Source organism: Triturus cristatus, chromosome 1_2, assembly GCF_964204655.1.
Source record: "Triturus cristatus chromosome 1_2, aTriCri1.1, whole genome shotgun sequence".
Lineage (NCBI taxonomy): Eukaryota > Metazoa > Chordata > Amphibia > Caudata > Salamandridae > Triturus > Triturus cristatus.
In genome coordinates, this window is record NC_140580.1 from 947,062,596 (window position 1) to 947,206,774 (window position 144,179).

The 144,179-nt window shown below is 45.4% G+C and overlaps 2 protein-coding genes across 2 annotated transcripts; one reads left to right on the top strand and one right to left on the bottom strand.

Annotated features, from left to right (window-relative positions):
• The first annotated feature begins 19,741 nt into the window (after positions 1-19,741).
• LOC146868414 (uncharacterized) lies at positions 19,742-79,824 on the top strand. The gene is made up of 4 exons (XM_085609967.1): positions 19,742-20,055; positions 66,485-66,596; positions 67,542-67,637; positions 77,993-79,824. The coding sequence occupies exons 1-4, from the start codon at positions 20,032-20,034 to the stop codon at positions 79,171-79,173; spliced, it is 1,413 nt and encodes a 470-aa protein (XP_085466093.1). The 5' UTR covers positions 19,742-20,031; the 3' UTR covers positions 79,174-79,824.
• Positions 79,825-90,476: 10,652 nt separating this feature from the next.
• LOC146868415 (olfactory receptor 1G1-like) lies at positions 90,477-91,421 on the bottom strand. The gene has a single exon (XM_085624118.1). It carries the CDS (start codon positions 91,419-91,421, stop codon positions 90,477-90,479), a length of 945 nt encoding a protein of 314 aa, XP_085480244.1.
• Positions 91,422-144,179: the final 52,758 nt, after the last annotated feature.

Here is a 144,179-nt window from a genome sequence, read left to right on the forward strand (position 1 = left end):
GATTGGCTGAAAGCTTTGCAGAGAAAAGAAAAGGAATCCCAACAAATTGATGTAGCTAGAATACGTATGGAAATGGAGGAGCTGATTGTAGGAACAATCCCTACAGAAACGCTGAAAAATTATCAGGAAGGGGAGATTCTATTTTTGTGCAAGAGCATCACATGGAGAGCAAAGAACATACATGACAGGTTGAAAGGAATAGCCAGTGAAATGGGAATTGACATGGAGAAGGTAAAAGCTTTACAAAAGCCTTACCGCGTGGATTTTACTGATAAGGACATTGAGAATCTGAACAATGCAGGCCGGACAGGACAAATTAAGGAGATGATTGCTTTACTGCGAAAATGGGGAGATGTGGAAAGATGGAAAGATAGATGGTATAGAAAACGAGAGGATGCAGGAGATAGAACTTATTCAACATTCCCCCTGAAAGAAAAAGAGAAAGCAGTGACAGCTTACCCCATGAGGGAGATTCCAGGAGGTGGGTATGTACATGTCCCATGGACCAGACAGGATATTTTGTCATTTACTAATGATTTCCCTCGACTAAGGGAAAAGCCCGTCGAGTGGTATAGACAGGTCGACAGATTTGTGAAGTTGTCAAAGGTGCTGTGGATCGACCTGAATAGTCTGTTTGATGTAATTGTGCCAGCAGACCTGTGGGCTGAATGTAAAATAGTCATAGACTGGCCCACTAAAGAATACCCAAGAGATCCAAAGACAGGAGCTCCAGACCCGGAGGTTATGAAAAAGTACGAACAGGTTATGGCGTTCCTGAAAAATAAGATACCCCCCAAGGAAACAGACTGGGTTAAAATAGATCGAACACATCAGGAAGTGAAAGAATCAGTTCATGCTTACTATGAAAGGCTAATATTGGCTTTCAAACAGTTCAGTGGAGAGGAACATCTGGGTGACAAGGATCTGAGCCATTTTGTATATAGATTTGTGTATGGCTTGCGACCTGAAATCAGTGAAATGATAAGGCAGCATACCGTAGACTGGCAGAGCAAGAAGATTGATGAGATCCTGAGACATGCAAAATACTTCAGTGATGAGATTGAGGCAAAACAAAGGAAACTGAAGGAAAAGGCAATGTGGGCACAGGTGAAAGTTGCAGAAAGACAGGAAGCTCAGTTGGTTGAACAAGCAAATAACCCAGGAAATAAACCCAGGTTTGGCCCAGGAAAAGGGAAAGGTAATATCGAAGAAGCAAAGAAAAGGTTTCCTTGCCACAACTGTGGAAAATTAGGGCACTTGAAATCCGAGTGTAAGAATCCACCGTCTACTAATGATGACAATCCATCATTGAATTCACAGGTGCAGAGTGAGGGGTGTGGTCAGCATCAGCAGCAGCAGAAGGCTGTTAAGCAGCAGAATTAGGTGCCAAAACCACCCTTGCCACAGAGAAGAGGATCCCAGAAGTACGGTCAGGTAATCAAGCCAAAACGCGCAAGCGCTGTATCTCAATATTGGCTGAAGAATGAGGGAAGTGACTCTGAGGGAGAATTCTGACGGTGCCGAAGAGAGGAGGAAGAGTGCGTACTTGGCGCAACTCTAGAAATAAACCAGGCAGGACCATTTGTAGATGGAAAAATCAATGGTGAAGGTGTTACTTTTTTAGTTGACACAGGAGCTACGAGATCAACTGTCTGGTCAGCTGATATAAAGAATCTTCCTCTCTCGGATGAAGCAATCCAAGTAGTTGGTGTGTCCAACACACAGATCAAAACCCATCTTACTGAACCAGTAAGAGTTAGAATAGGGAAATTTTCAGGAATGCACCGATTTGTGGTGTGTGATTCTAGTCCTGTGAACTTGCTAGGCAGGGACCTGCTGTGCAAGATGAATTGCACTATTTTCTGTACTCCAGATGGAATAACCTTTGAAACACCAGATGAGGATGTCCTATACAGAATGACCATGGATAACAGGGAATGTGAGGCTTTGGGAACATATGCTGTGTTTAATCCAGATGCATTACCCCCAGAATTGAAACAGACAGTGAAAACAGCAGTTTGGGATTTTACTGGAGAAGATGGGGCCTAATGAGGAATGTAGATCCAGTAAAGATTACTGTAAACGAGGGAGTGGTTTACCCAAACATTCCACAATACAGATTGACACCTGAAATAATTGAAGGAATAACACCCATAATTGAGAAAATGATCCAGCAGGGGGTGTTAAGAGAAATATTGAGCAGCCCATGTAATTCACCAATAATGGGACTGAAGAAACCTAATGGAAAGTTCAGAATAGTACAGGATTTGCGGAAAATTAACAAGATTGTTGTGTCATGCTGTCCCATTGTGCCAAATCCATCAGTGATTTTGTATCAGATTCCACATGATGCAGAATGGTATACCGTAATTGATTTGTGTCATGCTTTCTTTTCAATCCCGTTGCATCATGACAGCCAGCCGATTTTTTCATTTAGATTTGGAGAGCGAATTTTGGCATGGTGCCGAATTCCACAGGGGTATACAGAGAGCCCTTCGATATTTAATCAATTGCTGAAGAAATCTCTGGAGAGTCTAACAATGCCTGAAAATTCAGTTTTGGTCCAATATATTGATGACCTGCTTGTGGCATCAAAAACACGTGAAGCCTGTGAAGTAGACGCCATTGCTTTACTGAATCATTTGGCAGATGGAGGATTAAAAGTGTCACCAGCCAAATTGCAATTCTGCAGGAAAGAAGTCCAGTATTTGGGACATAATATTGAGAAAGGCCTGAGGAAAGTGACCATTGACAGGATTAAAATTATCAGAGGGATGAGAGCCCCAATGACACAAAGAGAAGTAAGAATGTTCCTGGGGATGGTTGGTTACTGTCGTCAGTGGATAAGTAATTTTTCCCTGATTGCCAAGCTCCTGATCAAATTGACAAAAAGTGAGGTGAAAGACCCATTGGAATTAAACCCAGAACAAATGGCAGCATTTAAAGAGTTAAAGAACAGGTTATGTGAAGCACCTGCCCTAGAAATGCCAGATTACGAAAAAGAATTTGAGCTCTACTTTAGTGAGAGAAATGGATGTGCACTTTCAGTGTTAATCCAGAAATACGGACGTCTGAGAAGGCCAATTGCATACTTCTCAGCAACACTTGACCCAGTAGCGGTGGGTTTACCAGGTTGCCTGAAAGCAGTAGCTGCTACATGCAAAAGTCTGGAACAAAGTGAGGGAATCATAACGGGATACCCTGTACGGGTATTCGTACCTCATGATGTGGCAATCCTTTTAACAAGGAGCCGGACACAGTTCATGTCTCATAGTCGGCTGACTAAATATGAGAAGGTCATTCTTGGTGCAACAAATGTGAGCCTGGAGAGATGTGTGAACGTGAATCCAGCGACACTGTTGCCTGATGCTGAATGTGTGGGAGTGAGGAATGAAGTTGATCATGACTGTCTGGATGTGCTTGATTACTGTACAAAACCAAGGCCGGACATAAGAGATTTGCCACTGCCTGAGAGTGATCACGTGTTGTTTGTGGATGGTTCTTGCTTGAGAACGGATGAAGGAACACTGAGTGCTGCATATGCTGTGTGTACAGTTTCAGGAGTTATGGAAGCATCACCTTTGAAAGGAGTTAAATCCGCTCAGGTGGCAGAATTGGTGGCATTAACAAAAGCCTGCAAGATTGGGAGAAATGTGAGAGTGACTGTGATGACTGACAGCCAGTATGGATTCGGAGTTGTCCATGATTTTGGCCAGCTATGGCTACAAAGAGGTTTCCTGACCTCAAGTGGAACTCCCATAAAGAATGCTGAAGTGGTTGGAAAATTGCTAGAGGCGATACAGCTGCCTAAAGAACTAGCAGTTGTGAAATGTGCTGCTCATGGTCAAGGTGATGATTTTGTCACCGTTGGGAACAAATTTGCAAATGACATTGCACAATATTGTGCAAGGAATAATCATTCTATTAATCGGAGCAAAGAAAAAGAAATGTCTCCTTGTTCCTTAATGTTTACTAATGAGGTGGGAACATGGGAGGAAGTGAAGCAGGTGCAGGATGAGGCAGGAGATGAGGAAATGAAAGATTGGGTGAAAGCAGGTTGTGCACCAAGAGAAAAAGATCATGTGTGGGTCTATAGGGATGGAAGACCAGTCATGCCAAATAGCATGCTATCGACAATGGCAAGGATGTATCATGGCCAAGGACACCTGGGGAGGGATGCTATGATAAGGGCCTTTAAGCAGACCTGGTATAGTCCAAAATTCAGGCTGATAGCAGAGAGTCTCTGTCAGAGATGTCTGATATGTCAGCAATTCAATCCTGGAAAGAAAACAGTGGTGAGCCTAGGAACAATAGGCAGGAAGGGAGGACCCTTTACAAGAATGCAGATAGACTTCATTGAAATGCCCCAAGTCAACAGATTGAGGTATGTCCTGGTGGTGGTCTGTTTGTTCTCCAGGTGGGTGGAGGCCTATCCAACAAGAAGAAATGATGGGATAACAGTGGCTAAGTTACTGTTAAGAGAGTTCATCCCAAGGTATGGGTTCCCAGTAACCATTGAATCAGACAGAGGAGGACATTTTTATAATGAAATCATGGGTCTGATCTGTGAAGCATTGAGTGTACAGCAGAAGCTACATTGTGCTTACCGACCAGAGGCTTCTGGTGTGGTTGAACAAATGAATGGTACTATCAAAAACAGAATTGGCAAAATGTGCCTGGCCACAGGAATGAAATGGCGTGATGTCTTGCCTCTAGTCCTGATGACAATTAGGTCTACTCCAGACAGAACAACAGGTTTGAGCCCACATGAAATTATCATGGGACGTGCTATGAGACATGCCTTTGTACCAGTCAACAAGCTGATGACTATAACTGATGACATAATTTTGGATTACTGTAAGGGCCTGGCTGACGCAGTTCATTCTGTGTTTCACCAGGTTGGAGAAGACGCCACCACACTTGAAAAGAAACCAGCCCATGATTTGAGCCCAGGGGACTGGGTAAGATTAAAACCAATACCAAAATATGTTCACATTTTGCGGAAAAAAATCACACGCCTAATGACCTAAACTGGACTATTCTAGAGGCTTTCCCTAACATCACAAAAGAAGCCCTGTTTAGGAAAGAACAATGCTGGGTGTTCAAGTTGGGGTCTCACTTAAGGGGCTTGAACGACGACATACCCTGGGCAGAACTAAACTCAAACAATTAGCACATCCGGGCTAACTTGGTATGATGTCACCTTCAATTCCTTAAAAATCTTCTACCCGTATTTTACCCTATTACCTGACCACGTTGGGTTTTAAGTGGGACTACTCCTAAGGGTTTTGATGATAACACATCCTGGGCTGAACTGAATTAAATTAGCATGCCCCTTATGTACACTCAGTATGAGATCAACTTCAGTAACAGATTCCATAGTGGACACTGTAGGCACGTTCCTTATGAGTACTCCTGGAAGTGTTTCCTTGTTTACTATTCCCCCATGGTAACATCACGATTCGCATAACATAATTTCTGAGAAATATTTCTCGCAATTTCAAGAATACACCATCACACTAATCTTGTGTAGCCCCCTTTCACAAAGGATTCACTGCTCCCTTTTAACTTTCACACTACCCCTCTCCCCGTTCCAATATGGTTGCTATAAAAATACGGTGGACACCAGAACTTCCCGGACGTGATCCAGATTGAACTCGCAATGATAGCCGGATCCAAGATGGCCGCCACGTTCGGGGACGTTCCTCGAACAGCGTTATTTAAGAACGCCCACCGTAAGGTTTCTTTACGGGGCCCAGAGCGAGGGTAGGACTTCGGCAAGTTGCTCGTCTACCGCCGTGAGTACTCAATGGGGGGGTCTGAAACCAAACGGTAAGCTCTCTATTTACGCCGAAGTGTTGTCACTAGGTTTATGTAACCGGACCTTTTATGTTTTTTTAATCATCCTCTTAGACTCCGGAGCAACTAATGTGCTCTGTTCGTCCCCGTCAGCCGGAATTAGGTCATTGGGGGTGAGTCCTTAGCGTGTGTCCGGTACTCGTATTTTTACTTTACTTTTCTGACACCAGTGCATTGAGCTTGCATGTTTTGACGTTAGTTACCACCATTGCATTTAATTTCAACTTTAGTCGCCTTGGCTTTTGTTTGTTGTGTGTTTTTAAGCCCCTTGGTTTCAATTGTCAATATCCTGCAGGTCCCGGTCTACTTCCGACCTTTTAATCTTGCTAAAATTTATGTTGCCAATATATGTGCGCAAGTGATGAACTTTGAGAGAGATTCTAACTATTAATGACTAGTTTAGATTGGCTCCTCCACCAAGTCACACGCTACCGCATATTCTTCGTTCACTTGACCTTCTGTCAATTAACCACTTCTGGCACCCGAGCACTGTTTTTGGAAAAATCCACGCCGCATCCACTTAGTCAACCTGCACTCTTTGGCCGGGTTTGGATGTTATACAGTAAATTGAAGTTTAATTTACGAATCACAAGTGTGCTTCTCACCATACCACCCACCAGTACCTGTATTGTATGCCTCCTGGCAGGTCTAACCGCTGGTTTTGTCCCCCCCTTTTTCCTTCGCCCTTCTCCTACAGGTCTCGGTACATCCCAGTACCAGTTCTCCATTAACTACCCCCTGCCGTAATTAGCAACTAGTGCTATACGGTGGTGCACTCAATTCACACTCACTTGGTCCTGACGAAGTGCCATTGACCCCTTCTGGGGCAGTTGGGGCAGGAAACATGTTGACCACACCCACGCAAGATTAGCCCTTAGGGAACATTATTTCCTACACAGGGCTTCTACACAATTTTAATAAGGTTGGAGCTACCTCAATAATTAAAACTTGAATTTAGTAGGACTGCTCTAAAACCTTTTTTATCCACCCCACTCCTTGTGCACTACCTGGCCCTCACACCCACACGCACCCATACGGCTTCTTCAAAAGATCCCCGATAAAGAGCCCCGGTTTCCGGAGCGCGTCAGGCATTGCAGCGCCGGCCAGACGAGGGGCAAATGCCCAAATGATGAAGCATGACATCCCTTGGGGTGTGTGAGGGCATTTCGAAGAAAGACCTGTGCTTTCCCTCCCTTCCTCTCCCCCTGTCCTAGACAGTAACCCCTAGGAACTGCTCATTCCTTATATACTACTTCATTGGGGCCTACGATCAGGACCTAAAAAACTTGGCTCCGCGTCCCTCCTTTGGCTCAAAAGTAACGCGCGGCGGACCAGCCGTGGGACCTTCGTTTTTTCCTACTAGCCACTGCTAGTCGCCTCACATTCACCATGGATAATATCCAAGGCCTTTCCTTTGGTGAGGATTGCGTCTCAGAAATTCTGAGTGGACCCTCCATACTGGACCCAGATGGAGGAGCATCGACCAGCAATTCAGCTGGAGATTGGACTACTATCACAAACATGAAAAGGCAACTCATGAGAATTATCATGCACGGTGCCATCATGACGGAATACCTGCGTGCAAATATAGCACCGAATGGTCTGATCGTCACTAACACTCCAAGGATCTTCCTAGAGGACAAGTTATTCAAGGAAGAATGGTCCCTGGTGTCATGGAAATGCACCAGGGACCTTTTGGTACTCATTATTAAGACTGCAAAAAGGTTAGCTGACGAACTCATCCAAAAAATTACCATAGCAGAAGGTACTATGAAGGCAAACATTACTAACGCCGCCTTCAAGGCCAAATTGGCAGAAATAACAAAAGAAATCAATGATAACAAAGATTACTTGATGAGACAAAAAGTAACTAAGCTCCAGAAGGACATCACACGGTTCAGCAAGGAAAAGGTGTACCATTACCTAAAAGACGATTTTGTACCTTCCGGAGATGATTACTTATCCGATGACAGTACTAACTCTCGCCGGCGTACAAATTCCTCAAGCAGCAACTCTAGCTCTGAGACGCAAGGCACATATTATCATAACCAGCAGCCTAGAAGACCCACCAATACCATGTACGGGTACGGCAATTCACCATACCAAGGACCGGGGCCCTTCCAAGGGCCTCCTTCTTTCCAAGGATCCTATCCATTTCATGGACCACCCATGTGGCAATACCCACAAGGACCACCACCCCTCTTTCCACCCTTCCAACCACAACCTTTTTTAGGCAGAGGCTGGGGCAAGGGGCGAGGCAGAAGAAGAAGAGGCGCACAGAACCAACAAAAACAAGTACAATGGCAGGATCAGGCACCACAACCACCACTGCACATGGAACTGCGGAGCCACCAGGAGAAGAAAAACTAATCGTAAACTTGTCAGATCGCCTTCTCACCAACACAGAAACTAATGTCCTTAAAAGAGGCCTAGGATTTGTACCCACCCCCAAAGTGGATTCCTTCCGCACAAACTTGGAAGTCCATAATCTCTTTAGGAAAATCCGCCTCAAGGCTTACTTTGGCGAGCAACCTAATTCACGTCCAACGGACACCGGTTTACGAAAACCTTCTACTTTCACTCCTACCACCAGTATGGTCCCATCAGAAGTCCTTACCTTTGAAAAAGCAGTACTAAAAGAAATATCCAAAAAACGCAATACTTCGAATTTTTCAAACATTACCAATGAAGAGGCACTAGCTATAAAAACACTAGCCAACGACGCTTCCATAAGAATCAAGGAAGCAGATAAAGGCGGTGCTATAGTCATTATGGCTAGCTCAGACTACCGGACGGAATGTCTACGCCAATTATAGAACACTAACTACTATACATCACTCACTGCGGACCCCACGCCACGCCTATCTACTAAAATAAACTCCATGGTCACAGCGGCAAAGAACCAAGGATGGATTTCTAAAAACGAAGCTGATTTTCTAGTGAACACCAACCCAAAAGTACCCTATTTTTATACACTGCCAAAAATCCACAAAGGGGTATCCCCACCCCCTGGAAGACCCATTGTGTCTGGCATAGGGTGCCTTTTAGAACCACTATCCAAATTCTGTGACCATTTCTTACGACCATTAGTCCGTACTACCCCTACATTTCTCCAAGACACCAGAGATGTTCTAAAATTGATTGAACTAACCAATTTGGAGGGTCCACATCCAGATGTACTCCTTACACTGGATGTAGAGGCCCTCTATACCAATATCCCTCAGCTTAACACTCTTGAGGTGGTTGAGACGATCTTGCTCAATACCGACTGGGATTCACCAACTCCCGTGAGCTTTGTCATGGAGTGTGCTAGCATCGCTCTCACTGAAAACTTTTTTCAATTTGAGGAACTGATGTTCCATCAAACCCAAGGTACTTCGATGGGCAGTACCTTCGCCCCAAGTCTGGCATGTCTCTATATGTCAGATTTTGAGGCGAGGTATGTGCTCACGGACACCAACCCTTTTTCGAGTAACGTTCTCCTATGGAAGCGTTACATCGATGACATTTTAATTTTTTGGAAGGGGAATATGGATAGTATTCCAAATTTCATGTCATGGATTAATGATCTTAACCCCTTTTTAAAATTCACTGCTAACTGTTCCGAACAGGAACTACCATTCCTTGACCTGACTATTATCAACCGGACGGGCTACCTGGAAACTATCACATACAAAAAACCCACTGACAGCTATTGTCCCCTACAATACAATAGTTTTCATCCCAAAGCACTTAAGGATAATCTTCCTTATGGGCAGTTCTTGCGTATCCGCAGGAACTGCAGCCAGATAGAAAACTACAAAAAACAAGCATCTGAACTTAGTGTTAATCTAGCTCAGAGACAATACCCCGCCCGTATCATTGGCAACGCACAAAAACGAGCACGTAACACTAACAGATCGACCCTCTTGGAATCACAAACCAAACCTGAATCAGACCTCATCACATGTGTGACCACTTTTACCACAGAATCTAACATGCTAAAAAGGGTCATTAACAAACACTGGCGAATCCTAGATTCGGGCGAATTGTCCCTACCAAAACCGAGATTTGCTTTTAAACGCACATCTAACCTTAAGGATCTCCTCATTAACACCAGACCAAAAAAGACAGATCCTGCAGTTCCTACCACCTTATGGAACCTACCTCCGGTTAGTGGACATTACCCTTGCGGTCAATGTGTGGCGTGCCCACTAACCCGGGCTACAAAAACAGTTCAACTTACTAGCAACTGGAGTTGGACCCAGAAAAAACACACGAATTGTAACACTCGTAACTGTATCTACCTGATCACGTGTCCCTGCCCCCTACAATACATTGGGATGACCACACGCCCAGCTAAAACCAGATTAACTGAACACAGAAGTAATGTACGGTGTAAAAAAAACAATACCAAAATGTGTTCACATTTTGCGGAAAAAAATCATCACACGCCTAATGACCTAAACTGGACTATTCTAGAGGCTTTCCCTAACATCACAAAAGAAGCCCTGTTTAGGAAAGAACAATGCTGGGTGTTCAAGTTGGGGTCTCACTTAAGGGGCTTGAACGACGACATACCCTGGGCAGAACTAAACTCAAACAATTAGCACATCCGGGCTAACTTGGTATGATGTCACCTTCAATTCCTTAAAAATCTTCTACCCGTATTTTACCCTATTACCTGACCACGTTGGGTTTTAAGTGGGACTACTCCTAAGGGTTTTGATGATAACACATCCTGGGCTGAACTGAATTAAATTAGCATGCCCCTTATGTACACTCAGTATGAGGTCAACTTCAGTAACAGATTCCATAGTGGACACTGTAGGCACGTTCCTTACGAGTACTCCTGGAAGTGTTTCCTTGTTTACTATTCCCCCATGGTAACATCACGATTCGCATAACATAATTTCTGAGAAATATTTCTCGCAATTTCAAGAATACACCATCACACCAATGTTGTGTAGCCTCCTTTCACAAAGGATTCACTCCTCCCTTTTAACTTTCACACTACCCCTCTCCCCGTTCCAATATGGTTGCTATGAAACTACGGTGGACACCAGAACTTCCCGGACGTGATCCAGATTGAACTCGCAATGATAGCCCTATCCAAGATGGCCGCCACGTTCGGGGACGTTCCTCGAACAGCGTTATTTAAGAACGCCCACCGTAAGGTTTCTTTACGGGGCCCAGAGCGAGGGTAGGACTTCGGCAAGTTGCTCGTCTACCGCCGTGAGTACTCAATGGGGTGTCTGAACCCAAACGGTAAGCTCTCTATTTACGCCGAAGTCTTGTCACTAGGTTTATGTAACCGGACCTTTTATGTTTTTTTAATCATCCTCTTAGACTCCGGAGCAACTAATGTGCTCTGTTCGTCCCCGTCAGCCGGAATTAGGTCATTGGGGGTGAGTCCTTAGCGTGTGTCCGGTACTCGTACTTTTACTTTACTTTTCTGACACCAGCGCATTGAGCTTGCATGTTTTGACGTTAGTTACCACCATTGCATTTAATTTCAACTTTAGTCGCCTTGGCTTTTGTTTGTTGTGTGTTTTTAAGCCCCTTGGTTTCAATTGTCAATATTCTGCAGGTCCCGGTCTACTTCCGACCTTTTAATCTTGCTAAAATTTATGTTGCCAATATATGTGCGCAAGCGATGAACTTTGAGAGAGATTCTAACTATTAATGACTAGTTTAGATTGGCTCCTTCACCAAGTCACACGCTACCGCATATTCTTCGTTCACTTGACCTTCTGTCAATTAACCACTTCCGGCACCCGAGCACCGTTTTTGGAAAAATCCACGCCGCATCCACTTAGTCAACCTGCACTCTTTGGCCGGGTTTGGATGTTATACAGTAAATTGAAGTTTAATTTACGAATCACAAGTGTGCTTCTCACCATACCACCCACCAGTACCTGTATTGTATGCCTCCTGGCAGGTCTAACCGCTGGTTTTGTCCCCCCCTTTTTCCTTCGCCCTTCTCCTACAGGTCTCGGTACATCCCAGTACCAGTTCTCCATTAACTACCCCCTGTCGTAATTAGCAACTAGTGCTATACGGTGGTGCACTCAATTCACACTCACTTGGTCCTGACGAAGTGCCATTGACCCCTTCTGGGGCAGTTGGGGCAGGAAACATGTTGACCACACCCACGCAAGATTAGCCCTTAGGGAACATTATTTCCTACACAGGGCTTCTACACAATTTTAATAAGGTTGGAGCTACCTCAATAATTAAAACTTGAATTTAGTAGGACTGCTCTAAAAGCGTTTTTATCCACCCCACTCCTTGTGCACTACCTGGCCCTCACACCCACACGCACCCATACGGCTTCTTCAAAAGATCCCCGATAAAGAGCCCTGGTTTCGGGAGCCTGTCAGGCATTGCAGCGCCGGCCAGACGAGGGGCAAATGCCCAAATGATGAAGCATGACATCCCTTGGGGTGTGTGAGGGCATTTCGAAGAAAGACCTGTGCTTTCCCTCCCTTCCTCTCCCCCTGTCCTAGACAGTAACCCCTAGGAACTGCTCATTCCTTATATACTAAGAATAAAAGTCCACAGAAGGAGGAATTGCCTGGTTCCAAGGTGGGGAAGGCCAAGACAAGTCATTCTGACCACCACGACTGCTGTGAAGTGTGCCGGAGTGAAAAATTGGATACATGCAAGTCACACACTGAGAGTTCCAAATCCAAGAGACAGCACTGGGAAAGAATACTGTGAAGAATCAGATTCCAGTGATGATGCAGACAGTGAGACAGTAAGAAGGAAAAAGAATCCTGAAGGTGGGGAAAGTGAGTCAAGAGAAATCATCATTCCACCAGAAGTGGTTCTAAAAAGAACATTGCAAATTCCAGAGACAAGTCCAGAGTCTGAAGAAGTGCCTGAAGTTCCAGCTGACAGTGACGAACACAAAAAGAAAGAAAGAAAAGAAAAGAACATTCCAACAGAGGTGACACCTGAGTCGAATGAGATAATTGGACAAGTTCCACCTGAGATAATTCTTGAAGAAGAAGGGACAGGAAAAGAAAGAGAGGGACAGATTACGGAAAAACCCCGAGGAGGTGTAGGGAACATCAACAACAAGCTAGGTGAAGGGACAAGTAGACAGCAAGAAGATTGCGTGTCGGAGACCCGAGGAGGGACAGAAGTAGGGAAATCTCAATTGGTGGAAAAAGAGACTGTTGAAGAAAAAGAAGCGGTTGGAAAAGAGAAAACTGTTGATGAACAAGAAGCAACTGAGACAGAATCTGATGAAAGTGAAAATGAGATACATGGAGGACGAGTTTTGAGAAAGAGAACTTGGATTGGAGAAAGAAACAATAAAGAAGGAAGACAAAAGAGAAATGCTAAAGGAGATCTTTGGCCCAACAAGATAAAGCGACTGAGGTATAGACTGACACGAGTTAACTCTTCGAAAGCTGAACAAGTGAACGAAGTGTCAAGTCAAAATCCAACGAAAGAAGAGGAAACAAAGATATCAGAAGAAACTAAAAGAATTAGAAAACCAAACCAGAAGTATAAGTCACCAGAATGGACACATGTGGCACTGCCTGAACAAGGAGAAGAGGCAGACAGTCAAGGGAGTCCAGAGGAGTCTTTACTGAAAGTGGTTGCTGAAGAAGAAGCTGTGGGAATCCTGAGAGTTATCTTGTCCGACATTGGAGAAGAGACGGATGTTCAGGACCTAATACAGTTTGATGATGATGAGGAAACAGTGAAAAGTGATGAAAATCCAAATTGAGTAGATCCAAAGAAGAAAGTGAAGAAGTAAAATTAAGAACTTATAGATTGTAATAATCTGGTGGGTACTTTCTGCCCTGAAAAGTTTGGTAGTGGAGTAGAAGAGGCTAAGTCAAAAGACACGGTCAAATTAACAAGATGGCTAACACCGAGAATAATCAAAGTAGATGTACCTTCTTGAAAAGATGGTGCAGGATGTGTTGCTGCTGTACAGGATTATTAATGCTGCTTTGGGGCGTGCTTGCTCTACTGATCTCTTTTAGAGTAACAATAGACACTTTAGAAGGACATACTGAGAACAGAACTAACATAGGGAAGAGTTCACAGAAGATAGTTCCAACTAGAACTAGCAATGTACATATACACAAAGATAGGTCAATTAATGATTTTTCTAGTAATGTTTTTTCGAAATTGTTGTATGAATACGTAAAGACAATGGAAGTAAGGGATTGCTACGTTTGCATGCAATTACCTGCCTCTGTTTCGGAAGGAGTGACTTATCATCATCTTCCGGCTACGTATGGAATTTCATGTAGTGTGTTGATTAGTATATTTTATCAACTAGGGAAATTAGATTATAATATGTCTAATGTAGATAATATTCTTGGGCAATTGCCCATGAATAAAGAACTGAATCCTGCAAAAGAAGCTAACACTTTAGGTGAGATTTTTTAGAAACTAGAGAATTAACCTTAGAATATGTTTTTAGAAACAATTTAACTTGCAGTTTGAAAGGAGAAGAGAAGAATTTCCTAGACATGGTTGAGAGAAGAAGGTTGAACATGCACAAGAAAGCAGAAGGGCATAAAATGAGTGAAACAATGTGGGACATTGAGAAAGTAAAAGAATTGAAAGATGGAGCCAGTCCAACTATGGCTATAGATGCACCACAGAAAGGCAAATTATGCATTACCAGAAAGAGATCCCATTATGATTATTATTTCATAGGGACCAGTGAGTGCCATGATACATACTTTATAGCAACCGGATGGGGTTTTAGAGGAGGAGAAGATCCCGTGTTTCCGGGGGTGTATTATATTTGTGGGAACAAGGCTTATTACCGTTTGCCTGACCATTGGTTTGGCACGTGTTGGCCTGGTCTTTCCAAAGATTTTTCACATGGATAGAGTAGACAATGCTGAACAAACTAATCCATTAACACGCTATAGAAGAGAAACATGGACAAAAATTGTAGGAGATATTTTTGGAGCTTTAATTCCAGCAGTGGGAATTTCATTGAATGCATTTGGCATTCGGAAGCTGTCAACAGTGGTGGATCGCTTGTCAACAAGCACCGCTGGAGGCTTTCTTTTGGTAAATACTGAAATGGTGGCTTTACGCGCTATGGCGATGCAAAATCGACTTGCCCTTGACATTCTTTTGGCAAAAGATTGTGGAGTCTGTGGAATGCTGAAAGTTCAACATTGTTGCACTTACATTCCTGATGAAAGCAAAGACCTAAAGGTCTATTTCAAAAATATTACTGATTTGCATGAAGAATTAGTACCACTGGAAGCTGAAAGTATCTGGACTAAAATGGCTAATAAGAGGATTGCTATTAAGGACTTTGTAGCTAAAATAGGTAGTACCATTTTTGGTAAGATATTATTTCCATTAACATGTGTAATTGTTGCATTATTGATTCTTAGACTAGGTTGTATGTGTTGTAGATATAGAAGAAATAAAAAGAAAATTACAAAGCAAGAAAATGTTAAAAAGAGACAAAAGAAACTAGAAAGAGATCCACAAGAAATAGAATTAGAAGAGCTAAGAGAATGTTTGTATATAGAAACTAAGAAAGAAGATGAGATGGAAACAAGGGTTTAAAAATAAACAAGAAGACATTTTGAATTTCTTCAAAAAGGGGAATCTAAATTGATTTTTGGGTTTGGTTTTTGTGTTTATAAGATATCACCAAAGGGGGGATTGATGGAGCAGGGTTTTTTCTTTAAAACCAAATACCTGTTTCATTTTCGCATGTTATAATTAAAAGTACTACTGATTAATTAATAACTATTAAAGATGTGTCGTGTCTAATCTAATCAACCTTATTAACAGAAGAATTACACGTGGGAATGCTATTGCATGGCTAAAATAATAAGTGAACTAAGTTGGTGAGCAAACTGACAGAAATAATGTTGCTTATGTGATGTTATTGTGTTTTGCGCTTATATTTAATATGGATTAATGGCTTTTGATGTCGCAAATGGCTAGATAAATACATACACATAAGGGTATTAGTAGGGGAATAACACTGTATAATCATTTCCGTGCAGTAATTATGTTTTGTGTTTATTTTACTTAAAGTTGTCCAATGTGGCCTATTAAAACATGGCTACCACCCGCAGCCTGCATTCGAGTTGATGGAAATTTTGCAAGAAGGCTTTGCGATGCTTGTGACCTTGCCTTCGTGTTGAACTGAAAAGCCATGACCATGACGACAAATCCAGGACGGATGCCAAATAGCCCCTGAACATGATATTTGTTGCAAAACCAAATATTGACTTTATGAACTTATGATGATCCCACAAAGGGGATACAATTTATCTAAAAGAGACATCCGTAGAAGTAACAAATTAGTTATGGAATCTTTATTTCTATTCATTATTTGAGACGATCAATACGTGTGAACTTTTACCAATGTTACTTGGTGTAACAAGACGACATTATTTCCGCTATTCATCCGTTTTTAATAATATGATTGTAACATTTGGAATGTAACATTTAGTATAAATATTAGTAGACTAGAGAGGTCTAGCGCCACTTCTTCCCGAACTGATGATCAGAGGTCCCGATGCTGACGGAGAGAGGACGGTGACTCTACATGACGGCTAGAAACTCTATTTTGCTGAGGACCGGTTCTGACTTAGGATTCTGACTTTAGCCAGAATAGGTAAATATGAGAGAAATGAATTTGCATTTGAATTGGCTTTTCATACAATTTTAGATAAACAAATATTCTGCTTGAATCACTGTGTCGGGTGGTTATTTTATTGTCATGTTTTATTGAATATAAAGAATATTATGTTAAGTTTTCACCAGATTTACAGCAACTAGTTGATGCCATTGACCTCAAGGTATATGCAGATTGGTTAGGTACAGGAAAGTGTTTTCCCATATACATGGCACGGATAGAGTGGTAGGATGAATGTTGGTGTAATGGGCCCCACCAGCGTGTGATGTGTGTGTGTGCGTGTGACTGCGAAATCACTCCGTCCGTGGAAGTAGAGGGGATTCGGAAGCTCCGATCTGCACCAACTGCACCCATGTTCTACTTGTGCCTCCTGTGAAAACTGCACCTATATACAGGAACAGGAAGCACACACACTCAATGAATGTACAGGCAATTGTGGACCACCTGGACCTGTTCATCAATGTTGTCGCTAAGTTGGGAGTGTGCATGACTTGTGTGGGGCCTCAAGTCGGGTGTCCCTGGGTAGGCGCTGAGCACAATGCACAGCAGTAGGAAGGAGCAGATCGCGGTATGACAAGATGGACGTGTAGCTGGTCGGGCATGAAGCAGTCACAAGCACCAAGAATGTGGTGTGTGGCCAATTCCATATGAGGCAGCTCATCCGGGAAAAAATATTTTATGATGTTGAATTAAATATTATGTTTTCTATAAAAGTACATGACACAGTAGTTACTATATTACTGTGCTGATTTGATCCATTTATAAAATATTGAAAGAGACCACTGTTTCCTTATAGTTACTTGTAGCCAAGGTTTCTCTCAGACACATTGGGTTCCCTTGTCCTCTAAAATATGCTTCACTTGACATGCACCTTGACAGGGACTGTATGGTTCTGTGATCATGACACACAGACGAGAAATGTAGATAGTTTTTTGGGACACATTCCTGATATGCAGAGTCCTTACACTGTACTTTGTGATGCATATCCCTTTTGCTCATAGTTGAACATCACATTAGTCCTCCAGTATGCCAAATGTGGACATTATGGAATATGCACCTTTTGGACACAAGTGTGCATATTAACTATGTTGTGACCATGCATGTGTTTATGTTATAAAGACTCACTACATGCTTTGTCACTTTGGGAACATAGGGCTGCATCTCATGAACAAGCAAAGGGGCATATTGACTGGAGAGATGACAGAGTGTTCCATTGGCCTCCTAAGCTCAACACCACGCGCATACAAATTGGCTACACAGGGCTGCATCCCATTGACAACAATATGATGCAGCCCTGTGAAACAGCCTGCTCTGGGGCTAAAGTTAGCAGGCCACCACTGAAGCCGGCACACATGTACCATTGTGCAGGGGTGCCTTGTATGTGCAGTAAGGTCCCCCTTCATGCACATGTACAATCTTCAACTCAACTCAGACACCCCTGCACAATGGTGCATGTGTGCCGCCATCGGTGGCGGCCTGCTAACTTTAGCCAATGCGACACTCTGCCACCTCTCCAGTCAATATGCCCCTTTGCTTGTTCATAGTGCCCTTATTTTGTAGTCTGATGTATATTATGTTTGCTCTATATTGGATTATTTTTATGTGCAGAATTCCAAGTCTGTGACGCCACCATTATGTGTCTTTAGATATATTCAATAACTAAGGTCATATGTGGCTATACCCCTGGGACCATTATGTCTGGAAAGAGATCCGAAGTCAGTGTGGGTGTGCACTGAGTGATATTTGTTTGGACATGAGTAACGTTGGTCCCCCCCCCCCCCAAGTTCCTAGTTGTTACCTACCCTGTTGCTGATGTAGCTGGTCATGTTCAGCACTATTCTGTCCAACTGCAGACTCCTCACAGATGACGGCGTACACCTGATCCTCCAAGGCATCTACTCCTCCTGTGGCGCTGGACTCCCACCTCCAGTCTGCAGTGCTGCCTGGCAATTGTTGGACAGTTTCTGCTTGGTCTTGCGCTTAGCATCATGACAGCGCTTCTTGCAGTCGGTCACTGTCCTTCTGACCGCTGCTAAAGCATTCACCTTGGCTACGATGGACTGCCATATCGCACTTTTGGTCCCCAATGACAATGTGTAGCTGACAAAAAGCTGGTGTTGTTTGTCTGTCAACTCTGCAATCAGGATCTCAGGCTGGCTGAACCTGGTTTTCCTCTTCCTCTTCCCCTGGGTCTGGCCCACCTGGCTGTTTGAGGGGTTAGGGCGGTTGTTCTCTCCTGCATTACTTGTTCCAGCTTGCTCCAAGTTTCTTCAGGGCTTGTTTTTTTTGGGTACTTCGCAGACTTTTTATAGTTTATTTTTCCCGTGAAACGTGAAAGAAGTGACATTACGCTGATTAACGTGCATTTTCTACCCGCTGACTGGCCGGACGTCACTTTTTTCATATTAGCGGCAAGATTTTTATCTCCGTGACGCTGGTCTTAACGTCGACAATTCCCGCCTCTGTGAGAAACTATCTCCATGTAGCGATGTATTGTAAATACGTTGGTAACATGGCGATAGTTTTCAGCGGTATAAGGTGGTAAAACCATTGCAGGTAACTAATGTTAGCGTTAGTTTGCAGCAATCCTTGTACTTATGCCCCTCGGTTTCTGTGCAGGGAGCTGACACAAAGAGATGGTTGAATTGAGCTTGAGTTACTGTAATCCTTGTTTTAGTAGACAAGTAAAAGCTACATGGGAAACCTTCAAAGTTTTACTAGGGAAAGACAACATTAATTAAGCACATAACTGTTGCTCCTTTACAGAGGCTGTTATTATCAAGAGTAAACTAATATTGATTATCTGAAACTGCTACTTCAGAGTTGTCCTTGGTTCAATTGAAATGATGAAGGAATCTGTCTGAGCCTAATCCTGGTATGAGCACCATTTCTAGCAGACTTGCAATACATGCCGCGTGGCGTTTCACCTTATCAGGGTCTCTCAAAGGGGGGCGATTGTAAGACTCTAGTTCACGTGAAAAGCAGTCTCTGCGAGGGCCACTGTATGCCTTTCGGCCTCTGTAAGGCTAAAGTAGCTTTCTCGTTTTTATAAACCAGATCCTACGGGACTCCTTTGGTGTGTGTAAAGCAATGTTTATAAATGACATTTTGATATAACATAAGAACACAGCATTATAGAGTGGGGACCGCGCAGCTTTATGACTAAACAACTCTCGAGAAATTGTCAGAATTTTTTTTTTTAAAACACGCAGGGCATGAGTAACAAAGGATGCACGTGTGCCCGGCTCTGCACGGCGGGGGGCGAGAGCTGGCGCTGCACTCGCGGGAGTTGCTGTGCCCTCATCACAGTCGGTACCTCTGGCTCCTCCCAGCTCCGTGCATTTACTGCCGGGAGAAAGGAACGGGGCCCCCGGCCTCATTCACGAGGGTGGAGGTCTCCTCCTTCTGCCCAGCCCAGCCCCCATCCACTCTCTTGTTTGCCCAGAGCGGAAGAAGCGGTGTGTGGTGCTGACTGTCCCGACCCCTGCCGGATCTCGGCTCCTCTCCCCTCAGCAGGTCTGAGGCGCCGGCGGGAGATGTCTGCTCGGGGCTCGGATGAGGTAGGGTCACGTTCGTCACCTGTTTTTGTTTTCTCCGGGCACTGGAGGCAAGATAAACATGCGAAAGCGAAATGCGCTTATATATTAAATGCGGCGATACATTGCTGGGCTGGGAGTCTCTAGTCCCCGGAAGTTGTTATATCTGCGAGCAGACTTTCCTTAGCAAAACTTAATTTTTCAACTATCAAAACTGCACCGATGGTTTCATATAAACATGCTGGTCGTGGTAGTGCTCCGGTTTATACTTTGAAACGGCCTGGGCCAGTTATATGTTTGTTTTGACATGGCTAAAAAATGTCCAGTTTTACGGTAGAAAACCTGGCTAAAACGAGAAAGAAACGTGAGTTTTTCACGCGGTGCCTCGGTGTCCTTTGTTTTTCATGGAGGAAGCTGCTGATTTTGCAAATGACCCGAGGCGCCCGGGCCCTCGGCATTGTCTAGTCCGCATTCCTTTCATGATGCGGTTGCCCTGTTCAAAGGTTTCCTCTCCCACACATTCACACCTCACCGTGCACGGTGGCAAGGGCACCTTTGCCTTTTTAGTCCAAGAACCCTAATGCATAGCTCCTCTCACTGCAAGTACATTTCTGCACCAAGGTATAGTTTACTGCACGCACATCTATGGACTGATGTGTATATATAACTTATTTTTGTGTGTGCAATAAGGCGCACATTGGGTATGAGTGCAAGTTTACCTTCACCCCTCAATGAAGACGTTACTTGCATTTATTCCAGTTTCTTCCTGGTGGATTAATAGGAGTTGGGTGTTACTTTTAGTGGCAGGAAGGGGTGTATGTTCATGCAGATGGTTGTAAATTGTTAGGTTATAGGGGCATGACTTTCAAAGGAGAGGTTGTGGTCTTTGAAATGAGATGCAGGAAATTTGCACAAGTACAATAATAGCTATTATTGTCAATTATGCGGACGACACCCAGTTGGTGTTCTCACTAGAGGGAAAGGATGCCTTAAATATGGATGAATTCCAGAATTGCATGAGGCAGACCTCGGACTGGCTCAGGGCTAACTCCCTGCAGTTCAACGGAGGCAAGACTGAGGTGATCTACTGTTCCACAGCGAGAGTAAGGGATATGCCTTTTGATTTTAGACTGGCCCCTGATATGGATCCCATTGTCCCTGTGACTTCGGTGCGGAACTTGGGGGTCATGTTCGATAATGATCTGCAAATGACTTCGCAAGTTAAAAAAACTGTGGGGGTCTGCTTTGCTCTTATGAAAGCTCTACGGCAGATTCTTCCTTTCCTGCCGATGGAAAAAAGACCTCTGGTAGTTCGTAGTATTATCTTGAGTAGGCTGGACTACTGCAATTCTCTGTATTTAGGTGCACCTCTTTACATTTTTCAGAGATTGCAGAGGGTCCAGTCTATGGCAGCCAAACTGGCGCTGAACAGAAAACGTGACTCTTCATCGACGCTGGCGCTCCGAGAGCTTCATTGGCTTCCTATGAGGGAAAGGGTCAAATTTAAATCCCTGTGCATTGTTTACAAAGCGGCACATGGCTTTGGCCCTTTTTCCTTACAAGAGAAGATTTCTTGGTACAAACCTAAAAGGACTCTCCGCTCCTCGAACACTTTTCTGTTAAACACTGGCAGGATTAAGAAGGCCAGAATGGGAGGTAGGGCTTTTAGTAATGTGGCCCCACGCTACTGGAATGAATTCCCGCTGAATATCAGACAGGCTAACTCTCTGATGGAGTTTAGGCAAAATCTAAAAACCTGGCTCTTCCCTAGAGAGGGGTCTATGGCCTCGCTACTTCCCTAGTTTTGGTTGGGCTCGTGCTCAGCCTTTTTCCTCCCTCCTACATGTCTCTGCCGATGCACTTCTCGTTGGTTTTAAAGGTCTATTCCATCACAGTCTACGCGCCAAGATACCCGGTGGGTGAAAGTTGCGCGATATAAAAACTAAATACAAATACTAAGGCTACTAAGGCATGTGATGTAGAGCAGGCTGTGCTCAGATACAGGCCGCATAAGCAGGAGGAAATTATAGGGAAGGTCCTTTGAATGGGAACAAAATAAGCCATATTTGAACATTTTAAGTCAAGCTCATTTTTAGCTCGAGCTCTAAGAGCCATGCTGTATTGGAGTATGGACTTGAAACCCTTCCCACATTCCCCCCATATTTGTCGTTGGCTTGTGTCATTTTCCTTCGTAAATGCTGGCTTCTGATACGTTAATAGGCTTGTTAGTCCCTCCTTAGTACCGCCTTGTTTTCATTTGTAACCTCCCATGAGGACTGGCCCTTTTACTTCTGTTGTTACACGGTATGTCATATTTAGTCTGTAAGCACAATTTGCTTTAAATGAGTTTCTCCTTCTGCAGGCACGACATGTTATCCTACAACATTCAGCTAGCCTTGTGCTCTTTCACTTTCCAAGCGGCCCGGACAATGTTGGCTGCTTCTCTGAAATCCAAATAGGTCTAGCATTTACCGGAATTTAGGCGATTGGCATTGTAAATGACAATGCCATTTATTTATGTGTTAATTATCAAAACAGATAAATAAAAGGCATTGTCATTTACTGTGCCATTAGCTTAAACTCTCACAAATGCAAGACCTATTGCATTTCAAATGCTTGTTGAGAGAGCATTCAATCTGAGGGTGTAAAACTGTTGCAATTAACATTATTAGCATGTGAGATAGTGCTATATCTACGTATGCTTTGCACTAGAATCAGTTGAACTGTCTGCCCGCTGCCCCCACACTATAGTACCTCTCCCACCCCTCCCCCGAGTGGAAGCGTATTGCCAGCATTACTGAGGGTGGAGCCTCAGACACTGAAGGATAGAGCCAGGGCCACCTTTAGAAATTCCATGAAGACTCTTAGCAGTGCCTGCTCAATAGTTATTTTGAGCGCTGCCATTTGATGAATGGTACGGGTGAGGTGAAGAATTTTAGTTTCTGTTGTTTAAGGTGAGAAAGTTTCTAGGCCAGGCCTTCACTTTTGTCTGCCCCTAATTAAAGCTTGATGACGGCCAGGTGCTAAGACCTCACGCTTCATTCAGTCTGTATTGTATTTAGTCCTGCCTGATGCCAGCCCCCCTGCTGCCTGCTGTGAGAAGCATCACTACACAAAGCCTGTGTCTAGAGGGGAGCTTGCTTGAGAAGGATTCTTGAAAGAGAAACCAAACCGGTTTTGCAGCATGAGACTTTGGATGCACTCAATGTTGTATTGTTTGTAGTACTGTGGCCTGACCTGTCTTTTAAATGGTATGCTATTACAGAAATGTAAATGTATACTCTTGTAGCAATTAATTCACATCAAAATGAATAAAGCGCAGAAATCATACAAGAGCGCCAGTATACATTTCAAGTTTATTTTTTTATGATCACGGAACTCCAAAGAGGTCCACATAAATCACAAAACCACCAACATATAAAAAAGATTTTGTTTTGTAATAAAATATACTCCAAAATATACCTCCCTAACAAGAGATCAGAGACTCCTAAACTGAATCCAGTGATCAAAGGGTTTTCAATTAACCACACAGGAGCATAACATACAGTACAAGATATTAAAGTGCCATTAGTGCAAGAGTTTAGGAAACAAAATAGTTTACATACCATGAAATACCATAAAAAAATAAAGGATAAAATCGCCCACATAAAACAAGTACCAGCATCTACATCATTCATATCTGATGCACCTTAATATAGATTTAAAAAACACTTAAAAAAATTAAATTCTATTCCAGAACATTTCGTTAGGGGGATCATAAAGAGATTCTACTACTGCTGAGGCAAAGAGAATAGATAGCTATAAACATATTGGTCTCATCCAGTTCCGTCAGCATGATAACAAGGCTGGACAGATAAATAATACATGATTAACATCTTTGTGACCATAATTGCACAGATTACAGATTGGTGATAAACCATATGAATTCGCCGGTAAAGGATTTAGACGGAGCATACCCTGCCTCAATAGTAACCAAAAACTGCGCAGTCCACGTGGCTAGTTCCATGAAATATAATCCTGTACTTTATTTATCAAGCAGGAGTCAGTAGCCGGATGGTTACCCTTCTTTAGAGTGCAAGCTTCTCTGTCCCTAGAGAAACCTATAAACCAAGTGGCCTGTTTCAGGATAGATTTTAGTTGGTGCAGTGATAAAGAAAAAATCAAGGACTGGTCTAACTGCAATAAATCAATTACAATCATAAAGTTTCTAAAGATTAATGACTTCTTCTATACCGTCTAAAAGTTCTTTTCGAAGCCACAACCTCAGTGTACCATAATCAATCTTTGCCAATCCCATAGCGCTACCCCCGCGAGGCGTGTTTCCAGTACTTCTCAATCCAAATTCTAGCCTGAAGGCAACTGCAGAACATGCTGAATTAACTGAGGCTAGGCTTTTTAGAATTCACCTAAACTATGCGTTTAAAAAGCCCAATTTCCCTAGTCGATCAGTTCTGTACCATACAGCAGGGAGGCAGGGATTGTTGCACGAAAGACCTCCAATAACAGTGTAAAGTGTCTTCTCCTAGTAGACCTGTAAAGGGAGCCCAAGATTTTTTCCCCTCAGTGACAGCTTTAGAAATATTATTTTCTATATGGGCTTTGTCGCTTTTGTTTCCACTTATTATTTTTCCCAAAAAGGTATATGACTTTACGAGTTCCAGTTTTTGGCCGCCTAGAGTCCATACCAAGTTTCCATATTTCAACTTCTTTCTCCCATGCATACACATAATTTTACTTTTAGATACATCCATCTATAGCTAGTGAGCCTCGGAGAATTTTTGGAGCGCCTGCAGACGACTATTTAAACCCTTAGGGGTTAAGCCAAAGATTGTCATGTGCATAGGGTAGACACGCAATCAATTTTTTTTCCCCCAATTGCCGGGGTTGTGCTCTCACTTTGGGCCAGATAATTGGGGAGATCTGAAATACCATAACTTTACTATATAACTTTCCAGCCTGCATATAAACACAGTTATTTGCACAGTAACACCTGTGGCATGATTGAAAATGTGGCACAACAACATGTCTATTTGATAGTCTTTTGATGCTGCTTGGGTTTGTTTACTATGGCCAGAGTCACTGCAATTATGCCACTGTGTGATCGCAGCATTTTTTGCCGCCTTATAGATTTACAGTATTTGACACACAATCCATCACCTGCTGCATAATCTGCGGATTTTAACAAAAAAAAAAAAAGAATTCTGACTCAAAAGGTTAAAAAGTTACTAAAACTTGACATGTCTTGCTGCACAGGGGATGGTCCTTTGCAAAGGTTGACTGGCCAACTTTATTATCGAAGCCTCAGCCTGAGAGGACCACAGGACAGTTTTAGCTCTCCACGATGGTTGTGGCAGCTCACTCCGAGAGGGTATTCTCATTTTTCGAGATATGCACAGTTACTCCTACCTGTTTCGACAGCGATGAATTGTGAACATTATTACAGAGGGTGTGAATAGAGGGTGTGAATAGAGAGCAAAAAACATGAGGTAACTATACAAAACGGTAGAAGGGAAGAGCAAGGAAGGGGGGAGGGGTTACTTATTTATTTATTTGTTGTTTTGTAAAGTGCAATGTGATCTCGTGCTCATCTTCAGGCCGCTAAGTCGTTTCATGGATAGTGTTCTACTGAAGAGGTGACTAGTTTTCTCGTTAGTGGGCCAAACTAAGTATGAAGTGGGGCAGACTTCTTCTACCCCAGTCCTCATTCCTTTATTCCACAGCAAAGGTCTGGTCGGGCTCACGTCCCTTAGCACCTTGAGTTATTGACCAAGGTTTCTGACGAGCCTTTTGGGTGATCTAACAGGTGAAAAAACAAATTTGCATGAAGGTCGAAGTAAGGGTGAACTAGCAAGGTACCACTGACATCCGTGCCCATTTCCATAGTTCTGGTACTTGTTATACAGCTTTATGTGTTTACGTTTATATTTGGAACACTTTGAAGCTAATTCTGTCACCTGTGCTTCTGGTGAGGTGGAACATGGAATATCATCAGTGGCCCTTGCGCTCATCTGCTGTTCTCCCCCGCCGGGCTGCTGGTCTTTTACTGAGGTCACCAGGACAGGCTCCGGGGTGCATTATTTCGGCATATCGAGCTGTCAAGGATGAAGGGCCACATGCGATTATCCTTAACCAGCAGGCCCTGTCGATGGCCCTGATTATCAAGCGTGCAAATGTGGAAGCGTCTGGACTGTACCACTGCGCTGTGGGGGACACAGTGACTGTCACCAACAGGAAGCCAGCACACCAACTATCAGGCAGCTTCTAGCCGCTGTCCCTGCTGAGCTCAGAGCCTGTCTCTGTCGCCACCTCGTGGCTCACTTCATGTCACTGCCTGCGTGAGTGGATTTTAATAGGGTGACTTCATTGCCATGCCAGTGCCAGGCAGTTCCTTTCTGCGGGCCATTGTTTACTGCATGTATTTTTTACATCGTCAAGAGTGCAGAATCGGCGTAGTGGCATTAAAGGAGTTTTAGGTGGGCAGCAGATTAGTGTATACAAGGTCATATGGGGAGAGAATGTTGCTAGAGCCGCTGACTATGGAGCTGGAGAAGCGAGTCTCGGCGTCTTCTCTGCATCTTGTGATTCTGGGCAAATCACTCAATCTCGCGGTGCCTACAAAAAAAAAGCATTGGCATAGCCAATAGGTCTCGTCTTTGGGACCTTGTAAGTGTTCAGATGTGCAACAGTTGATGTTGTTGCCATTGCAACCCAGGAGGGGGGAGGGGCGATCTGCTCTGTTTTCTGTTTTGAGGGAGTTGGATTGTAAGACTTTGCAAATGTTCACAGACCCATCTCTCATACATGCTAAAGGCTTATTCATCATAAAGTACTGTGTGTAACAAAGATTAAATGCCAATAAAGTATGGTTAAAAAAAACAGTTGATGTTGTTGCACCAAGGCTATTGTACTGCATAACTAAATACTTATAAGGTTCCAAAGGCCAGACCTATTGGCTATGCCAATGCTTGTTTTGTTTACTGTCCCCATGTACTGCACAAAGGCTTTGATAGCTCCTCAGATGGATGCCACGTGCATATCAAAAACCACACTTGCTGTTCTTGGTCTATGTAGGAGGACAACATTCCTTCTTCAACACCAACCCACATCCTAGCCCCATCAACTCCAAATAAACGTTTTGGTTACCATCTGTTTCTAGAAGATAGAGCATGTATAGGCCGGGTTTTGTGGTATAAAAACAAGCTCTTCGTCTGTGCTGTATGAGCGCTCTGTCTTCTTCGCTCAATCACTGATGCACAAATGTGTGTTCAAAAGCTCCCACATTTGGTACTATATAAATGGAGCAGTAATTATTCTGAAGGAAGTTGCCTTCTGCCCCAGTCAAACTCTTTCCTCCTTACAGTTGACTCTGGCCGTAGTGTAATAATTACGTGCTATATAAGTCGATGGCACACCCACGCCGTGAGTCTGGTCACCCATATAAGTGTTTGCCCTGGGCTGCCTCTTATTTGCAGGGTACAACTAGATATAACCTTCAGAGTGAGAGCATACTCTCTCAGTAGTGGGGGCAGAGCCATCTGAAGAACCATGTCAAAAGTACTTTTTGGGTTCCCTTAAATGCTGAATGGTAAGCATTTTTCTGGACAATACGAGGCCAATGATGCATTTTGAGGCACACTGGGTCGATAATTTTGGCATAACTTTTTATATTTTTTACTGGGGTTTTAGGTATTCTCCTGCGAGTTATTTTAGCAGAATGGAATGAGACAAAATATATTTTACTACACATAAAATGTTTGGGTTGATTTCAGGAATAATATGTAGTAAATAGTGCATTTGAAAATAAACTAGGCTATTGGTCATAAACAATCAGACCGTCAAAAATAAACTCGTGAAACAAGAGCATTCTCCATTAAGGAAGTTTTGTAAAATTGGTCCCAAATCGTGAAGTTTAAGCAGATTTCTTTAGTTATTGTCCTTTTTTTGTACAGCATGTGTCAACATGCAATAGATGTAAGTTATTTTCAGGACAGGGGCTTATTTCAAGGCATAACTATAAAATAGACTATTGAAGCCATGTATTGTGGTACTACATGGTAAGCCAGAGTTCCAACTTGGTCAGTTTATTCATGGTTTTGACATGCTTGGCAGTTCCATAGCCAGAAATGCTGTTCATGTTTGGAAAGATTTTGGTGCAAACAGAGCATGAAGCGTAGAAACTGAGCTTATCGTGTGATTGATCATCCATGGTGCCCCTGCACTCAACAAATTAGACTTAACCAAGGGTCTCAGATGGTAGAGATTTCTTGCCATCTGTTGAGCCTTTGTACTGAACTTGCTACCTTTGATCTTGTGGGTTAATCGAGGTAGTGGCAGGATAGAAATTAAACCTTGTATTAAAAATCCTGCTTTCTTTCTTTAAATTCACACTCCTTTGCCCCCACCTTGCCTCTGAGCAGTCAGTGATGCCAAGTCCACTTTTGTATTTGTCTTTTGAAGGCAATGACGGCACAGAACCAATACCCAAAATGCACCACAGAAATAAAAATTAATAGCAAGAGAGAATGAAAAGTAATATTTAATTGATGAAGTGATTGTACTTACAAAAACAATGTTAGACTGCTGTGAAATGTCAGTGGGGGGGCTCAATCTGAAAAATTGAACAAAATGTTTTGGGTAAACAGGATCAGTATGTATTGTCCATAACCTATCCCATTACACCTTAAACAGCTGTTAAATACCTGACATCTCTAACCTTGTTAGCCTCTGTCCTCCCAGAACCTCTTCCTCCCTAAAGCTATTTTCAGCAGTTGTTACTCTGTGAAATGTAACTGTTAGGGGGAGGTTCAAGAGAGGTTAGGCTTTAGACACTGTGGAGCAGGTTGGCAGTTCCTTGCTGCAAATAGTACTAGCTGTAGTGACCCACTTGTATTATAATGATATCAATAATATGCACACTGGACAATTCCTAATACCCTCCCTAACGCCCCACACTGAGAGAGCACTCTTATGCAGTGTGACTTGCTGTCCCCCCTCCCCAGCCCATCCTAGCAATACAATCCCACCGAGTTATATGGTACACTCCGGGTCACAACGATATAAAAAATATGTACATACAAAAAAGTAGAACACTTTTTAGTAGCACTGCGAGCAAGAGCCACACGGGTAAATCCAATGTCAAATGTATAATGCTTTTGGCATGAAATCAACGTATAAAGTGGCACTGCCGGCCATTGTTGGGACACACACACTCACACTCTTCCACCCCCCCCCCCCCCCCCCCCCCGGCCAGTCTGTACGGAACGCTCTTACACACATACGCTCTCAGCACCCCAATACTGTGCTACTGGTATCCAACAGGTCCATGTATGACAACCTGCTGACTCCATGGCCCCAGCCTCCCTCCACCCCCTCGTTCACCTCGATGGTCCTATACCCTCGGACGGAAGGTAACTAGACTCTCCTCCTAGATAGTAGGCCACACGTGGCAGAAGTCACAGTTAGTCTGGGTCCTCAGGAAGCAGATGGGGATATGTAGCAAGTTTTAATTAGGCGGTAGACCTAAACAAGGGGAGTTTAGCAGCCACCCTGGAAGTTCACACACAGGTCTCCAAACACAATGGAGTCTTTTGACCTGTTTTCGACTGTCTCTGAAGCTTTCCGTCAATCCGTCTCGCTACTACCTGGCGCCAAGATGTCTTTGGACGGGGCCAGGTGGGGAGAGGGTAGTTGGTCCGCTGCGATGAGGGTCAAAGGGAAACAACCGATGAATGGGTAGTAACACAGGGGAGTCTCTCGATAGGAGGCGCCCTGACCGGTACATGTTGATCAGGGTGATGCCAAGGCAATCTGGGCACAGCGTCTGGTGCGCGTTGTTATGAGTCGCATCAGACACTTCAGGTCTCAAACATGAAGTTGCAAATTCGGTACCTCCCTTGAAATAAAGCACATGATCAACAGCATGATGATACAGGTTGCACTAGACCAGTCCAATCTCACACAAAGGCGCAAGTTCAGCAGATTGACATAAGGTCAAATGAGACAATACACCCCCACCTCCAAGGGTCGCACCCTGTGAATCGGACACGGCATGCAATGAGCATGCAGTTAGCGTGGCGCACGAGAGAGATGTGACATGATTGACAATATAGGCCATGTGGGGTCCCGCAACCAGTGAATCCATTCACCACCAACTAGACACTCTTGAGTGTCAGGGTACCAATGGTACAGGAACCACATTCCTTAGATGTGGGCAATATTTCTGGGACTCCATACTTGATGATGTGGTCTCCAGGCACAAGTCTTAGTTCCACGATCACACAGCTCTACCAATTGGGATTCAGTAGCTGATGTTGGCACTTGAGAGGGCAACACTCTCCAGATGTCACAGGTAGATGGTGTAGGTCCCTTGCGGTAGATCTTTGATGTCCCTGAGATCTCCGGGAGAGGAGGCCTATTGACAGTCCCTTGGAGGGCAGACTTCAGGGAACCACACTTCAACAGGTCTTCGGCCCAACACAGCCACTATTCAGAAGGGGCACCCAGTCCCCTTCAAGGGCAGTAATCCAGCATGTTCACAACAGAGTCCTCTGACAGTGTGCACCACACAGTCTGGGTTCTCCGGTCCCGCGTCCCACAAGTGTATCTCACCCTTTGCTGAAAGATGGCACCAGTAGTTATACTGCTGTGTGTCTTTGAAGTCCGGGATTGTTTAAGGAGTTTCCCTTTGAACCACAGATGTCTCCAGGGGTGAAGAATTTAATAAAATATCTACTTTTCCATGGGGCAGGTTGCTTCATCAATCTACTTGTCCTGTAACAAAATCTACTTTTCCCTTTTGTGCCATGTATTGCGGCGACAAATTATGGCAGCAGCCCCATTATATAAGAGCTCTGAAATAGCCTCTCTGATTATACCAGGGCTCCTTCCATAGTAAGGTTTAATACTAGCAATTCCCTTATGTTGCCACGTTTCCGCAGATCTTCTTACAGGGGCTGAAGGTAATGGTTAGAAACAGTTCCAGGGTTGGGATGCCCTTTTGAGTCTCTGCAAACCTACTAACTTGCATGTTTTAAGTGTTTTCACCAACTCTTCTCTAATCTTTTCCCATACTGAGAAATGTTGGCAATTTACTCCTGACAATGGCAGACCTAAAACTTCTTCCAGGGTTGGGGAAAAAAGTGTTTGGAGGGAGAGTGAACTTACAAACACTGAGATTTTTGCATTCTACACCTGCATATTTGCTCATGCTAAAATGCAGTTCACAAATATTGTCTAGCAGTACTATTTCTTGGCCTACTTCTGTAAAGTCTTGTGAATTCACAAAAGCTGTATATTTGCACTTAATGCAAGGACATGGGTGAACTTATGAGACTTTATTTGATAATTGGGCCCCTAATTAGGTCTGGCGTAAACCATGACCTTTTGTGTTTATTAAAATTCTGTCTGTCTCTCTCTGTCTATCGGCTAGCTTCACTGTGAGTGACCGCGTATTCTGTTCTTTCACAAGGAGCATATCGACACAGTCCGTGCCAGGAACTACAGTGGCAATGTGTGCTTTTTGAGACCAAAATTATTTTAGCTTTTGCCAATGTTTGTCATAATGGTGAGGGCCTGGCAGCTCCCACACCAGTAAGCCTTTAAAAAGCCATGCCAAAACAAATCACAAGTTGAAAAACCAAAAGGCTGACCAACATTTTTAGACCTACTGGCTTTACCAATGCTTGTTTATTTTTGTTTCCCATAATCTTGTTAAAACTGGTTACACCGAGTTTTCCATTTTTACTATTTTTGGGAAATACTAGCATATATAAACACATTTTACTAATTATGCTACAAAGAAATGGCACCTAAACTTTTACAGTAGTGTAACAAAATGTTTTTGCATTTTTTTGTGAACATTTTATTTTGAAAGCAAAGAATCCTCAATCTTGCTTTCAAGCTTCCGCAAATATTTGCATCTAATCGGAGAGCATTCTGGGAGCATTCTACATAGCCTCATATTGCTAAACATTGAAAACGTGTGTACACATTTTTATACTGGAACCACTGTTAGTAGTGCAGTCCGAGCTTACAACATTTACTAAGAGCGCTCACCCTAATATTAAAGGCTTTACATTAGTGGACCATAAATACAAGCTTGAACAGCATTAACACATGGGCACAAATATTACCTTAACTGCAGTCAATGCCTTTCCCTGATCCATAATGTGATACTGTAAACTGGCAGCCAAAGGGTTGCCCTTGACCCCAAAGAATATGTTCTGGGCGTGGGGCTATAGGAATGCCACATCCCTTTGTCTCCCCTAAATTGTAGGCCTGTCTGCCATGGCGCAGTGGAATATATATCTTCATCTTTAGAGGGGCCATAATCCGGCCCCCAGAGGCAAAGTGTCAAACCTCCCACCAATCTATCCCATTCGGCCCTCAAATGGCAGAGGTCTGTCTTTTTAGTGGTATGTCCATGGGTTAGGCCGTCACTGGGGAATGCATAGATGTGCTCCCTGAGCCCTTGTGTCCACCGGAGCCAGGCATCCCGGTACACAAGTATGGGCGTGCACATACAGCGGCCTGCAATAGCAGGCTGCTCATGAGTTTAGGAAAACACAAGGAGATGGACAGAGTGCTGAAAATTTTCAGACACTCACCCCCAGTCAGAGATCTGGGTTGAATCCATCATCATTCTTTAGCTCACTTCGCCACTCTTTGCCTGGCTGAGGAGGGGTGTTACCCCAAAACCGGTCCCATGATGCTTGTTTCTGGTCCAGGGAAGACCTGGCTTAGCAGTTCAGGCTGGACTGTTCCCATAAGGAACCGTGTCAAGATTGATTTTGCATACAGCTAGGTCTGAACTGGGGTGACGAGAGTGAGCTAAAGAACCATGATGGATTCAACCCAGATATGTGACTGGGGGTGAGTCTCTGAAAAGTTTCAGTGTTCTCTCCATCATCTCCTTGTGTTTGCTCATGAGTTTAATCACAATAGATGATAGTGCGCACACACCGGTCTACGATGGCCGACCGGGCACATATTTCAGAACATGAAGTCAGCAAGACATCCCAACACGGGTATGAAGGGCGTGCACACTTTCACACTGTATTTACAGTGGGAAAGTACCCGGAGGCCACACAAGAGAATCAGCAAAACCCTGGCAGAAAAAGCAAAACATTTAGGGAAACGCTACCTGATGAGTGTCTGGTCCGACATGCGTTCCCGCCCCCACTTCCCCCCGACAACTGTCTGGTCCAACAAGCATCCCCCAGCTGAAACTGGGGAGGTTCTACCCAGCTTCCAGGTATTCCTCCTCACAAAGGCAGAAAAACCTTGATAGGCCTTCAGCATTGGAGTGGTTGACCCCTGGTCGGTGCTCCACTTTAAAGTCCATCCCCTGTAAGGAAATAGACCACCTCAGCAGTTTTGGATTCTCGCCCCTCCTCTGCATTAGCCACCTGAGGGGTCTGTAGTCCGGTTGGACCAATAAGTGCATGCCAAACAAATATGGCCACAACTTCTTCAGGACCCAGACCACTGGTAAAGCTTTCCTCTCTATCGCGCTCCACCTTTGCTGCTGGGGGAGTAACCTCTGAAGATGAAGGCTACCGGCTGGTCTAGGACCTCTTTGCTCAACTGAACTCTTGAGAGAAGTCAGGAGTCCGGAGCACGGGAGCTGTGCACATGGCCTGTTTGAGGAAGTCAAATGCCTTTTGGCAGGGCTCGGTCCAGATTAAATTTCTGGGCTGCTTCTTTGAAGTCTGTTCCGTCAAGGGGGTCCCCATGGTGCTATATTCCTTGATGCACCACCGGTAGTACCCAGCGAGGCCCAACAAGGCTCTGATGCCCGTTTGAGTTTTGTGGGGCTCCCACGGCAGGATGGCTTCCACCTTGGCCTGGAGGGGTTGCACCATATCCCAGCCCAAGTCATCCACATACGCAGCTGAGAAGGTCTCCATCCCAGCAAGCACTTGGTTCACCAGCCTCTGGAAGGTGGGGGGACATTCTTGAGCCCGAAAAGCCATGACCTGGAATTGGTAATGCCCTTCCGGAGTGGAGAATGCAGTTTTCTCCTTGGCTCCCTCGGTGAGGGCAATCTGCCAGTACCCGGAGGTGAGGTTGAAGGTACCTAAATACTAGGCTGACCTAACCTATCGATCAACTCATTGGCCCGCGGGATTGGATGAGCAAGTTCAGCCTCTATATTCCACACCGAACCTTAGTTCCGGTGTGGTGCCCGCCGGAGTGGCTTTTGGGACCAGAACCCCAGACTGGACCAAGGGCTGCTAGAGGGCTGTATGACCCCCAATTCTAGCATCTTAGACCTCTTCGCCTTGATGCTATGAAAGTCTGTCAGATTTTCTCTTGACAGGGAGGTTGTCGCCTGTGTCCACGTCATGGGTGCACCGGTGAGTAGTCCCCGGGATAAGGGAGAACAGAGAGGGAAACTTGCCCATCACTCAGTGACAATTCCTCTGATGGTCAGGAGTTATGGTAGGGAATAGGATTACTCCTTTTACTGACCCATCCATGTCCTTGAAGTCCAGGAGGTCGGGGAGAGGCTCACTCTCTTTTTTCCTCCGCCCCACCCATCACCATTAGCATGGTAATCTCAGACCTCTCAAAATGTGGCTTGAGGCTATTGACATGCAGTACCTGGAGGGGCTACCTAGGTGTCTTCTTATCTACCAGGTAGGTGGTCTCCCCCCTACCTCTCAATCACATTGTAGGGCCCAACCCATCGATCCTGAAGGGCCCCAGACTCTACAGCATCCATCACCCACACTTTCTGTCCTAGTGTCAATTCCACTGGAGTAGCGTTCTTGCCATAGCACTCCTTCATGACATCCTGGCTGGCTTCTAGGTTGTGAGAGACTTGCTTCCACAACCTCGCCATTTGGCTCTGAAAGGCTAATATGTTACTTACTACATCCTGGAGAGCTCTCCTGGGAGGCATTGCAAGAAGACATCCCACTTTTTCCTCCAGTCCTCGGGTCAAGCCTTTTAGGGTCTTGTTGACTCTTTCCAGAAGTCTGTTAGTTTAGGACTGTTAAGGGGTGGAGAAATCGTCACTCCACACCCTCTCCACATAGCTTGCATGGACGCAGACATGAAGTTCATGCCCTTGTCGGACACCCCTTCCTTGGAGAACCCCATTCAGGTAAAAATCCCCATCATGGCCTTCACCCACCCCCGGTGTTGTCGTGATCTTCAGAGAGATCACCTCGGTGTGTCGTGTGGCATGGTCCACCAGCACCAGGATGTACCTGTGGCCATGGGCGGGTCCATATGCCTTACTTTGGTGATGCCCACCCACTCAAATGGGGTGTCAATGACGGGCAAGGGGTTCAGGGGAGCGTTAGGCTTCTGCCCCGTCTTGCCACTGGCCTGGCAGGTCATGTAGGGCCTGCAGAATGCATTCGAGGACACCCTTAATCTGGGCAAATAAAAGTGATGGGCAAGCTGGGCAAAGATCTTATCCTGGCCCAAATGTCCTGCCAGGGGGATGTCATGGGCCACTTCCAATAGGAAGGGTAGATAACACTGGGGGACCACCAGGGCCCTGCAAGTCCCAAGGCCAGGAGCCTTAGACTCGCTGTACAGAAGGTTGTCCTCCATGTATAGGTGATGAGTTCCAGATCCATTACCGCTTGGGCCTCAGCTTGTTGCCGCAGGCCTTTGAGGGTGGGCACTCTCTCTGTGTGCTCTCTGGTGGTGTCTCAGTCCACTTGCCAACCAGCAAGCTCAGGTAGGACACCAGGGAAAGTATTGCCCTCTTCAGAGGACTCCGCAGTGGCCGTGGTCAGTTCCCCATTCATCTCACTAGAGGTACTTGCCACCCCCCCCCCCCCCCCCCCCCTCCTCCATCCTCGTCCTCTCTCCTTCTTAGTAGTGGGGGGCTGGGCCATTGTTCCAGACTCCAGTCCCTTCTGGCTCCCTTCTCGGATAGCCACGGACTGTGTGGTAGCACAGATCCAGTCTGGTAACCCCAACATCTCCTCATGATCCCGGAGCTCTACTTCCTTCCAGATAGTGTGTTCTAGGTCATTGCCCAACAAACAAGCCACCACCATGGCGGGGCTTACAGCAACCATTAACAGGCCCAACACCCCACATCAAAACGCCGCCTGGGCCACCGGGAAAGGACCCTCTCTGTTGTCAACCACCACCACCTGGTGGGTGGCTTGGGGGACCACCTAGTCTAGGAAGACTAGTGACTCCTTTCCATAGTCATAGTAGGCCCTGTATCCCTCGGAGCCTCTTCTCCCTGCCCATTGATAGTGGCCCGTTGCCTATACTTTGCTATATTCTCAGGCACTTGGATCCGGGAAGCTGTCTCACTGTCAACCAGGGACACGAGGGTAACACCACTAAACTCCCCTCCATTATCCAGAGCCACCTCCTCCCCCATTGCTATGCTTGCCAACCCTGGATCCTTTCCCCCAGTGGGTGGGGGCACCTGTTTTGGACACTTGGGATCTCCTTTGTAGTGCCCATGCCCATAACGATCATAGCACCTAAGAGTCATCGGCGGCGAACTCTGGCCCGGTGAAGTTTTCTTCAGGGGACCGGACTGGAAACTCTGGCTTGAACATTTTCTCGAGGTGTGGTTTTGATGGCAAGCAAGACTCCTTTTTGACACCCCCTCCTTCTTTTGGTGGGAACCCTGACCCCCTTTTTGGGATTCCCCTCCAGCTATTTTCTTAGACACTGGTGCTGGCTCGGAGGTCCACTTCCTCCGCAGGTTTCCACATTCAACCAGCTTGCTGTTGACCAGGTGTTTGCGCAGGTCAGTGAAACTGGTCTAGATGAAGTGTTCCCTGAGGACTAAGTTGTACAATCCCTCCTAGTCCTTGATCTTACTGCCCAACACCCAACCCTTCAGCGCCTTACTCGCGTAGTCTACCATGTTCTGTGTGGTCAGTATGCAGCTGGCCCTCATTCGTTGGCGGTATTATTCAGAGGTCAGTCCAAGCTTGTTGACCAACTTCAGGGACCTGGTGCACCTTCACAGCCACCTCATAGGGTGCCAACCACTTATCAATGGCATCTCCTACCTCGTAATTTTGGACCATATCCTTTGAGATTCGACCTCTATTGTCACTAATTGACACTGAGGGGTCGTTGCCACCAATGCTGCAGTTGGACCCTAGTTGTAGGGTTCTAAGTTCCAACTTTCTGAGGTTAAGCTCATGGGCCATCTTTTTCTCTTCCAAGGCTAGCCTCTTCTCAGCCAGAGCTTGCTCTTTGTCTAAATTGGCCAGGGCTAGGGCCTGCTCCTTGTGCTTCCTGGCCTCTCCTCCCAGGTACTAGGCTGCAACCGGCTGAAGTCATTCTTAGCCTGGGTTCACGGGAAGCAGGTGGGGATATGTAGCAAGGTCTTTAAGTGATATGCGCATGCTTTGTGGTTTGCAGGGTAGCATGGTGCTTGCTGTAAAGATGCAGTGGGCATTCAGATAACCTAAAACAAGGAAATGTGCTGTGCTGTCCTGTGCAAGTCACATGCCACTCAGTGCTATTTTTATAGGGGCTGAGAAAAGACTGCAGTACAAACCAGTCTCTCTCCAACAGAAGAGGCTTTTATCGAGACAGGTTTGTGTTTGTGGGAGGGACTTGATTAGTAGAAGCTAGGCGAGTACAAGGTGCCAACATAAACTTTGAGTTTAAAGAGAGAAAAAAAGTATGAATGCCACATATTTTCTATATGCAATTCATCCAACGCTGGCAAAGAAGCACAAAGAAATACTGTGATCTGCCAAGGATCATACAATTTGGCCAAGTGGAAAAAACGACATTACGAGCCAGTTTTTATGGTTAAAAATGCAGCAGCTGCTGCATTTGTAACCATAAAAACTGCCTCCTAATGTTTTTTTTTTTCCAGATCGACGTTTATGTTGGTACCAATAAAAAGCAAGTAAACGACAGTGAAATGGAAGCCAACCAGTGATAAGTAATGGGAAGTAATGGGCGGTCTACTTTGAGTTTTCTGATTTTTTTGTTAAAAGATTTAACCGACAGCGCATGTGCTGCCTCATGCCTGACAATTGCATAGCAGACCCAATTCCGGGCCCGTAGATGAAACTGCCAAGGCAACAATGTTTTTATTTAGGGGTGTCCCACTCCATACACCCTCCCCCCTGAACTATACCTATATATGAGGATCTCTCCTCGATGCTGCTTTTCGCATGTGGGGGAAATTCAGGGTCATGTGCTACTTTGCCCATTAATAAAGCACCCCCTTGTGCCCAACTGCACATAGACCTGTAACAATTGGACCCTACATTTTCCCCACATGCAATAAGCAGCATCAAAGGCTGTCGGTGAAATCTTTAAAAAAAAAAAAAAAAAAAAAAGCTTAAAGTAGTAGAGAACTTACCATTACTTATCATTTGTTCGCTTCCATTTTACTGTTGTTTCCTTGCTTTTTATTGTTCACTGCCTCCTGCTCTCCTCTTGCTTCCTCCAGGCACTTTCAGTGTTTGTCTCTGTTGTGGAGCATGGACCAACTACAGTTTCCTGTTTGGAGCCAGTGCCCTTCTACTGGCCGAGTGCTCCTATAAGTGCTTTTTTTCTTTAAATTTTTCCATGCACATTATAAGTGTGCATGTGTCTGTAGTCCATCTGCATCCTGCCTGTCACCCTCTTCCCATCGTCTGGGCTCTTGCTCCTACCTCTTTCTTTCCTCCCTCCTCCGCTGTCCATTGTGTTTCTGTTCCCTCCCTCCTACCCCACACCTTCCTACCTGCTTGCCTCCTTGCACTCCTCCCGCTGTGTTGCTGCTTCCTCCCTCCTCGAGCGCACCTCCCTTGGGTAGCTTTCCACCTGTCCTCCTCCCTGTTTCTGTTGTGTTGCTGCTCCCTCCTCTCCTTCGCCTCCCTCGTGTTGCTTACCACCCATCCCGTGTTTTTTATAGGCATATTGCACAGCAGGCCACATCATCATGCTATTTTCCCCTTTACTTTAAGCCATGTTGCATAGCAGCTCTCACTACCAACATATGGTGCTGTGCAACAGATATAAAATGCACATAGATAAAGCCACTATGTCTTGCACAGGCAAAACCTATTGGCTTTGCCAATACTTGTTTGGATCAGGAGCCGGTGCGAGGTAGCCCAATGAAAAACCCAAAAAGTTTGTAAAACATTGCACACTTACGGGTTACGCCGCCGCATCTCAGCTCCTTGCTCCTGCTCTCCTTGTGGGACAGGAAGCCAGGCTCCCCTGACCAATCGCATCGTTGCAATGCAGTGTTGTGATTGGTTTTGAGCATTCTGGTTCGAGGCTCAACCAAGCAATGGGGGACCTGGGCTTGTTCTCCACGCAGGCTGTAATGCAGCCTGCATGGAGAGCGGGCAAAGTGCGCATGACTGGTTTGGGTGGCCCGAGAGGGCCGAGCAAACAGTCATTGCGCACTTAGGAGTAGGCAAACCACTCCTCTCCTGCCCTGCCCTGTGTGCAGAGCAGCCACGCCCACAAAGGAAGGAAACCTAACATGATAAATAAAAGTTATTATAATTTTATATTTCCTTTCCTTTACACTGCTCAAAGCAGTGGGGCGATGCTTCTCTGCCATAGTGGAGGAGCTGCCACTGTCAGGATCGTAAATCTATTTAGGCCCAGATTATTTTTTGTTTTGACCAAGCCACCCACATCAATTTGCTTGGCTTTGAAAGAAAAATTTATGCAATGCAGTTCATTGCGCTGCTGCTTTGCATTACTTTCCATCACGTAAACTTTCAATGGGTGGGTCTTGGGTGTTCCCGTGCATCTTCCCATGGATTTTGATGCAAATCCATATTTTTGTTTGAAATCTCTTTTATTAATTGTTACAATCAAACAAAATTATAGAACGGCCACAAAAATAACATAAGCATCAAGCAAGGAGGCTACAGGTATTTCAGTCTGTGTCGCATCAGAAAAGCTTATCAATCAGCTTTAAGAGCCGCTAATATCTATCCCGATAAATCCATATTTTTAAAGAGTTGTAGACCTGGGTTTGTGCTAAATTGGTGCGCCTGCCTGAGACTGGCATAACGATGAGAAATATGTTTAATTCAACCTTGTTGTTTTCTCTTTGCAAGTATGCTGCATTCTCCAGTATACATATGGCTCACAGCACTGTATCCATGAATCCTTTGATTTGTTATGTTCATGCACTGAAGAGGAAAGTGTGGAGCGTTTGTTATTTCTGTGCATTAATCTATGTATTTATTTGGATCAGTAATGCCTGCTGTGAATTGATTTGTGCACTGTTTGGGAGAAATAGTTGCCATTTGGGATCTGGTCATTATGATTGTAAAGTCAGACTAGGAGTTTTAGCCAACAATACATTGCATACCAGGTTTATTAGCCTGTACCTGGAGCCAATGAAACTGTGTAGACATGGAAGACCACATTATGCAGCACGGTTGATTAAATTATGCAGGAAAGGAAGCTCATCCTATGTGGTAATATATGCAGTGTGATTCAAGGCAAGGAGTGCACTGTAGGAGACTGTAATGCGTCCCTTTAGTACTGCTAGAGAGTACATTAGTGTACAAATCTAAAAATGCGCAATAGTTCCCTGTGAACTTTTTATGTACATTTACCTTGTATGGATCGTGAAACACATTAGAACTAAATTGCAAAATGAAAGGAACATGAGACAAACTAAAATAAGAGGCCTACGTATGTCTCAGATTGTTGTTTATGGGTCAATATTTTTCATTCTAATTGTATGCTAAAGTCTTATACTGAAGATGTTTGTGGTGCAGTGCTCCATGCGCTCGATGTAGGTTGTGCAGGCTGTTATTTAAAAAAAAAAAAAAAAATATATATATATATATATATATATATATATATATATATATATATATATATATATATATATATATATTCACTGAAAAAACCATAGGTTTCACACACGTTATAGTTAGGAATTAGCATTTAAAAAACCTTGCAAATTCACTGAAAAAACCATAGGTTTCACACATGTTATAGTTAGCTAGACATTTTACTGATAAAAAACCAATGAAATTCCCCCGTTATAGTTAGTGCAGGCAACTATAACTCACGCGACCGCAATCCTCTGCTGATGACATGTGTCTTTATGAAAAAAAATATTTGTAATATATGTATAGCTAAAATTTAATGGAAGAAGACATGGGCAAATAAGTGTCTAAATACAGTATTAGCATCAGCAGAGGATTGCGGTCGCGTGAGTTATAGTTGCCTGCACTAACTATAACGGGGGAATTTCATTGGTTTTTTATCAGTAAAATGTCCAGCTAACTATAACATGTGTGAAACCTATGTTTTTTTCAGTGAATTTGCAAGGTTTTTTAAATGCTAATTCCTAACTATAACGTGTGTGAAACCTATGGTTTTTTCAGTGAATTTGTACGGTTTTTTAAATGCTAAGTTACTTTACGCCATTCGTGGCGTGCGCGCCCACTTAACGCAGTTCGTTCCGTGCGCGCACGGTGCGCTTCGCGCACCGCGCGCCCACTTTACGCTGGATGGGCCATGTACGCACCATGCGCTTCGCGCACCGTGCGCACATGGAGGACATGTTATGCGCTTCGTTGTGAAAGGTAATGTTTGATTTTTTAAATTCATCCTATATGCCATGCTCAAATGGTGTCCTTCGGGCACCATTTGCACACGGGGTGTGGAGAGTGTGGATATTTAATTTTTTTTTTTAATGGTTTTTTTTACCGTACGCGTACGGTAAGCGTAATCGGCGATTTTTCAAAAAAATTAAAATTGAATTTTTTGCCTTGGGGGTTCTTTGGGGACACCTTCATCAAGGCTAGGTGGTTGGGAGCAGTCTAAACAGCCCCTTTACATGTTTTTTGCCTTTGTTTTTCCTTCCCCCCCCCCCCCCCCCCCCCCCCCCCTCAGAGTGCGAGATAGAAAATGGCGGCCGCCGCTTCCTGGTTTCGACCGATTCAAATGTTTACTAAGATCTAACAGCCAATCAGAATCGCGCTCGCGCACGGCACCGTACGCGTACGGTAAGCTTACCGTAAGCGCACGGTAAGCGCACCGTAAGCTGCCACAGATATATATATTGATTTAGAGGCTATTTTCTCAGGATCTACTGAACACATTTACACTAAACCTACAAAAGGCACTTCCGGTTCGGTCTGTAGCTGTGTCTAAAGGTCCTATGGAAAAAAGTCTCGGGGGGATTCGTCAAGCGGGGGCTGAGATAAAAGGGGGGTCCCAAAACGCGTTTTTCCCATGCATTTTTCCATAGGACCTTTAGACACAGCTACAGCCCGAACGGCTGAACAGAGTTCCTTGAAATTTGGCAGAGAGGTAGTCTACAGGTCAAGGAAGTGCCTTTTGTAGGTTTGGTGTAAATCTGTTCAGTAGATTCTGAGAAAATAGCCTTTAAATCAATATATATATCTGAGCCAGCTTACGGTGCGCTTACCGTACGCGTACGGTGACGTGCGCGAGCGCGATTCTGATTGGCTGTTAGATCTTAGTAAACATTCAAATCGGTCGAAACCAGGAAGCCGCGGCCGCCATTTTCTCTCTCGCACACTGAGTGGGGATTAAAAAACAAAGGACCAAAATATGTAAAGGGGCTGTTTAGACAGCTCCTAAGCACCTAGCCATGTTGGGGGAGTCCCCAAAGATCCCCCCCAAGGCCAAAAACGGAATTTTAATTTTTTCGATAATTTCGCCGATTACGCGTACGGTAAAAAAAAATGTTTTAAAAAAATTATCCATACTCTCCCCACCCCATGTGCAAATGGTGCCCGAAATATTACCTTTCACAACGAAGCGCATCATATGTCCTCCATGTGCGCACGGTGCGCGAAGCGCATCGTGCGTACATGGCCCATCTAGCGTAACGTGGGCACGCGGTGCGCGTAGCGCACCGCGTGCCCACCGTGCGTGCACGGCACTAACTGCGTAAAGTGGGCGCGCGGTGCGCGAAGCGCACCGCCTCCTCACTGTGCGCGCACGGTGCGCGAAGCGCACCGTGCGCGCACGGAACGAACTGCGTTAAGTGGGCGCGCACGCCACGAATGGCGTAAAGTAACTTAGCATTTAAAAACCGTACAAATTCACTGAAAAAACCATAGGTTTCACACACGTTATAGTTAGGAATTAGCATTTAAAAAACCTTGCAAATTCACTGAAAAAACCATAGGTTTCACACATGTTATAGTTAGCGGAAATTTTACTGATAAAAAACCAATGAAATTCCCCCGTTATAGTTAGTGCAGGCACGAACTGCGTTAAGTGGGCGCGCACGCCACGAATGGCGTAAAGTAACTTAGCATTTAAAAAACCGTACAAATTCACTGAAAAAACCATAGGTTTCACACACGTTATAGTTAGGAATTAGCATTTAAAAAACCTTGCAAATTCACTGAAAAAACCATAGGTTTCACACATGTTATAGTTAGCGGAAATTTTACTGATAAAAAACCAATGAAATTCCCCCGTTATAGTTAGTGCAGGCAACTATAACTCACGCGACCGCAATCTTCTGCTGATGACATATGTGTCTTTATGAAAAAAAAATATTTGTAATATATGTATAGCTAAAATTTAATGGAAGAAGACACGGGCAAATAAGTGTCTAAATACAGTATTAGCATCAGCAGAGGATTGCGGTCGCGTGAGTTATAGTTGCCTGCACTAACTATAACGGGGGAATTTCATTGGTTTTTTATCAGTAAAATTTCCGCTAACTATAACATGTGTGAAACCTATGGTTTTTTCAGTGAATATATATATATATATATATATATATATATATATATATATATATATATATATATATATTCACTTAAAAAACCATAGGTTTCACACATGTTATAGTTAGGTGGATATTTCACTCGTAAAAAACCAATGAAATTCCAACGTTATAGTTACTTCAGATAACTATAACTCGCGCGCCCGCAATCCTGTGCTCATGACGTCACATATTACATCACTCATGACATGGTCAGTGGCATCACTCTTGACATCACTGATGACATCATCCTTGTGATAGAGTGGCGGTTGCGCGAGTTATAGTTATCTGAAGTGACTATAACGTCTCTTTTTGGCACTATCCCGGATCTTGTCTTTTCTTGGTGACTGAGAGCGCATTACTGGATTTTTTGTGGGGACATTTACAAGCCGGCGTGCTCCGCCGACATTTACGCCACCGCTCTTGGGTCGAGCAGTCCAGAAGGAGCGATTTTTGGATTATATAATATATATATATATATATATATATATATATATATATATATAAATAATCTACTGGCGGTTGCAAGTAGATAGTCATAGTTAGGACCGTGTTTCCATAGGAAATCTGAAAATTCTATTTTGAATAACTTTGGCGCCGGTTGACGAATCCTCGCGAAATTTTCAAAACTAATGGGGCGCTCAGCCCCTACCCTGAAAGTCTTGGGGTGATTCGTCAAGCGGGGGCTGAGAAAAAAGGGGGGTCCCAAAACGCGTTTTCCCCATGCATTTTCCCATAGGACCTTTAGTCGAAGGTACAGCCCGAACGGCTGAACAGAATTACTTGAAATTTGGCAGAGAGGTAGTCCTCAGGTCAGGCATGTGCCTTTTGCATATATGGTGTCAATCTGTTCAGTAGTTCCTGAGAAAATTTCAGTTAAAAGCACATAAATATCTATAAGTGCGCACGGTGCCATGCACGAGCGTAATTCTGATTGGTGATTACATGTCAGTCGACGTTCGAATCGGTCGAAATCAGGAAGTGTCGGCCGCCATTTTCTGTGTTTTGGTTGTGTGACAGTGAAAAAGAAAGGTGGAGAACGTGAAAAGGGGGCAGGGTAGAGAGTTCCTGACCCCCTAGCCTTTGTCAGGGGGTCCCTGAAGGACCCCGAAGGATGAAAAAAACATATTTTTTCAAAAGATCGCAGGGTGCGCGCGCGGTGAAAAACCCTAAAAAGAAAAAACATTTTAAACTGTTTTATTACAGGATACAGTCAATCTATAACTATATACATAGGTAGTTTATTGTAAAATAAATATATGAAAAATATAATGATACATACATAACTTAGCATTTAAAAAACCTTACAAATTCACTTAAAAAACCATAGGTTTCACACACGTTATAGTTAGGAATTAGCATTTAAAAATCCTTGCAAATTCACTTAAAAAACCATAGGTTTCACACATGTTCTAGTTAGCTGGACATTTCACTCGTAAAAAACCATTGAAATTCCTCCGTTATAGTTAGTTCAGATAACTATAACTCGCGCGACCGCCACTCTATCACAAGGATGATGTGATGTCATGAGTGATGTAATATGTGACGTCCTGAGCAGTGGATTGCGGGTGCGCGAGTTATAGTTATCTGAACTAACCATAACGGGGGAATTTCAATGGTTTTTTACCAGTGAAATGTCCAGCTAACTATAACATGTGTGAAACCTATGGTTTTTTAAGTGATATATATATATATATATATCTCTCTCAAAACCAACAAAAGTATAGATGTGTTCAATGTTGAGAAATAAGTGAAAGCTTTTCCATGGGTAAGATATCCAAATAAGAACAGGCTGAGAATGTGCAGTACTTCGACCCTTATGGGGCATTTCAGGTCTTCTTCAGGACAGAGAATCTTTGATTTTAGTAAGTAGGCATCACAGCTGACCAAAATGGTTCTGGTGAATCAAGGGTATGAGAAATAAAATACAAGCACATAATTGTTAAGTGCCCAACATGATACCCAAGTAAAGATTCTAAAGTAGTCGCTGCATTCAAGTTAGTTCTTCAGTTTTCTCTGTTTATATTGTTCTTCTCAGTCTCAATTCCCGTGACCAAATCCATTTTGACTGTGATGGGATATACAGATCTGTAGTGAGCTATAAAGTGCTAGACTTTTTTGTACATGGATAATCTGTCCTTTGAAGGCCAGACACAATTCGCACCACTAGCCACCAGCGTTCCATAGTGGGTAATCGCAGTAGCCATGCAGCTCTCTAAATGAGCTAGCCTATGGTTCCTAGCAAATGGCACTCAAAGTACACAGCCCACAGCAAAGTGGGGATCATTTAAGCATCCTCAACTCTCTAGGTAGCCGTGGGTAAGCAATCCAAGCCTTAATTCAAGAGGGTTTGTGGGGCAAGTATTAGCACAGTACAACATAGTAATATTAGCTTCATTAAAGTATCACTGTCCAGCCAACAGTGAAACAGGATGGTATCCGATACACAAAACAATACTGAGTCCTTAAACAGTGCTACACAATACTATAGAGAGAGGCACGGCTCAAACTGATAGAATGACACACTCCAGGGTGAGCACTGAACACAAGCAGAGTAATAGTGAACACAGTTCACTACTAGAGGTAGGGCCATTGGCTAGAAAACTGTATGAGGTGGAGGATGGTTCACAGCTTTATCGGTATCCTATGTGTTCACTCTCTACCTAGATATACGTTCATTATTTTTTTAAGTCAATCCTGCTCTGTTTAGGAGGACAAACAGTTTAAGAACATGTTCTTTACATTTCATTTATGTATATTTTGTGTGGTGCTGGGATTATGTAGACTTTTTCTTCAGATTTCTTGAAACTGTTTTTATAATGTTACTTTTTTAATGTATTTGTGTGTAACGGTAAAAAGCTGTACATGTTTTGTGATGGCAAAAGCCATACAATAAAATTAAAGAAAATCCCTATGAAAGACAACAGGAACATCGCTAAACTTCAGCGATCTGTTGGAGACACTTGAAGTCATCACCTTCAACTGTATTACATAACATTTACAGAAGGAAATGATCATATCTTTGGTGTCCTGTGGCAGATAAGGGCATTCAACTCAATGTCTGTGTAAAGTATCATATTGTTATTTCATTGGCAGTAATACGATCTGAACGATCCTATTTTGCTATGTCTGGGGTATCCCTATTGGCTCCCACGGGCAGTGTGGAGTACATTACAGTATGCTAAACATAATCATTTGCACAAAAGCAGCCCAACTTCTCTATTGTACGAGGGCAGCACTTTGGATTCAGATGGTAATGCGTTGCCCTGGCTACAGATTTTGTTAGTGGCTCAAAGGAAAACTGCACCTGGATTCTGGACTTTTATGGTTGGAATACAGGCTTTGCTCAGAGGCTAAGGCCAGACATATGGAAAGGGGCCTGTTGGATTGTTTCTGTAAGAAAGGCTTTTAATTTTTTATCATTTAAGCACAACCATTGGCCTTGAAATCGTTACTAAGCTGTGTAGCTGCACTCTGTTCTCCCAGCCTCAAGGTAGACCAGAATCTGAGTATTACTGGCATACATTTCACAGTGCAAGTTGCCAACTGGACAGCTCAAACATACGGGTTTTAAAACAAAAAGAACTATCAGAAGGGCAACATGCTGTGATACGATGCATCACCCATCAGCACCCGCTGATTTATATTCTCCCTGACTAACCATCTGCCCATAGCAGTCAGGAAAACAATGAATGGTTAGTTCCAAAGGGCCCCACGAAAAAGTGAGGATTTGGTTAAGTGGCAAAGCATGTTGGGGAAACTATGATGGTAACATAGCCCATTCGGGAGGTTGGGGGGACCACAGGGCAGATAGTGTCTTGGGGGCCTCACCACTGGTGGCTGATGTGGTTAGACACTGATGTCCTGGGGTCTGTCCTACAGTGGCTCTGCAAACTGGGCAACGTTCACCCTTTCTACACTTGACTAATAGAGTAGTGAGAGCGAGCTGTCCAGGTCTTTCCTGGGGGCTAGTGTTGGGAACAAGAGCTCAGATCTCATCAGACAAAATAGTGCATCACACCGCCCAGTGCTTATCTTTTAGTTAAAATAAAGAACTTTAATTGCACAGTAAAACAAAATATTATACAGTGCAATTGGGGTCCTAAGTTGCACTATTGACATCCTGTTTGTGAGCTTCATTGAGGCTCTATACTCCTTCAGGTACCCTCCTGCCACTATCGAGAGATTCTATGCATGGACTAGGCACAGGTGCACTTCACTCAAAAATACCCCAGTGTTTAGATGTGCACAACAGTTTAGTTTAGTTTTTACCAATTCAAGTTAACAAGGTAAAAGTCTTAAGTTTTTTTTGGGCAGAATTCTTCGGCTTTCTCAACCTCTTGTTTCAAACTCACATAGCCCCATCAGTTACCTTCATATCTGTGCATGAGCTCTGGCGATGCAGGAAGGGAGTGTTCAATGGTCCCACTCCTTCTACTCTTGTACTGCTGGGCCATGGTGGTGAGCTCACTCTGAACTTGACCGCTAGGTGGGATCAGTACAGCAGGCTGACATGATGGCACTAGTCTTTGGCATCCGTGGCCTACCAAGGGGGTGCTAGGATGAGTGGTGCAGCCTCCAGGCCGGTCATTAGTGGGTGGCTGTCTTCAGCAGTTGCAGCCTTCAGAGTGGGCAGGGATTCTGTATCTGCGGCAACAAGAAACCTCAGACTTTGACATTAGAAGTGGCAGCACAAGTCTCTCGAGCACCAGGGGCAAGATAGGGCTCTACAAAATGTTATACTCATGGCATCACTCACTAGTGAGGCTTGGCACCAGGTGAAATCTGTGATGTTGGGAGCAGTGGCGGCTGGTAGGGAATGGGGCTAGTGGGGCTGGGAGGGAAGCAGACGAAGGGGGGGTGGTGATAATATATTTTGTTTAAATGTACCTACTTCTGCCAGCTGTAGCTCTCTGCTTCAGTGCTCTTCCTGACTCCAGTCCGAAAGAAGCTGCAGGAAGCACCCGGCACACAGGCTACCCTGAACCATTCACACCGCTGCAATCCACAATTGTTTGGTCTGAGCGCCGATCCACGGGACAGGGACCTGTGCATATAGGGAATATGCAAAGTGCGCATGACTGCTTGGCCTGCCAAAAAAAAGACAGCCGGCCAAGCAGTTGTGTGCATAGTCCGCTCCTCCTCCCTGAGCCACCAGCCCCACCCCACTCTAACCCAGCCCTGCAGCAACCAAAAATAAAATAACGATAATAACGTTCAGTTAATATCATTTTATTTTTCCCTCTTTCACTGCTCTAAAAGCAGAGGGGAGGTGTTCCTCCACCCTAGTGGAGGAGCTGCCACTGGTTGTGAGTTTGGAGAAGTAAGCATGCTTCTATACATACTGTGGTCCTGTACCTCCTTGAAATCCTTTTGGTGAGAGAAATGCTAGTGGTGATTGAGGAAAGGTGTTAGAGAATAGTGGCCAGAAGTTGTCCCTTTAGTGATTCCCCTCCGAGACCATCTGTCAATTACACTTCAGAGATAGCAAAATCCTATTCATGCTACTCTACTTCACAGTATACCTCCTAAGTGAGAGCAGTTTCTAAGTAATGAGTTAACCGTTTTAGACCCACTACTGCCAAGATAACTATAAGTGTAAGTTTGCACTTAATAAATCGCAAAAAATAAAATAAATTGCACGAACTATTAGTGAAAAAACATTCTATACTTGAACATTGTGATTCCTCACTTCCCCCCTCAATGGACATATGGTTGCAGAAACTGGTGGACGCAGTGGGTATGGAAAAAGCCTCAAAGCAGCACAGTGATGAGAGAAGGAGTTTATAAAACCCAGGCCCTCCCTCCTGGGACTACCAAGGCAAGGAGTTCAGAAAACAGCACTATCCCAAAATGCTACTCATTCTGAACATTCTGAACAATTCTAGTCTAGAGCACTGCTACCACACAAAGAAAGATGTCTCCTTTTAGTTCCATTGAAATGGTTGATTAGGTTTTCACTGTCATACTAGTAGTGCATGGAAGTAAGTAGCTTTATTTTATTTGAGGTTTTATATAGCCCGAACATGACCCGTTAGGGCATCGGAGCGCTTTACAGGGATAAAAATGTTGCATACAGTATAGGCATAGGCAAAATACAAGGATGGGGTTTGGGAATTGACTATAGTAGGACAAAAGTCAGAGCTATATACAATAAACAGTACAGTACCAAAATCAGCGAGCGACATGTCAGCAGTAAAACAAGGGTAACAATTGATACATGGAGAGGCCAAGCAATACGGGAGATTGTGCACAGAAACATAGGTCATGAAAAGGCGGAATGCGCATTAAATGAGTTATTGGAGGAATTTACTCATTAGGAAGGTTTTCGCTTCCTTTTTGAAGCGCGAGAAAGTATGAATTAAGCTTAACATTTCCCTCACAGAGAATCCAGAAGGGTGGGCCTAAGCTGGGGGGGGGGAGATGCATTGATTGGTGGTATTGGCTATGTCACATTTGTCTTCTAATTGCTATTGATGAAAATTTTTAAGAGTTATTGAAACTTACATCACGTTAAAATATTTGAATGGATCAAGGTTTGAACTCTTCAGCTATCAGTGGCTGGTTATGGCACCATATGGACCATGCCTGTATGCCTGTAAGTATTTGCTTCAAGCAGTTTGGTCCCGACTGTCCCTCGTCTTCTACTGGGCTATAAAGAAAGGGACATTTTTAGCCAGCGGTATAGAATGCAGAAGGAAATGTATTTCCCAAAATCCTAGCACATCTGAAGGCTGCACCTCCAGTTGAGAAAGTTCTGAAAAAGTAAAATCCCTGCAAAGCCTTGATTTCAGCCACTGCAGCAATTGAGGGCAGAAAGTACGTTATTGCAAAAATGAGTGTGGTTCTCTGTGATCTGAATCAGGTTGGTTCCTTTCAATCATCTGCGTGAGAACGTAACTAATACATTTAGAAGTTATCAGTTGCCCCTCCTTCTAGCACACTGACCAAGGTCATCAATTCTCAGTTTATTTAATTAGGAATTTTGTTGGCTCTCCGCTCCTGAATCATCTTGGGCTGTTTCTGAAGCTTGAAAAGTCATCAAACTTGCATCATTCTGAAAAGACATCTCACAGTGTATCAGTAATTACCTGCCTACCAGTTCCATACCATACATTTCTTAATGTTTATTCTGACAGATTCTTGTGTACTGTGCCGGGCCTTCAACGTGGCAAAGGAACAGGCCCTTCCTTCTACCAAGATATAATGGGATATTATGTAATATTTAATGTTCTAGTTTCAACAAGTAGATTGAGCAGTGTCCATTAGACTTCCAAAGGGAGTTCACTTCCATTTTCTGCATGCCGTTTAGATGTCTCTTTCAAAAATAACCGCACAGCATTACATACCCATTATATGTGGTAGTGAGGCTTCCTATCTCCACATTCCCCTAGTATGTTGTGTATCATACAACCCTAGATACATTGTTGATAATCTGATCATGGGAGTAATGACACAGATGTGGTATCTTAAACACTCGCGATAATAAAAAAAAATGCAGGCATTCCCATATTATAACGGTATACCACATTTTTTTTCTGACAATTTCCCCTTTGCACTTCAGTCCTCCTATATTGTTATGGTTGCATATAGTCCTAAAACGAGCCACCCTATTTTGTTGGACGTATTTGGTATCATTTTAAATGGGGTAAACCTTTTTTTCTGTACTTTGAAGGGTGTTCAGCATTGCCTTCACTTGCAGGCATGGTCCACAATAAATAAAACAAAAATAACAATTGGCTTGTAGAAACAATTTTTCTAATTAAATGTACTCTTCTTCTTCTTTTTTTTTTCTTTCTTTTTTTTTCTTTTTTTTTTGTAGCTTGTCCTCTTTCAGCCTTAATGTCCAGCTACGTCCACACCGATGCATGTCTGATAAATAAAAGGGAAGTGGTAGAGTGCCAAACTGACAGTGCCACGTTCGTTTTTACTATGACCATAGTATTATAATTTGGAAGCAGATACTTGATCGTTATAGGCAGCAGGTGTACCTGAACCCTGGATGACTTTCTACAAGTGACAAATGTCTCTTCTGATTAATTTAGTCTGCTTGATCGTCTCTTGACATCTCAGGTTTTTCTGGTTGGCCATCATCTAGACCTGTTGTGGTTTAGGGTTAAGTACTTTGTGAACATCTTAACCTACTCACTCTCTCTTACCATAAGTTGAGCTGTTTGCCAGTATGCGCTGATGTAAAGGAGAACACCCTAAAGAGAAGTAATAACATGGGCAATTAATTTGGTTGAATTTATCCTTCCTGGCCTTGTCAATGTAATAGACTGACACCTATGTATGTGTGTGTTTTAACTATTTCATCAGTGGCGGTTTCTCCCCGAGGGTGTTGGGGCTCTGCTCCCGTTCCCAAAAGCTGCTCAATTATATTTATTTTTATTTATTTAAAAAAATAATTTTTTTAACTTCTAATTTTGGCTCCATTAGTGTTACACAATCAACACAGCCACTGTCAGCCAGGCACTGTCTGCCGCAGCCATACAACCAATACCGCTGCAGTGACTTCAAGGGAAGCATGTCACGTGACGTGACTGACTCCCCTTGCGGGTCCAAAGAAACCTAAGTATTTGCCGGGCTGACAACCTCACAGCCCTGAAGGCTGTGATGTCATCAGCTCGGCAAAGACCTAGCTTCAGGGCCCCCTGATGGCGTGGAGGGAAAGTTAGCCCCGGGCGTTTTAAGTCTAAGCCCGGTATCGCTAACCCTTCACGTCAATCAGAGTGTGGAGACTGTCACCCACCCCTTTCCCAACTCATTGCAGGGCGTGGTGGCGAGTTGAGAAAGGGGTATGGCAGGCGGGAAGCCGAGGATTCGAGTCTGCGCAGACTCAACCTCAGACTGCTTCCTGCGTGTGTGCACTGAAACTTTCTGGAAGCCACTGCGTCAGACAGGACATGGACTGCAGAGACGACACTGTCTGACTCGAGGGCCCTGAGACAGTCCATCATTTAGTGCCAGTTGCTGCTTGCCGGACCGGTGCCACAACTGAATCGACTGCAGGAGGTTAGTAGGACAATATATTATCGGTGTAGTCGTGTATACTGGCTTGGCTGCCTTGTGAAGGGCATGTGTGTGGGTCCCCAACGTGACCCTGTCATTATGCCACCCCGGGTGTGAGACAGGGGGGACATTGCTCGTCCGATGTGGCCTCCACCACGAACAGGTGTCCCTAATTGTTTTCCTCCATTGGGAATCGGGATATTTGACAGTCACCAGCATGAAGGTGCGTGTGTCTACAATATAAAAGAATTCAGGGGTTTTCGAAAGCCGTGGCAGGGTGCGTACTATAGCTGCACAATGTGGGTTTTGCCACATGCCACAGCTTTAAGTTGTGCAGCATTTCATCCCGTCACACAAGTGCTGGGGAAGTGAACAGTACTTGCACAGACTTGTCGCGTATTAATATCTCGCATAAAACCGTACTTTTAAAGCCGAGTGTGCTGGCATTCTCTTGTGGGATTATTAAATCAGCTGATTTGCATCCTAATGAGAACAAATGTTTGGTATTTTTGCATTGTTAAAATGCTAAAACGGCGTGTGTGTAATTATTTTGCAGCTTCGATTCACAGAACTAATTTCCCCAAACTCCCTTGTTTATGAAAAATAGCTAAAGAGACGGAACTCCAGACCATATCACGTACACACATATGGTGTGTGCGCTCCTCCTTCTTTGTGTGACTTTAATCATGCGTGTTTCACAGCACAGCTAACATATGGTGTGTGTGTGTGTGCGTCCCTTAGCTCAGTCCATGGCTGGCTGTGAATTGTGGTTTATTGCAATTTAGAATGGTTCATTCATGAGGCCTTAGAACTGACGATAGTTTGAGGGGAGGCAGTGGCCGGTTTCTGTTAAGCACAGTGACTTCCGAAAGTCTTGAAAATGCACCATTTGCCCACTAATTTTTTTTAATTTTCGAGAGGAGAAGCCCCCGAAACCCCCTTAGGTCGTTCGGGCGCGCTCGCTACTCTCGCACACCGTGGTGTGCTCCACCACTAATTTTACGCCCAACCACTTTCATGTCACCAGCCGACACTGTATTTCATCAAAGGCAGGTGTTTTAGGTTGTGAAATAATTTATCTTATTCTTGGTAATCATGTTTGACGATCTTTTTATTTGATAATGCTTTCTTCTCTGAATTTTATTATTGGAAGTATTCATGCCATGTGCTGTGGTTCTGTGAGCTGTCTGGAGCATTGGTCTAGGACTGTCGGATGCCGGGGATAGTCTTTGCTCAGTCTGCCCTGGCAAGTCGTCTCTCTTCTGGGGAGTCCCGGTCTGGACAGTTTGGGATGCCAAGGGTCTGATTCTTGTTTGCTGCACATCGACAGGAAATACCTACGGGCTGTTATTGTTTGGAGCCCTGCTTTGGCTCTATGAAAGGATTTCTTGTCTGTCTTTTTAGGTCTCGCATGGCGACGCAGCGCGATCTATTGTTACTGACTTGCCTCGGAAGGGAGACAGGAGATGGACACGCGCAGGGGCGATTGCAGGTTGTGAACGCATCCATGAACCCACACGTACAGACACGCGATGTGCACATCTCCTGTCCCCCTTCCGTCCTCACCAGCCTCATGTAATTTCTTTTTTTAAATGCGCACTTGCGCTTTAAACGTACAGCATGCCCCACTTACTAGCTCTTGTGGGGACTTTGCGCTGGTCTCGTGTCTTCAGCGGCTCCCTCTTGCTCACAGGAGCCCCGCCTGAAATCCTGCATTGGCCGCACCATGCGGCATTCACGAAGGCGGGGTGGGCTTCTGCTTCTTTTTTGCCTTGGGCGCTTTGGCGGCCCCCTTCCTGGGCCGCATGAGCCTCGCAGCACTCATTAAAGTACGGCGGCTTTTGAAGTCCGCACACGCCGCCACTGGGCACGAGCCGCAGAACACGCGAAAGTTCCAGGTACAGCACAAGCGCGGGCAGCCCTCACCCTCCCAGGTCTCCTCCCCGGCCATGATGTAAAGCTGCTTTCTGTTTTGCTTGTTTTTCTTACAGTGAATAGCTTGCATGCCAAGTGGTACTCCTCAGAGTGTCTCGGCCAGGGGCGAGTCAGGCCTGCCAGTCGTGCACCGGGCTCCGAGCCTCGGGCTTGGATTGGCAGAGAAGGAGTTTAAAGTGTGTCTGTGAGGCGGTTCCTGGTCTTCCCTGCTGGCTCCATGTGCAGAAAGGCGTCAGCAGCCCCCCTCCTGTAATCTATAGCAAGTGTCACCCGAGCAAACTGTTCCCGTCCCACAGAGCTAGGTTAAGTTTCAGCCGGCGATCGATGGTTGCCGTACAATAATTATAAAAACTAGCGGCTGGCCTTGCTTGAGTGAGTTTGGGAAGAGTGGGGTCTCAATCTTGCCTCTGATAGGTCTTTGACAGTCCGCCGTGGCATAGGGCTTCGTCTTACTCTGACACCGCTGTCATTAAACACCAGGTAGCGTGGAACAACAGAGAGCAGGGCTTCCGGGGAAGGGGAACATGAGCTTTTGACAGGCCTTATTTGTCATCGCCGAGGTGCCCAGACTGCGGTATGGACGGCTGCTTAGAGTGAAGTATTGCCCCTGTCTGGGGCTGCACTTGTGATTTGATAATCGGTAAATGTTTGTCAAAGATGAATTTCCCTCCTGATTCAGCGCTAGGTAAGGGGAGAGCTAATATAAAGCCCTGCGTAGAGGGACGGATTGTATGCATTAGGCAACGACAGACACCATAGCTGAGCTCCCTGGAAGAGCTAGGCATCGCACGAGTGTGCGCGAGCCCTGCGCAGCGAGGGGTGTGTGCGTGCGTGAGTGCTCACGCAGAGGTGCTGGGCAGCATGCTTGAGGCGTGGCGTAGCTCTTTAAGCGAATGTGGGGGCGCTTCCTCCAGGCACTTGTGTCCAAGTCAGGGGTTTATTATAAAGTAGGAACGGGTGAAACGCGAGAGGGTAGTGGATAACAGCTGGAATTGTCAAGTTAATAAGGCTGTAGCACTTTGAAGTGTTTATGATGAATTCCAAGACCGTGGAGAGTTGGATGGCATCCTTTTGTCAGTCCATCCATCCATCCACTCTGTCATCCTTTCACCTGTCCATCCACTAGCCGTCCATCCATTTACTCTGCCATTGTTTTACCTCTCCATCTACCTTTTCATCCATCCTTTTACGCTGCCACTCTTTCACCTGTTCATCCACCTATCCATTCACTCATCCATCCAACCCTTTACTCTGTCATTCTTTCACCAGTCAATCCACCTATCCATTTACTCTCGCATCCACCCACCCACCCCTTTACTTGGCCATCCTTTCACTTGTCCATCCAGCTACTGTTCAATCAGCCTTTCACCCTCTAATTCATCCACACTCATTCATCTACTCACTCATTCATCCATACTTTTTTCCACCCTTCTTTCCAATAATTCTTCTTTCTTTCCCTGTTCTTTTTACCCAGCTGTCGCTTTTCCCTGCTCCTGCTTGCTCTTCTATTGATGCTGTATTCCAGCGTTAATGAGGAGCTTTTGTCTGCGAGTTCTGGACAGAAGAGGCCCATAAAAACCCCTCCCCGCTGTAGCTGCGAAAGCCGGGAATGGGGTTCACTGCACCCCGGGCTCTAAGTGGGATGAAAAAAACTGGGTGGGAGGGGGGGGGGTCCTCTCAAAGGGGCGTGACCAATGTTTTTAAGGGCGTGTCTTAAAAACACGCAAGTTAAAAATCTGTGCTTAGCACAGTGTGCTGCCCGACTTGTGTTTTGCTGTTTGTCATTGCATCCAGATATATGATAAAGCAAGTAACATCATACCTACAAGAAGTCAGGACTATTGGCTTTGTCAACGCTTGTTAGTTGCATAAGATAAATGAGCAGCAACTATGGCTTGTATATAATATTGAAAAAACTTCCACTTAAAGCCCTGGTGACACCACAACAATGTTGTTGTTCCTGAGTTTCAACAAGTGAAGGGAAATGCAGAGAAAGAATGACACTCTTTAAAGGATTTCTCTTCCCCTACAACGCTCACCTGGCAAGACGGCATGCCGTAACTTCTCCACTAGTGGGAAGTGAGCAATGTGAGCACGCGCACATCGATGTGCCTGCTGTCACTGCAGTCCGGAAAAAAAATGACTGTCTGTGCCAGGGCACAAAACAGAGCCTGGTAGAGAACCGTTTCAAGGCCCCCTTTAAAAAATTGGCGGTGCTCCGCACCGGTGTGACCCGGCCCACTTAAAGCCCTGACCGCACCCCTGATTCGCACCACCAACAACTTGGCACCAGCATGGTCGAGCTACTCTGTGAGTGAATCAAAATATTTGGAGGAGGTGCAGAAACGTTTGTGCTCGGAGTTCAGTTACTGCTTTGATGTGTGAATGAACTGTAAACACAAAGGGGACCCCCTGCTTCCATATTTCTATTTACCAGCTTCAGGAAGGGTGCCAAATTTCTCTCCGCCCAGGGCCCTATCGGAGCAAGGGCTGGCTCTGTTCAGCGGGATGCCTTCCACTGCTTTCTCGATGTTGTGGTAGAGAGTATAAGGGCTTTCAATGCCTCTCCAGGTTGGGTGAAGAGTGAGAGAGCTATCAGTGCCTATCCAGGTTGGGTGAATTGGCAAGAGAGCTATCAGTGCCTCTCCAGTTTGGGTGAATGAGCAATAGAGCTTTCAGTGCCTCTCCAGGTTGGAGGAAGTGTAGGAGAGTTTCCTGTGTTCTCCTCAGAGAGAGAGTATGTCTTCCATTGCTTTGTGCGTATGTGGGGGATGGCTTCCATGGTTTTCTCTGTTGCAGGGAGAGTCAGTGGGCTTCCAATGCCTCTCTAGGTTGGGGAAGAGTAGGAGGGCTCACAGTTCTCTTCACAGGCTAGCCGAGAGAGGATGCTTCCACTGCTTTGTGTGTGTGTGAAATAGATCATTGTTTTGTCCTCCATTGCTTTCCGTAGATTCTGTAAAGAGTTGGAGGACTTCTAGTGCTCTCCCCAGGTTGCGGGAAAGTAGGAGGGCTTTCAGTCTCACCGGGTATGATGACTGATGGTTTCATTTGCTTTCTGCGTGTGGTGGCAGGAGAGATTACTTCCACTATTCTCACATTGGGAGGGAGAATAGGGTGGGCTCTACTGCTTTGTGTATGAGCCAGTAAGAGGAGTAGGCCGACTTTCTCTCCTCGATGGGTAGAATTAATTTTATTAGAGGTTTATATAGAACCTGCGCATCAGAGCACTGTATGTAGCAACAGGAATATGTGCCTTACATGAAGTGTTTCACAGCACAAGCAAGGTCAGATTGGGACAAAAAATAGTACTAGACACCAAAATAATAAGCATTTGCAATGCAATAGGTCTCGCATTACTGATAGTTTGAGGTATTGGCATTGCAAATAATAATGCAGCTCATACTTTCAGTAATGCGAGACCTAGTGCATTGCAAATGCTTGTTTGTTGTGCTGGCAGTAGCCGGGTATTTGAATATTGGAGCCAAAGAACTATGACCTCAGGAAAATGCTTCTTGACAAATGTGATGATTCCCATCAGTCCTGATGATTCTTAATTGCATCAGTACACTTGATGAAACTTCCTTTTTGTGTTTCTGAGATATTGTTTATTATGCTCTGATTCAAGATTGATTGTTCAGTTATATCTTCCTTGATTCAAGGTTCATACTCAGAATATTTTTATCATTTAACATGATGACTCATCTAAAAGCATAATTATGTTGGCTCCAATTTAGATTGTAAATTTAATAGCTTGGACACTCTAGTGTACTCGTTTCAATAAGATCTATGTTGTGAAATGTCCATATTGTGAAAATGTTGACCGTTTGGACTGGAGGAGTACAATTACAGATTACATTGTGCATATGATTTGAATACACACCAAATATGTTTGAGGGCTCTGTTTCCTCTGGTGTGTATCGATATTGGACTACCTTCCATATGGACTGCCATTGACTATTGAATACTGCAGCCATATATATTTAAAAATGGATTGTATATTGAAGAGAATCTTTTTTCCATGTTATATATGGTGTGTTTTTTGTTTATGTATTTAAATGTTTGTTCGCCCGATAAACAAAATTGGATACTTGGAATTGGTGTCTGCTCGTGATTTTGGAATTAAACCAATGTAGGTTGGTGGGGACAAGGATACTCGGTAATGGAGATTAATTAATGTCTCCTCTATAATAAAAAGGTTTTCTGAATTAGTTGCTTACACATTATTTTGTGAATACAAATATTGTCTATACAACAGATCCATGCTCCTATCTTGTTAGGAAAGCATGGGTGATTGAAAATACTTATTTCTTAAAGTTTTCAGTGTTGAGGTTTGCATAGCTTGGTACGACATTTGGCCCTATAAAGGTTCCTTGTCATTATGCAATAGAAGCAGTTTGGAACAATAACTATGTCCTACAATATTTTCCTCTTTGTAAAGACAATTTATAGGCATATAAAGAGAAATAGTGTAATTTGGCCCAATACTATCATCATGGGGTTCTGTTGACATCAGAAACCACAAGGCTGAGTGGTTTGTGAACGTCATCAGAACCCCAAGATTGCATTATAGACGTTTAGTACATGTAATGTCCGTTATGCATTTTTAATGTTACATGTTTATTTTGGGGTGGTTAGATGCGGACGAAAACTGCTTTTTTCCGGCCAACAATATGCACTGCTTGGAATTAGATTGATTAGATTTTTGTCAGGTTTCGTTGATAAAATCAATGGTGGGTGCCAGTGTATTTAATGATTCCATGGCTGCAATATTTACAACTGTATTATTTACCACATCTGCCTTATAATGTGCATATGTTGTTTCTAGCTCAAATGAGTAAAATACTGCCAGAGGATGTGCTGCATAGTTTGTGTTCTTTGCTGCATAATTTAGTTAGCCCTGGCGTATAATTGGTCCTCTACGCCCCCTAATCCTAGAAGTCCTGACAACAGTAAAGTGGTAAAGGTCTGCATAGTGATTCAGAAATGTCCTTTTTATGACTAGATCCGCATTTCATAGGAAACCGTGAACTATTTTCCATATTTCACAGTTTCTTGTGAAATATGAGTCTTTATACCGCTGCATTTTGAAAATCATTCATCATGATTTATTTGTTATGGTGTGAAAATATTTGTGCCCCAAGAACACATTATTTGGAACAAGCGTCCTAATAAATGCACAGGTTCACAATTATTAATATAGTATAGTGCAACTGACAAGAGAAAACACTGCTTAAAGTCTCACAGTATACATGTTGCAATGCCATGACAGTCGAAAAAATATCAGCCAATAATCAAAAGGACTAATCGATAGGATTTAATCTCCTGTATTTTGGTTCAGGTTAAGTGCCTTAACCCCTTGCATGCCCGCCCCTTTCCCCGCCCAGTGCCGCGCTTTGTATTAGCGGGCGGAGTTCATGACGAGCTGGACTCGTCATGGGCACAGCGCCACCGCAGCCCATGACGAGTCCAGCTCGTCATGGGCACTGAAGGGGTTAACCATATATGCAGATGCATACACAGTAACGTGCTATTTATAAACCTTGCTGAGGGAGAGGAGTGGCATTATGACTCGCTTTGCTTCACCTCTTGTGAGTCATTCCCCCCCAAGATGTGTGTGTGTATGTGTGTATGTGTGTATGTGTGTGTGTGTGTGTGTGTGTGTGTGTGTATATGTGTGTGCCCGAACAGCTGAATGGAATTAAGCAAAATTTGGCAAAAAGCTAGATGTTGGTCCAGAAAGTGTGCTTTTTGTGATTTGTTGTACACCCGTTCAGTAGTTTCAGAGAAATTTAAGTTAAAAAAAATATAGATATCCGGTAGCTCAAAATCTTACTGAGATGCTTCTGAAATTTGATTGGCTGCCAACGCTTCAACCAGGAAGTGTTGGCACCCATCTTGGGACTCAGTTGAGCCGAGTCCCGCAAAAAAATGTAAAAAACAAAAGGGGACAGGATAGAAACGTACTGACCCGCTCGGCCTCGGGGGAGGGGGGTGGGAGCCTAATATATATATTTTTTCTTCTCTTTTTTCTAAGAAGTGCGGTCTCCCGCTCTTGGTTTATAATGATTGTCCCCCAGGTGGGCCAGGGGCAGTGTACAAATAAAGGAGGAGGGGCGCATGAGCCCCCGCTCCAGGGGCTTATTATGCTCCAGCGACCACCACCTCTCCGTGGCTTCATTTAAATAATTGGGTGGAGGTTGCCCATTCTGCAACACCTGTGCCATAGGGACCGCCATCTCCACACGGCAAAATGTGAATTTTAGTGTCGGGGGGCCTTTCTGACACCCCTGCAGCCCCAGGGACCACCATCTTCTTGGGGCAAATTTGAACACGGGTGGGGGGCTGGCGGCCCCCCTCATGGAGCTCTAGATGGCTCTGGGGCCCCCCCCCCCCTTCCTCCCCCCAGGGCTGGCTCCTGCAATGTCCTGGGTGCACACCCCCTGAACATTGCTGTTTGCTATGGCTTGGCGGGACTTACAGGAGGTACTAGCCCTCCTAGTACCTCTTGTAAGTCCAACACAGCGGGATTCGTAAGAGCTAGTCGTAGGCCCCACCTCCTTTCTCCACCAATCTGCAAACACGACTGCTACTTAAAACAAGCAATGGCATAGCCAATAGGTCTTGCCTTTGGGACCTTATAAGTGTTTAACCGTGCAACAGTTAATGTTGTTGCACCAAGGATATTGTGCTGCATAACTAAATACTTATTAGGTCCCAAAAACGAGACCTATTGGCTCTGGACCTGCTATGGTACCCAAAGGCCAGATTAAACAAATGCCATCTTAGACTTGCACTACTGCCAAGAGCACAAATTCAGAAGTGATACCTACAGCCAGTCCCAGCTATACACCTACAACACTGTGCAAGGGCTTCCTAATATCAAGGCGGACCCAAAAGTTCCAGTATTCCAAGTGCTCTTGGGCGTAAAGCTAGAGCTGGTCGGAAGGACAAGGGACAGCTTGACAACCACAGACCTTTGGGTCTTTTTAAACCTTATTTCATGCAGATGTTCACATTACCACCATTGCATTTTAATCTAAACCAGCTGTTCCCCTTTCTTACATGATGCTACCCTAAACTGCCTTTAACATTTAGGCTGTCTTTTTGACTTCCTTCAATCCGATCCCCAGTCACAAAAGAGATGACAATGCCCTGAGTGGAGGCTTATGTCTACAAATCGGAGAGCTCTTCCTCCCTACTCGTTCACAGAAGCTCTAAGTATTTGTAAGAAATCTAAAATTCTGGTAGTTTTGCTGACACATTAAGAATATTTATATAATAATTTACTTTGGAATTCTAGAATAATTCTGACAGTAAGCGGTATGTTTCTGAGAATGTAGAATCAATTGACAGTGACCTGAGAAAACATGGATATACAAGGCCAAAATCTTACAAATCTTCACAAGCTTCAAGTGATGCTAAGACTCAAAATCATATTTCATTGCACCATGCACAAATCTTCTTGGAGCAAAGACCACGGTTGCATCCAGAAACAAACCAGACACTCTGATAAACCACGTCTCATCAGAAAATGTTCACAATATTGCAACCCAGGTTCAGGCCGGCCGCCCTTGCATGGAAGGCGTAGATTCAGGGGAACTAAGGAATAGCTGAGGAGCAATATGGGAGGTCGCTTTAAGGAGAATCGGAAACAAATGGAATGCTCTACATCTGGAATTAGGAGCAGATTCTAAATTTATGTTCTCTGGAAATCGAATCGCTTAGACAAGCCTTTAACTAAAATAGAAGAGAGAATAGGCATGACAGCGCATCTGTTCTCTCATGAAGGTGAACCATCCTCTTCTATGATTGACAGACAATAGCAATATCCTACCTCACATTTCCTCTGACAGCAGCATAGTAAGAACAAAAGAATACCCTATTTCAACTGCCATGATTTCCGGCCTACCGCCAACGTGGGCGAACACTGTAAATGAAGAGCCCAGGGGTGAGAACCAATCCTGCATCATAAGATGTTAATTTGAGCAAAGAAGCAAGACACATCGAAGATGGAACATGGCACACCAAAGGCTTTTACTAAATTCTGAATGGAATCTGTTGCGGCTGCAACATTTTTCTGAGACAACTCCTCTGTAAACTACCCCAAATCCAAATATGCTAAACAAAGACTGGTATGCCTATTTGAGATATTGGAAATTATCAACACATTTTTCTAACGCATACAGGCGGTCAAGATCTTGCTTAACTTTTTTTTTTTTAAACAGTCTAAAATATATATACTGAGTGCTCCCACAAGTGGCTCTGACACACCATGCCCATGCTATGCGCAATTCTTAAACAATGTGCAGATTTCCAACCTTCCCTAACTTGCTTTGTGAATCCTGGCTCCTAGAGAATGCTTCCTATGCTCAATGGCCTACATATCTGGTATTTCAATAATTGCTAATGACCGCGCAAGGAGGTTAGGCCTAGAAAATATAACACTAATTTATAACAATGAATTTACATGCTAAACACAAGTATGTAAGTTGTTCATCAAACATTCTTGCCATGTATTTTTATTTCATATGTTACAGCAGAACCCCCGCCCCCTTCAAAATAAACATTCCCTATAGTCTCTAGTGCAGGACACTAAAGAGGGGAAGACACCATATGCCCAGATCGGATCAACTGAGGTTTTGGGACCTCCGGCAAGAATCATTCTGTACGGGCAAAGCAGTGGGACGAGGTCATAAAGTGATGCATCAGAATACCATGGAGTTGCCATGCAACCTCTATAAACTATGAAAATAAACAAACATAAAAGGGCTATTGAAAAATAATTTCACTGCAATCCTACATTAGTCAGAGTAAGATATTACAATTACTACTTGGTTGAATTAGCTAGACGATTGTGGGCTGTCTCCGACGACACGACAAACCGTTATACATACAGTAACACTCAGACATGCATTACTGTGTCGAAAAATTTGAGTTAAAACGATACACGCTGTTGCTTTTACGCATTGGCCGCTGCAATTTACCCATTTATCTCGAATTAGAAACTGATCAGAGGTGAATTATTACACTAGTGACATGCGCGTGGCGCAGTTTCACTGCATGTAGCCAGGTTACGCAGGACCGTACCTTAGCAGTCCGCATTACTGGGCCTCTTCCACAAACCCCCCTATTGTTTTGGAAACTGGTACATTCCTTCTCTCGTGCACTGGAGTCAGCCTTCGGTGCTCTGGTGCTTAACGTAGCGCGTGGATTTCAAAGCACGGCAACACATGACTTTGATGAATGACAGGTGCGCCCGGTTACCATGCGGAGGTTCGCTTCTTCAAAGGTAAAACACAAACCATCTTTTTATCAATCCGAGAATCTAGCTCATAATCCTAGCCTCTGCTACATGAGATGCGAAATTTATGAAGGGCAAACGAGGGACCCTCTATTCTGAGGACAAAGGAATTATTAAACAGTGGTCTTTAAAAACGGATCCGCGCCGCACCTCGCGGCCCAGTGGCACAAAACTCACACAGAAAGGCACGCCCGCAGGAACTGTACCCTCTGAAGGTATAATAAAGCACTTCATCATGGTCGCATCACTTGTACTCCGTAGCTTATCTCCTAACTTTAAATGCTCCGACATAAATGAGTACTTTTTGTTTGATGGTGTTTCCTAGTTACTGTCCACATAGAATTCTAAATGAAATAAACGCCCTAAACCAAAACTCTTCTAAGACTGTTTTCTTAAGGGCTCACAGCAGCTTTGAGAAACTTGACGCAAGAGTAAATGAAAGTGTAAGAGGGTGCCAGCTCAGTCCATGTACAGCGTTTACCTTGCGGGAGCAAGCAGCGGCGCCATCTGTTGCCAAGCGCGGACGCGATAATTGCAAACAGGTGGCGCCGCTGCTCGCTCCCGCAAGGTAAACTCCGTACATGCACGAGTGCTCATTGGAAACATCGCAGTACATGCACGAGTTTCCGAAAAAGTCAAGAGTGATTCCAAGAGGTCACTCCTAAGCAGCGCTTGCGCGCTGTTTAGACGAGACCTAAAAACCATGGAAATTCACTGTAAAAAGCAAAGGTTACAGGGACGTTATAGTTAGGAAATGGAATTTAAAAAAACTTAAAAATATACTGCAAAAAAACAAAGGTTACAGGGACAGTATAGTTAGGCTCAGGTTTTACTCATACAAAACCAGTGAAATTCAGCAGTTATAGTTAGCTGAGCTAACTATAACTCGCGCCCCCTGCAATGCACTGCTCATGACCTCACATATTGCATCACTCATGGGATGGTCAGTGATATCACTGATGACATCCCTGACATCTCAAATGAAATCAACGATGACATTATCCACAAAATCACTGACACACACACCCATACACCCACACAACCATTCACAAACCCATACCAGTACTTGCACACCCACTCACTGATTCATAGATCAACACACACATCCACTCCTTCACCCATGCAGCCACTGGCGTAGCCACTCATACAGCCACTCACACTGATTCAGTCACCCATAGAGCTACTCACACACCTACTCATTCACCCATACAATCACACAGCAACTTACTCACCCATACAGTTACACACATACCCAAATACTCATACTAACACATACTCACCTATACAGTCACTAACACAAGCACCCACTCGCTCGTACAGCCACTCTCACATTCACTCACTTACCCACCCATACGGGCACTTATATACCCCGTCACTCACCTATACTGCCTTTAACACAGTTATTCACTCATGCCACTGACACCTCAACTCACTCACTCACTCACCCATGCAGGCAGTCACACACCCCCTCACCCACCCACACAATCACTCAGACACCCATACAGGTACTCAGACAACCAATCAATAACACATATAGCCACTCGCTTATTATATTGTATTTGCATTTATATAGCGCTTTCTACCCCTGACGAGGCGTCAAAGCGCTTTTGCTGCAAGTAGCATGCTACTCCAGAGCCCATAAAGGATTGGTGGTGACCCACTCACATACTCATACAGCCACATAGACACCAACTGACAGACTGATACAAACATTTACACAACCAGTCACTCACCCATACATTCACTGAGACACGTAATTGCGCACTTATTCAGCCAGTCACGCACCCACTGAATCATCCACACAGGCACTCATATACCCTCTGGTTCATAAATACCATTTTGTGTATATATATTTAACACTGAAACTTTTTAAAACCCTCAGTCACCGGATGATGTCATCAGTGATGTCACCGACCATGTCATGAGTTATGTAATTTGTGAGGTCATAAGCAGTGCATTGCAGGGGCGCCAGTTATAATTAGGTCCACTAACTATAACTGCTGAATTTCACTGGTTTTGTACGAGTTAAACCTGTCCCTAACTATAACGTCCCTGTTACCTTTGTTTTTTTCAGTGAAATATATATAGATATACTCAAAACAACTTTACTTATGATATCAAAAAGCTTCCCTGCAAGTACTTGCGGTAGCGGCTTTAAACCCTGGTAATGGGACCATACTATCGACACCTTCTTTCCTTCCCTTAAGATTAGCATCTTACGCATTTCAAATGTTTGTTTCTGTAAAAACACATTTACAATCCCATTATTGCTGCCCAAGAACCACACACAGCTGGAATCCGGGTTTGAGCTGGTGCCCGGTCATTGACTGGAAGGGGACTTTGTGTGTCTTGTGTAGGATCAGCAATGGAAAGATCATCATGCAAGAACTGTATTTTCTGTGCCTAGATTCAGGTTGCAAAATAAGGTAGAATGTGCTAGAAATATTTATTGAAAATTTGTAAAAACTTTATTTTAGAGAATACACTGGAAAGTTACTTAATGGTTTTTGTTTCAGATGCCGGATGCTTTGGTTGGTGTTGTTGTCAAGAAAGAGCCTGAAGAGGTACCTCTGTCCGAGTCTGATCGGTGCACAGCCCAAGAAACCGAAGAAAATGACCAGTCTCAGAGTGAGTCTAGTCCTCCAGTCTCTGTACGGCAGAGTAGGTCTTTTATGACTTGATTAGCTGTTACTGGGCACTGCTGCCCCACGTACATAACGAGCAAGAATCCATGCTCACGGATTTGTGGTTGTTCGTTTGGAAAGCTGGCGAACCTGAACTTTAAAACATAGCGATGGCTGATTGCGATCGATCATCGTTCCAATGTCCCCTCTAATCTTAGTTTGAAAAAGTATTGGAGCTGAATCTGTGACTCCTTGTGTAAAGGAAAGATGTGGAGTTGCTTTCTTGTCCCATTCAGCCTGATTTCTGTAAAGACAGGAGGCAACTCTAAAAAACACTTTGCAGCTTAAGAGTCACCAAGGGCCTGTGGTACTATTCGTCAAAAGACACTGGTTATGACTTCTCGTGCAGGAGTGCCTGTGGGGATGGGTCCATTAAAGCTACCAAGGCAAATGTATCCATGCCTGAAGGGCCCACCACCTCTTCTATCTAACCTGTGAGTGACGAGAGTTCGTAATCTGGGGACTGTCATTCCTACTCAAAAGCTTTGTAGATCGGAATGATTGAATGCCCAATGCAATTTATGCCACCCTCAAAAATACTGCATCACTTCACGTAGCACACAGCCACTTTCAAGAAAAGCAAAGCACATTTTTAAGTAGATGATGTGATATAAATTGTAAAAAAAAAAAAAGATAAATAAAAATGCTTGCTGCACTGAGCTCTATTGAGTTGCCATATAGCCACACTTAGTGCATAGCTAGCTCAGTTTGTGCTGTGTACAACGTAAATAAGCATGTGGTGCAGTGAACCTACATGTGAAATTTAGTCACACACACACACACACACACACACACACACTGTGCAGTTCCTTTTTCTGGGTCTGATTACTTGTTCTTTGATGTGCTATTTTTTACACACAGTAAATGTACTGTTTGCTCCTAATTTCAGGGTTTCCAGTGATTACATCCGTGTTTTCAATAAGTGTAAAAGACGACAGCAGACTACATGTGAAGAAGGAGCCAGTGCCTCAGAAAAATTGTTCAGGTGAGCCATGGTGGGCATGGGGGCGCAGTGTATCTATAAAACAAGCATCCGGGGTATGGAAGGGACATTTCTATGCTTGGGAAAATCTTACTTATTGGCTCACCATGTACCACGCCTGCTCCCAGTAAGTTGTTTTGCCGTGCTACATGAGTTTAGACTGAGTGCCTCCATTTCGAGTTCAGGCAAATTGCTTGATAAAGGCAGCAGCTGGACTGAGCCATCAGGGTCCAATTTGGTATCAGACTCTTATTATTGGAATAAGGAATATATGGAGACATGCTAAATCTTGCTTGGTGCAAAGCCATGTCTGACAGAGGAAACAAGATTTAGTCTTGAGACAAATTGCTCCAGTGTGAAATACCACCTATTCTGATATCTGTGAGGGTAAACACAGGTGAAAATTGTAAGGTACAATCTTGGTACCTTTGGCACGTGCATGTATTTGTAGACTTGGAATGCATTAATATTGGCTGCAGTAGATGACTGAAGAAAGCTCTGTTTCACTCTCAGCCAGCCAGCAAAAGAAGCCCATGTAAGGCATTCTAACTGCTGCCAGGCAAATTAAGATTCATTTAACAGATGCTGATTCTATTTCACTATTTCTGGCTAAAACTAGCCACAAAAGTGAAATTAATTTTTAAGTTGCAGCTATGGACTAACCGTACCGCATGTGAACACAAATGTATTCAAAGGAGACCACACATCAACATTGTGCCCTTGGCACTGGGGCTGCTCACTCTATGGGCTCTATCTGTGGTCTGTGAAGCATCAAACAATACGTTTCATCGTTTGATTTTTTTTTTTCTATAATTTTTTTAGTTCGCATGGCATAAGAAAAAACAAGTTTGGAGAAGGTTAGGAAGGCAGGAGGCATCATTATGCCTAGGAAAGGAATGGGGAGAGGAAGATATACCTTATCTAAAAGTCGGTCAGGCTCTCCCTATAATCTGGTCTGACCACTACCTTATTTCTATGGCACTACAGGGTGAAGGCCCTCCTTCGAGTGCCCATTTGAAGCCATATTAAAACGCCCCTGGCACAAGCTAAATGTCAACGATTTTCGAGACCTCCTCCTCAGTCCGATGCCTCAACTTTCCGGGAATATTGAAACTGTAAACAGTATTCTGACTGAGTGGCTCACGCATTCCCTTGATAAATGCATCCCCGCCAAATTCACCTATATCCATAGAACTCAGTCCAGTCTGTGGTTTAATGAGATGCTGACCCAGGCAAGACTAAACTGCAAGGCTCTTGAACGGGCGTGGAGACAGCACTATGATCCTATTCTCAAAACACATTATCTCACGGCCATCAAGGACTACCACAAATCCATCCGTAAATCAAGAGCTGACAACCTCCTGAAAAAATTAAAAATAGCAGAAATCCAGCTAAAATAATTTTTGCCTTGCTAAAAGACCTTAAAACGCCGGCACAATCCAATGAATCCACCATTACCTCGAATTACCAATGTGAGGCGCTTGCCTTCTTCTTTGTTAAGAAGGTCGAGGACATCTACGAAACCCTCCCCCACCACTATTGACAATGCAGGCCCTAAAGTCCCAACCAGCTCCGTCGCCCCCCTACTACCCGCTTCCCCTAACCTTTCCCAGGAAGCTATGACAACCCTCTGTAATAAAATTAAGTTGGGATCCCCAGCGGACCCTCTCAAACTGGATCAGTTCCAGAAAATTCTACCCCAGCTTCTGCCTGTTTTCTGTGACCTAATAAACTTGTCCATGTCCTCTGCAAAAGTTCCCGTCTCATGGAAGAATGCCAAGGTGATCACCCTACTGAAAAAACCCACCTTGGATGACTCCAAGCCAGACAATTTCCATCCCATCTCACTCCTCACATTTGTTGCAAAAATTATGGAGGCCTACATCAATATTATTTTTACCATATACATAGAAGCCAATGAATTTCTGGACCCCTTGCAGAATGGCTTCAGACCCAGCGATAGCACCAAATCTGCCCTATTGTCAGTTACCGAACACTTACGGAGTTCTTGGATGAAGGTAATACCTCAGTTCCGATTCTCCTTGACTTTAGCGCCGCATTGGACAATATACCTTGTGCCTCCTGACTATGTAGGCTGGTTGAACATTATTGCAACTTTGAGATATTAGCATCTGGCAGTATAAAGCACCACAACTTACTCTGTCAACTGGATTTGTAGTGGTGCCAGATGGAATAATCTTTGCGTTTTAGTAGTACCAGAGTCCACAGCGAAAGGAAATCTGGGAACTGCCGGTAGTCTGACAGATCTAGCTTCTCAGTGCTATTTGTTGTAGGGCAAGCCTATAGATCGCCTGCTCCCAGGTCTGTCCGGCATACTAGGCGCACTCAGGTGTTGGAAACCATATGAAATATAGAAATCTGTGAGAAATGGAGTAGGTATGGGAAAGATTTGGTCTACAATTATCTGTGTATGGTGAGGTGTGTGTACTCAATTAGTGAGACGAAATACTAAGCAGTGATGAGAACGCACAGGACTCCGGTGTGATTAACTCTGTCTTAATATCCCTCGGGACTTTCAGCATTATGATGTTTAGCAGACCAGAGTATGGACATTATCAGAGAGGCAGTGTCTAGGAACCTACAATATGAGGAATGACTACTTGAATGCATGTTCTAACATTCTTACATGTACTACTTCCCACAGGGAGAGTGATGGCATGTTCATCTTAAATATAGGTCTGGTCAACACTGTAGTGAATGGCTTTCTAATTCTGGCAATTGCCCCTCCGCACCCTGCCTCCTCGCATGCTGAGCCCTATGGCATTAAATGTTTTATGTGTTTCTTTTTGGAGGCCCACTAGCCCCACAGATTGGGGTGTTGTCATTTGGGAGGTTGGGGTGCGCATTTCACTGGCTAATTGGAGTCAGTGTGGGGGTGGGAGGGAATGACTAACAGAAATGTTGCCAGATCCAAAGGCATTGACTCTCAAAGAGCAGTAGCTGAGCAATAATACACATTATTGGATGACAGAACAGGGGCAGAAATTATCATCACATAGAGGATATGTAGCTGAACATGTTACTCGATCTAATCGCTTGGTCTGGTTCATCACCTGGCATGTTAAGGCAGGAAGGCGAGCTGTGCATACCTCTATAGACACAATGTTGGGGTTGCATTTCTACAGGAAACACAGTTAACTAAACATACAGTGTAGACATTTTACTAGAAAATGAGACGCCCGAAGAATATTTGCCTCTTATTTGACCTATTCAAAGGGCGTGGCTGTACTTATCAAACAAAGTATACAATTTCACCCTCTGCGTGTGGTATCTGATGGGGAAGGTAGGTAATTGTTGATTCTAATGCCTACTTCAACCTGCGGATGCCTCCCATTTGAACATCCTCGGGTGCGAGGCTGAATCTGGAAATTTTGCAACAGCTCTCCCGTGCCGATAAGTGTTGTCTGCTCTGTCACAGTATCTGTTACTACCCTGACATGGCATCACTGGAGCCATAAAGTACTGCCCTAATGTCACACTCCTTTGTGTGACCTTAAATTTGGATCCGTAGCTGTTCTCCATTAATTTCTTCCACTGAAAGTTACAACCTGTTGCAGTGCTAGGGAATATGTCTCCCCTAAGATGTCAGAGTTTAGACCCCTAAACTCCAGTCATGAACAGATTTCCATCACTTAGAACCAATGCCAGATCTGGCCCCGGTACTAGCATAGACAGCCCCCGCTCAGAAAGAACTTTACAGACTGTAAGTAACTTTTTCTTCGATGAGTATTACTAGTGACAAATATTATAATAATCAGGAAGTATGTTCAAAATATTTACTGACAAGCATTTTTCAGGGGGCTGTAGATGGATTCCTGACACCCAAACCACGCACCACAAATCGAGCACCACACTCTAGGGGTGGATTGGTAGATTTCATTATGACTCGTCTGAATAAGGGTTGATCGAACATGGCAACCAGATCCTAGACAGCAGCGCTCTCTTTACTGGGGCAGTGGATGAACTTGCACAATCCGGTCAATATAGGGCATTGCAGGAACACTGACCAATGGCAATACGCATTTTATTCCGCAGTTCTCGACATGTCATCCTGCATAGATTACTGTATTGTAAATCAAGGCATTAGTATGCTTACAACTTCAATAGAGCACCTAGCAGGGCAATATTGGATTAATCAAAAGTCATCTTACTGATTCAACTCCCTAGAACAGGAAGATATACACTTGGCACTTCCTTGCTAGTCCTATGTTGGACGAGGTGGCTAAAGGGAAATTACATTAATAGAACATTATAAAATCAATATTTGTCTCTAATGACACCACTATATTGGAAGCACTTCAACTTAGATAAGAAGAGTGTATAGCCAAACATTCTGGCATCTTAAAGGCAGTGAGAGCTTTCCTTCACAGCCTAAAACTAAGTTGAGGCACCTTCAAACGTAATACACAAGCCCAAATGATGTGAAGGTGATTGCAGAATTATAATCTTTTTCAGAGAATAAGTGGATAAAGAGATTAAATGTTTTGGTAAGCATGCTGCAGAGTATGTGGGTGGGAGGAGCTAGCATGACTCATTTGGGCCTAATCGGTTAACCTTGGGCATACACTTATGTACATGGTATAGAGAGTGTGAATGGGGTCTGGGTATATGACATGGATGCAGTTCTCTTGAAGCTTCTGCCCTTGAAATTTGACTCTTACTGTCCCTTGTTAAAATTCTGGCCACGTTCCGAGCTGTCTAAAGCCCAAATTGACATATCTAGTGCTTCCAGACCTGTCTGGCTTTGTCCAGGCTGGTCTACCTCTTACAGCATAGGAACCCTGTTTACACTCTTAAGAAGTTGAAACGGAAAACGACTTTTACATCGCGGTCATCACACCACAATGCCATTACAACGCGGTCGCGCTATCGCGCAAAGCCATTACTACGGAAGTCATTACATTGACTTGCAGTAGATGGCGCGCGAACATTAGGAATAGTATAGTTTAGTATTCCAACACCTTCCCTACTGTTACGTAGGCTGGATTTGGAATAGTAAATTATACATTTCTAATGTCAGCGCGCCATCCACGACAAGTCGATGTAATGACTTGCATAATAATGGCATTGCGTGGTAACAACGCGGTCGTTGTAACGACCGTGTTGTAATGCCATGCGATGTAATGACTCGCGTTGTAACGAGTCATATTCGTTGAAAATCCTCCCTTCTCTTCGAATCTTGCAAATCTTTTGGACTCAACCAGCTTGTTGCCATCCCCATGCACTCAACAGGCAGCACTCTGGAACTTATCTTCTCCAGGAAGGAAGCCATCACAGTTTCACAACTATACCTATCAAATGAACAGATCACTGCGCTATTCCTTTCTGTTTTTCCCTGCTCCCCTTTTCTCTTCGTCCCCTCTCTCATCGCACTCTCATAAAACTCATCAACGGGGTAGACTTTCCCCAAACATAATGACTCAGACTCTTGTATTTATCCTCTTCACCCTGTGCCCCACTGCCGGGGTCTCATCTTTAAGTCAACTCCTGAATCAAAGCTTCACTTGATCATGTTTTCCCTCTTACATCTCCTAAGAAGTGTCACTGCTGCTGCCCCTTCTGTGCCTTGGTACACTCAGGATTTAAATGCTTCCAAATTACTCCTCCTCCTATTGTACACTTATTTTTTATTTCTGTCTGCCCTGTGCTCTTACAAGGCTCTGAACTCTACACAAACATATTTCTACTCCGACAAGATAACTCCGTCCTCCAACTCACCTAAGGAAGTTTTTTCCATTGTGTATTCATTTGCTCACTGAACTTGCTCACCTGTCGCTTTACTTCCTTCGTCAAGATCACAAAGTCCTTGATTACTCCACTGATGATTTCCTTGGGTTCGGAGATGAAGTGGGGAAGGCAGACATTTTGCTTTCTACTGGTGAGGAAAAAGACGATCCATCTGAGAGCAGCTCCTTGGATGTCTATGGTGTACAGCCTTGTGATGAGTGCATATCAAAGGCTGCCGAGAGGTCTAGGAGGATCAGAGCCGCAGTCTCTCCTCAGTCGAGTAGGGCTCGGATGTCTTTGGTAGCAGCGATGAGGGCTATCTCGGTGCTGTGGAATCCGGATTGGAAGGAGTTGAGTGGAAGGATCCTTTCCAGATGTGAGGAGAGTTGTCGGTTGATGGCTTGTTCTAATACTGTGGCCATCAACAGGAGCAGGGAGATCAGTCGCTAGTTGAGTTCGCTGGGGTCTGCCTCTAATTTCTGTGGTAGGGGGTTGACTTGTGCATGTTTCCAGTCTTCTGGGAAGGTGGCTGGACAATTGAGGGTTTGAGCAAAGTGGTGTGTACGTGGCTGATTCTGGCTACGCCTAGGTTGAAGATGTGGTGAGGGAATGGGTCCCTTGAGTGGATTGGGTTCATAATGGAGGTGGGGAGGCAAGCTGGCTCCATTTGGTTAGTCCCATGTCTGTGGTGCTTGCGAGGTCATGCTGTTGCTTGAAGTCTGTGGCCTTGGGATGGGTTATGAAGTTTCTGTAGATGTTGCCGATCTTGTCATGGACGAAGTTTGCAAGGTTGTCGCAGAGTTCCTGTGAGGGTGTAATGTTTGTTGCAGCTGAGGGGTTGGAGAATTCTTGGACGATGTTAGAGTTATTTGTAACTATTACAGCTTTATTCAATGCTTGAGGCTCAGGCTTTTTTCTTCGGTTCTCTCAGCTTGCTTTGGTAGAGGTTGAGGGCTATCTTTAAGGCGATCCTGTCAGTCGTGTCCTTGCTGGTGCTCCATCTCCTTTCCAGTTGTTTACAGTGTCGTTTAGCAGTTCTGAGGTCTTCAGATGTACCAGCTAGCCTGTTTGGTGGACCTTCTGTGGGTTTTGCTGATGCGAGCGATGCTGTTGATGCAATTAGTGATTCAGTTGTTGAAGTTTCTGACATTCTGGTCTAGGTTCTTGCAGGGTGTTGATCCATATGTCCTTTGAGACTTTGCTCCAGCTGTGGTTGGGCAGACTTGGGGTATAGGTCCGTGTTGGGTGATGTTAAAGCGGACAATGGAGTGGTCTATCCAGGTGAGTTCTGTGGTGTGGCTTACCTGATGCAGTAACTGGAGGTGAAGATGAGGTCTAGCGTGTGGCCTGAGTCCTGGACGAGTCCGATGTTGTTCATACTATCAATGAGGTTGGTAGTGTTGAAGTCATTGTGGTCGGCGAAATGGAAGTTGAAATTACGGTGGAAAATGTAGTTGTTGGAGTCTATGGCAAAGGGGACGATTAAGTCGGCGATGAAGTTTCAGAGGGCTGGATGTGGTCCTGAAGGACAGTAGGCAAGGGTGTCCCTGATGGTGGTTTTGCTGTCTGAAGTCAGAAGTGGAAGTGTTCCATGGCAGGAGTGATGTCATTTGTGGTGGTGCATTGGATGGATTCCTTGTGTATGATGGCAAACCCTCCGCCAGGCTTGTTGATGTGGTCACAGTGGGTGATCTTGTATCCTTCGGGTATTGCACTGGCGATGTGGGGCGTGGAAGTGGGGTTGAGCCAGGTCTCGGCGAGGAAGAGGATGTTGCGTGTGAGGATGGAGATGAGGTCCCAAATCTCAGTGGTGTGTTTGCACAGTGAGCATGTGCTGAGAAGGATGCATGCAAGTTACTGTTTTTGTTCAGGTGGCATTTGTGGTGTGTTCAGGGGCGGGGCTGGTCGATGGGCTGGTGTGTGTGCTGTGGCAGTGGGTGCAGTTGAAAGGTCCTACTGTGGAACATTGGTCGGTGCTGTGGCAGTTTTTTGCGGCATCTGTGGTCAAGGGTGTAGAGCTCGGTGATGGTGAATCTTCGTAGGAGCACCCCATTCTAGGTATAGTCACAATCATAGGTTCAGGCAAGTTGCATATAATGGAATATTCCATAGATACAAATGGCAATGTAAAATTCCAGGGGGTGTGACTCAAAATAGAAGATTTCATATCAGAAGAGAACTGGTGACCTTGTTAACTTGTGAGAAATATATGTACAACTGATAAATACTGCTATGAAATTGCTCAGTAAGCAGATCATGTTAATTTTTAAAGAATATTATTTATTGGTCTACAGTTATAATATGCGTTTAACTGCATTGTAAAGACATCCAGTCAAAAAAGATAATACTACTTTCAGAAGAAGATTGTTAAACTAATGACATTCATGGAAAAATGGCAGTGATTCTGATTTATAGATGATTACTTTATATTCTGTATGCCCTATAGTGATAAAATTGTTTAAATTGATGTACAAGGCCAAACTGAGGGTTGGGATGGGATTGACACATGTATAATAAAGATATAGGGAACTTTATGCAGTAGGCTCCTTCATTAAGTAGTCGCAGAAAGCAATAGCAACAAAAAATCTGCTTTCCTCGATCTTGGGAATATGTTGCTTCTGATGCATAAAGATTCAAAGTACTTGCCTTGCATTTATAAGTTAATTTGTCTCCTGTGATTACACAGTAAATTGTTCAGCATTTAATAATTGATCTAGAAGCATGGGCTGAGGAGTAGAATATAATTGCCCATGAACTGTCCCTAGGTAGAAATAAACATGTCAATTCAGATATTTTAATGCTGTATGCAATAATGCAAAAATACAGGTTTGAAAGGCCCAGGCGATTTATGCATCATTTGTACACTGTTCAGAATTTGATAAGCAGGAATACTCCCTCTGTGTAGAAAAAATGCAGAATTTGATAAACACCTCAATACGATTATGTGGGGCTGTAAAAAAAAATGTTTTTCAGAATGGTCTCCAAGAAAGCTCTATCCTAGCACAGTTTTTATTTTGTATTTGATGTGCTGATTTACCTGGTTATTGTAGACCAACAAAGGTTTTTCCACCAGAGTAAGAACTGGCCACTGCTTGTATATGCAGATGCTTTAGTACTTTTGGATTCAGTAGAGAGAAACTAGAAAGAGTTCATAAATTATTTGACCTTCTGGTGTTTGAACGAAACTTAAAGTCCAGCTCATAGCCCAGAATAGATTTCCCCTTCTGTTTTTTGCCTGGTAATGCAGTAATTCTTTATTTTGCAAGCTTGGAGAAAGAAGCACTGTATATCTACAGGAAAGTCAATGAAACTAAGGTTGTCATCCCCAACATCAGTACTATATAATCAGCCTTGTTTGACAATTGGAGATCTTAAAGCATTTAAGAAGACCAAACAAAGGTCTGGGAGTAGAGAAAATGGTTATCCACGAGACTACATTTAGGTATGATGAGTGTATCTTGTAGAGTGTTGAGTGTGTATGTCAAGGGTTTGTCAAGATCACAAACTGCTCACTCTAGGAATGCTTCTATATTTGTAGATGCAAGAAGAGCAAACCTTTCTGTACAATTGGAAGCACAGTGTGTGCTTTGGGGGGAATCCGAATTACCGAGGATTTCAAGTGAGGCTGTGATTGTCTCCTTAGAAATGAAGACATACCGGGTGACTCTGTAATTCCTGGCATGATTCTGCCCTGTGCGTCTCATTGTTGCCCAGTATTTCACCAGGAGAATGTACCCGCTTGAGCAGTTTGAGTCTCACCGTGAAACATCACAGATTTGCAGTTACCCAAATTTGTAATTTCAACTTGGGCCAATAACTCCCATTACCATTCACATCAGGAATGTAGGTCTCATGGAGCAAGGGCCTAAGGGTTTTCTTTCTGTTAGGAATGGTTACCAGCTGTTTTGTATTGCAATACTAATGTGATGCTGTCTGTGGTCTGCAAGACCAGCTGCAAGCCACACTAAGCTGCAGAGGGTTCTTTTGAAATTAAATGGATTTCCTACCAGCCAACCCTGTGATAGTAATACTATGTATAATGATAGGCAGCTGCATTGAACGTATTAATATTCACTAAGAAGTGTATAAAATGCAAAACAAGAGAGCAGGCCTTCTTCATTTATGCACCCATGATCTGGAACAAAATCCCTGTATCCATCAGGACTGCACCAACTAAGGAAAGAGATGAAGAGACAGCTCTTTAAAGACATGTACATTGAAATTCATTAACGGTCTACAACTTGGCTTCTCTTATTAATCGTTGACTTTATGTTTGTCTTTGACTCTCTACAGTGCTTCACTGCTTTATGGCCTGGTGCATGCTATACAAATACCATATACATGCTTAAATTCATTCATACATAATTTAAAGTACTATGTCAAATATTTTGTTTTCAAATAAATACATTATTGTATAAATGGAAAAAAATGAATTTACAGTTCATATATGTGGTGTGTTGGGTCTTTGTGAGGATGATGAGAAAAGTGCTCTACTGAAAAGTAACATAGATTATGTGCAAAGTGTTGCATAATTCAATTATGAGTTCTAAGCAAGAGATTGATTTCAAATAATTAGTATTCACCATCTAATTTATTTCTCAATCCAACAGAAGTAAGAGTCACAATCAAAAGGGAGAAGACTGATGATGATAAATGCAGAGAAGAACTGAGACTGCAGCCTCCAAAGATATTTCACAAGAAAAAGAAAAAACAGGTTTTCCATGCTCTGGACCTAAGCCTAAAATCAAATCATCGGGACCGTGGCCCAGCCTATCTCACAGAGTGGGAAAAAGATGCAAAAAGCACAAGCAGCTCTCCTGAAGGAAATAAAATGTGTGGTAAATATGTCAAACAGTACAGCCAAAGATCAACAAATGATATGCACTGTAAAAGCCCACTAGAAGAGAAATCTTACAATCAAGGTGCAAAAAGCATCAGTGGGCCATTCACTATTTGGAAAAATAGTAGTGCTCACTTCCGAGATCAAATACATAAATATGGATATTTTTATGGAGACTCAACTCAGTTGTCACATTCTATGTTCTATCAAAGAAACCACGCAGAAGAGCAGCTGTATATATGCTGTGAATGTGGAGAAAGCTTTAGTTCTAAATCGAAACACATTAACTGTCAAACACCACATACCGAAGAGAATGTAGTGACAAAGGAGGAGTATCATTACCATGACATTGGATCTCCCTTCTACTACATGCATGAGCCCATGAAGCAAAGACTCCGCTGTAGGTGGCTTGAGCCTGAGCAGCCAGTCAACTCCAACAGGACCTGCAGAAACTCTTTCAGTGTCCTGGAAGAGTTAGTCACACATGTCATTGAAGATCACATCAGAGGACCTGATGCAGCCAGCAACGTTTGCTTCTGGAAGGAATGCATGAGAGACGGGAAGCCCTTCAAAGCCAGATATAAGCTTGTGAACCACATCCGCGTCCACACAGGTGAAAAACCATTCCACTGCCTATTCCCGGGCTGCCGGAAAGTGTTTGCCCGACAAGAGAACCTAAAGATACACAAAAGAACACACACAGGTGAAAAACCCTTTAAATGCAATTTCACGGACTGTGGCAGACAGTTTGCAAACTCCAGCGACCGCAAAAAGCACATGCATGTGCATACACTAAGCAAACCGTACGTGTGCAAAATCTGTGATAAATGCTATAGTCACCCAAGTTCCCTCAGAAAGCACATGATTTCCCACAGCTTATCACCTGAGAGGTGTCTACCTCCCTTGACTACAGATAGGGACCAAGACACTTCAACCCCTGAGTTAGAATAGAAACTTTAAAACTTTTAAAGCATGTAGTCAAGTGATCCATTGACATTTAACAGGAGTTGGTGCCCCTCAATTTGTTATGCACAGCCTCACACCACCCCCTAATTTGCTTTATAATTGTGCCATTGACTCTGTGAAAAGAAATGACAGTCCAGTTTTCAGAAGTCTGATTAAAAAAGGACATTTCAAAAAGGCCAGAATGTTAGCCACAGTATTTTCCAAGTGTAGTGTTCGTAGTGCAAATTATTAAGAAAGGGCTGTGTCATGACACCATAGGAACGAAGGGCACGCCACTTAGAGAGAGTAATCCAAAGCAGAAGCATTAGACTGTAAAGGATTGTGGCTTGTCGCTTATCAGTTAAATACCCATAAATCAACTGGAATTAACCATTTCTTTACAGGTACATTGTGTTCTGCAAGGGTCATTTATCCATGTTAAGTCTATATAATTCAAGCATATGCTGAGGTAAAAGGATTCCATTCTTGTCTGAGCTGGTTCTGTACCTACACAAATTCTAAACATGTTTTGATTCCAGGGTTTGAGAACAGAAACATGCTTAAGTTAAAACAGCCACTACATAAGTTTGTGTTTATATTTTTGTTACTGTTTTACATTAGATCATGAAAACATCAATAAAAATATACAAACCATGATATATCCTGACTTTTTAAAGAAAAATCCTTATGTGACGGTGTAAAAAACAAGAATTTGATAAAGATCTAATATTAAATGCAAGTTTTCCAAAGAAACTAGAACAAAATCCGGATCAAATAGGATTATTAAATAATGCATATAAAATATCATACAGCGAACTTGTTTACAGGGGAATGTCAATGTGAGCAATGATGTAATGAAAATTGAGATTTGTATAAAATATAATTATGTAATTAGGTAAAATCAACTGGTACTGTGAGACATTTCTTGCCAATTTATGGATGCCAGACTTAAAGTCTAGTTCAGATTTATCACTCCCGAGTAAACCGTAATTCTTGAAAGACCTAAAGATGTGCTCCTTACTCACAGCTGAGCTGAGCCCAGCGCTTCCATTCAGGAGACTGAAGAGAAATTAGCTAAATGTAGTACCGGTCAATCCAGTTTAAATAAATAAATAAATAATGGAAGTTCAGAACTGTATTGGAAGAGCATAACAGTCAAAAAGGATAATGTACATCTGGCTGCATGGCCATCCAGGTGTAAGAGATCATTGACTAATACTAGAGGCTTGTAAGCATCATTTAGGCTATCTGTCAAACATGCTCTTTGCCCTGTTTATCAACAAAGTAATTTGCATAACGGATATTTTTATGTTTTACAAATTACTTGGATATTACCTAGGTTATCATTTTTAGGTCTCGCCTACAGGTAGCTTTTAGCTGTCCATTGCCGAAGACCTATTGTGGACTATACCAATACTTAGAGTGGGCTTTGGGTTACCATTGGCTCGTTCTCTCGTTAATCTCATGTGCTTGTTTATTATTTTATTACTTTTTGCCTTTTTTTGTTGTTGTTTGTCTATCCCTCCTGTGGAGCATAGCTTGTTTAGCATCCTCTTTAATTGGAAGACTTGTATCGTTCTACTGCCTATGTTCTTGGAATTAATTTTTCTTTTTCATTAACTATTCGAGTGAATGAGTTTTCTTGCTCTCTTTGTCATCTTCTGCTTCCCACATAAAATCCCTGCTCTTCTCAGTGCCCCTACCCCAAACTTCATGGTTTGGTTCTCACCCTATCCCCTCTCTGGTAGTCACATTTATTTTTCTTCCCCACCATAACCACTTTCTCTGTTACTCCACCCTAAACCTAGGGCACTTCTCCACCTGCTCCTACGTTGGTTCACATGCCCCTAACTCTTTCATCTTTTTATATTTTTATTTTACACAACTACTTTTTGGAAGTCCTTGCAGCCACAGTTCGCTGCCAGGGCGCTCTTTTCTTACTTTATTTTTGATGCACTTTTTAATTATTCTTAAATTTACCACTCCCAGATGGGTGTCGGCCATCTTTAAATGGTAAATTAAATCAAATGCAATATGGTCTCTGCATCGTGATACATGCAATATATACTTGTGTCTGGCACGTATGCCAATGCGGTCTCGCCTTGGCAAATCAGCTTTTAATTATTTTACCTTTTGCCATATAAAAACAGCATCTGAAAAATGCAATTTGAAAACCAAAAGGTGGGGTACTAAGTGGTACTGTGGCTGGAGTGAGTTGAGAGGCTCGTCTTAATACATGTGAATGTTTTTTGGGGGTCATTTTTGCAATTTTTATTAACTTTGTAAATCGAGGTGAGATGGCTTCAGTACAGCAAATTGAGAATAGAGGCACACTCAGTTTATCAAAGTAGTTTTTAGGGCAGTGACCGCTTACAAGACAAGTTGTTATGGAATAAAGGTGGTTTGCACAAATTTGCAGGCCTATACATTCGTTGTATCAGTACAGAACTCAAGTTGAGGCATAGGTATCATTTTTGTTGGTGGCAAAAGCATTGCGTTTTAAAGTAGTACATCTACTGCAGCTTTCACAGGTTGATGCAATGTACCGTTCTAGTTCAGTGCAGAATTGTAATTTGACTTAAAAGTTGATAGCGAATTGGGCCTTGTGATATACGGAATGTCTATTAACATAAGTTACCTTAGCGATACCGCTCTGGTTACACTTGGTAGTTTGTACATGGGCAGTCAATTGTTTTTGTTTTAGCATTCTATATCCCCTAATCCAGGTTATCTGCCACGTGTTCATGTGCATAGGAGAGAGTTGGTGGAAAGTGAAGAGGGACTACGCACTACTCAAGAAAAGTTACTATAACTGGAATGTTATCTGGACAGTGGTAGTAGAAATGAAGTGGAGGGTAATTGCTCACACACTGGTGACTGTTGTGCTAAGTTGATTACCAGAAAGACTTGGAAAAGATCACTTGTGACATGGCTGAGCCCAGAGAGGCCGAAAGCGACTGTTCTGTGAGTGCATGGATTTGAAGCCGATTGTTATTTACAAGTCTGATGCTTGCATTCCACCACCTGATCAGGACCACACAGAACTTCCCAAATAGCCGATTTGACAGGCCCGCTGCAGGCCGCACCCACCAGGGTTGTGCAACATTTTAATGTGGGGGCAAAGGAGGCAGGTTACAATATATTCGATAGCCAGTGGACCATATGAGCAATATGAGTAAGTCCGACACTCCCAAGTAGAAAAACGGGAAGATATCGGGGCCAAGCAGTACATTTTCCAATGCCAGTAAGTGATCTTCAAGGTTTTTTTGGAAACATTTCTGAAGGGGCACTGTAAATTTGTGGATTTATATAGCGCTACTTATCACCCGTGAGGGTATTTAGGCATTGTCTATGGGCACAGGGAGATTAAGTGATTTGGCCAGAATCACAGGATGTTGAGCCAATGCCAGATCTCGAACCTGAATCCATAGCTCCCGAGTCGGCAGCTGTACAATTGAGAACAGAGATGCGTTGTGTAGGCTGCTCAGTAATGGGGGTTGATTTATAGATACCAGTGCCTAATATAAATATCTCAGACATCATATCGGACTTCATGCCAGACTGATCGCAGCACTATGTTTACTCTTCTGTGAACTGTACATGTAGAATTTTAGATGCAGCCTTGTGCCACAGTTACACAGAAATCTTAATGTGCCTTCTTCACTACTGGGTCTGTAACTTGCAGACCATAGGTTCACATCCATGTCTTGTGCGATAGCTCTGTAGTTTTTGCAGCTGATGTGTAAATCCTTGTACAAGTCACATGTTTTGAATCGTCCTGAGAAACAGTTCAGTGGATTATGTGCTTGCTGTAAACTTTTGGTGGCCATCTGTGTTGGCATAGGTTTGAAGCAGTAGGGCTTAATTTTGCAGATGTGGATAAAATTAATGCTATTGAGGTAGGCAGTGAAGTAGGCAGTGAAGTAAAAAACATAATTATGAACAAAATCAATGTCTGGATTTCCTTCCAAATCCCCGTTTTTTTCTTTAAAAAGTTAACTTAAAAAAATCTATATAGCTCACTGACCTTATTCATAAGTACACGCAGAGTCAAATTTGTTCTGGTGGTTTCATTTAGTCAGCACTGGCACTCTGTGTTTTTTGGGCCCTGAGACTTATTGTTCATTATCGGAATTTGGGCAGTGGCGGCCGGCACAAATGGGGAGTGTTGTTGGTAAGGGGTTATAAAAAAAAAAGAAGAAAAACGATCCTTTTGCCTCTGTTCCGTCTTCTCTCCCAGCTGAACAGGAACCAAGAAGCACACCGAGGCTCCCCTGACCAATCACATGCAGCGTTGTGATTTGTCAGGGGATTCTGGGTGCTTACTAATCACTATGATGCAATCAAGCTTTGTGATTGGCATGAGCACCGTGGTGCAGTGCTCAGCCAGGGAATGAAAGCCTGGGCATGTTCTCCACCCAGTGGGTGCCTGGGTGGAGAACAGGCAAAGTGTACATAATGGTTTGGCCACCCCGAGATGGCCGGCCTAACAGTCATGTGCACATAGGAGTGGGCAAACCACTCCTCCCCTTCTCCTCTGTCATCGGAGCAGCCCCGCTCTGCCACGCAAAGCTGCAGAGGGAGGAAACCTACAATGATGATAACCTCGAGTTATCATTTTCTGTTTCTTTTATTTCACTGCTGCAAGTCAGTGGGGCGACGCTCCTCTGACTTAGTGGAGGAGCCGCCACTGAATTTGGCCCAGGGTATGAGAGAGAATGGGAAAGAAGAAAGGGGAAGAAAAGAGGAAGATGGAAGAACACTGACAAATGGAGAAAGCTGGGTGGAAAAATGACTCGAGAGTGAGCTAAAGAGACAGGAAGTGAAGGGAGTGGATTCAAGATGAGTCAGCCTTGGTATTCTGCAACTGCAGCATTCTGTCCCACCAGCTGCCGACACCTAAGAACAAGCATTGGCAATGCAATAGGTCTCTCATTTGTGAGAGTTTGTTATTTACAATGACAATAAATCAATGTCTTTTTTTTTTTTTAAACTTTTTATTAAGTTTATGCAAACATATAACATGAGTACAGCTCCATCGATCCATAACAGACAGCATATTAGTATACATCGTACAATACAGGAAGGATAAGAGGAGGAAGTTATGGTGATGGGGGACTATCACTTTCAGACTCATCCGGTGGGGCACATATATAACCACGGTATGCGTTACCGGGTGACCAAATCCTAGCCCACTTTCGGGGGCAGCCTCTTGCTTCGTAAACTGTCTTCTCTCTAAGCATACACCAGTCGAGGTCGGCCTCCCAGTCTGTAACCTTTGGAGCCTGCGTGGCGCCCCAGAGTTGAGCAATATTTCTTTTGGCTATCATGCAGCCCAGTGTGACCCATTGTATCGCGTGTGTCCCAAGGTCAGTAGGTTCCCATATATTGAGGAGGCATCTAGGCGCTTCTGGGTGTATAGTAAGTTTGAGTACCTGGCTCATGATGGTGTGAGTGTCTCGCCAGTAGGTCTGTATAAGATCGCAGTGCCAGATAATATGGGTAAATGTGCCTGTCTGTGCGCATCCCCTTCTGCAGTGACCATCCATTGAGCTCCCCATGTGTACCAATTGGGGCCCCGTGACGTAGACTCGGTGTAAGATTTTTAGCTGGACAAGTCGAAGACACGCTGAAATGGCGACATTTTTGGGGGAGGATAGAGCGGACTGCCAAGTCTCATCGTCCAATTCTATTCCATCCCTTGTCCATTGCTCTCGCAAGGACGTCAGTGAGTCATCCATATTATTGATGAGTTTCCTGTATGTTAGGGAGATGGCCCTATCCGGCAGATAGCCGTCCAGAAGCCGATCCTCAAGAGGTGCATATTCGGGTGGAAGGGTGTCATGAGGCAGTGCTGCTAATAGTGCATGACGGATCTGTAGATAACGGAAACGCTCTGAGTCTGCCATAGTATGCTGGAGTTGAAGGGAGTCAAAAGATTTAACCCCCCTTGCATCCCATAGGTCCCCGATCCGCGATATGCCGATCAGGTCCCATTTGTCAAATCCCCGAGTGTTGCCCAGGTAACCGAGTTTCTGAGAGTCCCACAGGGGCGTGGAGAGGGTCAGTTTGTTAGCCCAGCCCAAGGACGCGGTTGCAGTGTGCCAAACGTGAACAGAATGTTTAGTGGGGCCAGTGAGTGGATACCTATTCGGTTTAGAATAGAGGGTCCTTGTGTAGGTGCCGTTGGGGAGGATGTATCTGTCCATATTGAATGCTGGGTCATCGGGTCGCCCGTATGTGCAGTGATTGATTGGCGTTAAGTGTGAGGCCCAATAATATTTTCTAATGTCAGGTAATCCTAGCCCTCCTTCAAACCAGCTGAGGGTTAGTTTCTTGAGAGCAATACGAGGCCTTCCATTCCATAGTAGGTCTCGCTGCAGCCCTTCAATTTGTTGGAAATAAGAATTTGGCACTGGGTCAGCTGCGTTTTGGAGGGCGTACAGAAAGCGGGGTAGGGACATCATTTTAAAAAGGGCCGCTTTGCCTAATAGGGAGAGAGGAAGTGTCTTCCAGTTTGCGATGTCTTGCTTCAGCCGCTGTATTGGGGATCTAGGTTTCGGGCAAATCGGAGTGCTTTATCTAGTGAAATAAAAATGCCTAGATATTTAAAACCGTCCTGGATAGGACAATCTCGGGGTATTGGAGGGGCCTCACCGCACAAGACATAAATGAGTGACTTCTGCCAGTTGACGCTGAACCCTGAATATCTACCGAAGGTAGAGAGGATATCGAATACTGCGATGAGTGATCTTTTGGGAGAAGCGAGATACAGAAGAATGTCATCTGCATACAGGGAGATTCTATCTTCCCAGTCTGCCGACCACCGCAGCCCGCGGATCATGACATCCCTGCGGATCCAGGCCGCAAGGGGTTCTAGGGCCAGGGCAAATAGCAGAGGGGACAGGGGGCAGCCCTGTCGAGTCCCCCGACTAAGCATAAAGGGGTCAGACTTCCTGTTATTCAAATCAATGTCTTTTATTTATGTGTTTTGAAAACCTGCAAGCAGTGCGTAAACACGCACTGTGTACTATAGTCCTTTCTTATGAGAAGCAGGGCTGGCAGTAAAAGAGGCTCAGTTACTGCCAGCCTTCCTTCTCGTAAGCAGGGACTAGAAGTGCAAAGTGCGTGTTTACACACCACGTACAGGTTTTCAAAACACATAAATAAAAGGCATTCAGGCACATGCATCAACCTTTTTTGCGAGCGCAAACGGTGCAATTCACAAAAATCACCAGTTTGCGCCCGCAAAAAGGGCTTTTGCGATGCATCAAAGTGTAAGGCACTCGCAATTTAAGAAATCGCGATTTGCGATTCCTTAAATGCAATGCAATAACCACTTTTAAATAGCGATTTCACTATTTGGGGCCGCAAATTACCGAGCAATTGAACTGGTCAGTAATTTGCAAAAACTTGCCTGTAGGCCCATAGGAATGAATGGGGAGCCATTCCTTAATTGCAACTCGCAATTTGCGAGTTGCAATTCAGGAATGTTTAGGAATCGCTATGTTTATAGCGATTTCATAAATGCATAGGCTTTTGCGAGTCCTTAATAATCGCAATTAAGAACTCGTAAAATCATACCTTGATGCATGTGCCCCATTGTCTCTTACAATGCCAATAGCTCAAACTCTCGCAAATGCAAGACCTATTGCATTGCAAATGCTTGTTGAGCTCTAAGAAGGAGGCGGCAGCAACCATTGGAAGGCAGGGACCGTGGCGCTAGGCCATGTGTTTTAAAAGCAGGAGGGAGGAGGAGGCAGCTGCTGCCAAAATAGACCTCTGTGTTTGAATGCACAGCAAATGTGGCAAGATGAGAGCAAGATTTACAGCCCTGTTTGCAACAGAGCTCTGTAAACCATGAGCACTCGTCTCCAGTGCTCCATCTTAAAGAAAGAAATAGTGATCACAAGCTCTAGGCAACAACAAATGTAACGGGCAGTCCTTGAAAATGGGCGGAGATTTTGAAGCCCATATCGTGAATACAGCATGTCTCTCAGAGACCGCAAATGCTGCCTAAACGAGACCCTAAACACGGAGTTCTGAATTTGTTTTTTAACACAAATTAGGAAATGAGCACATTTTCTGGGTTTTTTTCCCTACATTTTACTCGGGCAAGGTGGACTAAAAGATAGAGCTGTGGACTGGAAAGAGTAGTGTCTGCGGGGCTGCTTCATCTCTTTTTCAAGGTGTCACTTAGTGTTTCTTCTTATAGCACGCTGCGTGAATGACCTGTTAACACCTCATCAGGATAGCTAACAAGTGTGCTGAGGGACTCTTTTATATAGCCCAGGGCAAAGCTTCACCAGGAACTTTTGGCATGTGCAGCAGGGATTTGCTTTGTTTAACTAATGGGACAAGCCTGGGTTAATGTACTAGGAAAAAGAAAACACACAGGCAGGCTACGTTAAAAGCACTGGCAGAACACGCTGTGACCTGAAGGCCATACATTGGACGCACCAGTGTATGCCAAACTCCTGCTCCTCTCCATACAACAGTGAAGGCTTGATAGTGTCCCCGGCCGGGGCACTGCAGTACACAGCCAGGATCAGCATCAGGTCAGCAGTCTCTGGGATCAGAGCTTCCCAGATGCTGAACTCCATTTCACTGAGGACCAATGCCACTCCCAATTTACAGGCAGGCCGGTAAAAACCAGATGTTAATGGGTGGTCAGCCTTCTGCGTCTGAGATGGTGAAGAACATGGACCAGTGCCAATCAGTTTGCAGGTTCAGGGCCCTTGCCAGAGCCACAGACTGCCCCACGATGAAACCAAGGCACCGCCAGACCCACAGACCCTGGACACAGCAGGTCATAGTCTAAGTCCCAACAGATTCAGGTATGTAGATATGCATCCTCTATGGGAGGTAGGCACAAGGATTGGCTGTACCTGTTAAAATGGTGGTGCTGCTGCAGGCTTGAAGGAAGAAATTCAGTCTCCTGGTGCTTGCTACAAGTTCATGAGTGGGGAAGCACTATTTGGTCAAAGTGATAATGATGATGTTTGCTGTGGTTTTGTGATGCTTATCATTCTGTGTGCAAAGATTTTCCACATCTTTTTAAAATAATCATTAAAAAATGCAAACGTAAATATATGCATACATAAAGGAACATTTACTTTGCCTCCTTGATCTTATTGGTCTCCTCAAGTACCATTTACATTTTGCTTCTGCCCACCACATATTGTAATGGGTCGGCCTCCTTTGGAAATTGGCTCCCTTCAATGAAAGTGATGGTAGGTTTACTCTTGCACATGGGCACCTTCACCCAAAAACTAGTTTACTTTAGTCGCAGGACTTGTTGCCCAGCTTCTGCTTTCATTTCATGTTGTTTTAGTTTGGTGTTGTAGTAATCAGTTGTTAGTATGTGTAGGCTTTTAGTTTTACACCTTTAAATCTATTGCATGTGTTTCCGCATGTTACTGAGTCACAGGAATAGTAAGAATATGCAACAATTGGGTGCCATTATGTTTATTTGATCGTTTATCAAAATGGTGGAATCGAGAGTTACCTCCCAGAGTTTTATATTGAGAAACTGTTAGTATTGCCCTTTTATTTTCATCGCGAAAGATCGATATAACTTCATCACGTACTGTTGTTCCCTATGAGTAGTAACTAAAAAAACGCACTAATTCTTGTACCGCTGCATTTGACCCAGAAGTCCCTAATGTGTAGTGTTCTTGTATAATTGTCACTTATTTAATCAGTTGAAGAAATGGACTTATGAATATTGAGAATATGCACATTCTGATTCAAGAATATTGTGGGAAAAATATCGAAGACCAACATATTGAAAGGTAAGTGCATATAGAGGAAGTATAGATTCACTATTCATGACTTCAGATATACGCACCTTGTCGATATATATCATCATGGTACATATATGTGGAGTTAGGTATTGAATATCTATGCTTCCCTTTTGATACTTTAGTTTTGAAAATACATTTTTCTTAAATTTTGCTGTCCTACAATATTCTATCTTTGATATTCAGGTGGCACACCTACATGAAGTATAGGTTGAACATATTCAGAAAAAGAGTGAAACTGGGTGGTGAGGTTTTTGAGAAGATCACACAGTGGAAGAACATACAAGTTAAAAAGCTGAACACTTATTGAGCCTTGCAAAGCACATGGAGCCTGGGTTTGATTTGAACTCTTTGCAAACCATGCAAACACAATATGTTCTTCTTTGAGGAGAGATGCAAACGAATCTAAACCTCTTAGAAATGTTTTTTTCCTATACTGTGCAGCTAAAGTCTCATGTTCACTTGTGACAAATGCTTCCCAAAGTTCCAAGCAAGTGACCATTTTTAAACGTTTATTAGTTCTTAAAACTGTTAAATATTAACAAATTTTCCAATTATTTTCAAATTTCATTCATAAGTATACTTTATACTTTAGAACCCTAAGTAAGCTCTATCATCCCCTCGATCATAATCTGTGTGTTTGTGTGGGCATAAACAGCCTGCAATGTGATATACTTGGGACAGCAAACTAAAATTGACAGGACAGGGCGGTCATAATTTCTCTCCACTAATCCAGACTACTGCTAAGAATCTGCGTTCATGCTGTTAGCAAAGTTGTAATTATGACTTAATTTTTAGGTCACGCCTGGCGTTAGCAGCGCGCATGCACCGCTCTCGCCATGCGAGGGCCTTTCGGAATCGATACGGATTCCAAAGCGTGCACGCGGATGAACCGAAGATGTGCACATGCGGCGTGGGATTACACGTGACCTCTCAGCACAATGCGCGCATGTCGCGCTTTCGCTTGTTTTGCTAATTGCTATTATATTTGCTATCCATTTGTCACCGGCTCTCTTGCGGTGTCATTGCCCGATACTGACCTAACAAGCATTGAAAATGCAATAGGTCTCGCCTTTAAGTCAAAGCCATTTGCTTTGCTAATTGCTATACAATACCATTAGCAAAGCAAATGGCTTTAACTTAATCAAAGGCGAGACCTATTGCATTTTTAATGCTTGTTTCATCAAGTGGCTAGAGCCTTGTGGCTTGATTAGTGAGGTTTCAGGTGGTGGTGATTGGTTGGACACTCTACCGTGTGCATCCCTGGCACATGGTGCATAAGATAGCTGGTGCAGAATGAGTGATGGCCTGTTCTAGTGAATGTTACATGTGTATAGTTCAGAAAAATGTATGCATCTAGGATCGAGTAGTGAGCCGTGTGGATTCCAATGTAAGCTTTAAAATGAGTGTACACCTAGTGACATTAACATAATTCAAATGTAGTGCAGTGCAACAGAAACGATACTGTAGTGCATGAGCATCTTGTGTAGGGGATTCAATGTACTTCTAAATTTGCTGAAAAAACAGCTGTCTTTTCAATAATCTTTGCATGGCCTCTTTCACTTTTTTGTTACGCAAGCTGTAAATAAAAGGGTTTACCAATGGGGTGACAACAGTATACATCACTGACACTACTTTGTCCTTCTGAAGTGAGTAGCTTGATGTTGGTCGAATATAACTGAAAAGAATGGTCCCGTAGTATAAACTAACCACGATGAGATGAGAAGAACAGGTGGAAAAAGCGCAACGTCTCCCTTTGTTGGAGCGGATTCCCAGGATGGTAGAAATTATTGATATGTAGGAGATCACAATGGTCAAGATGGAGGCCATGGCCATCATTGTGGCTTCAGTTAAGATTAGGAGCTCATTGGTAGATGTGTCTGAGCACGAAAGCTTCAGCATTGCTGGTATGTCACAGAAAAAGTTCTCAATGTAGTTAGGTCCGCAGAAGAACAACAATGAAATCATCACACTGTGCAGCAAGGAATTTAGAAAACCTGTGGTCCAAGAGCCCATTGAAAGTAGGAAATTTACTCTCATGTTCATCACCAGGACATAATGAAATGGTCTACATATTGCAACATATCTGTCGTAAGCCATGATCCCAAGTAAGTAGCTCTCTATGCATAAAAATGCAACAAAGAAGTACAGCTGTGTGATGCAATTACTTATAGAAATGGATCTCTCTTTTGACATGATGTTCACCAGCATGTTTGGGACAGTGACCGAAGTGAGGCAGATATCCGCCAGCGACAGGTGGCAGATGAAGAAATACATGGGGCTGTGGAGCTCTGACTCAGTGGTGATGACCGCAATGATGATGACATTACCTAATATTGCAATAAAGTACATTATCAAGAAAATAATGAATAATGGAAGTTGATGGTCTGGGTTGTCTGAGAGTCCCAGAAGGACAAACTCTTTCACCAAAGTCTGGTTTGTGTTCTCCATTTTTACCAACGAAGCGCTCTAAGTAAATGGCAGCTGAAAAATATTGAAAGTACTAATGAAGGTAGTAAATTTCTGTACAGCCGTCTGTCTACGCCTAATAATCCCACAATTTTAGCAACCCCACCCCACACCACCAGCACTTGTACAAAAGGAAGCAAGCCATTCTAGGAGGCCTTTAACTATATCATGGGGACCTTTAAAATACCAAACGCTAAGCCATCAAGGTTTCAAGAAGACCTTTTTTTATAATTAATGTAGAGTAAATATTGCAAGATTTACCTTCGAAATTCTGACTCTACATCTTGATTCTCTGGGAAAGATGTGCCATAATAATGAAAAATTTCCTAGCTATCGTAACGGAAAGTTTCAATTCTATTAAGGACTTGGTGGCGAGGATTATGCTATTCTTTCTCCACTTTATTGAATAGCAGCCATTTTAAGATAACAAAACCAAACTACTATTCCCATGAAACATAGGGAATAGAGAAGAAAACAATAGTGTCCACAGGTAGAGCGTCCTCTCCTCTGCACCAATCACAGGCTCCGTCGGGATAAAGTCCTCTGTTATTGTTCATTCCCCCTCTTTCGTCGCTGTAAGTCAGGCAGTCAGTAGGTGTTATGAATCCTGTTTTCCAGAATCGCCTGAAGAACAAAACAAAGTATAAGCGACAGCCATGGCTAAGGTTTCACCTGTAGGGGAAACAGTATAACCAAACAACACCAAACAGATAAATAAACAAGACCAGAAAAATTGTTACTTACCCCAATACGAGGGTGGGAAAGGTATCCCAGAGGAACAAGAACCCTGGGTGGGATAATCCTCGCCTCCGAGTCCTTAATAGAATTGAAACTTTCCGTTACGATAGCTAGGAAATTTTTCATTCTATGTCGGGACCGGAGGCGAGGATTATGCTCGTTTAAAGCTTGCTCACCACCAACTGAGCCATATGAATAATCGGTTTGAAGTAAAAGCGCTTAAAGGTAGAGTCTGAGGACCAGTCTGCCGCATTCAGAATGTCTTTCAGACGAGCTCCCAGGGTAAATACCTTAGAGGCCATTGCTCCTCTAGCGGACTGAGCTCCAAAGGCTCGAAGATCAATTCCTGCTTCTTGCATCACCCATCTTGCCCAACGGGCAATGGTGGGAGAAGAAACCGCTCTATGAGGTTTCTTGAGCGCAATAAGCAACTGCTGTTCGCCCAGCGGGAGGAACTCTTTCGACATCTCCTCATACGCCTTGAGACATGAGACGACACACAACTTAGGAGCATCCGGAAACGCATGCTACGAGACGGATTTCGTCCCACATTTCGTTTGTCTACGAACCGTGAAGGTGATCACCGTAGGGTAAAAAACCCTGCTGGAAATATCCAAGGCTCTGACATCAGACACCCTTCTGCAGGAAATAAGGCACAGAAGCTTTGCCAGCTTCGCCGATAGTTCTATCCGCGAAAGGAACTGGTTAGGTTGCCAGGAAAGGAGCAAGTTCAAAACTTGATTTACATCCCAAAGTTTGGAGTAACGAGGCTCAGGGGGAAGAGAAAGGCGAATGCCCTGAAGAAGCCGACACACCAAAGGGTGTTCGCCCACCGGAGAACCGTCTATCACTGCATGACCAGCTGTGATGGCCGAACGAAAGGTATTGACGGTTCTATAAGCCAAGCCATCCTCCGCTAGGCTGGCTAAAAAATTTAAGATAGAAGTTACATCCGTTGCCACGGGATTGAGACCCCGTCGCATACACCAACGACACCATCTCCTCCAAGTAGATCGGTATCGTTTGATGGTGCTGTCGGCCCATGCCTTTGACATGAACTTCACAGCCGCTCCCGAAAGGCCTGGGACCGCCCAGCGTCCCCTGTAATCCGCCATGCCATCAGAGCGAGCGAACCCCGCGCTATCAGAGGGTGAGCAACGCTGTCCGGTCTGAGCAGAAGTCTGAAAGTGGGGGAGTGGGATTGGAGAATCCCAAGAAAGTTCCAGAAGAACCGGAAACCAGACTTGAGATCTCCAAATTGGAGACACTAGGACCACGTCCGCATTCTGGCGACGGACTTGAGCTGAGACCCTGGTAAGCATCGCGAACGGGGGGAAAGCATAGCCCCGCTCGTCTTTCCAATTCTGAAGAAAAGCATCGGTCTGTGCCGCCAGGGGATCTGGTCTCCAACTGAAGAACCTGGGAAGTTGATGATCCAATCGGGAAGCAAACAGGTCGACTGAGAACAAGCCCCAGAGACTCTGGAGGTCCGAAAAAACTCCTGGATGCAGCTTTCACAGGCTCCCGTCGTAAAAGTGACGAGAATGAAAATCCGCCACCTGGTTGCCCTGACCCGGCAAGTACTCAGCCGTCACAGACACGTGGTGCTCTAGGCAGTACTGCCAAAAGTTTGCTGCCATGTCCGAGAGCGCTCTTGACCTCGTGCCCCCGAGATAGTTGATGTACCGAACCGCCGATACATTGTCCATCTTCAGCAAAACGCAAGACCGCACGGAGTCCTTGGTCCAGCATTGGAGCGCAAAGGATCCCGCCAAGAGCTCCAGACAATTGATATGTAACTGTTGCTCTTGTGGTGACCACACACCGCCCGTTGTGAATTCGCCGCAGCGTGCGCCCCAGCCGGACCTGCTGGCGTCTGATTCGATAACGATATCGGGCGCGGAACCGAAAATCGCCCGCCCATTCCAGGCATCCATGTTGGCGAGCCACCATTGAATCTCCTCTCTGGCCTCTGCCGAAAGGGGTACCTTCCGAGAGTAGGAGCAGCCCTTGCGAAGGTGATAGGCCTTGAGGTGCTGCAGGGCCCTGTAATGGAGCGGTCCCGGAAATATGGCTTGAATTGACGCCGACAGCAAACCTACAAGGCGGGCCAGCTGCCTGAGAGAGAGATGATATTGCACTAGCGCCCTTCTGAGCTCCTGGCGGATCTTCGCCAACTTGCGGGAGGGAAGACCGAGTCGCCGCCACGGAATCGATCGAAAACCCCAGGAAGACAACTGTCTGGGACGGAATGAGTGTAGACTTCGCTTCGTTGATCACGAAGCCCAGACTCTATAGCAGATTGACCGCAGTCTGGAGCTGACGAGTCAAGGTTGAGGGACACTGTGCCATCAATAAGATGTCGTCTAAGTAAACAATGAGGCGCATGCCGGACGCCCGCAGCCTTTTGATGACTGGACAGAGGACCTTGGTGAAGCACCAAGGGGCGGAGGACAGACCGAAGGGAAGGGTGGAGAATTCGTAGGTGGTGCCCTGCCAGTGAAATTGAAGAAATCTTCGGTGAGGGGGAAAAATGGGAACAGTCAGATACGCGTCCTTGAGATCGAGACGCACCAGCCAGTCGTGCGGTCTGAGCAGATCGCGAAGAAGATGGATACCCTCCATCTTGAAGTGACGGTAAACTAGCCACTCGTTGAATTCGCGCAAATTGATAACTGGGCGCTGACCCCCGTCCGCCTTGTCCACCACAAACTGGTTGGTTTCCACCACAGCCCCTTTGTTCAGCAGGGAACGCACCTCTTGATCGACAAGCGCGGTGTCGGCAGAGGAGAACGCGAGAGGCCGTGGAGGGAACGGCTGGAAGGGATCCCCGAGGGACTCTATGTGAAACCCCTGAACGGTTTGGAGAACCCACGCATCCCCCGTGAGAGAAGTCTAGGCCGGGAAAAAACGAGCCAGACGGCCCTCCCACCCTTAGAAGGTAAGAAGGGAGAACACTCACCGGAAGAATTGGAGTTGGAGGCGCCTCCGCCTCTGTTCCGTCCTCGCCATCCTCTTGTAGGGTAAAAATTACTGAATTGGGCTTGGTCTTGATACTGTCCTTGGTTGGAGCCTTGTCCTCTCTGTTGGTTAGGACGGCCGGACGAGCGGCCCCTGCCTCGGCCGGCCCCTCGGAAAACCTGAGGGCGAAACACCTTCCTGATCGAGGATTGTGCTCTGTCCAGAGATGTGCAGGTGTTGACGAAACGGCCAAGTTCCTTCATAAAGGGTTTCCCGAAGAGGCCCCCTTGGGCCACAGGGCCAGCCTCTGAATCCGCCAAGTCCCCTAACTTAGGGTCCACTTCGATTAGGAGGGGCCTGCGCCGTTCCGTAGACATGGCGCAGTTGGCGTTGCCAAGAAACACTACAACGCGTTGGGCCCAGGAGGAGAGATGTTGAGGGGAAATCAACGACCCGGAGGCTTTGGCCTCCTCCGCCATGTCCAGGATTTTAGTAATGGGCCCCAGGGCATCCAAAAGCTTGTCTTGGCAAGCCCGCCAAGATCTATCCATGCCCTTTTTTGGATCTTTTAGAAATTTTTGCAGAAAAGTGGCCATACGCGGATCATTGTCGGGGGTGGCCGCCACTTTGCCTGCCAGCGAGGGTCGAGGGCACTCTGTCCTGAGACAATTCCGAACTGAGGCCTCTAAAGTCTGACTAATATGGCTGGCAACATAAAGAGCGACCTTGTCACAGAGCGCCCATTCGGAGGACCTCGGATGCAGGATGTTTGCGGGGTTCAGCATATCTGCGCAAAGATTCCCCTCTCCGGGATCAAGCGCAGAACCTGGGGAGCGATCGGGACATGAAGGGCCTGCAACATTGTCATCGTCCCCTAGGTCAGGATCCACGGAAATACTTGGCGTAGATGGATTGGGGTTACTTGCCAAGAAGGCCTGTTTCAGGCGAGCGAAGGCGTCCAAGTCCACCCTTGCCTCCCTGGGGCGCTTCGCCGGCGGAGGTTGTGACCCAACTGGGGCAGCACTGGAAGTGCTAGAGGCAGGGACAGTTTGTGTCACTCTAGCCAATTTATCACAGGCCCGTTCGATTTTCTGGGAGAGGCGATCCTCAAGGGGCCCCATGGCCTGCTCGACTGCTTTTAAGATGGACGAATCTACCATTTCGTAGAAGTCGTTGTCTCATGGCAGAGTAGCGAGTGGGTCCTTCTCCCACTGGTCATCTTGATAAACCTCGTCCTCATGTGACTCCATAGCCAGCGAAAGGAGACAATATACAGCAAAGAAATAATATATATGAGGGTGAACTTAATGTGGGGGGCTGGGTGACGGCCTACACTTCAGGCAAGCAAAGCTTGCAATCGGGACACAGCCCTGGCCCAACAGCCCTGGTGCAAATATATCTGAAAGGGCGACCTGCCAATTATGGGCCGAGCAGGGAAACCTGCACTACAGACTCCGGAGAGCGTTTTGAAAATAAGGCCTAATACAGACCCCCAAGCGGGAACAAGTCCTTAAAATAAATCTGTCCGGGGCGTTCATAAACAATTCTTCCCAAAGGCAGTCACCGACCGATTAATCGGTGTAGCGGCAATTTCGACGATGCCTTCCCGAGATCAAACAAGCGCGAAATCTCGTGAATGCACGTCGTACGAGGAGCGCGCACACGCGTGCCCTCTAGCGGCCACTATGCGCACCGCGAGCCGCACCAACAGCGCAGCCGTTAGGGAGGAACGCTCCCACGGCCGCCCGTGAGTCTGCCGAGTAGCGGCGAACTCGCCACAGAAAAGATTAGAAAATTAGAGTTAGCCTGTTTCAGGCGCAATGCCCCGAACGAAGGAAACCAAAACCGGGGAAAAGCGCGAGGCGCGCGTCGATAATTACCGGTGCGCGTCTCGCGCCTGAGGCACCATGTTAAAAGCACACATGCTACAGGTGACAGATGCTCATAGATGTTGGAAGGCGCCTAGGGAACACACAGAGCTCCCCCCTAACGGCAGGCCCCCAGCAACGGAAATAGAGATAATACAGTACAAAAGCACCATACATGAAACCAGGAGAATTTATCTCCTTAAACAAGCAATAGGTGAATCATAAGCATACTAAGCCTAAACTCAGCTGAATAATCACTATAGAAAACAAGAGAGATAAAATGGAACTTATCTGACTGCAAGCAGCGAAGAAAGAGAGGGAATGAACAATAACAGAGGACTTTATCCACGACGGAGCCTGTGATTGGTGCAGAGGAGAGGACGCTCTACCTGTGGACACTTGTTTTCTTCTCTATTCCCTATGTTTCATGGGAATAGTAGTTTGGTTTTATCTTAAAATGGCTGCTATTCAATAAAGTGGAGAAAGAATAGCATAATCCTCGCCTCCGGTCCTGACATAGAATTCTATAGCACTCTTCCCTGTTTTGCAGGTTGTAAGCTAACATTGTCCTGTAAGGAGGATCTTCATTTGTCTCCATATGTTTCTGTGCTGAGATGGCTTGAATGTGCTAAAAAGTCATTACAACGGACACTGGACCCAGCCAAGGAAACAAAGTTGTCCATGTTGATATTTGTTTTTTCTTCTGTCGATGTCTAAAGTTACAGTTCAGGAAATGGGAAGCACTGTCAATGGGAAGCACTGTCAAAACTAACAAGTGTTGGACCAAAAGTAAATACGTGCTAAGAAAATACCATCACCAGGTGCAAAACACACTGGGTTTGAAGCATTCTGGGGAAAGGAGGAGTTCTTATTTTCCTAGGTGGTTGATCTTTGTCACCATCTGAATCCCACAGTGTGATGCACACCTAGACAAAGGGTAAACATGGTACAGTCAAATGCAGATGTAGAGAGCTGTACATAGGGTTGCTGCCCGTTACCCTAGAGCTTAGCATGGTGTAGCCTATGCAGGTTCAACTGCACTTAAGTGTTTGTGTGAGCTGTTTGTTTCTGTGAGAAGGCACAGGTTTATGCCCATTGAAAGATAGGGTCTAACAGCGTAATATCATATAACCGAGATGCCTTCATAGCTTTAAAGCCTTCCCCCTTGTTAATCATCCCATATATACCTCGCACATTCCCATCGATATTAGTCTCCAATCCAACACGGTATTCCAAGCATTGGAGAAAATTGTTTTAAATGTGCACGGTTTAATAAATTCACTTAACGTCAGCGCTTAGCAAGCACGCCTAAAATGTGTTCTAAATAATGCCAAATCTCTAGTGAAACAATATAGAAATCCATGATGTTTTAGTTTAAACTCAGATCAATATAGCTTTTGTTACTTAATCGTAGCTAAAAGATTATTCAAACCCAGGCATACTCTTGACTTAAACCCTGGCTTACAATATTTTCAGATAACCTCGCTTGCACAGCAAACGTGGTGGACCAACCGTTATTTTCAGGGATATTCTCGCTTGTCTTACTTGGGTTCTCTTAGTAGAGACTCCATCCTTCATGTAGGTTGCGCTTGTGTATCTTCCCCTTACTGTATCACATAAGTATATGCCTAAATTGGTACTGGTATACAGGCCTCCTGCCCATAACAGCAATTCTGTATTGGTCTTCCTTGCACATTACTGCTTTCTGCTATAACACCAAATCAGTCATTCAATTTTAATTGCATGTATACTCAGTTTGTGTCTTCGGAGCACTATGCTGTGTATGTCGCTCTTCCTTAAGTGACTGTTCAGCTCCCCCACAAACCAATCTCCCAGAAGATACTGAGCCAAAGTGTCCATTGACAAAGTAAAACAAGCCCTCATTGTGGCCTCCTTGATCCAGTGATTTGAACCACAACACTTCTACCCTCAATAGGTGCCATTCACAAGCTTTAGATACTTTTATCCATAGGAAAAGTTTAAGCAGGTGCGCACTGGACCTTCAGTGCCTGAGTTCTCACACGCCCTTAAAGAATCCAAGCAAAATTGTAACTGTCTGGAGTGTAAGTGGAGATCACGCAATCTACCACTATCAGCCCTTCAACACTACAAGAAAAGCATCCTCTGAGCAAGAATTACATTTGTGGGCGATAAAATTGTTGTAATTTTGATCATTTCACTTACCTTCCTCCTCCCCTCCCTTCTATTGTTAAGTGGAACGTTCCCACTGGGGGTTCTGAAGTGTACCTTAGAATGTTCCAATATGCTTGTGAGGTACCTAGGCTGTTACAGGAGTGGAGCAGTGGAGACCATGAATAAAGCCTAACTGAACCCACCTGAAGTTGGTGTTTCTTCCGCCTGCGGATCATTTTGAAATGCAGTGTGAATATAGGATATATGCCCTTGATACGACGGGTGAAAAGATATGCTTGACGTGTGTCGTTAAATTGTGTAAAGCAGAATCTGGGGTTTCTGGACACCTCCTTTGTGTTGTAGAGCTTGTGCCCAGGCCTTAGCTGTCAATGGCTGAGGGAAAACTTAGTTTCAATGGGTCAGCGCCATCCCCTCATACTCCAGAGCATACTTTTTTCATTACAGCAATACAACGTGTTTCATATTGGTCTGTACAGGAAACAGATAGCAAAGCATAATCTATATACAGACTGGTTACATCCTTGGTCAATTACATTATTGCAGCAGTGCATGAACATAGGAACAACAACTTGGCCCATCTTCTCCGAATATCCTCCCCCTGACAGGTCACTCGACTATAGCATGCAGGTAGTTCTCTCTATGTTGTTCCACACTGAACTTCCCTGCAGCAATCCTACCCTATGCCAGTAGCTTCTAGTGTTGTGCTTCCCTCACTATCTGCAGCCTTTTGTAGTAAGTATAGCTGGGAGGAACCCCAAATATTCTTGGGTCTACAACTAACTGGTATTGAAGCGTTCTAATTGTCAGAGTGAGTGGAGCAATATGCCAGGTCCATGTGCCAGTCTCGCATGGTAGGTATTGGCTCCTGCATTCAATGCATGGCTGTTCTTCGTTTTGCCAACAGGATGCCAGTAGCCACTAACTTTCTACTGGGTTTGGGAATGTCTTAGTCACATCCCAACAAAGCCACCAACTGGGATTCATGTAGCTGCTCTCCCATTATATCACTCAATGCAGCAAATATTTCTCCCCAATATGCCCGCACTCCTGGACAAATCCATGCCAGGTGCATGAAATCAGCATTATCTACTCCGCATAGTCTTCTCTCATACCATATCTGTACATCCTAGCAGGGGTATAGTACATTCTATGCAGGTATTTATAATGAACGAGTCCGTGCCTGCCCTTTTGCGATATTGTCTTGGTTCGTGCATAGCAGTAAGCCTGCTGTGTTCTCAGAGCCATACTCTGCTATCCATTCTTGCTGTTCTTTGCTTAATGCTAGGCTGGAGCGTGGACGGGAGAGTAGATAGATATATATATATATATCTATCTTTCAGTTATCCATCTTTGGGGAGATGCAGCCCGGATCAAATGAGTCAGTGGGGCTAGTTCCTGTGGCTCCTCCATGCCTTCACCTATTAAGGATTTCCTGTCTCCGCCGGTAGAAATTGTATTTATCCAGCAAAGTTAAGTGCGGTATGTGCTCTTGTGCTTGTTCCCACGATTTCAATACTCCACCCAGAAAGAGATCAGCCATGTTTTCGATATGCAGTGAGTGCAGAGTCCTCAGGACTGCTTTATCTTTACTTACTGTAAGCCATGCACACCAGTCCACAGGTAACTTAGGGGAATAGAGTAAAGATATGTGTTGTGTGTCTGCTATTCGCCAACACTGGGACTTAGCACATCCAACCAGATCTGCGTCGCGTCTTTTGTAGTAAGTGCGCCGGCAGAGGAATGGGGGCTGCCTCAACCTTCTCGATATGCAATTGGGGGAGAGTGGCAGGACCATGAATCCAATAATGCGTATACAATAGCTGTGGTACTCTGTAGTATATCTCCAGATCCGGTGCATTGAGCCCACCCTCTGCATAAGGCTTAGTAGGTATTTACCATTTTATTTGGGGCTGCTTGCCTGCCCAGGCCAAACGTATCATTGAGTATTCAATGTGTGGAAAAAGGATCTGGTAAGCTCTATTGGGATATTCGCGAACATAAAATGAAATCTGGGGAAAACTATCATTTTCATGATTGCAATACGGCCCAGCAGGGACAGGGGGGAGTTTAATCCATTTATCTCTAACCTCAGTAAGCCTCTGTATTGCAATACCCTAATTTTCTCTCGACACCAGCTCTGGGTCAGTGTGTATTTTGATTCCCAGGTATCTAACGGGTTCGGTGGTCCACTCAATAGGGTATTCCGTGGAGGCAAGTGTAGTGTGAGGTGTAAGCGGAGTGATTAGGAATTTGTGCCAGTTTATATGTGGACCAGAGTGTTGTCCAAACCTCTCTACTTCTTCCAACAGCGGGTTAATATTCTGTTCGGGATTGCGTATGTATAACAACATGTCATCCGCATATGCTGATATGATCAAATTGTAATGTGGGAATCTGATATCCCTGTGAGAGTGGTATTCTCGTATTGCACAAAGCAAGGGTTCCACCACCAGCGCATATAGTAAGGGCGAGAGTGGGCAGCCCTGACGTGTGCCTCAAGTGATAGTGATTGGAACTGATATTTGCCCATTTACCTTCACCCTAGTAGTGGGTTCTGCATATAAAACCTCCACTAGCTGCAAGAACACATCTCCCACACACACTCGTCCTAGGACTGCATATAAGAATTTCCACTCCACAGAGTCAAATGCCTTTTCTGCATTATGCTGTCTCCAGCAATTTTGGTGAATAGATTCATCAAATGTGGGATCAAATGTTTCTGATAAGCTTTATAAAAGGCCCATCAGAGCTTTATCGTTGGCCATATTTTTTAGGGCCGCAGAAAGTTCAGTTGGGCGGAGAGGGGCCATTAGTTGTTCCCTGTCTGAGTTAGTGAGCCATTTCATCGCTATGTTGGCTAAATATTCTTCATCGGGCTCGAAAGGGCTAGGATCGCGCGATGTGTATAAACTGGTGTAGTTGTGGGACACGTCATTAATCTCAGATGGAGCACTAACTGCCTCACCGTCATCAGTGTAGATTCGTTCCACATCAGCCCTGTTTCTATTGGGTCTGGTGAGTATTGCTAGTGTGGCGCTGGGCCTCTCCGCTTCTGCTTACACTCGTGCCACAGCATACTTCCCTAAATGTTTGACCTCCATGCCAGCTAGGTCATAGAACTTGTCTATCTTAGCTCTAATTTGGGATAGTGCTGTGGCCTCAGGCTGTACCTGCATACGCTTCTCGAGATCCTTGAGGTCTAGTTTCACCTTCTGAAACTGTGTTCTGATCGAACGCAGCACGCCAGCATGTTTAGAGATCGTTATCCCCCCTAATATACACCTTGAATGTCTCCCAGATGGTAGTCATCTTGGGGACGCTGTCCAAGTTGACCTCAAAGAAGTCCTCTATGGCTTTCTTGTGCTTCGCATGGAACAGTGTCAAGTAGGGGAGTACTGAGGGAGCCGCCATTCCCTAACTCTAGGCCTCATGTGAGGTATTCTCAGACGCATACGTACTGGAGAATGATCGGAGTATGTCCGTGGCATATGTTCAAATTCACTGATATAAGGGATCAAATCTCGAGAAGCAAACCAATAATCAATTCTCGCATGTGTGTCGTGTACTGTCGAGTAGTGTGTGAATTCTTTGCCTGTTGGGGAACGATGTCGCCACACATCTATCAGGCCGCCTGTTTCGGCTATCTCCAGTATTGCCCTTGCAGATGGCCGCCTAGCAGGACCTTTAGGTCTGTCTAGTTCCGGGCTAAGAACGCAGGTGAGGTCGCCATCCCAAAGTTGGGGAACGTGTGAATATTGCGTGGTATGGGCATACAATGTATGGTAAAACTGTGGATCCTCATGGTTAGGACTATATACACCTACGAGGAAAACATTGAAATCTGCTTTATAACATCTAGCCACCACATACCTCCTTCCAGGATCATAACGTATTACTTGTACTTGGAGGCCTGTATCCTTTCTGACCCACACCAAGACCCCCCAGTAGTGTGTGGTGTAACATGATTCGTTGCAAGTTCCCCTCATGGTTCGCTGCGTTAATTACTGCTGTATTAGGATTGGCTGGTACTACAGGTTTTTTATGATTTGAAAGAGTCTTATTAGCATCACATATTAATTTTATCTGCTCAGAATAATAAAGGGTTTTAGCAGCTAGAATATTTTTTTTTTGTTCGGATACTTTATTCTTGTAAATATCAATCAATCAGATATTTGTAAAGCGCGCTACTCACTCGTGAGGGTCTCAAGGCGCTGAGGGAGGGGGGGGAGGGGAGCAGCTACAGGTCCAACAGCCAGGTCTTGAGACGTCTTCTGAAGGTCAGGAGGTCCTGGGTCTGACGCAGGTGGATGGGGAGGGTGTTCCATGTTTTGGAGGCGAGGTGGGAGAGTGATCTTCCGCCGGTGGTCGTTCTGCGGATGTGTGGGACGGTGGCGAGTGCAAGGTTGGTGGAGCAGAGCTGGCGGTTCAGGGATTAGAAGAACAGTCGTTCGGTGAGGTATGCTGGTCCGGTGTTGTGGAGCGCTTTGTGAGCGTGGGTGAGGAGCTTGAAGGTGATCCTCTTGTTGACCGGGAGCCAGTGCAGGTCTCTCGTGGGAGGTGATGTGGCTGTGGCGAGGGAGTCCAAGGATGAGTCGCGCGGAGGCATTTTGTATGCGTTGGGAGTCTCTTCTGAAGTGTGGTCGTTGGTTTCTCTTCTCTGTCCCACCTCTAGCCTGCATTATGCGGTTTTTTTGGCTTGACCTTTTTTTGTACCGACGATACCCAACTAATTTTCAGGCTGGATAGTGACTTTGAGGCTTTCCTCTCGAAATTTAAACTATGCATGTCCTCCATTGCACACTAAATGAACCGTAACTCACTAAGGCTTAACTTCTCCAAACGGAAAACCTGGGTTTTGGTGAATCTCCAACATTTGAATTCCAGCTGATGGTCGGAGAAGCTAATCACAAGCCCCTTCCGATGCATGGAGGAGCTGTTTCTGGGCCTGACTGGCATCTTTACATCTGGCAACCTGGCACCTGCTGGCAGGGACGTGCTTCTGCAGCATTTGCAGACACACCCTCAAGCAGAAAATATTCTTTTGGCCTTTGATCAACAAGAGATTTTGCATATATTGATACCAGTATTAAGCAGGGACTAGTGACACACCTGGTTGACCACAGCATCACCCATGTCTCATATGAATTTTGTTTGCTACGGATTAGGGAGTTGGCGATCATACAGCTGAATAATATTATTAATGAACTAAACAATTTGTAGCTAATTATTTTAATTATCATATAATAAACATGAGACACTATATCTGCCACGACACAGCTATGCGGCTCGGCCACTAAAGTTTAATCAATGTCCTGCATGTCCATTTGACTTTGGTTCGGTATCCTAGTACCTGCATATCTTGTCTGTGACTTTGTACGTCTGTGTCTGCATGCATGTGCCGTAGTGTGCTTGTAGGGATGACTGTGTGCGCCTGTGTCTATTTGTGCCTTTGTGTGTATAAACTATCCATGTGTGTTTACTGGTGCATATTCAAACTTGTAAATGACTACCTACTTGGGCACTGTGTAAACTGGAATGGGTATTTATTTACAGGACCATTATAGACACTTAACATTTTTACATTAGTGTGGAATATGTAAAAATGACAGGTGAGCATTGTTCAAATTAGGCAACATGCAAGATTGTTGCCTTATTGAATATCTGGATTAATAGAGACACATTTTATAACATTTCCTTCGTGTGCATAACTAAGACATTGTTGGAAGAGCTGATGTGCTCATTTCTTAGATGTAGTTAAAATGGAAAAGTGTATTTACTGGAGCGAAATGGGAAATCGAAATGAATGTTTTGGGACAGATTTTGGAAACGGTGATGCGTGGAATATGAACCAAGTTGATCATTGTGGAAATTGGACAATGTATGTGTTACTTGGGCTTTGTGGAAATTGACTGCATGTTTATTGGTAGGAACTTGCAATATGTGGTGAAGGGCATTGTGAAGACGGGGCGAATGATCAAAGACACTCATGTAGTTTATCACACACAGGAGTTATTTGAGCTATATGTATGTGCGGGGGGCGGCTGTAGTCCAAACAGAACAGAGACTATGGTGTATTGATCTTCCCTGGGTGCTGAGGCCCCAGTGACCATCAGCCCCTTCCTGGTCAGTGCCGGTGCTCTTCCCCGTGCAGCTCCACCATTGAAGGACTGCCCTTGAGCCCGAGCTCCTTGCCAGGTAAGTGTGCCAGGCCCTCCTCCACCCACAGGCTCCTGCCTGCGCCTCATCCCTGGTGGTCTAGTGGCAGAGCTCCCTGCTCTTATGCTACTCCACTCCGTTCTGTGCCTCTTTTTCTCTTTTGCCTCTTTTTCTGTTTTGCCTCTTTTGTCTCTTTTCTTTTTGCCTCTTCCCGCGCTCACCACTACTGCTGCCTTCGCGGCCCCCCCCCCTCACGTGTCGCTCCCATTCCCGCCTACCAGCTGATCATCCTACTCCCGACCCCTACTTAATGGCACCTGCGGCGCGGCAAGAAAAGCAAGACTTCTGACCTTTCTGGTCAGTGTCACTCCTCCCCCCACGCAGCTCCACCGTTGAGGGACTGCCCTTGAGCCCAAGCTCTTTGCCAGGTAGGTGTTCGAGGCCCTCCTACACCCGCAGGCTCCTGACTGCACATTCCTGGTGGTAGTTCACCCTGCTCTTCTGCTATTCCCTGGTGGTCTAGTGGAAGAGCTCCCTGCTCTTATGCTATTCCGCTCTGTTCTGTGTCTTTTTCTCTTCTGCCTCTTTAGCCTCTTTTGTCTCTTGTCTCTTTTCACTCTGCTCTTCTGCTATTCCGCTCTGTTCTGTGTCCTCGGTTCTCTTTTGCCTCTTTTCTCTCTTGCCCATTCTTCTCTTTTGCCTCTTTTCTCTTTTGCCTCGTTTCACTCTCTCTTCCTGCACTCCCGCCACTGCTACCCCACGGCCCCCTCCAGCGTGTCGCTCCCACCTCCCAACTGACCACCCTCCCCCTGACCCATACTCCATGGCGGCCGCTGCGTGGCAAGAAATTAAAGACCACTGACTTTCCTTGTCAGTGTCGCTTCTCTCCCCCGTGCAGCTCCACCGTTGAGGGACTGCCCTCTGAACCCGAGCTCCGTGCCAGGTAGGTGTTCGAGCCCATCCTCCACCCACAGGCTCCTGCCTGAGCCTCATCCCTGGTGGCCTAGTGGAAGAGCACTCTTCTCTTCTGCTATCCCACTCTGTTTTCTGTGCCCGTTTTCCACTTTTTGCTTGCTCTGTTTTGCCCTTTCTCTTTTGCCCTTTGTTTTGCTCTTTCTGTTTTGCTTTTCTCTTTCTTTGCTTCTGTTTTTTTACCCTTTTCCCAGGCTGCCCGCTGCTGCTGGCCCCGTGGCCCCTCCCACCCAGCGTGTCACTCCCCGCTCCTACCTTCCTGCCCAAAAACAATCCTGAGAGGCATTTTACTCTTTCTAAATGTGCCGCAGAATGCAGCACTCGTGGAAGAGGAAGTAATGAGTAGAAATTAAGATTTGTCTCCTTGTTACGCCTCACCCGGGGAGGCATATCTTTTTGACGCATTCCCAGGTTTGCAAGTTCTTGTAAATCTGGGAATGTTTAAAAAAAAACAGGAGTTGTATGGGAGCACCCATGCAATACTCATGGAATGCCTACCCTGGGCAGAGTAACGCAATACAGCTATTTACGCTGCGTTGCATTACTCCAGCCCTTTGACGCCACTCAAACCGGCTTTGCGTGGCTTCAAAAATCTGACTTAAGGTTTGCATTGCTCTTGCACCACGTTGCATGGTGCAAGTGTGACGCAAACTGGATCATAAATATGGTCCTTCGTGTCTTTAGAGCAAGACATTTGTGGTTTGTTGCTCTAAAATAGACCCTGTTAAAGTATGCAAATAGCCTAATAATATTTTCAAAACTCAACTGTTCCAGCCTACTGGCAGCTTGAAGGATAACCTATTCATCTCAGTAATTTAAAAAGACAAAATTAAACTGGATGGAGGTACTAAAGTCAGAGTGGGGGTTGTTGTGGCCCTTTGCACCCTCTACAAGGAGATGATGGAAAACAAATCTTATGACTTTAAAACCATCATATTCTCGAAGGTCCACTAGACAAATAGTATTGCATCTACATCTCCAGTTCACATCTTTTACACTTCTCTCTCGCCTTCCTATCATTTATTTTACAACACCTTGACCCTGCAGCATCCCAGCTGTTATACCACATCTCTTGTTTCCTTCTTTGTGTTTTTTCAATGTCAGACCTTTCTTTGACCTTCCTTAAGTCTGTATACACCAAGTTAAAGTCAATCACGCCTTGTTTAGACGTGTTTCCAGTGAAGTTCTTGTGTCTGTATGGGAGGTGAGTTTAATGTTATTTGGGGGCAGGGCTCTCCAATGCCTATTCAAATATTTTTTTTAGGTCACACGAGGATGACACCAATGCAACAGTCCCAGTGTGTTTTAGAATTCACCATTTGCAACTATTTTTGACAAAAACAAGAACCTTAAAGTCCACCTACTACTAGGCACCCTCCTATACGTATTACTTTATGAGCACCAACACCTCCTCAGTCCTGGTAGCAGTTGATTATGGTTGTTCCCTAGGGCTGAATTGTTTTGGGAGCATGTCTATGAGGCCAGAAGGTAGGCTGCTATCACCCTAGTTTAGTTGTCTATTTTATTCTATTGCACAGGTTCGGTCATCCTTCTGTTTGACACATAGGAGACTCTCACCTCAGGAATTCTACATGCTCTCAGATACTGCTGTTAGTTGACGGTGCACAGTGGTGCAAAAGTAGTGCTATCAGGGGCACTTGTCTGCAAATTGCCCATGTAACGCTTTAAGATTGCAATTTAGTGTCAAATGGCTATGCACATATTCATATCAGTTTGTAGCACCCACAACTCTAGGATGTCTGTTCTAGAAATTTGCCTTAATGGAGTATGCTGTAAAATTGCGACATGGTGGCCCCTCATCATTATTTTTCTGTTGACATTCTAGGGTTTACTGTGGTGTAGCAGGCAGGGAGAAGGCACAATGTACAGCCTTCGCAATCCTAAACTAACCTCTTTTTATTTCATAGGCTGAGTATATGATCTGAACAGGAAACAGATATTTCAAGGGAGCAAAAACCTGCACACTATATTTTCCAATTCAGTCAATGCTGTTCCTGCTAATGAACCCACATACACCATGTTTAAAGACCTGATATTCTAATTGTGAAACTTTGTCCTCCAAGTGGTTTTCCTCCATCCTTCATCCTCTTCAGCTACAGCCCATACATTCTTACCTCTCATGAGCCTCCACCTACTATTTAAATTGTTATTGATACACAGCTACATTTAAATATTAGTAACAGGCTCATGAGAGGTCAGACTGTAGACACCGAGGAGTGGGTGGGAAGTCGGCCGACTGAGGGGCTTCATATATTTCCTTCTTCAGCATGTACGGAACAGTTAGTACCTTACTTCTAACTCTTTATCATCCTTGGTACCGCCGACTGTCTACTGTTGCCAACCTATTCCTTCCTTTTTCTGGTCCCTCCTGTCATCTTCTAATTCCCATTATTACTCCTTTTCCATTCCTCCAGACACATTTGGTTACATACAAACTACCCACATAGTAATATTCAGTGAGATCCCATGTAACTGAAAATGCTCCTGTCTCCTTTCTTATGCCTTGTTTCCCCACCTAGCCTCACCTGCTCCATCTTTTCAATCTCTCCTACCTTCAGTGTTTTGAGGTGACCTTGCTGCAGTTTAAAGATTTATACCTCCTCGAGCAACATGTTTGTACTGTAAAACACTATTTGGTCTCTGCCTCTCTCATCTGCCTCCCACTGGCCTTTCCACAACAGCAGAGTGGAAAACAAGAAGCTAATTCTAGGAGAAAGGTAACCCTTTTCGTCATTGTTCTACCAAACAGTTTGAGTGATGGTGCACATTGAGTTGAAGAATTCCATGAGGTTGCTGTTACAGTGGAATAGTGATATCATTTTCCTTCTTTAGGATTGGTTTGTAGGTCCTGTTCAGAGACCCGTTTTGCCATGTTGAATGTTGAATTTTTTTCTTTGGTATTGGAGTGCAGTGATTTCTCTATTTAACATTCGGTGTCTTTGTTGACACATGTGGCCATAGCTAGGTGGTTTGGTTACATGAATAAGTCAATCTCATTGAGTCTGGGAATGAGAAAATCAAGAGTCAAGACAACATTTTCCTTCACTGTGGTACAAGGTAAGATAGGTGGTGCCACACTTTCTACAGCACTGAATGATTGGCATGTAGGATTGTTCCTATCACTGTTGAAATTATCAATCTTATTATTAGGCTGAAGCATCTGTGATCTCGTTAGTGAATTTTGTTTGATCTAGGGTGGGTGTTAGATTACATTGAGTTCGACTGTGAAAGAAGATGATAAAACAAGAGCTGCTTAGAAGCACTCAAAAGTGGAAAATGTGGTTGTTGGAGTTTACATGCAGATGAAGGAGTCTTTGGAGATGATGGCAATGCTGCCATCCTCTACAATCATCATCTACAACTGTTGCAGTTGTTTTTCTCTTTGAATGATGGCATAACGTTTGGTACAAGAGATTCAACAATGAGGTAATCATGGTTGTTTTCAGACCACTAGAATCTCATGTTGACATTATAGAGCCATAATACACAATGAGGAATCCTTTATTCTTTCAATACAGTTATGTAAATAATATAGGTCTTTAATTGCAATAATTGTTGGAACATTTCACTAAAGTCATAGCCACTGGAATTGTGTGGCAATATGAGGGCCAAATTGTGCTGCAGGGTAAATTACATTATGCTGCAAAAAAGTACAAATTATGCAGCTAATGCAGCCATTTTTGTTTTAGAATAACTTCATCATTTTAACGTTCTTACACATGTTAACACTCTCTGGGCAAAGGTTTCACCTCATTACTATCACGTTGACCCCCAAATACAGAAATATGCAACAGATGGGTGACAAGTCAACCTTTGGAAGGGGCCTTGACTGTGCAGAAACACGGATTGCTGCATTTTGAGCAACTTTTGCTCTGTTTGACAGGATTTTGTTTTTGTTTGTTGCTGAAATCTATATTATGCAGGTGATGGATTGTGTGGCAAATGCAACAAGCAGATAATCATGTAGAAGACACCATAGCCTCTAAATCGCCTAATTCCAGTGGCCCTGACTAAAGATCATCCACATTTTGAATAATAGAATAATATCCATAGGTCTTGCATCGGAAGGTTAGAAATCCAACCCTTGTGGGAACTCACCAGATTTATATCATTTAGCACTCAATGCTGGCCTTGGAGTTTATTTGACTTTTTGGTAGATGATACACTTAAAAAACCAATCATTACACATACCGAGAGACATTTATTGTAATATTGGTTAAAAGTTTCAAAATCTGAAGCCCCCGATTAGTGTAGGTTTGTAAAACTTGCCTCCTAAAATGGTTTTCCCCTAACCTGTGATTTATACTATGTGAATCTCATGTTTTTGTAATCTGTTCATTAAAGATGATGGCTGCTGTAGATATAGGAGTATATTACAAGGCTGCAGTTAAACAAAATGTCAAAGACATATTGCATACACCTTTGAGGTTTTTTTTTTACTCTTAGGTGGAGTTTGTTTCTATAGATGCTGCATCAGGGCAGTTTCACACTAGGGGTGGGTGGAATTTTAATTCTGCCTGCAGAATTTGAGGAATCTGGTAATGCCGCATTGCTTTTGTAACACAGAATTTCTGATTACATTCCGCTAGCAGAATTAATTTGCAGTGATTTTTAATTTATTAGGGCTGGAAGAGGGAGCAGTCCCTCTGTTTAAAAAATAATGCAGATAAAGTTTCATCTGCAGTACTTTTTAAACATAGAGGGACTGTTCCCACTTCTAGCCCTTTTTGAACCACTGTACAGCAGTGCATACCGCTCTGCGCCCTTACATACTTATGTCAGGGCACCACTGAGGGGTGTGCACTGCAGTGCATACTAGCATACCCCCGGTGCCCTTACATATGTAAGGGCACCGAGGGGTATGCACTCTAATGCATACCCTTGAGAGCCCTGGAGTGCATACTCCTCGGTGCACTTACATAGTATGTATTGGAGAGGATACTCCTTAGTGCCCTTATATATTTTTTTTTATAAAGGTACCGAGGGGTATGCATGCACATTGCGGTGTGTTTGTGTATATTTATACTACTAGACATGGTACAACCTCATTAGTGGTTCTTCTCGATGTATTAAGAATTTTACAAAATGAGCACTAGCTCTGGATTTAGGATTAAAATGAATGGGACATTTTGACACCATTTCTTCAATCATTCTGAGTAACATCTGTGGATAGGCAGCAGCTCAGGCAATTTGTGAGGGGCTAGCAGCAAATCCTGATCAAGAGAGTTACCAAAAATAAATTCTACGACATATACATTCGGGCAGAGGACGACTGGCCTCCAGTCTTTATTAGAGATGCCATTTGAGCATTTGAGGTGAGGACTCCCCTTACTAACACTAATCTCCTGTTTTGTGTCATTTATTTTGATCATATTGTGCCTCTTTAATCAAGTTAATGTTGGTTATAATTGATTCATGCTCCTGGTTCCTATGGGTTTGGCCACAAAGAAATTCTGATGCTTGGGAAGTCATAAAAGACTTGCAGTGCTTGATAACCATGGGTGAAGTTCTTACCTTTCAATCAGACAATATTCATGCGTTTTCTGGATAGGCATTCAGGCATGCTATGTCTGCTCTGGAAGTATGTCTGCATTATTTGCATCTCTTTCACACAGAGAGGTGCAGGTTAATAGAGCATGCCAATGGTATGATTAAACAATCCTTGACCACTAGCGTATTAAATACAAGTCTGAGTTTGCTGCATAATCTGTATGGGGTCCTCCGAGCATGAAATAATTGGCCTAGGGTGTATTAGAGACCACACTCCATGCACTATGCTCTTTGGGTATCTATGTATTTTCCTTTCCTTGATTATCCAAAAAAGGTGGTGGAAGAACGGAGGTTTTACCTGACCACCATTTAACTGTTTTGCAGAGCGTCCAAGAGGTCAGAGACAAACTATCGAATTTGAATCATTCCAACTGCGCCACTGGGGAAGAGAACATCTTTAAAGCTGCTGACGGTTTGATACCCAAAATACGTAATCTGGTCCCAAAAATTTATCCTGATAAATATTTGTGCCTCTTACATACCACCTGTTCTAGTACTTCAGGAAAAAAGACACACCAATTGTAATTTTGCCTCAGTTACCTGATTCAAAGCAAAACAAAGTTGTCCATTGATCATATTGAGGTGTCGATCGAACATGTTTAAAAGCATTATGTAGACAATTCTATTCAGCAGACCAACTCTGACACTAAAAAGCCTCTGAAGGAGAGCCTAACAACTTTTGCTTACTCTGAAGGAGCTAACCCTACAGCAAAGCTGATCGACTTGAGTCCCAATCCGAGGACTCTCAAACCTGCTGTGTCTCCAGGTTTATATCGAATGCCACCTTCCATAGAAGGAACTGATGCTATTAATATGGCAACACCCGAGCCACCCCGGTAGTTCAGATAGTGACAGTGGGTCCTCCACAGACTAAGACATTGTGAATAAGAAGGATAGGATGGGATACACTACGGCAGACTGGAGTGGCAAATATGATGACCTCATTGCCTTCTGACCCCCCTGCCCCCCCCCCTCCATGTTTTGTGGTATGGATCATACAGATATATTCAATATGGCTGTGGCTCGGGTCCTTAAATCACCTTTTACATAAATTTTGGGTCTCCTTACCAGCGCTAGTTGAGGTTTTTGTTTCTTAGTTTATACCTATTTAGTTATATACCTGTCATGCTTTTGCAACCAGGATTATTAGATGGCAATACAGCATCCTTCACTTGATTGTAATGACCCCAGGGTGAAAGAGACACACTGCTTATTGCAGGTACTGATCAAGAGGAGCACACAAGTTGATATAACCTGGGGACACTGATATAAATGGTGGAGAACCCCTGGCTTTTAAATGGACCCCTTACATTAGCAGACATCTACGAACTTTATTACTGTTGTACACTGTCACCGTATGTAATATTCTAAGTGTCCAGGGAAAATGAACAAGAAATGCTCATTGCTCATTATGTAATGCAATATATGATAACGAAATAGCAATAAAGATGTATTTTTTTTTTTTAATGAAATGATGCCTTTGCAAGAAATAACAGTTTATTAAACAGACTCTGACTTTCAAATAAATGATTTGCTGACACACTCCACAGTCCCTCAACCTAGCTCATAGCCTTCTGTTCCTTATTGATTTTGTAACCGGTAGCTGATACCGCAGTGGTCCTACTTGTGGATTGTTTAGGAGTTTTTCTTTCATCTGACATGGTTCATCATGCTGTTTTGTTATTACTGAATAGACAGTATGGTACTGATAAAACTGTGCCTTTACCTATAATTCAAAGAACTGCAACTGCATTCTTCTCACAGAGTGTGACGGGAGCATCCCCATGCTGTGAACTTCACTGCATATCCTGTCCTTAAGGGCAAGGTTTGGTTAAGGTTCCAAATGAAAGAATGGGACCCACAGAACTATTACAAATTCCCTAGGTTTAAAAAAATTCTATGAAGGATATGATAATACCTGGTTCAAACGAATGCCACATTAACCAATTGAATGTACGATATTAGAGCTACAGGCTTACACAACCCTCAACAATGATTACCCTTATTTAAATACTGATAATTCTAAAGAAATGTACTGTTAACTGTTACCACCATTTTGATAATCACTGTGTACACAGAACTAGTTACCCCTGAGAGACATAGAATTATACACAGTGGGAAAACTGCCAGGCACCGCTTCTTAATTGTCACCTGAATTTCCTTATTCCCATAGTGCTGTCAGATCCCTTAGCTTTCTGTATTCACAAAAGTCAGAACAGTTACAAAATAAGCTTATTACAAATAACAAACTAATCTATTCTCGAGAAAAACCTTGCTATACAAGGCTTTATGCATTGGAAAGAAAATATGGATGAGAAGGATATTTTGGGATCAAAATGTTGGCATATTCAAGGTAAAGAAGCCCCATTCAGACCATACATAATACACAGAGTAATAATTTTACTGATGAAGCAATCCAGCACACTTCTTGACACCAATTTCAAAAGTTAAGATCACAGCTGCTGATTGAAATTACATTATCCAAAATAACATAAAATGGTACACTTAATTTTACTAAATTACTCCCTGAAAGTATAGCCCTGTCGTCCATTTAGACTGATATAAGCATGCATCAAATTCTTTTCAAAACTGCTGGTCCTAGTCACCTTGACCTCAGTTATGATATGTATACACCTGTAACTGTTCCCACATGCAGTGTGGGTAAGCTGTGTCAATGGTTAGCGCATTCTAGCCTAACGGCTGTCAACTAGTACCTGTACAGAAGTCATGAGAATATGTCCACATAAAGCTGAAATTAAACATTTTATAGCTGCAGCAGTTTTTCAATTTATGATAAATGCCCAAAATACCCAGAAAAAGAATTAAGACAATAAAGAAATTTAGCGTATGACATTTAAAGTAATAGACAATGTTATATAAATCCTCGCTAAAAGAGTGTATAGCCTTTGATCTTGTAAAAGAGGCCTTAAGTCTTCACCCACATGGACAGGCTCAGTTGTGAGCCATTCCACGGCTAAATTGGGTGTTACAAACACCAAGGTCTGGAGAAGTATCTTCTCAGCTCTTGAACAAGAGTACTGTTTTTGTATCTTATAACCTGACTGTCACTTGAAAAACTATAGCAAAAAAGAAACCACTCATACCTAGTTAAGCAAAGAAGAAATGGAAAGAGTCCGGTTTTCCATAGCACAAAAAGAAAAATCCACCTATTATCACACTGCTCCTACATGGAGTCATTTTCTTTCCCATTACAACTTTCCACTTTCATGAGTGCCCCCAAAAAAACCCTTGGTGTTGGCATGAAAAAATGCAGAACTAGGGGGTGTGGCCTAGCGTGCCAACATGGTGGCTGCAACTTAGACGAGCTCCGCTGAGCCCGTCTGCATCATCCTACCTATATCCTGCCTCATCGGTTTGGAATCTTCTCCACGTCTCTTTCGGAGTCCCTGAACATCTGGGGGATGCAGTGACATCGCCGGCAACTGGCCATTACCAACACAGGAACGGAATCGAATGGACGCGCAGTCGGTGGGCCCAGCTGCGCCTGAGGGGGCGGGGATCCCATGACGTCCGCTGGGCTCGCGTCCGGCCGGATTCTACGCAAGGCCCCGGCTTCCTTGGACAGAGTGGGCCTGCTATCAACCACCCTCCGCATCGGCGTCTGGGACCCGGAGACAAGCACACTGCCCTCGCCAGGCGGAGTGTTGGCACCCATTCCGGACGGGGCTCTCACTGATCGGTGAGTTCCAGTGGCATCCACGGGGGGTTGCTTCACTCGCCTCCTCTCAGCCTTGTACTATTGGCGTTGGCTGCACCTGAGACTACAGCATTAGCGGTCGTCGCACGCGGTGGACCGCGCCCGCTGGGCCCGGCTTTCCTGACGGCTGGTTCGGCCTACAACTTGCAAAGGGCCTGCCTGAGGTGCTTGCGGTGTTAGTCCTGGGACCCCGTGGGGTCGCCACAGCCATAGGGTGATCTTTGCGTGGCTTCTGATCTGCGCTGCCCCAGCGCCTCCCCGAGTCATCATCAGCGGTCATTTTGGGCCGCGGGGGGGGGGGGGGTCCTACAGTGGCCACTGGGAGTCCCACCGACCTATATACGGCCACTGGAATGACCGCAGCTGCAGGCTGTGTGAAGGACGCCCCGTTCATGCTGGCCTTCTGCTGCCCTCAATTCTGGATTGTGCCGAGGCCGCGCGCTGGACGGTGTGGAAACTTGAGGCTTGCTGGTGCCCAGTGTGTGGCCCCTACATTGGGGAGGTAGCGTGGAGCGACGGCGGCCCTTTTTATAGATACATCTGATTTTGTAGCTGCTGGTGCGTGCCTCGGCACCTCCTAGAGACAGGGGGTACTGACTACCTGTGGCAGAGACCGGGCGTGGGCTTTATGAGACTGGGGGTTGGACAGCATTCACCGGCATCCAACATCACACAAGAATTACCACACCAACACTTATTCGCACCGGGGGTTCGGATGGTCGTCCATTGACTTTGCCTGCCACACATTAGATCACACCCATATTCTCTCCATCTATCTACTGTGTGGCCTCCTACCGGCACCATGACCAGAGACAAACCCCATGGAGGGCTGGCAAAGCACAACATGATTGATCGCTACACAGTCCCGGGAGCTTCTGCGCCCGATCCTGGGGGCACCCACGGTGGAATCCCAGACAACGCGGCTCGCAGGGCTACAATCACACAGAGTAGGACGACCCTTGAGGCCAAAATAGGAGAGGTGGGTTCCGAGGTTATGCTCCTCCGCCAGGATCTACGGAATGCGACCAAAAGGATTAATGTAGCTGAGACCAGGGTTACCGAGGTGGAATACTCCGTGGTTGCATTGCGGAAGAAAGTCGCGTCCCTGGAGACGATTTCTAAATCATTGGCCTCGCGAGCAGAGGGAAGGGCTCGGAGAGGCAAACTTTGTTTTGTGGGCTTTCCGGAGGGCTGTGATTTCGGCGCAACTGAGCCGTTCCTCACCACATGGCTGACCAGCTGGCTCCCACCAGAGTCTATGTCCGGCTGCTTTATCATCGAACGCGCCGATAGAGCTCTCCTGCAGAAGCCACCCCTTGGGGCCAGACCGCTTCCAAATATCGCAAAGATCCTAAACTACAATGACAGAGACGCTATCCTGAAGCAGGCCCGTCTCAAGGAGCCTCTCCATTTCAATAATGCTCGGATATTGATTTTCCCAGACTACACCAGGCTAGTTCAACACCAATGTCAATCCTTCATGGCACCCAAGGCCCGCCTCCGTGGCCTACAAATAACATATGCTCTGCTTTATCCTGCCCGCTTACGGGTCGTCTACCGGTCCCGTACTTTGATCTTCGATTCACCCGAAGAGGTGTTCACCTGGACTGATGAGACAGTCAAGCTGCACTCACACACACTGCCTCCCCTGGATTCGGACTCGTCGGCAGGTGGTCCTACTCGTCAACCTCCGAAACCTAAGGATAAGCCTCCCGGGATATCCCGATCTTGTCGCCACTCACAGTCCCGCAGAGATGTCAGCAGATCGGCCTTGTTAGCTAGATCAGGACACTCGGCATTGTGAATACTTTGGAATCCTCCTAACGGAGGAATGGACACTGTGCCTGCTGCCAGATGCCGAACTATGGTGGCCGCCCTCCAGTGGTCGATGATGGGGTTGTGAGACTGCCCCAGGAAAGAGGTTGGACCTGTGTGACTGTCGTTTTTTATATGTGTTTTCAGGCCTGAGTTCCGACTCTACAAACACATAGATCTTTCAGGGTTGCTGCTCTATAATTGAATCACCCGACCAATGGGGCTCCATTGGGGCCTTACCTCTATTTGACCGTCCGAGGTCCAGGGGACATTGCTCAACTTTTGAGTGGGATCTAGGGGATCCATTGGCAAGATGGCTGGAGTGCTCCAGTTGGGGCTCCCAGGCCGTCTTGACCACGACAGATGCTTCAATGGTTATGAGGTATTGGGGTGGGGGGATGGGGGGGTGTTTGAGGGAGTTGGGGTTCGTTATGCACTGTCTTTTCTCTTCTGCCATTGATCTATGTTCCTTGATTGATATTGCTGCTCTACATGGCGTTTGCATCCACCTCCTGTACACTGTATCTATTATTGCATTCCCAGTGTGCCGCCTTAACGTAACAGATACTTGTGGTTTGCCCCCTGCTTTGGAAACTCCCGTAATGGCAATTGTGAATGTCTTCTCCTATGGTGGGTCGGCAGACTAACACTGTAGGTCTTCGCATAATTAGCTGGAATGTATGAGGGCACTTGAAAAAATCAAAAGGGGCGCTATCTTCCGGCAGGCCAATTGTGATAAAGCTGATGTACTGATGCTCCAGGAAACACATTTACTGGGTACCAAGGCCCCCTGTCTTCTCCGTTATGGCTTTTCACAGGCCTTCCACTCCGGCTTTTCTTGGGCTCCAGGGGGGTGACCATCCTTATCCACTGACTGGTCCCATATCTACACTCCAGGGCATGGGTGGATCCACAGGGCAGGTACGTTATTCTTCAGGGGTCCATCTACGGGGAACAAGTAATACTAGGTTCTGTCTATGCTCCTCCCCCCTTGTCTTGGACCCTGGTCGAATGCCTTTTGATACTCTCGGAAGAGATCCCACCAGGTATGGCTGTTATTGGTGGCGACTCGAATGATGTGATGGATGTGTCTCTGGACCGTTGGAGACTGGGTGGCCTGTCAAGCAGGGCGGAAAGCTGTGTGCTGGCGCGCCGTCAACTGGGTCTTGCGTGCCAAACCTATGCAGACTTACTGCTGGAAGAGGCCCGGTTGGTGTGGTTGGCTACCCGTAGCAGAATTTATAAATGGGGAGACAAATCGAGTAAATTACTGCACTGTCTCTGCCAGGGAGCTGTCTGTCCCCTGACCCTCCCCGAGGGGCCAGACGGCAGACCTTTGGTCAGCCCCCATGCCATTGCCGAAAACTTTGCACAATACTATGCTACACTCTATACCCCTCGGGAGATTATATCCGAGGTACAGATCCATCAGTTCTTGGATGCCATCCCACCCCAGCTCTTCTCTGATGAGGCTCGAGGTAGCCTTGATTGCCCGCTTACAGCGGATGAAGTGGGGGTCGCATTGGCCGGCCTTAACTCAGGTAAGGCACCGGGCCCTAACGGGAATCCATCTGAATTCTATAAGCGATACTCTACTAAATTAGGTCCCCACCTCCTCAATACTATAGAGGAGGCCTGGGAGATTGGTTGTCTGCACCTAGATTGGTGACATGCCGAAATAGTGGGTTTCCACAAACCAGGTCGACTCCCTGATTGTCATGCCTCATATCGGCCTACTTCGTAGCTTAACATCGAAGCCAAGATGTTGGCCAAGGCCTTGGCCAATAGGTTCGCACCTTATATTGCCTCTGTGGTTCACCCAGACCAGACCGGGTTCATGCCCCAACGGGCGACACAACATAATGTACATCGTGCCCATGTCACAATTGATACTATCCGACGGCTCAACATCTCAGGTGCCCTCCTCCTCGCGGACATGGATCAAGCATTCGATTCACTTAGTTGGACGTATCTGTTTTCCCTCCTTGACCGACTGAATTTAGGTCAGCGATTTCTATCTTATTTAAGACTCTTGTATACGAATATTACAGCGTCAATGTTCTCGATGGGTATGGATGCCCGCTGTCACAGTTTCTCTTTGCCCTAGCTATGGAACCCCTGGCAGCATGGGTATGAATAGATGCGCAGGTGGCAGGCTTGGAGTGGGCACATGGGCTGTCCGATCGTATTGCTTTATATGCTGACGATGTCCTCTTCTTTCTGACTGATGTTAATAGGACCGGCCCTAGATTGCTCCGGATCATGGAGATCTTTGGAGAGACCTCTTGGCTATATATGAACCCTGGTAAGTCCACCCTTTGGGTTCCTGGCCCTCCGCTCGCCCTTGGTCCTTGGGTCTCTATGATACAGACGACAACGCTTGGGATTAAATATCTGGGGGCCTTTTTGTCATGCTCTGCCGAGACTTCATGGGAGCGCAACATCCAAGCGATATGGACGCGGGTGCAGGATGAATTGAAATCCTGGTCCCATATACCCCTTTTCCTAACGGGCCGCTCGGCTATCTTCAAGATGGTCTTCCTGCCACGCTTACTATATCAACTGCAAAACTATCCTTTTAGTATCCCCCCGTCGTGGTTCCGTCAGGTCAACTCTGTGTTGGGGCTATTTCTGTGGGCTGGGAAGTCTTCTAGGGTGGCTTTACGTACGTGCTTCCAGCCCACTTACTGTGGTGGCTTGGCCACAACCGATATAGTGTCCTACTATATGACCTCACACCTGCTCGTACTGAATGAGTGGTGGTATGGGGATCGCACAGATCCGGCCTACTTAATAGAGCGGACGCTCATGGAACCCACTCCTTGCATGCTATACTCTTCTCTGCACCACTGCATCGAGCCCTTCCCTCTAATACCACAGTAGTGTTCCAGGTTTGGAAACAGGCCTTGCGTAAAAGTGGATGGTGGGGTAGACTCACTAAGGAGACCCCATTGTGGTCAAATGGGATGCTGCGTCAGTTGGCGGGTCTGGCTGGCTTCTGAGACTGGGATGCCATAGGGATCTCCACCCTTGGGGATGTGATGCAGGGTACGACCCTTAAGTCCTTTGCGCAGCTCCAACGGGACTTCATGATGTCCAAGTCTCAATTCTATAAATATCTGCAGCTCCGACATGCCCTTCTCCCCAGTGTCGCCAACCTGGAGTCACTCCCAGACTTCAGCCCCATTGAGGCCAAGTTTTTTATGGGGGATCTACAGGATCTCAAAATCTACCAGTCCCTGGTGACTAATAGTCCCACCACATTGGATCGAATCCGGGAGTCCTGGGAAGGGGATCTGGGACCATTAGAAAGCGAAGATTGGACAGAGGCTCTTTATTCCCCCAGAGAAGCTGCTATAGCTATGCGGCTTCACTTAATTCAGTTTAATTATCTACATTGGGTGTACTATACCCGTGCTCGCCTATGCAGGGCCGGCTTGATAGCCTCTCCGCTCTGCCTACGTTGTGGACGAGATGATGCTACCTTTTTTCATACGATATGGCAATGTGAGGTGATTGTGCATTCTGGCAAAGAGTGTTGGCTTGCCTGTCGGATGTCCTGGGATGGGACCTTCCCTACTCACCCAAGTTGGTACTCCTGCACATCATGGAAGGGATTGGTGGCAATATATACAAGCGCCACCTAATGTTTTTGGGCCTTACGTTAGCCAAACGTGACATTGCACGCCATTGGAATGCTTCTACCTCACCCCCCTTAGCAGCATGGAAGAATGGCTTAGACTTCAATATAGGCCTATAGCTTCCTATTTTTAAGGCCAGGGGATGTCCGTGTAAGCACACAAAGATATGGAAACGGTGGGCTGAATATAGGGGTCTTCCATTAGAACCCATCTCATTTGGCATCGACACACACTGAGGATAGTATGTTGAACTGTGGTTCAGGAGTGGCTCTGCTTAGCCGAGATATTCTTTTCTCCTTTTTTGTTCTCTCTCTTTTTCGTTCCATGAGGGATGAGCAGTAACTTGTGGGGGAGGGTTTACTGAAAGTGCATCAGGGGGTGGGGGTGGGAGATTGTTACTCTTTTTCATTGTTATTTTTCAGTTGACTTATAATTTGCATGTCATAAACTTCAATGCCCTTACTGTATCATATATGTGGCAGACGTTCTCTGGGTTACAGAGCTCTGCAGAATATTCGTTACTTGACGCAATACATTTTGTTTAAAAAAAAATAAAAAATCCAGAACTGTCTCCTTCACTACGTGTGTGAGTTACCTATTGAATTTTCCTGCCTCACTCAATAAACCTGCATTGATAAGGACATCTGGATGCTCAAAGCTTCTGGGTATTTTACTCCTATGCTATTTCATCATTCATTCATCATAAACCTTTGGAGCTGGGTCTGAGCTGTACATGATCAGTTGCATTTGTGTCATTCATCTCAAACCGGCCCCCACTTCTGAAAATCTCCTCCAATACTATATTGATTATTGAAAGTTTCTATGGAATGGCCCAAGGTTAGCCATATTTATGTGAACTATCACAGACAGTAAAATGTTGTGGAATAATCTTGTATCCCCCTCCTCAAAGGGTACTTGAAAACATCCCCTGTCCTCATATAGACACTGACGAAATGCATTTTGATAAACTTATTCGATTGTTAATTCAGAAAGAGGTTGATTTGACCTCCAGTGGCTTAAACATTTGTTCTACAGATAGCTTGCTCTGATTCAGAGATTCAAAAGCACCTGCAGACCCTGTAACCTACACACTTTATGCTTATTATCTTCAACTCATCAAACACAGCTGGCAGAGTGCAATAATTAACAAGCATTGGCATAGCCAATAGGTCTCGCCTTTGGGACCTTATAAGTGTTTAGAGGAACAATGGTTCTAGTTGGCCTAAAAAGGTCCAGGAAGAATTGACCCTGTAAAGGGCAATGAGGTCGGTGGAGGCCTCTACTGACCTCATTGCCCTTTACAGGGTCAATTCTCCCTGGACCTTTTTAGGCCAACTAGAACCATTGTTCCTCTCTACAATGTATCACCCCTGGTTCGCATATTGGGGTACCCTTGTCCTCCTAAAACACTTTTAAGTGTTTAGCCATGCAACGGTTGATATTGTGGCACCAAGGATATTGTGCTGCATAACTAAATTCTTATAAGGTCCCAAAAGCGAGACCTATTGGCTATGCCAATGCTCGTTTGCTTGTGGCATCTGCTGTTGGGAAAGTAATTCTCACGAGAAGTAACTGCATTAGGCAGTTGAACTGGTCATTCCAGCCAGCACTGGGGTGTGTGATCTATAGAGCTGTTGGTTTCAGAGGCAGGAGTTAGGAAAGAAAGCGGGAAAAAGTTCACATGGCACACATACGGATTTTAAAACTAAATGAAAGGGAGTGGGGTGCGCCCCCCTACAGAGTGCGCGGGGGGAGCACGTATGAAAAAAGATTGGAGCTAGGGCGAGAAAGGAACCCATCTTGAACTGAATCAAAATCATCTGTGGAGAGGAGTTGTGACCAAATTGGGAAATGTTACTTAAGTGCATTCTCTGTGCTGCAGGAGGAGCCTCTCGTGCTCAGCAGCCTGCCTCCAGTTGTCAGTAGGCCGCAGGAAGCTGGAAGACATCATGTGTATTCGTGTTAGAGAACAGTCACCATAACCAGAAACCGTCTCCTTTGGCGTGTGCTCACTGCGCCCATCGGAGCAGGATCTCATTATTTGTACACTGGACCACAGAAAACATGTCGAGCCGAGGCTAGAATGGCCTCCATCTTTGATTAGAGTCCCGCAGCCAGGTAGGTGTGCTGCCAGGTTGGGTACTAGCTAATGATTCTGTGCCGCAGCCCCAGATATACAGCATGCTACTACTTCGGATTAACACCTCAAGGTCACTAGAGAGAGCAAGATACGGTAATTGTAAGACCCGTGATGAGGTGACAGGGTTCTTCTGAAGGGTGCCCGAGGGGCGAGGTGGGGAGAAGCAAAGGATTCAGTCACAAATCTGACGTATCAGACACTGGTTGCAAATTAATTTCAATGATAAAAGTAAACTCGAACACCAAGCGTGTTCAGCGTAGGTCCAGGGGGCCGGATACAAACCATATTTTCAGGATATCCACTGACCGTGTAGATTAATGACATTTAGATTCACTGTATGTAAACGTATCTGTCTATGCTGTATATCTGGCATGCATCGAGTGCTCCGGGAACTACGGTGAACACCGGTTTTGTAGCATCACACTACTGACTTTAGTGACAGATAAAAAGGCTACATTTTTTCAATAGTGTACAACGTGGGTGAACTGCTTTCAGTTCATGCAGAAGATCAAAGTACTGTTGAAACTACGCAATCGCTATGCTTTTGTTTGTAGAGCGATTGGAAACCTTTTCAATGTTATGGTAAAAAGAAAAGAAAAACACGCCTATAGTAACGTGGAGTAGAAAAGTTCCGATCAATCCAATCACTCACCAGTCCTCATATGCAAGAAAAGTCTTTTTACAGAACAACAAGTAAAGCTGTTCACATTTTAAATAAGGAACGTCACTTCTTTGTTGCTCAAGTATCAAGCAAAAACCTTAAAAACAAGCGCTGACACACAAACGTGGCCCCGCGGCCGCGAAAGTGAAACAGTACTGGGCTAACAAGTGGGAGGGGTGGGGGGGAGTGCGAGAGAACACACAGCGATTCCGCGAGCAAACATATGTTGCCAAAGCTCGCTCCCGCAAGGGAATCGCCAAACGTGCACACATTGCCATTGAAAGCAATGCAATGCAATGCGTACACGTTTTTGGCTGAAAAGCCGAAGCGATTTCTATAGGTCTTTTTCCTATGCAGCGCATGCGTGCTGCGTAGGCGAGACTTAAAAACCATTGGATCTGGCATATTGACTGGTTTTAAGATTGTTTTCAGATTAATTCCTTCACTCTTCCATTCACTGTTCTCAGATCTGTTTGGCGGATTCCCTACAATCCTATTGATTATTGGCTGTGGCATTTTGGACTTCTAGTGAAAAACCAGTATGAAGTTAGGTTATCCAGCTGAACAGAAATGTCATTACACCCTGGCATTTTTTCTAAGCTTTAAATGGCTATCGTTACTGATTGAGTAATGGACTCTATTCTTTTGCAAAATGTGTACTCTACGAAAAGAGGCTGGTCTTCTGGTGCATACACTGGTTGCAAGAGACAGTGCTTAAACTATCACTGGAGGTCCCCTCTATGGACATCCATCAACGTAAAACAACTTCTAAGACCAATGAAGTTGCTCTAAGCCTATTGCCAAGCACTACATCCGCCAATCATTAAGTATGTATGTATGTAGTTATTTATGTATTTTGGTATGTCTAATAGTGCTAGCAGATACTCAGAAAACCAGGAGAGGCAGAGCTAAAATAGCCAGGTCTTAAGGGCTTTGCGGAATCTCTTATGGTCGGGTTCAGATCGGAGATGTAGAGGCAAGGTATTCCATGTTTCATGGGCGATTTTGGAAAAGGATCTGCCCTCGTTTCTTACTCTGTGGACTTTTGGTACCGTTAGGAATTGTTTACTGGTGGAGCGAAGGGTTCTGGCTGGTTGGTATTTAATCAGTTTCTTAGCTATATATTTTGGCACTTTGCCATTAAGGGTTTTGTGGACCAGACAGCAGAGTTTGAAATGATCCTTTTTCTGATGGGAAGTATGCACAGTATGATGGACAAATGTCACCACTTGAGTCATCAATAGCTTCAAGGCTGGAAACATGTGATCTGACTGGAATTGATGTTCAAACTGTCCTCTCTGTACCTTGTCACCGTACCGCTGTACCTTGGACATTCAAGGTCTGCTTCAATGCCTTGTCCATCTCCTTCACCAGCAGTTGCTGCCAACCTAAAAGAGAAAAGCTGCTTTTTCTTTGAACATTCCTATGAATATTATGACGATTACATGACAAAATCACTGATAAGTAAAAGCTGACCAATGTACCCAATCATTTTTCTGACAGAAGAACTGGAAAGAACTGTGCCTGCTTTTTCAAAATGAAGTGAGAGAAATTGGACAGTTTGTACATTTTTATTTTTAAAAATCTTTTTCACTTGGTCATGCTGATTAAAAACCACATATGTTACCAAGCTTGCTTTTTTATCAATACAAATATATTTGTTAAAAGCCCTTATATACACTGCTTTACATTTCTGAAATCTTAAAGTGTTTTTATATATAAGGTTTTATTAAAAAATGTTTGTGATCTTGGATGCGATTGGGCTCCATCCATTTATTAGGGGCGGAATTTATTTTTTTCTTTTTTGATCACCTGATTTAGAACTTTTTACCGTGGGTGAGTCTCGCTACTTGTGTCTCACTCACTGTAATCACATGGTAAATGGACTGTGTGTCATTACCACCAGTGTCTGCCTTTTACGGTAAGGCTGCCTCCACGCAGCTAGGTTAAGGATCACTTGGCTGGTTTACAAGTGTGTACATATGTGTGACCACATGTATGGGCTGCGTGTGGGAGACTATTGTTGTGCACATGTGGCCTGGTACAGAGGGGACACTCCAAGGCTAAGATGTTGACCTGGGATAGGCCTTATAATATTAGTGACTATTCAAGCAACAAGGATTCAGGGAGGAAATTTCTTAAGCAGAAATGTTTTTCAAAGCACAACATATATAACAATAAATTAAAGACAATGAAAAAAGATACCTGCAATAATTATACATAAAAAGCATTTATGGTTGGGAAACATTTCAAAAACACAAAACATATATACAACATTCAATTGGTGCTATCATAGTTACACAAACTATACATAGTTAAAGCTCCAAGGTGCCCACAGGCAAGGTTGCACTCATCCAACAGCACTACAGTTTCAAACGGGTAAAGGACATCACCGCATGCCGGTCTGCAGCTCTCATGTCTCGATTATAAGCCTGACGCGTTTCTGAGCCTTCGCTCGTCTTCAGAGGCTCGACTTGAGTTTCTGGCGCTTTGACACTCCCACTATTTATACAATTAATCGCCCTCAGATGGGCAGACTCCTATGAGCTTAAACGCACTGCTTTGTGGGACTGATAGTCCGTGTCATTTCCCTGTATGGGTGCGTCTCATTCTGCCATTTCACAGCCCTGGATGGGCCCCGGGATGCAGGTGTCCATTAATCCCTCGGCTGCTGCCTCACTTCAGAGGCTCGGCGAATTCCGGCCCCCGTGACCCCCATTTTTCTCGGGGGGGGTGCAAACCTTCGCGGCTGGGCTGCCGCGTGTAAATTAAAGCTCCAAGGTGCCCACAGGCAAGGTTGCACTCATCCAGCAGCACTACAGTTTCAAACGGGTAAAGCACATCACCGCATGCCGGTCTGCAGCTCTCATGTCTCGATTATAAGCCTGACGCGTTTCTGAGCCTTCGCTCGTCTTCAGAGGCTCGACTTGAGTTTCTGGCGCTTTGACACTCCCACTATTTATACAATTAATCGCCCTCAGATGGGCAGACTCCTATGAGCTTAAACGCACTGCTTTGTGGGACTGATAGTCCGTGTCATTTCCCTGTATGGGTGCGTCTCATTCTGCCATTTCACAGCCCTGGATGGGCCCCGGGATGCAGGTGTCCATTTATCCCTCGGCTGCTGCCTCACTACAGAGGCTCGGCGAATTCCGGCCCCCGTGACCCCCATTTTTCTCGGGGGGGTGCAAACCTTCGCGGCTGGGCTGCCGCGTGTAAATTAAAGCTCCAAGGTGCCCACAGGCAAGGTTGCACTCATCCAGCAGCACTACAGTTTCAAACGGGTAAAGCACATCACCGCATGCCGGTCTGCAGCTCTCATGTCTCGATTATAAGCCTGACGCGTTTCTGAGCCTTCGCTCGTCTTCAGAGGCTCGACTTGAGTTTCTGGCGCTTTGACACTCCCACTATTTATACAATTAATCGCCCTCAGATGGGCAGACTCCTATGAGCTTAAACGCACTGCTTTGTGGGACTGATAGTCCGTGTCATTTCCCTGTATGGGTGCGTCTCATTCTGCCATTTCACAGCCCTGGATGGGCCCCGGGATGCAGGTGTTCATTAATCCCTCGGCTGCTGCCTCACTTCAGAGGCTCGGCGAATTCCGGCCCCCGTGACCCCCATTTTTCTCGGGGGGGTGCAAACCTTCGCGGCTGGGCTGCCGTGTGTAAATTAAAGCTCCAAGGTGCCCACAGGCAAGGTTGCACTCATCCAGCAGCACTACAGTTTCAAACGGGTAAAGGACATCACCGCATGCCAGTCTGCAGCTCTCATGTCTCGATTATAAGCCTGACGCGTTTCTGAGCCTTCGCTCGTCTTCAGAGGCTCGACTTGAGTTTCTGGCGCTTTGACACTCTATACATTCTAGACACTTGAACTATACATAGTGGAAAGCAAATGACTATAAATGAAAAACAAAATACACATGGCAGAGGGGAAATAATTAACACAAAATAGTCTGTCAAATGACTGAACAACACAATATATGCTTCCTCCTCATTCGCCAAAGGAAGGTGTCTTCGGCGTTTCTACCTTTTTAAATTCATTATGTCATCATCCGGACAAGGAACATTTAAGAGCAACCATCTGGATCAATTTCTAAGCATATGAAATCCATCTCGTTTCAACCTCTTTAAATTAATTATGAAATTAAATGAAAAGACCATTTGTTAAGTGCGATAGCTACCCTGAGGCGTCCTAGAGCTGCAGACAAGCGCGTGCGAGAAAAAAGTTAGTAACTCTACAGATTTGATGAAGAGCAGAGGTTTTAGAAGCTTACGGAAGGGGAGCAGATTGGGCTCTGCCCGCAGGTGGAGGGGGAGAGAGTTCCAGAGTTTAGCCAAGTTATAAGCAAAGGAGCGGCCACCACTTCTAGTTCTCTTGATCTTGGGCACTAGGGCGAGGAAGGAAGATGCTGATCTGAGCTGTCTATTCGGGTGGTAGGGAGTCATCGGCGATTGGCTAATGACAGGGCCCGTTTTCCAAAAGGCACTATGGACAATGCACAGGGCCTTGAATTCAATTCTTTCCCTAACTGGGAGCCAGTGGAGGCTCCTTAGTCCTGGATTGATTGGGAGTCGGCGGGGGATCTGAAGGAGTGTTCGGGCTGCGCAGTTTTGGATGACCTGGAGTTTACGCCAGGTGGATTGATGGGCCCCTAGATAGAGGGCATTCCTAAAGTCCAGGCGTGAGAGAATGAGACCCTGGACCATAATCTGTTTTGCCTGGAATGGAAGTAGGGGAAGTTTTTTCCGAAGTAGCCTTAGTAGACCATAGCAGGTGGCTGAGAGTTTAGCTGCTTGTTGGTTAAAGTTGAGGGAGTTATCCAGCCAAATGCCCAGGCTCTTGATTGTGTTCTTTGGCACTGGGGCAGGACCTAGACAGATGGGCCATAGTGAGTTTATATTAAGCTTGGGGGTTTTGCCTAAGAGCATGAGCTCAGTTTTGTCCCCGTTCAACTTTAGACAGGAGAGTGTCATCCATTTGGCCACCTCCTCCAGACATCCACTCGGGTTGTTAGAGGGGGTGTTTGATTGGTTAAGGGCCACCACTAGCTGAGTGTCGTCGGCATAAGTGATGATTTTTATGCCGAAAGGATGGACAATCTCAGCTAGGGGGCTCATATAAACGTTAAATAGTATGGGACTCAGGGGGGAGCCCTGAGGCACACCACAGCTGAGTAGCTTGCTGGGGGAGGTGATCTCGCCCTCAAAAACCTGGAAGGAATGGTCTGCCAAGAAGGATGTGAACCATCTCTAATCTCTTGATGTTACACTGGAATTTTCTATTCAGAGTATGAGATGTTTCTCAATTGTGACTTTAAATAATCTTTATTTCAGATACACCAAAAGTCACTTTTTAAGTCACTTGCCTGCGGTTAGGAAATCGGCTGATTTCCTTTACTACTCACGGGCTGCTCACTTATTTCACCACGTGCATACTTGTTCTTAGCAACTGTATTATATCTTAAATTCATCTTCTGAATAAAACATTAAATCCAATTTTTGATTGGAAAATTGTGATATTGAAAATTGTATCTATTTTTGAATGGGACCTTGTTTCTTCTAAATAAGGATGTGAACCAAGTGATGGCATTTCCTGAACAGTAAGTCAGTGTATTAGTAGGTCATGATTTACAGTGTCGAATGCGGCACTTAAGTCAAGGAGGATGATTGCTGCAGAGCCTCCTTGATCAAGGATCTTCCTGGCCTCCTCAGTTACAGTGAGGAGATCGGTTTCGGTTCCATGCATGGGACGGAATCCTGTCTGGGAGAAGTCAAGTAAATGGTTGTTCTCCAGGAACTCTACCCGTAATGAGTTTACATATTTCTCCAGGATCTTGCTCAGCCATGGTAACAGGGAAATTGGCCGGTAATTGCTGGGGTTGTCTTGGTTGTTTTTTTTTTAAAGAGAGCCTTAACAATGGTGCGCTTCCAGGGGGGAGGGACAATGCAGGAGAAGATAGAGGCGTTGAGCAGGTCGAGTGTGGTGGGAAGAATGTTGCCAATAGCTGGCAGCAGGGTGCGTGGGGGTGCCGGGTCTTGGGGGGAGCCAGATTTTACCTGATGCATAATGCATTCTAATGTGGTGATATTGAGAAGGGGGAGGGTGTCCAGGGTGGCCGAAGATCGGGGTCTTGCACTTGAGAAGTTGGCAGAAGTTGTGTCGGGCTGGATGGGGGGAAAGGAGGTGTAAATTGTTTGGATTTTCTGGAAAAAGAAATCTGCCAGGTTGTTGCAGCGAATTATGTCATCATCAGGGCAAGGAACATTTAGAAGCAACCACCTGGATCAATTTCTAAGCACATAGAATCCATCCTGAAAAAAAACGATAGTGGATAATAGTCCAGGGTCCCGGGTAACATAATCAATTACACCGGGTACAAAAAATGAAAGACCTCCTCCAGGTTCTAATCACCTTGCAGCGTGAAGCTGAAAAAATCCTCGCAATAGTGTGATCTGAGCAGCGTGGAAATCAGCCCTGCTCTCCGGATACTGGATCATGTGAGAAGCTGGCCTGGTATATGCTGTCCACTAGTTATAGTGGGCACCTTGCACAAGTCCAAACAACCCCTTATTAATGATAGGTTAAAGACAACCTTTATTGAAAGCTATCCTAGTGGTAGCTATGGAGAGCAGCCTTCAGGCTAAGTCTTGAAGGAATGTAAGGCAGCTTGTTTTAGCAGTCTATAATCTCTTGAGTGGCTAAATGAAAGGCGACCACACCAGGTATATATATATATATAAAATATATGTATTTATTACTAAAAACACCCCTCTAGTCTCTTTATGAGACTAGAGGCAAAAGCACATAAGTTACACTTCAAATAGCACAGTAAAATAGCACAATATACGATAGGCCCTAGGGGCGAACCAAACCATATATTAAGAAAGTGGTATAAGAACCACAACTTGACTAGACACAAGGCCTATAGCCTGTACAATCGCTGGGACCCCAAGGAACCACCCAAGGTAGTGACACAGGGGACCCACGGGGGACGTGTGCAGTGTGAGAACACAGCCGCGAGCTCCCGTTAGCTTCTATGGGGGAAAGGTGTGGTTAGAGTTTTAAAGTTTAAGGACACTTAGGAGTGGACTAGGAACAAACCCTCTTGGACTTAGATGGTTCTAGGGCCAACACCCACGGGAGCACCGGAGTACTCGTGTTACCTCACCCAGGGAAGCAGGGTGCATAGGTGTCAAAAGGTGTCTTGTTGCGTCGTCGTTTTCAATGGCAGCTTGCTGAAAAGTGCTGCTGCCGGGAAGATGAGAAGTGTCCGAAGAGATCCAAGCCTGGACCGAAGATGTGAAGAACCTGAAAGCAGAGAGGACAGAGTCTGGGTCACTTGCCAGTGACCAGGGGCACGATAGTCGAATGCCCACCGTTGTCGGGTGCTTCAGGTGAGAAGAGGGGAAGCTTGACTCTTCAGCCACGAGGACCAGGAGGTGTCGAGGATGACCAGGAGCTGGATTCAAGCTGTCCCACAAAGGATGTAGAGTGCTACAACGTCGGTGCCCGGATTGGACACAACAAGCCATGACAACAGCAACCCACGCAGGAAGAGAAGAAATGCTTTGGTGCTGACCAGCAAGGTCCTGGGGACTTCCCAAGCGATGGAGAGTCGGGGCATATCTGGAGCAACCAGGGAAGCTCAATGGAAGTAGAAGTTGCCTTCACACGAACTCACCAGTCGACGGACCAGGGCTCGCGAATGTACCTCGAGCAGGAATGCAAAGAGCGGGATCACGGAACCCTCGTGGAGGGTAGGCCCACAATCTTCGGTGCAAAAGGTGCTCAGGGTCTGGGCTACAAGTAACCCAATGCACAGCTTCGAGAGACGTTGTGAAGCTGATCCACTTGCAAATGTGCATGGTGTCCAGGGGTTCCGGGTCCACGGTACCCAAGAGGGCTACGGGTCTCAGCTTTGCTGGGGACTCGGTTCGGCCTGGGGGAAGTCTGGAAATCCACCTGGTGTTGCAAAGTCTTTGGCGTCTGGCGGTAGCTTCGAGATGCAGACCGGACAGATGCTTCTTTGGTGCCTGCCAAGCAGGGGAGTAACTCCTTTACTCCAAGGGAGATTCTTCAGTCATCTGGCATCATGCAGATTATCGAAGTTCCAGGATTCAGTTTCAGAGTTTCGTCCAGGGATATCAAAAGTTCTGGTTACAGAGGTTCCTTCTTTATACCCAAGGAAGGGGTTGGACTAACTCCGGGGACCCACCTATGGGAGGGTTTGGAAAGAGGGGTGGCTACACCCATTTCCTTTGTCCAGTTTCACACCAGAGCAGGGGCTGGTAGCCCCTGTGACCGGTTTGAACTGGACTATGCACAGGGACACCAAATGTGCCCCCAGTGCAGAACTTCAAAGCACTCTCCGAGTGCACCCACCCAACCCCAATACACTAAAGCCTGTCTGGGAGGTGGTAACACCTCCCTGTGACAGGAAACCTATTGTCCAGGCCTCCCCTGCCGGAGTTTCAGTCAGCAGCAGGAGGCCAGACCCTTGTCTGTGGCTGCAGCATCAATTTTGTGATGCCAGGGCTCCTTTAAGCTGGTACCGGGTATACCGGTGCTGTCATGTCTTTCCCTCTAGACGGGTGGTATCATACTCCCACACCAGTTACTGGTGTGGGGGTATGATTCCAAGGTGTTTGACACCAAACACTACATGTTTCCGTGCAGCCAGTCCAAAGTTAGCATTTACCGTTTAGTTATAATGCACTTAAGAGTATATGGTCAGGCTGCATCACAGACAACCCCAGAGAGGAGATTCCAAAGGCTGCAGAGGGGCTCTGCTCATGCATGGGTACCCTCTCACACAAAACCAAGCACCCTGCCTTCAGGATTGATAGTTCCTGCCATAGGGGTGACTGATGTGCAGTGATAGGGTGAGATATTGTGAACCTATATCTCAGTAAGGGGTGCATGCACCACCTTACTCAGGATGAAGTAGAAGAACTGTGGTGTCATTTTGGAGGGCTGCCCAGGGGTGGCATAATACATGCTGCAGCCCCTGGTAGGCCTCTGGGGTACCTATGCCCTGGGTACATAGTATACCATATACTAGGGACTTATAAGGGCACTCCAGAATCCAATCTGTGGTGTATCTAAGAAAAGGTACAGGGAAACAATTTAGAGAGGAAGCAGCTAGGCTGGGGTCCTGAAAAGCAGGGCCCCAGTCAGACTAAAGTCGAAAAACAGTGTTACAACAGCAAAAAGTAGGGGTAACCATAAGAAGCAGATCCTACTCTCCTACAGATCGCTTCAGAGATGTGTAGTAGAATGAGTGAAATATCCAGAGAGCAGGGCTGATTTCCACGCTTCTCGGATCACACCATTGCGAGGATTGTTTCAGAAAAAAAACGAAAGGAAAATAATGTGCTGGAAAAACCAAATAAACTTTGGGAAGCAAATAAAGTAAAACGTGGGAAATGTAAACATGAGCTGTCTCACTAACATGGACTATCTCTTTTGACTAACTATTACTGTTGACCTTTGGCCCCAGTTTCCCCAGACAGCATGGGCTATAGCTAGGCACTCTTGCCCAAGGACCTCCTGAGAATGTGTTGCGCGCTCCTGGGGATCCACAGGTTAAGAACTGCTACTATAGATAATTTGTATGGAATTTGGCAATTTATAAAGTGCTGATATTTATTTCCAAAATTTCTGTGGAAGTGTGAGACATTATTTAGCTGTAGAATGTACAGTCTAGGTGACTCACGGACGGTTTAAGTCATAGTATCATTACAAACATTACAATGGTACACACCATTCTGCTCATTTCAGCAACATGTATAGTATAGTTTTACATACTACGGAGGGTTATGGATAGAGTCTGGTAGTGCATGTCTCATAATTGGCTAATGTTTAGAGGTGAAGGTGTTGTCTTACAAATCTATGTCAGATGAGGTATTTAAAAGCTACATCTTACTAAGGAAAAAAATAGTAACCAAACACTTTTTTGGAAAGCCATTATATTTCTAACACACCTCGATACCAGTAAAGGAAAAGCATAATATCTACTTATTGTGGGTGATTTCAAAGGTGTGCTTCATATTATGCTTGTTCTCAAATGATACGCCCATTAGAACTACAGATGTTATTGCCAACTGGGTCTAATTACATCTTGTTGCATAAGTTGCAGTATGAAGATTTTACAGCAAACTGTCATAGTCATTCAATGATGTCATAAGTAAAGTGTTCAGCACTTCAACAGGTATGCCATTTGAAATGTATCACACTAGGGGGTTCATGGACAAGGAGTGAACAATTGCATCTACATCACCACTCCAAACTAAGTAGCTCACAAAAAGTAATGGGATGCTAGTAACCAAAAATAGGCCACTACTGTGTCTTTCAGCAGAAAGCAGTAGAAAGAAAGAAGTCTTTATTTATAAAGACGAGAACCCTCACTCACCCAAAGGTGACATGCTTCATCATTGGGTCCCCTCTTGCACACTGCAACCGCAAGGTATACAGTGTGGGCTACAACTCTCCAAAAGGAATGAGAGGAGCGTGAGGTGTTTTACAAGGTTACCAATTTAGGCAATGGGAGTGAGGGGCAGAGTGCACAATACAAAAAAGTGCATTTAAAATAGCTCCTGGGTGACATAAAAAGTTTAAGATTGTCCCCATGGGCTAAGATTAAAAGCAAGTGATACAGGACTGAAATAATGTCCTATTTGTCAATGGTCGACATGTTTCTGCCAATTGATTATAGATTCACGGCATTCATCAGGACCTCCAACGTTGTCACTCTGCTAAAAACTCAGTGAAATATATAAAAGAAACCATACTTAATTTGATATGGTAGTTCTAGGACAGTGGCACCAGCTGCAGTCCAGTCCAGTGTCTAGGGGGTAATATTAATTTACCTCCACCTTTAGGGGAGTATTGCCTCAGATCACAGTTTTCTCAAGATAAGCTGTATCGTGTCCTTTCATGGCAATCGCCCAGGAGCTATTTTTAATGCACTTTTTTGTTTTGTAAATAAAGACTTCTTTCTTTCTACTGCTTTCTGCTGAAAGACACAGTAGTGGCCTAATTTGGTTACTAGCATCCCATTACTTTTTGTGAGCTACCATGCCATTTGAAATGTCATCAATGATGTCATTTAACATGTCATGACTGATGTAATGTGAGGTGATAAACAGTGCATCGTGGGGGTGACCGTTATAGTTAGGTCTGTAATGAATAACTGGTGCATTTCAGTATATTGTGGCATTTCAGTATATTGTGGTTTTTAAACATTCGTTTTTATATTAAATTGTTGAAAGACCTAACTATAAATTCACTTTAGCTCACAACGTGGATAGGCATATGCAAAGTATGGCAGAATCATGAAAGAACTGAAAATCTCAGTAACATTTTGGGACATTTCCATTGATGGTATTCTTGTCAAGGTATCTATATATATATATATATATATATATATATATATATATTTTTTTTAAATATTTTTTATTGGCATTTGCATGACAACAACTCTTTCTCCAAACAGGCGTGTGTTACATCAATTACATTGTTCTCAATGATAGGCTATCAAAATATACGAGTATTCAACATAGAGTATTAACATTGTTTTACTTATTAATAACCAAAGTCCCCGCATTTCCAATGTCGTCATCTCTTTTCTAGTGTTAAGAAATTAATAACAATAACTATAAACTGTACCCTCCTCCCGTCCCTCTCTCTCCTCCCCCCCACCTTCCCAGTCATGAGTGTAATATTCCCTACAGGGCTTGAAAACCATCTATATTATCAAGTACTTCCATTACCTATGTCAGTCCCCGGCGTATAAGAGGTTTCAGGTATGGGTAGCTGGCCAGTCCTTTCCTGGGTGGAGCAGGAAGAAAGCGTCTCCATATTGAGGAATCTTTATCTTTAGTTAAATCTGTGATCATTAGGCGCCAGGCCCTTATATCTTCTTCAAGCTTATCATCCCTCCTGACCTTGTTCATTCGTACTGATTCTGCAGTGGCCCACTCCAGCATGTCTTTATGCCACTTCTCGACCATGGGTGAAGTTGGACTTAGCCAATGGATTGCAATTCACCTTTTGGCTAATACGAGACCTTGCATAAACCTTCTAGTGAGCTTCTTACCTTTTGGCGTGGGTAGGAGACCCAACACCACCCCTTTAATAATGGGTGGAATGGCCCATCCCGTGGCGGTCTGCAAAGTATCTATAACCGCCCCCCAATAGCATGTTAGTTCAGGACAGTCCCACAGCATATGGATAAAATGTGCATCCGAACTTTTAGATCTGGGGCATGTGTCGTCCCGATTCGGTTATATTTTATGCAGTATTCAGGGCGTGAGGTATGTCTGATGTACCACATTGTATTGAATTAATTTAAAACGCGTGTTGGATCTTATCTGTTTGACCCCCTCATGCACTTTCTGCCATTGTGTTTCTGTTAGGGGCTCACCCATTACTTCATGCCACTTCCTGTGTAGTGGTAGGGGAGCTGAGGGGACATCCTACCGCAGCACTCTGTAGATGTGCGAAACCAGCCTACGTCCTCCCGCCAGAGTAGTTATCATCCGTAATACTGATGTGACCTGCGGTTCTTGTGGGAATGACGGCCACAGTTCCCTGGCTACTGCGGAAATCTTAGCGTACTGTAAAAACTGTCCCACGCCTAAGTGAAAGGTATTATCTGATTCCTCTGTGGTCATAAACCGTTCCGCGAGGTACAAGTCCTCCATTAGAAAGCATCCCCCTCCTGCCATTTAGTAACATTCATTACTTGTCCTATCAGTCTGAAGTGTGCCACCACCCACAATGGATTTTCCGGATCATATGGCGCTCTCTTAAGTACCTTCTGTACTACTGTGCCCCAAACCGACTCTACATGATGTATCATATAAGGAAGGGATCCTGGCACTCTGGATCCTATCATAAAAAGATCCGGGAGGAAAATCTCTCTGTGCGTGCCCCCCAGTAATCGCTTCTCCCAGTTGTCTTTCTCGTCAAACCAATATACCGCATGTTGCAAGTGTGCGGCCATGTAATAAAAATTCAAACGGGGAATCTTCAAACCCCCGCCCCCCATCGCCTCTGTAGAGTGTTCAGCTTTAGCCTCTTCCATTTGGCGCCCCACAGTAGCTCCACAATCAGGCTGTCCAGCTGTGAAAAAAATCTTCTGCTGAACCAGGTATAACGAGTTCTGTAGGGTGTTTAGGCATCTCGGCAGGATGACTGTTTTAGTCAGTGCCACCCTCCCCATCAATGATAACGGGAGTTTCTTCCAGAAGGCTACAGACTTTCTGATACCATCTATCCTCTTCCCTATATTGTCGGCCAAATAGTCCATGCTAGTATGTTTCAGTGTAATCCCCAGGTATTGTACCCCCTCCAGTTGTCAATATATCTATATATATTTCAAAGGTCCCTCTCCCCAACCCAGCAATGGGTATTTAAAGTTAATCATCAACTATAATTAGAATAGTTCTCAACCACTATCTTCAAGAAATAATCTTTAGAAGTGACTACTTGCTCAGACTTAAGTTCCCCAAAGTAAGCACATATGTTCCCTGATATGTTCTACCCTATGATGCAAGGACTAAATACTTCTGATACAAGGACTCAATTCAAATCACCAACATTGAATTAGAAAGCCTGTTGGACTGCAGCCCTAACACAAGCCCACTCTGCAATCTTACACAGGCCATGCTTTCAGGTTACTATCAGTCCCTCTACATGAGTTGAGGGATACAGTGCCAATCCAAACAATCTTTTGTTTATGAGTAATGTTAGAAAAGGTAGACGGACCGGGAGGGTCGGCCGGGGTCAGGAGGAGAGGTCTCCGGGGAGAACCGTCTCCAGCGATCGTACAGACAAGTAACTTCCCCCCCACAGACAGATACCACACACGGATAAGGTTCAGTGTTCTTTATAAGCACTTCTTAAGGTACGGTTGAATGGTACAAGGAGGTCTGGACTCAGGGGTCCCCTCGATTCGAGTCTCGCAAGGTAGGAAAGGGGGTAGCGGGACAGTCTGTTTACCAGTCAGGTAGTTCGGATGAGATGATGAGCTCACAATCCTCGAGCTTGGTGGTTAGGTGGTACGGGCCGCGGCAGCGCCAGCAGGTCCCGGTGATGATGGTCGTTACAACGGGCCGCGGCAGCGCCAGCAGGTCCCAGGAAGACGGTCGATGTACGGTCCGCGGCAGCGCCAGCAGGTCCCGGTGAAGATGGTCGTTACAACGGGCCGCGGCAGCGCCAGCAGGTCCCAGGAAGATGGTCGATGTACGGTCCGCGGCAGCGCCAGCAGGTCCCGGTGAGGATGGTTGTTACAACGGGCCGCGGCAGCGCCAGCAGGTCCCAGGAAGATGGTCGATGTACGGTCCGCGGCAGCGCCAGCAGGTCCCGGTGAAGATGGTGGTTGCAGAAGGCCGCGGCAGCGCCAGCAGGCAGAACGATGGGTCACAAGAGCGGGCTACGGCAGCGCCAGTAGACCGTCAAGGCTGAGTTCACTCGGTGTCTCTCGACTCCAGGATACAACTGCCTTCCTGCTCCGGAGCTGCCCCAGTTATAGGGCTGGTGCCCTTTGATGTCCGGACCCTCGCACTTGGAGGTCGGAGGGTCCGGGATGAAGGTGTCCAGACACCCAGCAGGGGGTGGAGCCAGTGCCTGGGGGAGCTGGGGGCGATCGGCACCTGGCGGGGGAGAGCCTTTGACACCTCGTTCTCCCATTGACCTGCCAAGTGGTCCGCTCACCTCCTGGGTGGATGGTGGTGCCGGGATGTCGGGGCCGGCCAGGCCCGGGGTTGGGGTCGGGGTGAGGCCACGCGGCCGCGTGGTGCAGGGCCCAAGATGGAGGCTTGACCCGGCCGGGGAAGCCGGTGGGGCTGGACCCCGTGATGAGTAGTGGTCCGAGGGCAGAAGATCCGGCGGGAGACGGGGTACAGGTGCTTGTCGCGGGGGTATGCCTGGTGGGCCGGAGCTCGGGCCCTGTCGTGCGGGAGGGAGCAAGCCCTCTGTGTGGCCTGTCCAACATGCGTCCCCCCCAGATGAAGGCGGGGAGAGTCACCCATCTCCTTGGGGACTCTCTTCGTCGAGGCGGAAAAAGCGGGACAGGCCATCCGCGTTGGCGTGGTCTTGGCCTGGTCGGTGCTCCACGGTGAAGTCCATTCCCTGCAGGGAAATGGACCAGCGCAAGAGTTTTGGGTTCTCCCCCCGCATCTGCATCAGCCATTGCAGGGGTCGATGGTCGGTTTGTACCCGGAAGTGGGTACCGAAGAGATAGGGTCCGAGCTTTTTGAGGGCCCACACTACTGCAAATGCCTCCCTCTCGATGGTGCTCCAACGCTGTTCTCGGGCCAGGAGACGTCGACTGATGAAGGCCACCGGCTGGTCATGACCTTCGGGGTTCAACTGAGAGAGGACGGCCCCGATGCCGTGGTCGGAGGCGTCGGTCTGCACCACAAATTCCCGACTGTAATCGGGGGCCTGGAGCACAGGGGCGGTGCACAGGGCGGCCTTCAGCTTCTCGAAGGCCGCTTGACAATCAGGAGTCCAGTTAATCCGCTTCGGTTGGTTCTTGGACGTGAGACCCGTGAGGGGCCCCACGATGCTGCCGTAGTCCTTCACGAACCGCCGGTAGTAGCCGGTGAGCCCCAAGAAGGCTCGGACCTCGGTCTGGGTGCCGGGGGGCTGCCAGGACTGGATGGCCGCAATCTTAAGTTGTAGGGGGGCCACCAGCCCGCTCCCCACTTGGTGCCCAAGGTAGGTCACAGACCCTTGGCCAATTTGGCACTTGCCGGCCTTAATGGTGAGGCCGGCCCGCTGGAGGGCTTGTAGGACCTCTTGGAGGTGACGGAGGTGGTCGGACCAGTGGCGGCTGTATACAGCGATATCGTCCAGGTAGGCAGCGCTGAACTCTTCGAGCCCCGCCAAGACCTGGTTCACAAGGCGTTGAAACGTGGCGGGGGCATTCTTCATGCCAAAGGGCATGACCTTGAATTGATAGTGGCCATCGGGGGTAGAGAAGGCTGACCGTTCCTGAGCCCTGGGTGTGAGGCCGATCTGCCAGTAGCCCGCTGTTAGGTCGAAGATACTAAGGTAGCGGGCGGCCCCCAGCCGGTCGATCAGCTCGTCTGCTCGGGGAATCGGATGAGCGTCGGTCCGGGTGACAGCGTTCAAGCCCCGGTAGTCGACGCAGAATCTCAGTTCAGGTGCGGTGCCGGGGGCAGCGGCTTTGGGAACCAATACAACCGGACTGGCCCAGGGACTGTCCGAGGGCTCGATGACCCTGATCGTGAGCATCTTGGCCACTTCCTCTTGTATGCAGGCCCGTACCCGATCTGGTACGCGGTAGGCCCGGTGTCGGACAGGGGGACTGTCCCCGGTGTCTACGTCGTGCAAACACCAAGGGGTGACCCCGGGGGTGAGGGAGAACAGGGCAGCGAACTGCAGCAGGAGGTTCCGGCAGTCCTGGCGTTGCTCCGAAGTGAGGGCGTCAGAGAGCCGGACCCCGTCCACGGAGCCGTCATTCTCCTGAGTCTTCAGAAGATCCGGGAGGGGTTCGGAGTCTTCCTCTGCCCCACTGTCCGTAGCCATCAGGAGGCTGAGTTCTGATCGCACAAAGTGTGGTTTGAGTCGGTTGGTGTGGAGGACCCGAAGGGGGTTCCGGGAGGTCCCCATGTCGATGAGGTAAGTGACGGGGCTTTTGCGCTCGACCACTTTGAAGGGCCCCGTCCACTTATCTTGCAAGGCACATGGTTCGGTGGGGGACATCACCCATACCTGCTGACCAGGCTCGAATTCAACGGAGGAGGCATTGTGATCATACCACCTCTTCATGTCCTCCTGGCTGGCCTCGAGGTTCGCCTTGGCCATCTCCCTGAAGCGCCGGGTCTGGTTTCGTAGGGCCAGGATGTATTTGAAGACGTCTGGAGGGGTTGTTAGGGGGGCCATCTCCCAACCTTCCTTGACTAGGCTGAGGGGCCCTCGCGCAGGGTGCCCGTACAGGAGTTCGAAAGGGCTAAAACCGAGGGACTTCTGGGGAACTTCCCGGTAGGCGAAGAGGAGGCACGGGAGTAGTACATCCCACTGGCGACGGAGGGGCTCTTCCAATCCCCCAATCATCCCCTTGAGAGTGCGGTTAAAACGCTCCACTAGTCCGTTCCCTTGGGGGTGATAGGGGGTCGTGAATCTGTAGGTGACCCCGCATTGTTGCCAGAGGGACTTCATGTATTTGGATATGAAATTTGTGCCTCGGTCGCTGACGACTTCTCGGGGGAAGCCTACCCGGGAGAAGATCCCCATTAGGGCCCGGCCAACCACCGGAGCTGTCACGGTCCGTAGGGGCACCGCCTCGGGGTAGCGGGTGGCATGGTCCACTAGCACTAAGATGAACCTGTGTCCTTGTGCCGTGCGGGGGTCCAGAGGCCCCACAATGTCTATCCCCACCCTCTCGAACGGGGTGGTGACCACAGGGAAGGGTTGCAGAGGGGCTTTCAGCTTCCGACCACTCTTCCCGCTGGCTTGGCATGTGGGGCAAGATCAGCAGTGGTTCAGGACGTCATTCCTCATTTTTGGCCAGAAAAAGTGGGTCACTAGGCGACTGTACGTTTTGTCCTGGCCCAGGTGTCCAGCCAGGGGGACATCGTGGGCTAAGTTGAGCAGAAAGTCTCTGAAGCGGAGAGGTACCACCAGAACTCGACCGGCCCCCAGCTCGGCGATTCTTTGCTCGCTGTAGAGCAGGTCGTTATCCCAGTAGACCCAGTGAGTTCCGGTGGCGTCCCCTGCGTTTTGGGCGCTGGCTTGTTGGCGGAGTCCCTCGAGGGAGGGACAGGTCTTTTGTTCCTGGCGGAACTGTTCTTGGGTGGGCCCCCCTTCTTGACGCCACTGAGCCAGATCCGGAAGGTCCTGGGGTTGCGCGTCCTCTTCGGTCGTCGGGTCCGGGAGGCCGGCCTCGCCGTTGCCCTCTACTGGGGCGACCGGGGGCGGAGGTGCTGGCCATTCGGGTTCTTCTGATCGGGGGGCGGCACGGGCGGCCATGGACCGGGTGGTTATGCAGGCCCAGTCCGGGAGGCCCAGCATCCCCAGGTGCTCTCTTCTCTCAACGGTGGCCCACGGGGAACTCTCGAGATCATTCCCCAGGAGGCAGTCCACGGGGGCATCGTCCCGGACCGTCACTTTCAGCAGGCCGGAGACCCCTCCCCATTCGAATGGGACGCAGGCCATTTTACACATACTCTCAGAGTTATCTGCCGAGCGGACGGGGCAGAGAATGTTCGGCAGGATCTGCTCGGGCTTCACCAGGTGACAGCGGACGGCCGTCACACTGGCGCCGGTGTCCCGCAGGGCCTCGGCCCTCTGTCCATTAATGGTCACCCACTGACCGTATTTCCTGGTGTTGGCGGGTAGGGGAGCCCGCGGGACCATGTCTCTTCCCCCTAAGCACGCCAGGACCATGGCGGCCGGTTCCCACCCTTGCTGGGCCGGCTCATACTCTTCGGGTTCCTCCGATAATCGCTCTTCCCCCAGGGCGGCGGCCGCTACCTGGCGGGGCTTGGGTGTCTGGTTTAGCGGGCAGCTCGGGTCATTGGCGTAGTGGCCTAGTCGCTGGCACCGGTGGCACGTGACGTTGGCTCGGAACCCGGGCCGCAACGGGGGGTTGCCCCGGCCGGCCGGAGGCGGGGTGCTGGCCACGGGTGTTGCTGGCAAGGCGTCTCTCCCTCGACCCTGGCCCCCTCCTCCTCCCCGAGGACGGTGCTGGCCTTGGCTGCTTCTGTTCTGGTCGTGTGGCCCTTTCCGGCCCACTCGGGTGCTTTCCCATCGGTCAGCTTCGGCGGCGAGCTGCCGGGGGTCAGTCAGCTTACTGTCGAGGAGGTGCTGCCTGAGCTCGACGAAACAGTTGTTTGACAGGTGCTCCCATACCATAAGGTTGAAGAGTTGTTCGTAGGTGGTGACCTGACTCCCCTTGATCCAACCCTCGAAGGCACGGCTGAAATAGTTCACGTATTCTACCCAAGTTGTACCTGGGATCCGGGTGCAATCTCTGAACCTCTGGCGGTACATCTCGGGTGTGAGGCCGTAGCGGGTGAGGAGGGCAGCCTTCATGTGGTCGTAGGACGACATTTGGTGATCTGGGAGCTGCAGTAGGGCATCGCGACCCTCGTTGATAAACCTCCCCCAAAGTCCGGCTCCCCAATCACTCCGGTCGATCCGGTGGGAGGTCATGGCGATCTCATAGGCTTTAAACCATTGCTGTATGTCGTCTTCTCGGACATACTCGCGGACAACATCCTTGGGGATATGGACTTTTTTCTCAATTGGCCCCGGGGTGTGTGGTCGCTCAGGCACCCCCAGTTCCTTATTCTGTTTTCGCAGTTCTATCTCCGCTAGTCGGCGCTCGTGCTCGAGCGTTATTTTTTTCTCCTCCAGCTCTCTCTGTCTCTGCTTCTCTTCTCGTTCATCTCGGAGCCGCATGTGCTCGAGGTTGAGTTTCTGTTCAGCTAACTTGAGTTCCCCATCCATCTTGAGTCGTGCCATCTCCAACTCGTGTAATCTGATTCTGTCTCTTTCTCGGATCTCCTCCTGTGAGAGGCCCGTTCCCCGCTCCTCGGGAGCCGTGGCGTTCCCCTCTGGTGTGATGCTGTTTTGGTCTGGTGTGACGCTGCTTTGGTCGGAGGGTCCTGCGACCCCAGTTTCTGTCCATGACTCAAGGGCGCGCTTTAGATCATCCTTGGTACTTAGGCCGGTGGTAGCAATGCCAAGTTCTATGCAAAATTGTCTCAGTTTGCGGTGGTTGTATTCTTCTAATTTCTCCATTTGGAATTTCTCGGTGGGGCTGCTATCTTTGGTCGACATCGTGTTTTTGTCGTGGGGTGAGCTACTCTCTGTACGATTACGCGTTGATTCGGATCGCGCCGCTGGCCACCAATGTTAGAAAAGGTAGACGGACCGGGAGGGTCGGCCGGGGTCAGGAGGAGAGGTCTCCGGGGAGAACCGTCTCCAGCGATCGTACAGACAAGTAACTTCCCCCCCACAGACAGATACCACACACGGATAAGGTTCAGTGTTCTTTATAAGCACTTCTTAAGGTACGGTTGAATGGTACAAGGAGGTCTGGACTCAGGGGTCCCCTCGATTCGAGTCTCGCAAGGTAGGAAAGGGGGTAGCGGGACAGTCTGTTTACCAGTCAGGTAGTTCGGATGAGATGATGAGCTCACAATCCTCGAGCTTGGTGGTTAGGTGGTACGGGCCGCGGCAGCGCCAGCAGGTCCCGGTGATGATGGTCGTTACAACGGGCCGCGGCAGCGCCAGCAGGTCCCAGGAAGACGGTCGATGTACGGTCCGCGGCAGCGCCAGCAGGTCCCGGTGAAGATGGT

Bases quoted from the DNA above. Each gene is read 5' to 3' on its own strand.
- LOC146868414 (XM_085609967.1), top strand. From the start codon at position 20,032: ATGTCTGCTCGGGGCTCGGATGAG. The intron at 20,056-66,484 runs GTAGGGTCACGT...TTTTTGTTTCAG, and splicing joins CTGCTCGGGGCTCGGATGAG to ATGCCGGATGCTTTGGTTGG. The intron at 67,638-77,992 runs GTGAGCCATGGT...TCAATCCAACAG, and splicing joins GCCTCAGAAAAATTGTTCAG to AAGTAAGAGTCACAATCAAA.
- LOC146868415 (XM_085624118.1), bottom strand. From the start codon at position 91,421: ATGGAGAACACAAACCAGACTTTGGTGAAAGAGTTTGTCCTTCTGGGA.